Here is a 123,243-nt window from a genome sequence, read left to right on the forward strand (position 1 = left end):
GGTCTACAACCTTTGTGAGATGGCTGCTGTTTACTTCCTAGAAAAGGAATGCAAGAGTAGCTTTGATAATTTAGCCACTTGTTAATCTGGATAGCCTTTTATTAGTTATAGATAGGTTGGTGGACTATTGTATACGTATATAAATGCCTTTATAGTGATAGATTTTGTTTTATATGATGATATATCTAATGGGTGAATAAGTAACCTATTAGAAATAGTAATGGAGTTCAATACATGGTTCCAAGTTGTATTTGATTTTTTAAAATTACTGAAGATTAAAACCAATATAAGGTGAAGAAAGAATCAAATGAAAGTATTAGTGAGTCAGTTTTACTCTATTTATGGTTGCTTTAATTTGCTGTCTATAACTTCTTTGTAGGTCTTCTCAAAGTAGGGGTTACATTTCATTTCAGCTGCTTCTAAATTCTTCTAAATGTTAGGAGCAACATATGTGCATTTTTTCTATCTTATCCCTGAAAGCAGAAATTTTAGAGAATAATCTATTACTAGGTTTGATTCCTATATTTGTTATATATTAGCAAGTATTTAAATCTTTAAACATTGAAAAGAATTTTTTTAGGCAAATAAGAGGAAAATCCAGAAGAAAAAAATTGGCTTTGTTAAGAGCTTGGATATGGTTAAGACAAAAATATCAGTCAAAATTGATAACTGGTTATATCTAAGAGATAAGACAATATTCAGGTTTATATCATGGATGAATACAACTAGAAAGACTAGACAGAGGCATTTATTATCTTTCCTCCAACATTTGATGCTTCTTTACCTGACTATATTATTATTTTGACTCATCATTATTTTAGTGACAAGCAATATTAAGAAGTAATAAAAACACTCTAAATAATTTACGATTGCCTTACAGAGGTTTTTTTTTTTTTTGCTTATTTTAAAGAGGTGATTAAACTATGTACACATGATTCATTTCCATGTTCTTCTGATAGAAAAAAACTTAAACATGGCAAGAGTATGACATATCAAAGGTCACGTCACCTGTAGTTACAGCCAGGTATCCTTTTACTCTAGTGCAATATTTTAAGATTCATTTGATTACTAATTCCGGTAACCATTTAATGACGCACCTGACACACACCCTTTCTTTAATAAAAATCATCCCATTGACCTTTGTGAATAAAATGCTCTGGAGTGGAGTGCGTATACAAGCTCAGATCCTTTGCTCTTATGGTCCAAAAGCATACATGGATAAAGTGATATTAGGCTTAAATGATTTAAAGAACCAGTATTTCGATGCTCCTCTTTTAAAACGACAAAGCAGCTTTTAAAACAGAAAAGTATAATCCTGCTTTCAAGCAAACTAGTGCCAAGGGGCTCATTGCCTGCTCAAAAATATTTTTGAGATATCGGTGTATATTTAAAAACATATTTTTTCAATAGGCAAGCAGACATTTTGGAATTTCACCGAGTTCACCCTCCCTCGAACTCCAATCCTCCAAATGGCTAAGTCGCATAGCTGAAAGGATTTTGCTCATTTTTTCCAAAACACTTCACATCTGGGTAGTCGCCAACCATGGAAAGTTTCAAGTAAATGTGACATTTGGGAGAAGGACCAGGCTTGTCTGGGGGGGGGCTGCCTTCGCGGGATCGTGGGCCTCAGAGGCATCGCCACACACCCTGACCAGACAGCCAAGGGCCAGTAGCTGCGAGCTTGGACCAGGGCAGACGCCAGGGGCCGCCAGCCTCGCTGATGCCCCGGTCCTCCTCTGCCCATCACTTCCCCCTACAGTTCGAGTCCCCGGAGTCCACAGCTTCTTAAACGACAAGACCCCCAGTCCCTAATTCTCAACCGGGGCAGCCTGGAGGCGGAGGAAGAACTCCATACAGGGCCACTCTGGACTCCGGCCTGACTCCCCAGGCTCACACGTCAGTTTCTTCCCTCTCCCCGCCCCCCGCCAGCGCGAGCCAGTCCCCCGCCCGCTCTCCGGGCACCCGGCGCCGAGAGAAATTTGACTGCTGCACTCACCAATCAGAAGAGAGGTCGGGGATATGAGCCAATAGGAGCAGGCGAAGGGGGCGGGCCGCGGGCGTCGTCCCGCCCCCGGGAGGGTAAGCGCGGAATGTCTCCGGCCCTCCCCGGCGCCCCAGCCTCAGTGCGGAGCCCTCGGCGGAGCGGGGCGCAGCGGCTGCGAGGGCGCGCTCGGGAGCATCAGCCGCGGCTGCGGAAGCGGGAGCGGGAGCCGGAACCACACCCACGCCGCCGCCCCTCTCCTCCGCTGCCCTCTCGCCGCCCCGCGGGAGCCGCGTCCGCGGAGGAGCGCCGCCGCCCACGCCCGGAGCATCCTCGCCCCTGGAGCGGGCGCCCCAGAGCCGGAGGCATGATGCGGCTGCGAGGCTCGGCGATGCTTCGGGACCTGCTCCTGCGGCCGCGCGCCGCCGCCTGCGCGGCTCTGAGGCGGGCGCAGCCCTTCGCCACCCTGTGCCGGCGCCCCCGGGGCGGGGAACCGGCGGCCGCGGGCCCGGCGGCCGCCGCGCGCCTGCACCCCTGGTGGGGCGGGGGCGGCCGGCCGGCGGGGCCCCCGGCGCTGGGCATGTCCAGCTCCCCCTCGGAGATCCTGCAGGAGCTGGGCAAGGGGGGCGCGCAGCCGCCGCAGCAGCCGCCGCCGCAGCAGCCCGGGGCGTCGCCGCCGCCCGCGGCCCCGCCGGCGCCCGGCCCCAAGGACGGCCTGGGGGAGACGGACGCGTTCGGCAACAGCGAGGGCAAGGAGCTGGCCGCCGCGGGCGAAAAGTGAGTGTCCGCGCGAGGCCGGGAAGGCCTCGCCCCGCGTGGGGCCCGGCCCGGCGGGCGCCGGCCGTGGGGCGGGATGGGAGCGGAGGTTCGAGAAAGAGAAAGAAAGAGATGCCGGGCGGCCTGCGCCGTCCGCGCCATGTGATTAGGCCCGGCCCCGCCCGCGCCCCTCGGCCGGCCCCCGCTTCCCTGCGGCGCCCGGGGCGCAACGGCCGGGGGCGGCGGGGCCCGGGGGGTCCTCGCCCTGCTGGGGGCCGCGGCCGCCCGGCCCGCGCCGCGCGCCCCGCGCCCCCCGCGCCCCGGCCAAGGGCTGCAGCGCTGGCCGCGCGCCCCGCGTCGCGGGGATGCCCGGACATCTCCGCCGTGACATTTAGGAGTTGGGCGTCGAGCAGAGCCTGCGCCTCCCCGGCTCGTCGCTCCTCCAGGCTCGGGTGTCCGCGCCCTGCCTTCTCCTGAGGAGCCGCGAGCGCCGGAGTGTTGTGAATATTTCTGGAGAGGCTCCTCGAGGCGTGTGTGGAGCCATCTGGGGCACCGGAAATAAGGTTTCCGAAACGAGATGAGGAGGAAAAGGGTCACGCGGCCGAGAAGATGGGGCACGCGGCGCGGACCACCTGTTGGCGCAGGGGCACCGCTTCGGCCTGCCTGGGGGCTAACGTAAGAGGGGCCAGTTTTAAAAAATAAGTCAATAAAATCACCAAGAGGAAATGTGACGGGTCAGGCACTAACTCAGTGGAAAGTCGAGTTGAAACTGAAATAGTGATAGGACGTTCACCTGTGTATGTTTTGCAGCAGTTTTAGTCTCAACATGAAATTGATTTTTCTTCCACGATGTGGGAAGCAGTTCCCGGATATTTTGTCTTATATATTGTAAATGGACACAGGCTTTTTCATTAAGTGGGTAAAATTTGCCTGCTTGCTGTCTAAATAGGGGACATAGAATATAACCCTACTTTTTTCTGAGTTTGTACTGATGTTATGGGACCAGTTTTGCCCCCCACTCCCCACCCCATCCTCCTTTTTAAGTATGTTACTCTCTCCAGCCCCAGAGTACCTTCATTCAGCCTGGAAGTGTGATTCTCATACTTTCAGTCTCAGGCCTGTTTAATGTTTCCTGTAATTGAAATTGGTACCTTCCTAAAACATTCCAAGCTAAAGTTGTTTTTCCAGACTGAAAAATGTTATTTTTTTTTTAAAAAAAATCACTTGGTGATGGGCGAAATTTATGGTGTTCTTTCATAATGGTTTTGTGCCACAAGGTAGACTATGACCACTGGAGGCATTCAACATCTTGGGTTAGGTGACTCAAATTCCTTCAAGTTCCAAAAAACAGACTTCTATTAAATTTCTGTTTCTCATATTTTAGGGACTAGAGTGCTGTATGCTTGTGCTGTATGCTTAATCTCATCTGATACTCTTACCAGGCATGTAGTAAGAGATTAAATACATGTGCTCAGAGTTGCAGAATTGCTAGATGCAGTTATTGTACTGTTTAAAATTTATCCTTAATGACTGTAGGATGGGAACTGCTTTCTACTGAAAATATGTCTCCTGCTGTTTCTTGTGTGCCTGGAGTGGCCCTCTTTCCCTTTCATCAGATGGGAAATTAAGCTGCTTTTGTGATTTATGGATTTCCCAGAGACTTTTAGCATCATTGTATTCAAAATAAGAAAGCAGCTCCTCGCAATAACTTTGAAATACTATTTTGGCTAATATTTATTGACAACCCTACATAAAAAACGTCTCCTGTTTCCCAAACTCCCAAGGAGAACCATTTTAGGGAGGGAGTACTTAAAGAATATAATAACTTTGTGTACCTTAGTTCAAAGGGGTTTTTCTTTCTTTCTTTCTTTCTTTTTTTTTGGGGCCACAAAGTTTGAGTAGCTAGAGTGGGTCAGGTGCAGTCCAACTATATAATCCTTAGACTTTCAATCAAGAACAAGAGTGAACTCCTATCTTCAATTTACATGTTAAGTGAAGAAAACTGGCCTCAGCATTGTGAAAGAAAAAGAATTTTAACGGGGTTAAAGATTCTGTTTCCTGAATAATCTGGTTTCCAAATGTAACTTTCCTCCTTTGACTCCTTCCCTTTTGCTGTTCTGTGATAAATATTTCTCATTCTGGGAGACAGACTTCTTGATCCTGTTATAAGGTCATCATCCCTCAATCAACAAGCAACCTGGATTGCCAGCGCTCACCCAGGATTCTGCCAGGTTTTAAAGGCGCATGAAAATTAAACGATTTAACATTTTGTAAAAGGCTTAGAACATTATTTAGCATGTGTTAAATATTACATAACTGTCTATTAATAAGAATGGAATTGCTTTGTTTAACACCTTGAATTTTAGGCTTACATATAAGAAAATTTTTTTGTTTTCTAGTTTCCAGACAAAATTTCTCTTGAGAAATTGTACTTAATGTATGAAACTATGTGATTTGCACTGCTTACCTTTTTGCTCTGCTTACCAGTAAACTTGTAGTGAATTTTATATTTAACCACAGCAGTTTTATTACTTCACATGGTGACCATATTTTCTGTTCCTCCTTTCTTTGGTCTGACTTTCATTTTATTAACCTTACCATATTACATTTTGGAAGGAAGTGGGATATAAATAAGTTATCTACTTACCTTTATTCCATAGTCACATTCTTAATGAACTAGTGTCATCCTAGGTTATGCCATCTCTTTCAACTTAAATTCTCTAGATTCTTAGTTTAGATTAATATTTCACTACTAACATCTTTTCAGTATTTATGGAAAAATGGAATATTTGCCCAGTTTCCCTGTAGTGCTCATATTTAATTTTGTTACTGTCATTCCATCATTTTGAAAACCACTTTGCTTGGCTCTCTTCATTTTTAAAGTTCTCTCTGCTTTCCTGGCTTCTTGGGGGTTTGCTCAGTGGATAAACCCTGAGGCAAAGGGTTTTGCTTCTTACCCATTTGTCTGGCTTCTCAACAGCCTCTTCTTTCAGCTTTGTTGGTCATCTCTGTGTAGGTGACATTTTATATCTCACCCAAGTTCTATCTTCCCATTAATCTCCATCTCATATTTAAATATCTGTATCCCCATCTCCATTCTCTTGTCACATTTCAAAATTTTGCATAGTTTCAAGATTAACTGCATGGTTTTAATTTCAAGATATCACCTTGAAGAAAACCAATAAGCATTATATCAAAGTCACAAACAAACTAAGCTGTTGCATGCAAAATTTTTGACTTATCTTTTTATCAATGCTTGCTCAGTGTGGACATTGTTTTTTTTTTTAATCAGACTATCTTCTCTGTCAAGCATGCTGTCATTTCTTTAAACTCCAGTCCCTTGGAAGGGTTGGTGAATGAAGATGAGGGGATGCTTTAAAATTATTTTTTGTTTGGCATTTTATTGTTTAATTAAAAAGGAAAAGATTTAACAGAAGGACTAGGCTGGGAAAATAACACGTGTGCTTTTTAAAAAACAGGTGATTCTTTTTAAAAAACAGGTATATTGAAAGCATTTTGTTAAGACAACAACGAGATCTTTTTTCCTTATCAGATTGGCAGATGTTAAGTTAAATCAAGTGATGCTAGGAGTGTGGGAAATAGGAACTATTTTAAGTTGCTGGTGGAAGTGTAAATTAGTTCGGCTATTTCAGAGGACATTTTTTAGTAATACCTGTTAAAAGTGCACATCCACGTTGCAATAACTGCACATATGCTCATCTCCACAAAATCGTGGCTTTAAAAAATATTTTTAAGTGTAAGCAAAAGTGATTTCGGCTAGCTTTAGAAGGTATGACTTCGGTGGTTTTAATAGAACATGAGGGGCACAATCACTCTATCATGCTGCAAGAACTGAATTTCAAAGTAAGATGAAATAGTTCTGCATTTCAGCAAGCAATAAATTCAGTCTCTAGAAAGTACTGATAGGAAGTTGAGATAGTATTTGGCAGATACAGATGATATATTTTGGAATTGAAAGATAGGATGTTTTGAAATAGTTGATAATGCTGTTGGCATCCCTTAATGTATTTGTTTTTAATTTGTAAGTGAACATATTTACAGTTCATGTAAACTAAAATCAAGATGGAAAGTATAGTTAATTTTGGGGGGGGGTTCTCAATCATTCCTTCACTTTTTTTGGTGATTTCCTTAATGTTAAACATTTTTTCCAGGTTGCAGTTATCAGTGAGTTTTAGTTTTGCATACATTTTAACATTTTTTGCTGCCTAATGGTTACATTAACCATATGCATCTATTTAGCCATTGATACAACTGTATATGATATGTAATTAACAAACTGTGTGCTACTAATTAATATTTAAATAAAGTTAACTGGAAGCACAAATTAGATCCTGAGTTTAGTAACTCTTGGAGTTTTACCTTGTTTTCCAGCCTTGTCTGTTTTACAGAGAAGTAAGCCTACCTTAATATCAACTAACTCAGGAAATACTACCAAATAGAATTTTACCTTTTCGTGCACCACTTAATGGAAAAGTAGTTGGGCGTGGGGAGCCATTAGTTTAGTCTGAAAAGGATCAGTGTCACCTTGAAGAGCAATTTGTTGAAGATACTTACAGGTTTTATTGAGTTTTAAAAAGTTATTTCTAATCTGTATAAAGCTACACTATTTCTTGTGGTAACTGAGATGAAGAAAAATGATACAGGTGCAAAGATAGTCTAATTGTGGGATTTACATTCCTTAAGGAGTTTAATCTTTAAATTCTTTATGAACCAAGGATTTTTTCCTGTGCTTTTTCATCTCCTAAGTCATTTGCTAGTAAGGAATGATTAAGAAAGCTGAGTGAACAGATATATTTATAAAAATAGTTACTAATTATTGGTATCTCTAAATGAAGTAAATAGTTTTAAGGCTTTTTAATACATTTTTATCTAGAAATCTACTCAGATATAAAATTGCTTTGGGGCCACCTGCACACCTATGTTTATAGCAGTACTATTTACAATTTTTTTTTTTTAAGATTTATTTATTTTTTATATAAGCATTGGGTACAGTCAGAAGCACGGGAGGGTGAGAGAATTCACCAGAGCCAGAGCAGGGAGCAGAGCAGGCAGAAGGACCGAAGTACACTGCTGAGGGGGGTGGCGGGAAGGTCTGCGCGCCATGTGGGACCCTCCTCTGGTGGCTGGGGAGCAGCCGGGGATCAAACCCGCGCTACAGAGTCTGCGGGCAGCTTCGCAACCTAGCGCTCAACTGTTGTGCCACCGGGGAGGCCCTACAATTTATTTCTAAATGAAGTAAATAGTTTTAAGGCTTTTAACACATTTTTACCTAAAAATCTACTCAGATATAAAATTGCTTTGGGGGCACCTGCACGCGTATGTTTATAGCAGTACTATTTACAATAGCTAAGCTATGGAAACAACCCAAATGCCCAAAAATAGATGACTGGATCAAGAAGATGTACATATACACAATGGAATATTACTCAGCAATCAAAAAAGATAAACACATTCAGTTTGCAGCAACATGGATGGTGCTGGAAGGGATCATGCTCAGCGAAATAAGTCAGAAAGAAAAAGAAAAATATCGGATGGTCTCGCTCATAGCAGGAATTTAGAAAACCTCAATAAGGGACCAGGAAAAAGACTAATAAATACAAAGTAAAAATCAAAATCAACAAGCAACTATAAACCAGAGACACACTGGGTGGGGTAAGGGTGGGGAGAGGAAGGATTAGGGTCAAAATAAGGGGGGGTGTGCAATTGTATGGGGAATATAACCAAAATGAAAATGCATATTGTGCAAAAAATGAAAAATAATGTAAGAATTATATAAAATAAAATATTTTTAAAAAAGAAAATGCATACATTATGCAAAAATGAAAAATGATGTAAAATGTATAAAAATATATCTCTTAAAAATAAAATTGCTTTGGTTATGAAATAGTACTTATAACTGATAATGCACTGGGTGGTTTTTCTGACCACCTACATGTAACTTACTAGAAGCAAAACGTTACTGTGTGTTGGCTTTCTTTGGGAGGTATTCTCTGGCTGATATGTAACAGTATTGCTTACTGATTCATAAAGAAGTTTATAATTAATGCATTAATTTTAAAACACCTATTGATATTCCATAGTGGCCAGTTAATAGCTTTCAGGATTTAAAAATGCATATATTTTTTTCTACTAATTATTGGTACAGTCTTCCAAATGAGCCCAGTATTCATTTTGGTAAGGGTATTTTCAGTGACATAGGCACTTCCCTAAGTTCCTTAGAGAGTTATTAAGAGTACAGGTTTTCTGAAGAACAGCTTTTAAATTGTATGAAAAACTTTAAAATATTCATAACCTTTAAGAATCTAGGCTAACAAAATAAACTGAAGTGTAGAAGGATTTTATTCACTAATATTTTTGGCACAATAGTATGCTTATTAGAGAAAAACTGTGTATTCAGCCTTAGAGCGTGGTTAAATTATGGTTAATCCCATAATAGAGTTTATCATTCAGTTATTTAAAATGTATGCAGATCCTTTTTAGAGATATAGGAAGACATGGTGTTAATGTTAAGGCCAAATGTTAAGAATACAAAATTTTCTGCGTGGTGTGGTCTTAACCTTATTTAAAAAAAAGGCTTAGAAAAAATAATAGAAATAAGTCAGAATTATATTAGCAGTTGTAGTTTGTGAGAATGGGCATTGTTTTTTCTGCCTTCTTATAGTTTTAAGATTTCCTATTGTGAGCATTTATAACTTCTATAATTGGAAGAACCACACCTGCTAAATTTTAGACTTGTAAATTTCTACCTTGCTGTCCTAATCTGGTCCTATAATAGAAAGCACATTGAAAAAATTTTATGAATGGGCTTGTGCAGCTATTTACCAGCACTGTCCAATTGTATTCACTATTATACTTGGACATCAAACTTCTTTATAACCTGTTCTTGATGTAAGGCTCCTTAGACAATGGTGTATACTTTTCTGCTATTTTAAGACATAATGAATAGGGTTTAGCATTTCTTGTTTAACTTAGGTTTACTATGAAGGAATGTTACTATTCTGTACTAAAAGTGCTGCTCTAAGGCAGGTGTTGAAGTTTCTTGAAAGAGTCAACTAGTACATATTTTTTTGATTTTGTGGGTTATCTGGTTCTTGTTAAAACTGCTCCAATTAGCTGTTTTTGCAAGCCAGTCATATACAATAGGTAAATGAATAGACATGGCTGTCTTGCAGTAGAACTTTATAAAAAACAGGTGACTGTACTATGCTTGCCTCTCCATTGAACTGTATATTTAATTGTATAAGTATCTCCTACTCCAGTTGGTAGCTTTGAATGAGTAAGTTCTGGATTTTTCTGTTGTGTGTTAGTTGCCATGTCAGTTCTCTTTTTTTTTTTTTTTTTTTTTAAAGATTTATGCATACAAGAGCTGGGGTATAGGCCAGAGGTATGGGGGGTGAGAGGATTCACCAGAGACAGAGTGGGGAACAGAACAGGTGGATTGATTGAAATACACTGCTGAGGGGAGCAGAGGGCGAGCCAGGAGAGGTCTGTTGTGCCATGTGGGTTGCTCCCTGGTGGGCCTGCAGAGGCTGCGGAAGCTTCATAGGTTGCACTTAATCCCTTTCGCCACCAGGGAGGCCCCCAACCATGTCAGTTCTTACCCTTCAAGTCTCCACTTTAGCTACTTTCTCCTCACTCTCACTTTCTATACCTGGTTCCCCTTAGCTATAAAATAAAATTGTGGAAAACACATATAAAGTTTACTGTTTTAACCATATTTAGGTGTATGACCCAGTAGCATTAAATATTCCTGTGGTTTTTTTTTTGAAAGTGTAATTGAATACTTAAGAAAAACTTAGATAAGCCCTATGTTTATTAGAAAATTAATAAAAATTGAATTGATTGCTTTTTTTAGGCTCAGGATCAGAAGATTGAAAAACCTCTGCCTAGTGTTTTTTTCCCATTGTATTCCTCTTGAATATTTCCTTAACAAAAGAGTTCACTCCCTTTGAAGGCAGTCCATTCTGTTTTCAGAACTATTTTGATTTAACTTATGTGTAACTGAAGTCTGCTTTTCATTAACTTCTACCTATATATTTTAGTTATTTTGAACAAGTCATCTCTAATATGGTATCAGTGCACCACATAATTCATATAATATCTGCGTTTTTACAGCTAGAGTGATATTTTTAAAGGATACTTGGCTAAAGAAATGTGTAGTTGTAAGGACTAAGAGACATTAGGGACTTGCCTGGCCTAGGCTTTTTGCATCTTCCCATCAGAGAGGCAGACTGCCCTTCCTGGGTTAGACTTTGAAGCTACACACATGAACCAATTGCCATCAGGTGATAGGGGCAGCCTGGCCACTTGCTCAGCGTAAGACCTGGTTTTTGTCCTTTTTACTTGGGCTTGCTCTAGAGTGAATTTTAATCAATCAAAATAGACCTGATTTAATATCTATATCTTGCATCGTACAAAATGCAGTTTTAATAAGGCAGAGCAACTTAGCTATCTAATATTGGCATTTTAGTTAGAAATTCATCATATTGGGAGCCTTGTCTTTCATTATTCTAAATGAATTTGTATTCCTTATAAAGGAGTGCTAACAATTGAGCACAGTTGGTTTGGCATACCAAGAATCTAGAAATAGGAACCAAGGACCAGCTTTCTGGGACCAAATCTGGTACAGCTGCTTCAGAGTTGTAAGAATGATGGACATACTACTTGACTTTGAGATTATCTGTATTCATAAACTGGGAGCAGTTTACCCACTTGCTTTACTGCATAGAATTTTAATATAAAGCAACAGAAAATTCTTGTTAACAGTGAAGCCTTAAAAGATAAGATTTTTTTATTTTTGAATTCTGCTAATAATTAGCCTTGGGGAAAAACAACTGTGGAGGATGAACAGACTTATCATGGTGTATTGTCAGCCACTGTCAATTCAACTTTTATCCTAACAGGTTTAATCTGCTAATTTGCTAATGTTGACGGACCTTTACTTTCAGTCATAGCTCACTAAAATCAAAAGCAATTCCAAGTATTTTTAAAATATTGTTGTTTTAAAATGAAGACATAATTAAATAAACCAAAGCATTGTTTTGCGTTGTTAGCCTTTTTTTTAACCTACTTAAAAAAAAATAGCTTTGATTATCTGATAGTTTTATCATGCAAAACATTTAATGTTATCTGGGGTTGACAGGGAAAAAAAAAGGACAGCCAGACATTACTCAACTGGAAAGTTTATAGTTTGCAGAGATAAGGCAAATGAAACCTTATTTAACCAAATAAGGCAGTGTAGTTAATTTTTTCTTCCTCTTAATAGTTTTTAAAGACTTGCTTTTCATTTTCCTCCTTTCACTTGATAGTATTTTTTTACTTAAAAAATTTGACCTGATGAGCATGAGTTTTGCAGTATTGCTTCTAATCACAATTTTTCCATTATCTTGATTTCCCCCCCACTTATTAAGACAAAAATCAGTGCTTCATTTATACTTGCAATACTTTACTTACATTTTTATCATAGTACTTGCCACATAGTCTTAGCTCTCCTTTTAGACTGCAGGCTTGTGCAAGCTTGGCACATGGTATATGAGAAAACTAGAAAACTTTCAGAGATGCAGCCAGTGCGTACATTTTTCCTGTTGGGGAAAAAAACTGATACAATTGGAATGATGATTGATAGCGGAAAGGTTTAGAAAGAAGGTTATAGACAGAAAGCATAGACAGGTTAAAAAATAAAGGTGAGATAGCAGTACTTATTTACAGGTCAGTTGTCTAGTCAGTTTTATTGGCGAATTATAAGTGTACAAAGTCAAAGTCTTATTGTTCAAAGTCAAAGTAGAACCAAATGCCATACTGAGGAATTTTAATGGTCCTATGGGTATTAGGAAACTGGTTGATCAGTAAACAAAGAGAGTGCCTCTCATTGCACTAAATTTAAGCTCCATATGTAAATTTTTGGTGGAAATCTCATTTATTGGTTAATTAATATTGATCTCTTTCATCCCTAGGTATATTAACAACGCTTTTGTAGAAATCTGCACTTATTTCGTATAGCCTATGCTCTAGCTGTTTGCTGTTTGAATGCTTACTTTCATAGCTTTGATGATTCTATTTCCTTTGTGGTAAATCCCATTTGTTGACATGTTTCCAGTTCATACTCACCGTTTGAGTTCAAATTCCATTTCTATAAAAGCTTTACCTTACTCATAGTGAAATAATTTTTTTTAAAGTTATGTATACAAGAGCTGGGGTACAGGCCAGAGGTGTGGGGGGTGAGAGGATTCACCAGAGACAGAGTGGTGAACAGAACAGGCAGACTGACTGAAATACTCTGCTGAGGGAAGCAGCAGGCAAGACAGGAGAGGTCTGCTCTGCCATGAGGGTAGCTCGCCTGCTGGCCGGGGATGGAACTCATGCTGCAGAGGCTGTGGATTGCTTCATAGTGCTGTGCTTAAGGAGGCCCAAAATAATTTTTTAATGATTGGATCCCACCGTTAACTTTCTTGTAACTCCTGTGTATGTACATTGTTTATTTCCCTTTTAGATTTAAGCAGTGACTATAATATAATGCTGTGTACATGCCAGTTAAATTTATGGTATTTTTTTTTTTCATTTTTTAAAAGATTCATCTGGTTTTTTGGCACATATTTTGTGAGGGTGGAGGGTAGAGGAGTAGATTGAAGAAAGAACAATGTGATCATAAAAGGATGTTTTAGATAGAAATGAGAAAGGAAATGAGGGGAAATAAAAAGTTATGAAACAGCATTTTTCTTTGATTTTACTAATCTATGTATGTGCTATTTTACTTTCTGAGGTCATATCCATCTTGTTTTTTCTTGGAGAATCTGGAAAGTTCACTTGTGTTTATCAAGAGGGCTTGATGTTATAAATTGAACGCCTAGTGTACTCTATTTCCTTGTCTTTAAAATTCAAATACTTTGCAAGAATTTCCTAGTTACTGAAAACTATAGTTTTTGCTTTTGAATAGAAAAACAGATTATTGGGCCTCCCCTGGTGGCGCAGGCCGTTGCGCACAGTGCTGCGAAGCTGTCTGCAGCCTCTGCAGTGCTGGTTCAATCCCGGCCGACCGGGAGGGTCCCACACGGTACGGCAGACCTCTCCTGTTGCGTCCACTGCTCGCTTCAGCAGTGTATTTTGTCAGTTTGCCTGTTCTGTTCCCCACTCTGTTTCTGGTGAATCCTCTCACCCTCCTGCGCACCTGGCTTGTACCCCGGTTCTTGTACAAATAAATAAATTAATCTTAAAAAAGAAAAAGAAAGGGCCTCCCGGTGGCGCAGCGGTTGAGCGCTGGGTTGCGAAGCTGCCCGCGGCCTCTGCGGCGCCGGTTCGATCCCCGGCTGCTCCCCGGCCACTGGAGGAGGGTCCTGCATGGCACGCAGACCTCTCCTGCCGCCCGCTGCTCCCCTCAGCAGTGTACTTCGGTCCTTCTGCCTGCTCTGCTCCCCGCTCTGGCTCTGGTGAATTCTCTCACCCTCCCGCACTTCTGACTGTACCCAGTGCATGTATAAACAAACAAACAAACAAACAAATAAATAAATAAAACATGCCTCTATTAAAAAAAAAAACAAAACAGAATATTGTGAAACATTGCCATATAGTTGGAGAAGAAAAATGAGTGATAATCAAGAAAAATTGTTGGAATAATTTCTTCCTGTTAGAACATTTGCACTTTTTTTCCCACCAGGCTATTGAAGCTAACTCATTGTCAAATCAGAGTCAGCACTTTGAATGTTGAGCTGGGTAATACTTTAAAAAAAAAAAAATATTTGTGATTACAAGAACTGGGGAACAGGCCAGAGGTGTGGAAGGTGAGAGGATTCACCAGAGACAGAGCCGGGAACAAAACAAGCAGATAGACTGAAGTACGCTGCTGAGGGGACCAGCGGGCGAGTCAGGAGAGGTCTGCTGTGCCATGTGGGTAGCTCCCTGGCCGGGCATTGAACAGCAGAGGCTGAGGACAGCTTCACAGTGCTGTGCTCAACCCCTTGCGCCACCAGGGAGACCCTGGGTAGTACTTTTCTTTTTAAAAATTTTGGTCATTTGTAAACCTATTTTTCGGGGAGACTTAAATCTCTTTTCTGTAGATAAAAATTACTCTAGTCCAAAGCAAGTAAATATTTTCTGCCAGCTGTGGCAATAAATATCACTTTAATTTTCTTGTGCCATGTATCCTAAACTAAAGAAGTGTATATTTTATATTATTTACATAGTTTTTAAGCAAAGCAAATACCATTAATGGCATGATAAATTTATAGAAAGCTTATTCTGCATTTTTTTAAGTGATAAACTGCCACTAGCTGAAGTTTGACACACCATTTTCTGTAAATAGTTGGAATGTTATTTTTCCACTGATTTTTTTTGACAGATGATTCAGTCTTTAAATATTAAGTCATCAGCATTGTTGAACGCTGATTTAATAGTTGCAGATCAAGCCAAATTGTACCTTGTAAAAGTAATAACCAGTTACAAAGTTTGAGAGCTAGTATATTGCAAGTGGTAAATAGTTTGAACTCTGATTCAGAAAAGCAGAGATGCTAAATTCAACTCCTGCAGTGGGCAGTCATGAGAAGTTTCTTGATTTAGTTGAACCTCTGTTTCCTCATCTCTGAAATAGGCATAGGGTTTTTAATTTTTTTAAACACAATTTTTATTTTCTACTATGTATTTTGAATCAATATAGTACCTTCTATCTTAAGACCATTAGAGGGATTAAATTTGAATTATTGTAAAACACTTAGCAGCCTATTTAGAACATAAATATTAGAACAATAATTTTTAGCTCTCATTGTTAAGCTACCCCAAATATATTTTAAATATTCTCTAAGAACCAAAATTATTTTATGTAATATCTTTAGGATATGTCATTAAAGTATAAACCAATGTGTTAGGTGTTTTCAAGCATTGGCAAGAAATATTTTCAGGTTGACTTTAAAAACTGAAAGTTGATACTAATAACTTTGAAAACAAGTATAAATGATACCAATGCCAACATTAATGTTTCTTTCAGAAGAACTCTTAAATGTGTATGTATAAAAGTACATGCTCTGTGAACCAACTATATATTATTTCAAGATAGAAAAATTTGACCACAAGTAACAGGAAAGTAGTTATTACATTAGGGAATAATTAAATACATGTGGCATTAGTAAAGTATGGAATTATTATGCAATCTTTGGGTAATCCAGGAAGTATTTAGACACCTAGAAAAGTTCTTTTTTTTTTTCACCAGGAATTTCCCCTCTATTTTTTTTTAAAGATTCATTTATATATGCTTACAAGAGCTGGGGTACAGGCCAGAGATGTGGGAGGGTTAGAGGATTCACCAGAGACAGTGGGGAACAGAATCAGGCAGACTAACTGAAATACACTGCTGAGGGGAGCAGTGGGTGAGACAGGAGAGGTATACTTTGCCATGTGGGTTGCTCCCTGGCTGGCCAGGGATTGAACTCATGCTGCAGAGGCTGTGGATTGCTTCATAGTACAGTGCTTAACCCCTTGTGCCACCAGGGAGGCCCCTAGAAAAGTTCTTTTTAATAGTATGAAAATAATTTTAAATAGGCTGTAAGACAGTTTATTATACATAAATCATATGTACAATTTTTTTTTCCTGAGAATATTGTCATTTATCTGTGACTAGTCCAGAATTTCCTAAATTCCGACTTAAAAAAAAAATGTGTTCACTTCTTCTTTTCTCTCAATTTTTTTCTCATGCTTTCTTGCAATACAGGTAAAATTCTTCCAGACACACACATACCTCTCCCTCCCATTTAATAAGTAGTGAAGGATGGGGAAGAGGTTGATGTGCTTTAGATCTATAGTCCTTACATCATCACTATAATATTTATGATGATATTCAGAGTAATGAAACGTGTCAGTTTCTGTGTCAGAGCCACCAGAAAATGAAGACATTTTAATAGGTTCATTTATAATTTGTTTACTTGTAATCTTTTCAGTGGCTAGGAAGACATTCCTTTCTTAAGTTTAAGTTTGTGTAATTGTTAATTATAGTATCTTACTGTTATACTGGCTTAATTAAGATGTTAATTTTTTATGGTAAGATTTTTATTCTTGTAGACTGTGGCTTGTGACATTTAATCTGTAAAGCTTAGGTCACTTTAGAAATAAAAACTGCAGCTGCCATCAACTGTTTACTTACTCTGCCAGGCAGTACTCTAAAAGGTATTGACTATATTGTACACACTTACCTTTTCTCATATGGAGAAAATCACAGAAGTATTAATTTTGCCGAGGTTACTCAGTAAAATATTATAGTTAGGATTCAAAAACTTTTGCATTAATCTCTACTGTCTAGTACTTAATTGCTCTCTTAACCACATTTTATAATCATTTTAGCCATTTGAATGTTAAGTATAGTTATCATATTAAAAAAAAATAGTGACTGCTATGTTAAAATTTGCTGACGTCTACATTTAGTATAGGGTTATTATATTAGACTGTACCAGAAGTTATCACCATAACAGATTGACTATGTATTGGTGCCACTGGAGATGGTAATCAGGATTTTAAAACCTGAGGTTAAAAAGCATATGTATTCAGTAATGAATCGTTTTTTTACTTGTTTACAGCACTGTCAGTTTGACTTTGATGAATCAGCTTTTTTTTTTTTTACCATGGTAGGTAGTCTTGATGCGTAGATCAATGCAGCTGTAGTCTGGTTCAATTATTAATAATACAGGTAAAATCCATTAGAATGTAGTTAAAATCTGTTGCAATGTCCATATTAGGATTAATTTTGTTTTCTTTTCCCCCCTTTAGTAAAATAAAACAGGGTCTGTTACCTAGCTTGGAAGATTTGCTGTTCTATACAATTGCAGAAGGACAAGAGAAAATACCTGTCCATAAATTTATTACAGTAAGTTTTTACATCTTTCCACCTTAATATTTAAAAACATCAGTAATATTGAAATAATACAGTAATATTGAAATGTAGTCTTAAAGGTCATCTGATAGGTAGATTCTGACTGACACTGTTGCTCTTACTATGTTTTCAAATTTTCATCATGCTCATTTCAAGGTAATCAATGAAAGAACATGAAAGAAACAATGAGAAACTTGTCCACACAGTGGGTAATAGACACACTGAAATGCCATATACATATTCAGGTTTTGGGTAGAAGTTTTTATATACAGGAATAAAAACATGTAGTTGGAATAAGCATATACATTATTTGCACTATATATTTACAGACTCTTATTTTTTTAAAAACAGGCACTCAAATCTACAGGATTGCGAACGTCTGATCCCAGGTTGAAAGAGTGTATGGATATGTTAAGATTAACTCTTCAAACAACATCAGATGGTGTCATGCTAGACAAAGATCTTTTTAAAAAGTAAAAATTTCTGCCAAACCTTTAATGGTGATTTGCTATGCTATATGGTGATTAAAAAAAAAAAAATGCATCTTTGAAGGCCAGTGCTTCCTGTTTAACTGGAAAAAATGGTGGGGGGTGGGATTTATAAGCACCGTAGTTCGAAGATCTACATTAAAGTTCTATAATACACAAATAAATAAAGAATATACATCTATAATACACAAATAAAGTAAGAGTATAAGAGTATATAAATAAATAAAGAGTAATTTTAGAAATTGTCTAAAGATAATGTAGACATGTGGAGGTTTCCAATTTACAGTACCTGGAGATGGCATTCAGTTTGCTTAGAACACACTCCTTGTCCTACCATGGCTTAAATAGATCTCCAATTCATATGTATGTCTTACAGGCTTTCTCAGCATGCTCCGTTTCTTTCTTTAGATCACACCATAAAATGAGAAGGCTTCAGACAACTGTATTTTTAGATTTATTTATCTCCATTGTGTATTTTTCTCCTCATCAGACTTAGTACATAGACTTTTGTTTATTTTCATTTTTCTCAAAATATTTAAAAACTGAAGACAACCTTGGAGATTAATGCCTTAATTTGGTTGAATGAGAATATTTATTTTGACTTTCCTGTATTCCCATATCTGTTCATTATCTTCATTTGGGCGTTCCTACATCAGGTCATTACTTGATGTTATGGACAGCATGTTTGTGATTATCTCAGAATGTAAATAGTACTTTAAACAACTATTAACTATTTAGGAAAACTAGTATAATAGTATAAATACTTTTAAGACATTGCCTTTTTCCAGACCACAGGTTTAGGTTGCGATAGATCCAAAGAATTCTAGGATCCACCTTGAAAGTTTATTTGTATGTAGTGTTTTTATTTATTTTTTTGAAGATTTGTTCTAGATATCTCCTGGAAATATCCTAGAATATTAAGTCATCTGAAGGTATAGGTATTTAACTGAGATCCTTTAAAGTTACCTGGCATGTTTTGAAGCACTGCTGACAGTTCTGAATTCTTACCTTTTTTCCACAATGTTCCTCATTCATTTTAAATTAGCAGACCTTAAAGTGTAGATCCTGGATCAATGTTGGAATCAGTGTAGGAATTTTGAGTCTTCAGAACCTCTTTGTGGAAAGAAGAAAATAATTTCTAGTTAGCTATGCCTTTGCAGAAAGGATTATTTTTAGTGTTCACAAACTAATTTTGCAAAGTATTGGTTTGTCAGAAAAGTCATGATGCATTTTTTTCCTACGTTTTTCAGAGAAAAAATATGTCATGATTTTCCGACAACCCAGTAGTATTATCGATTGTTATGCTTTTTGAGCATATCTGAGAATGAATTTATCAGAGAGATGTTGATAATAAGTATGAGTAATACTTCAGAATTTTAAATGAAAGCTGTATTACAGTATCGCTTAAGTTTTTTTGTGTGTGTGCTTTATAGATAGGCTGCTGTATTTAGATGGGATTAAAAGTAATTTAAATGCACTGATTACAAAACCAGGAAACATCATAAAGTTTTCTACCCATTATATTAAAAAATAACAATTACTATTTTGTTAAATACTAGTTGATTTGTTTTAAAAATTGATAATTGTAATATAGGCAGTTCCCAATTTGACAAATACTTAGTAAATATGAGTAGGTCGTGGATAAGTTCAAGACAGGTATGATTTCTCTTTAATCCTAGGATGAGGGGATTCAGAACCTCTTGATTGTTAACCTTGTTAGGTCACCTGGGAAGGTGATTGCTCCAGAGTTCTTTTTGTTTTCAAAATAAGTTATCTAGTTAGTGTTGCCAGAAATAAACTATCTCACTCCCAAGCTGCAGAGGGGAAGGAGACATTACATTGAAATTCATTTTCCCAGAGAAATAATAATTTATAAGATGGACAGATTTGGTTAAAGTCAATGTGTTATTTTACCTAAATTGTTGGTATATATGTATATGTATATACATAAACAACTGGATATGTGTATACATAAACATAGTATATATACATATACATATAGTGTATATACATACACTATGTATAGTGTATATACACACACTATGTATAGTGTATATACATATGTATAGTGTATATACATAAACAACTATATATGTATATACATAAACAACTGGATTTGTATGTTTGACTTTTTTTCAAATGGGAAAATGTGTTGTAAAGCATACTTTTTGGAGCATAATCTATCTGAAAGTTGGAGATGCCTGTACCCATCTAGATAGTGAATTTTTTAATTCTAATAATTCTTTAATAGAAGTAGGATATTTGAGTTAAAATGAGTGTGTTATATATACATTTTTAACTGTAGATGTATTAAAGCTATTTTTAAGCGTGTGATCATAATTTTCAGGTCTTTGGGGGGGGGATAATTGCATTTGTATATTGTTTGACTTTCTTAAAATTTGTGTCCATTTTGTTATTTTGCTGATGAATACTTACAAGAAATATTTTGTAACACATTGCTGTGCATTCCAGTTGTTAATTATGAGCATTTAAATGAAAAAGGAAAGAAAAGTTATTCCAAGTTTACAAATGAGAAAACTGAACAAAGCATGTGACTCACTGAATGCATAAGTACTACTTCCTCAGTATATTTTATATGATACATCTAATTCTCTAGTTAGATTCTTGGTATGTAAATTATAACTCCTAAGAAAAGCAGTGCTGTTGGAATGCTCATCAGTATACAGTGAGACCCTCTTCTGAGTGGTAAGATTGCCTTTCTTGGCCACAGTAATTGATCAGCAAAAACTGTTACCATTTTTCTAGTACTTTCTGATGGGAGGGATAAAAAACACAACCCAGTTTCACTGACTGCACAATTTTGTTAATTATAAATGTCCTCTTGAAAGTGCTGATTAATTTTAAATAGTTAGTTAGTAGTAGTTAATAATTTAAATTTGTCTGGCAGTCTTCATATTTTCTCATTTATAATTCTTTGAAAAATGAGGATTTGATACATATAGTCATTTAAAATCAGGAATTGTCTTTTTTTTCTGTGAAATATGTTGATACATATTTCTTGGCTTACTCATGCAAGTTAAATTGCTGTTCGAAGCTTAGTAAATATTAAAGCAGTGGCAAAATATTTTTAAATTGAAACTAGCAGAAAACAATTTAGCAAAGCTTATTGAAGTGAATATTATCTCTGGGATGTCAGTTATGTCTTGTGTCAATTATGTCTATAGGTTAATAATTAGGACTAATTTCTTCATGTTGTAATTGGACTATATCTTTCCTAAAAACAACCTATTATATTTTAAATCTATGTTTTTATTTTATGTTTATCAAGTTGATTATTTTAATTCCTCTTGCATTTATATATTGAATGTTAATAGAATGAAATCTGGCTTTTAATTTTAATTTGATGTTTCATTTAGAACAAATTGAGTTAAAATATTAATATAAAAAATTTTCCAATTACCATAAAGTAAAGAAATACTGAACTAACTAAAAAGTTAGTTCAGATTATTAACTTGCAAATTGCAGGGTTTTCTTATCTGTAAAGTAAAGAAATTACTCTTTTTAAAGTGTTCATTTTTTTTAAAGATTTATTTATTTATGCATATAAGAGCTGGGGTGCAGGCCAGAGATGTGGTTGGTGAGAGGACCCAATAGAGACAGAGTGGGGAGCAGAACAGGCAGATGTACTGAAACACACTGCTGAGGGAAGCAGTTAGGCAAGGCAGGAGAGGTCTGCTGCGCCATGTGGGTTGCTCCACAGCAAGCCGGGGATCAAACTCTCGCTGCAAACACCGCGGACAGCCTCACAGTGCTGGGCTCAACCTTCTGAGCCACCAGGGAGGCCCCCAAAGTGTTCATGTTTTAAGGGTTAAACAGGTTGAGAAGTACTTGAGACTTAGTACTTTCTAAAATAGTGCAAATTTTGAGTTTTCCTCTTCCCCAAAGACACTGCTCATATAGTATCATATAACTTAACCCGTGCAGAATCCAGTTACCTAAATAGTTTTACCATAGGCAATGATTTGACTTTAATACTTCAACTGTAATCATTTGGGTTTTTGTCCAGTGAGGACTTAACCTGAAATTGCCATATGGCTTGATGCTTAATGTCTACCAAATCACACTTTTCATTAAAGAATTTAATTACTGTGCTACTCAGACTTTCTTAAAAAAGATGAGCTTAAATTATATGGTTTGCTATAACCTATTTACAGAATCCTGTTTTAAAAGTACCTTAATATATTGGTTTTTTTACTTCAACCCTTATTAGAACAAAGCAGAATATTAGTTCAAATCATTACATTTCATGCCCTCTATATGTTTACCATGCTTTTTTTTATTTTACAAGGTATGCATATTTTACAGTAAATAGAATAATGAAATTTAGCATTTTAATGATTCAAATAATACAAAATTATTATACTACTTTACATCTAATTTTATTAAAATCACATTGTTTTAACAAGCATTTTTGCAAGTGTTTCATTTAAGAGACACAATGATTTTACCGCCATCTTTTTAACATAGAAGTGCAAATTTTTCTAAATTAGTTCAGGAAGAAAAATCCATTAAAATGCAAATGTTAAGTTTTTTGGTGAAATAGTTACTCAAGAGCTAAGAGGTATGTGTTTGAAATTACTCAATGGTAAAATGAATAGGATCTCAACTGTGAAATATTTAAAGTCTGATACTTTAATTGTCATATGGAATGCTTTTCACTGGTAGGTTAAGAAATGTTTTTAAATGATTTTGATACTTAGCCTAGTGGGATACACTGCTGTTCTAATCTTTGACACTGTTTTTAGATACCTTGCTGTTTGCTTTAGCTTGATCAACTGCTTGCAATCAACTACATGAAAGACTGTTTGAGAGAAAATAACAATGCAGAAAGAGTATAATTTATAAAGTTCAGTTTGTTGGACAGTGTGAATTTCTCTATTGTTTAAACATTTTACTAAATAATATTGTTATTACCATGTACCAGTCTTTGAAAAGCACCCAGTCTACTAATTTTTTTCTCACATTCCACAGATGTGTTCAAAGCAACATTGTTTTGTTGACCCAAGCATTTAGAAGAAAGTTTGTCATTCCTGACTTTATGTCTTTTACCTCACACATTGATGAGTTATATGAAAGTGCTAAAAAGCAGTCTGGAGGAAAGGTAAACATTTTTATATGAATATTTTTCTTAATTTAGCTCAACTTGAGGTACAGGGAGTAAAATTGTGTGATTATTTTGTTTTGCTAATTATGAAATTTAAGTTAAGCCACTGGATTAAGTGCTTCTGAATCTTTTAAGTATTTAATTGTAATTTTGGCTAAAAAGAGTAAGAATTCTTTTGACTTTTCAAGTTATTGAGATCACTTTTAAATCTAACAAAGTAATTTTATTGGGAACTTCCGTAGATATGATATTTTTGATCATTAAATGTTTCTTTTTAAAAAAATTGTCTAATAAGGTTTATCTTACTTCTTTATAGAAGTTTAAAGTGAAACCCTACCAGCATGACCCTGATTAAAAGTTTTTTTTTTCCTTTAAAACAAAAAATCAAATCCTACTTTCTTTTTAGACTCTACTTATTTAGAAAGAGCAACATGGGAAAAAACACAGGGGATGATGGAAACAGAAGTTCCTTAGATCTCACTTGTAATCTTGAAGTCTGTTATGCCATTAGTTTTTTAATGAGTATTATTAATTATAATACAGAGCCAGTTCAGTAGAAGTGAAACTGATAAAATTTTTGGTAGAAGAAAATGCTATTTGCTTATATATTAATTTCTTTCCAATGTTTTAAATAGGTTGCAGATTATATTCCTCAACTAGCCAAGTTCAGTCCTGATTTATGGGGTGTATCTGTTTGTACAGTAGATGGACAGAGGTAAGTTTATTTGAAATGCATGAAAACCAATTCTAAGCCTTAAATTTTGCTTAACAGCATGAATTAAGAGAGGAACATCTTCTGTAATGGAAATTAGCCTAAATTTATTGACATAAATTCAAGAAGGTAAATTAATTCGGTTTTAAATTTAGTTTAAAAATATCAGCTGAAACAATAACCATATAAATTGTATGAGGCATTTCATCTCATTTACAGTTGTAGTTTTATTGTTTGAATATTGTTCAAGTACCTGCAGATACAGATTTACTTAAGAAAAGTATGCTCGTCAAAATATGAATTTAACTCACTAATGAACTGACCTAGTAAAATTAGTTCCATTTTTCAGCTCTACCCTCCTGACTGATTCTGTCATTATCTTTGCTCCTCATGCTTCTGATATAATTAACTAGGAAGTTAAGACAGTATATCATAGTATAATCTGTTATTTATCAGTGATTTGAAAAGTGAAATGAGGATTTCTTTAAGTCCATGAAAACAATCTAGCAGAATTAAGAAACGGATAATGATGTAAGGGCACTTCAAAGAGAGTAATTTGATTTTAAAAATCAATTAAGAGAAGCTCTTGGAAAATTGGATAAAGTTCTGGAATATTTTTTTCAAGAATGGCTGTTAGTGTCACACACAGTTTTGTTTTGTCATTATCATGTTGTAATGTGTTTGCAATTTCTTTGCTGGAAAAGGAAAAAAAAAATTGTACTTGAAGACAGCTGAGAGGTATAATTTGTTTTTTAATGGTTTTTACTAAGGTATTTCTCTTTTGATTATAATATAATGTACTTAATGTACTTTGATTATAATATAACGTTATAATATAACATTATAACGTACTTAAAGTTTACTCATTTTGCTCTTAATACAAGGAATCTGAGGTCTAAAGTCATATAATACTGGCAAAGGTGGTTCTAGATCCTAGGTTCCTTCTTGTCTTTTGTATTCTCCATAATGGAGGTTTTTATATTTAGAGAAAATTATGTAATTCTTGTTCATGGTTTTTTCTTTGTAAGTATACTGTGTGCAGAGACGTTTCTTTTATTTAGTTTTATCATCTAGAGAATTTTTAAAGTTGGCTTTGGTCTAGAATTATTTCTGTATTTTTAAATCCAAAAGTAATGAGATAGACTGTTGTCTGGCTTTAGAATGATTATCAAGTTGCAGATATAACCAGAATTAGAAATTCTTCATAAATTTGGTAAGAAAAAGAATTGCTTTTGCTGTATATTCATGTATTTATATTCTGTTATATACTTAGAAGTGAGGTGGCCATATGGTCCTCTTGCCCTTTGACTTCTTTGTTAACCATTTTGCATGGGGGTAGTTGTTAGTGCCTAGTTTTACTCTGAATGAACGAGTTGAAACATGCTGGGGCACCTAAGATATTTCAGCAAATACAACAAAGGTCTCTGCCTTTGGTGAAACTTGAAAGTTTTACTTGGGTTAGTCAGAATATTTTCATTTTGAAACCTATTCTCTTTTCATGCGCTCTAGGTTAGTAACATACAAAACTTTCTTTTTCTTATCTTGTTTACTTTATATAGTGCTAATAACCGCCCACTGTAACTTTAGTGTAGGTTCTGTTAGGTTTATAAAGATGGATGCTATTTCTCTTAATGGGGCTAAAATTGTGAGTAAATTTGGTTCACAAGATGAGATACTTAAAGATAAGATCTCAGAAAATATCAAATCTAAACTGAGCTCCTTTTACACTCAACACTCTTCAACATTGAATAAAGCTCTGAGTAAAAAAAAATGATGACTAATTTCCAAAGAAACTAGCTCATTTTAAATAATTGAATATAGTATGGAGGCCATACCTCTTGCCTTCAGAGCAAAATTTTCGTATCACTGAATCATCTAATTTTAACCATTCTGTTACCTGAATACTTTCAAGCTTTTGTCCTCTTCTTATTTAGAATCACTCTTAAAATAAACATATGCATGTTTGTTCTTTAACCTTCAAGTTAACATGTAGTTGAGCTATGGGAAAACCTTTGTGTATATATTAAAATTAACATGTACAACTCCAATTATACAGTTATTTTTCCAGTTTATCATAATAATTCTTAAAATCTTAAAAATAGGCATTCTATTGGAGATACCAAAGTTCCATTTTGTCTTCAGTCCTGTGTAAAACCTTTGAAATATGCCATTGCTGTTAACGATCTTGGAACAGAATATGTGCATCGATATGTCGGGAAGGAGCCAAGTGGATTAAGATTCAACAAACTCTTTTTAAATGAAGACGGTAAGAATTACATAAAAGGTGGTTGGAAAAAGACCTCACTTTCTTACGTAGCTCTTAAGTAGTTTTTAAAAAAAAGTTTTAAGAAAAGTAAAAGTATTCATACTTTTTGTCATGAAATTTGTGTGAAACCCTAGAGAGAGTTTAATTATCTACTTTTAAAAATGCTTGTTTTAGGTGTCTCATACCACTGGGAAGTGAGATAAGTAGAGGATGGTAGCAGGGAGTAAGATTTTCACTTGAATCACCTTTAGGGGAATATCCTGTAGTAAAATCTCACGTGTCTGGGATTTCCCTTGATGTAATTCAGTGGTGTGTATGTAGCTGGAGTGCTAAGTGTGATTATTAGTATCTGCTGTTAGTTATTACAACTGAATGATGGCCATGTGAGTGAGTGTAGTCTTTTCTTTCTACTTTATGTATTGTACTTATTTGAAAACTTCCGTAATAAGTTTTTATGGTGGCCTTGGTTGAAGTAGTGAATGTTTCTCCTTTTTCTCTGTCAGAACATTTAATATTTGAAAGAAATATCTTAAGTAGTTAGATAACTAGGAAATTTTAATACTTTATAGAAATTCAAAAGAAAATAGAAGGACAAAGTATAACTTTTGATCTGATAGAGGTTTAAAATCTAAACATCAACCTATGGATTGGTTTCTTGTTACAAAATGTTTTTTAAGCATTGCTAGATTGCTCCTTGTGTGATGAAGTGAGATAGCATTGAAAATGCAAGAGTGAAGGGATTATGTAGTTATAGTAATATTTGTGAGAAATACACTTTTATTTTTTCTCCTGGATAAAGAAATGAAATATACCTCATTCTCTCTTTTTTCTTACACCTTTCTTCCTGTTTTAAAAACAATTACATTTTCTTAACTTGTTTTACCATATTCTTATAACCTAGTGCAGGATTTGATTTTATGGATTTTAAGGAATTTATTACTAACTGCCAATCTCAGTAAGAATATCAAGCAGAAATACCTTATTTATTAGACTCACATCAAGAATCAGTATAGAAAGTTATTATTCTAACAAGATTACTCAGCATCTTGTAAGAAAAAGTATTTTCCTAATTAAGATAAAGTATGTAGAATAATATAGGTGGTTCTGTTTGATTTTCGAAAGAGTTATTTAAAGGATAGAAATTAAATATAGGAATTTGAATGTGAGGAAGTATTTCAGAAACAAAAAACTATAATAGGGTTGGGGTAAATGAACTACATGTAATACTTTTTTTGGTCATGTACATTTATGATTTTAAAATGAAAATTTATTAACAGAAGAAAAAAAATGGTAACCCTAGAATTTAGCTCTTGTTTATAATAAAAGAAATACAAAGTTTTAAACAAGAGGTTTTGCCTTTATGTTCTTTGACTTTTATCAAGTCTGAGCCAATGCCAAGAAATAATGGGAAAATGCCACACCTTTCTAAGTTATGGATAGCTTTTGTGCTCTGGAGTCTTGATTTTATAGACTAACCCCAGCAAAACCAATTTGTAGGTCTTTTTCATAGTTAAAATTTTAAGGGTAAATTATGATGAAACTATACACCTTGTGTATGTATCTGTCTATCTGTGTATCTGACAGTACAAAATTTTAAAATTATTACTATTGTCTTAGCTTTTTTTTTTTAAGATTTATTTATTTATTTATTTATTTATTTATTTGTGCATGCAAGCACTGGGTACAGTCAGAAGCGCGGGAGGGTGAGAGAATTCACCAGAGCCAGAGCAGGGAGCAGAGCAGGCAGAAGGACCGAAGTACACTGCTGAGGGGAGCAGCGGGCGCGGCAGGAGAGGGCTGCATGACACATGGGACCCTCGCTGGGGATTGAACCGGCGCTGCAGAGGCTGTGGGCAACTTTGCAGCCTAGTGCTCAACCACTGCGCCACCGGGGAGGCCCTGTCCTAGCTTTTTATGGTGATTATATATTGAGATGTGATTATAATGAAAAAAATTATAGTACTATTAATGTCTGTAGTTTTAAAATGCTTAAAAAATACAAGAATTTTGGTCCTGTGATGGAGGAGAGTTTGCTAATACTACCTATCTTTATAAATGAGGAAATAAGTTCCTTGATAGAATTGTCAATTTTGGAATCCACCATTTCCTAGTGAAGGTTTTTTCCTACCTTTTTGTGGAAATTGGGTTAATCAACATGTATTTATATCTTCTCCTATATTGTTAAGAGCTGTGTAGGGTACATGAATGGACATTGGTTCTTAGAGTATTTTGTCTACTACTAAAGAATACAGAAAACAGTTACATACCTCTAATACATGGAGAAAGAAGACAAACTCTAGCATTGTATTTGACTAATTATGTATCTTACAAGTACGTAATTGACAAAAGCATATATATACACACACACAGAGACACACTGCTTTTGTATGTGTAGACAGTTTGAGGAAGAAGAGGATTTCAATTTATGTGAAGAAGACATCACTAAGTTTAGAAAGAACAAAATTTAGGTGGGTGGTTAAGGGGACATTGCAAGATTAAATCATGTAGAGTACATTGCAAACATGTGGTGTGACACAATTAGGTTTATTTACCTCTTTGATATTTTTATATAGCCCTGTAAAATTCTAGTATAATACCTGTAATATAAATATTTGAATTCAACTGTATATTATACTTTTTTTGTTCTTTAGTATACGTATTGGTAAACTTTGACTCAGCCTAGTTATGAGCCCCATACTTGGTAAGGCTCCTATGCTTAGTAGTTCAAAGACTTTTTCTAGTATAATACGAAAGAACGTTATTTATACTTACTGCCTTGGGAAAAATAAATACTTGTTAAAATTAATCAGTTTTGCATTCTAGTTAAGCATGCTCATAAATTTCAGATGTTGCCTGGTCCATTTTGTCATTACACCAAGCAAATAAACATGTCATTACTTCAGATAGTAGCCTTTAGTAATTAGCTTAAGTGCTATTTCTGCTGTTATAAATATTTTTTAATTAGGGATTCTACAATTGAACTCTTAGACTGCCCCTTCTTACCTGTGGGAGAGCTGGAAAAAAATGAATATTTAATTGTCAAAGGTTTTAGACTTAGATTTTGGACTGCTGGTGTTATAATATCTGGTGTATTTCCAAATGTTCATATATCTGATTTTTAAGCCAAAGACAGCATGAGCAGTTGGTTACATCTTAAAATTGTGCTGTCATGCTATAAAATGTTTTTGTGTTCTTTGAAAGATCTTGAATGTAGCTGATGTAGTATTTGTAGAATATTTATGATTTAAAACAAATCACATTTTTGTGGTACCATTTGGAATACATACATACATTACCTGCTTCCTCATGCCCTAAAACCTAAAGTCACAAAGTATGAAAAGACAGATATATAAAGATCTGCACAAATACATGTTTAAACTAATTTAGCACTTCCACATTCTGCTTTCTGTCTGCATGTGGTTTTCCTTTCAAGCGGATAATATGGGAAAAATTTCCTTCCTTGACTCTCTGGCCAGGTAGTATTTTTCTGTGATAGCAGTTGCTCTCATTTCATGTCATCTCAGAGAAAGCAAACATCTCTTAGCATAATTTAAGAGTAGGTGAAATCTTAATTGCAATACTCAGTTATAGCACCGAGTTTTATTTTAACTTTTGAATTATTCATTATCCTGGGTAACCCAAATGTGCAATGTTACAAGCATAAATGGATGTTATGTACAAGCATCACTATAAATCACATTGTTAATTTTATATTGCAGTCTAATTAGGCTATAAGTTAACCCAATTTTTGGTCAAAAAAGCTAACTGCTTAACTGAGGTATAGTTCACATGCCATGTAATTTATCCATTTAAAGTTCACATTTATTGACTGTACATTCATAGAGTTGTACATTCACCACAACTCTCAGTATTCATAGAACTGATCACCACAACCAATTTTGGGACACTTTGTGTGTCACCCCCAAAAGCTCTCCTTTACCCATTTACAAGCAATCTCCATTTCTCCTATATTCCTGGTAGTTAGAAATCTGCTTTCTGTATCTATTGATTTGCCTGTTTTGGACATTACATATAAGTGAAATCATGTAAAATTAGGTTTTTTATGACACGTTTTTCTTTTATTGAGGTAATGTCAGGGCACTTTTAGGAATACAGGTTTACACCTCCTCAAATGTATAACATGCTTTTAAGGTGCTTTCATTTTATGGCACGTATTAGTACTTATTGTTGAGTAGTATTCCTTTATATGTCTAATAGTAACACATTTTGTTTATTCATTCATCAGTTGACAGCACATTTGGGTTTTTACTTTAATGTTTCTGTGAACACTTGTGTACATGTATTTATGTGCATTTTCTTTTTTTTCATTTCTCTTGTCAAATAGCTGATCATTGGCAGAGTTAGGAAATTTGGGCGTGCTCTTCCACCATTGTTCACTGTCTTTGTGTACATGAATCTTTATGATAGTATAGTATACTTCCTAGAAATGTATTATGATTTGATATATAAAGACTTGAATGTGTTCCTCTACCCCCAAATACCCCCCTGCCTCTCAAATAGAACTGTAACAGTGGCTTACATAAAGAATGTAGATAATAGGACCTCCCACGGGGTGCAGCAGGTTGAGCGCAGGGCTGTGAAGCTGTCTGCAGCTTCTGCAGTGCCGGTTTGATTCCCAGCTGGCCAGGGAGATTCCCACATGGCGTGGCAGACCTCTCCTGTCTCACCCACTGCTCCCCTCAGCAGTATATTTTGGTCCTTCTGCCTGTTCTGCTCCCTGCTCTGTCTCTGGTGAATGCTCTCACCCTCCTGCACCTCTGGCCTGTACCCCAGTGCTTATGTAAAATAAATAAATCTTTAAAAATTTATAGAGAGAGATATGTTCAAAGAAAGTACCTACTTGTTAAAGAAAATGATCACATATTTTAAATAATGCTGTTGCTTTTTCATTTTACAGATAAGCCACACAATCCTATGGTAAATGCTGGAGCAATTGTTGTGACTTCATTAATAAAGGTAAAATGTTAACATTTCCTTTTATCCTAGTAAAAATTTTTTTAATGGCTCAGGCAGAGAGATGAACTTGGGTTATTTATGAGAAAGTATGAAAAAGTTTCTTTGGTGTTTAAAAGTAAATCCTATGTTAAAAGGTTAGGATATATTTTATTCCAAGTTAAATAATGTGATTTCAAGGACAGTTAAAAACAGATGACTCATTTTAAATTCTAACCATTATTCTTGACCTGAAGATCTGGCAAAAATTCAAAAAGACGTTTCTGCTGCTGAACAATAGGCACAGAAATTTTATTTCCTGAAATTCTAATATTTTTTCTTTCTCTTCCTTTTGACTCTTAGAATAAATAGATGTGAAAGAATTAAAAGCTTTTTTACTGTTAATGTTTGTCACCAGTACATGTAACAAGTGTTCTGGTACTTAGTGTTAAGACAAAGTACACTTACCCTTAAGTATCCTCAAATCTTTAAATTTTCATAAGCTGTAATCACAATTTTCATTTGAATTTGTTTCATTTGTTTTACTTAAGTCATATCATAACTCAAGTAAATAAGGCTTATTCCAATTATTAAGTTTTTTTTATTTTTCTTACACTTTGGTTTGCATTTTATGTTTTGATTTTTTTTTCTTGTTTGCCTTAATAATTGGAAGCTCTAATAATTTAAAATAAGTATATGAAAATACTTCTGTTATGTGATACTGCTTAGATTTATAATTTCCAATTATGATACTGTTCAGTTTAGATTTATAATTTCCAATTATAAATTTCATTTATATGGGAAAAATTTCATTTGTATGTGAAACATTTATAATTTTCTTCAGTAAATCTGTGAGTATCTCATTTAAGATGGGGAAAAACATGATTACATGACTTTGTAAATAATTTATTACTGAGGATGGGATACCCTGGGTATGCAAAGAATATTTGAATACAAATTTATGCCTTTTGCCCAATTAATAAAAATTCATCTAATTTATATATTAGAAGTCCTCTTTACTGTCACAAATTTTGTATGTTCATGAGAAGAAGACTATCTTAAGAATATACATTTTTAGTTGTTACTTTAGGGCAAATGCTTCATAAGCATTGACCCACTTAATCATTGTAACTCCAGCGAGGTAGATATTATAGTCAGATATTTTTTAATAAGCTTTGGAAGTTTTCGTTTTACCCATTATAAATTCCAGTTATTCATGACAGTTTTTCCATAGGAGAAAAGTTGGCAGTTTTAGGTGAAAGAAGCCATTTGTTTATTGTAGAAAATTCTAATATGAATATGTTGTAGCCATAGTTTCGATTTAATGTAGTGTGGGGTTTGCACAAGGAGATGGGTTCTTACAATGATATTCAGTAAAAACTATAATGAGAGAAAAATCTCAATAATTGTTCAGGTTTGAGAAAGTAACTTAAATTTAGAAGGGAAAATAAGATAATAAAATGTATGTACTATTGCTTGACCAGGAAACTGATATAATGGTTCTGGACCATTTTTGGGTCTTCCCAGAAAAATGTACATATCCATGATTTTGTATAAACTTTAGGGAGTTCATAGACTCTTTGAAGCTGATTCATGTATTCCAGTTTGAGAACTCTTAAACCGTGGAAAGATTAACATAGTATACCACTAGTATTTTCAAGAGAGGACCATAGGTAAATGATTAATAGAAGCCTTCCTTCACTTCATGCAGTTAAACATATTTTGTTTAATGATTCATTGGTTTAATCTATAACATGAAATGCTGCATGTGGGAAATACATGTCTGTTCATATCACATCATCATTTCATTAGTTTCACTTACTGTGTTCAGTCACAAGTCATAAACTGTGCATTGAGTCACATTAATATGAGCACTAAAAAAGTTTAAAGAAACACACATCCATAAGACAAGTGTGGTTCAGTGTCCAGCAGTACAAAAATTGAACTGAGTCATCTTATATTTACAAATTTGAGCAGTGATTTAAAATTTATAAAAAAAAAATTAAAATTTATTGGAAGTTAGAAATAGATTTGGATTATGATTCATATATAAGGTCACTTTCTTTGAATTTTTGTTTTGTTTTTAGAAGGTAGTTTCACAAGTTTTGTTTTATTTTAATGAAGTTCATCTAAATCTTGGAAGGGGTAAGCATGATATACCACTGTTCAAAATTGTCCCAGAATATAATACTTTTCTTAGGCTTTTTAAAAAAGAATCCTTAAGCTATTAGAAATACCTATATGTGATCTCTGCAAGTTGTATGATCACATACTATTTATGAATTGAGAACTGAAATTGAGGTAATAAATCCATAATTTGAAAGGGTCTTCAAATCTAGCTCTCATACTTTATGTAGGTAAGATGAGGAAGCATACTGGAGAGGTTCTAAGTAATACAATAGGGCTTGAGGTGACTCTTATTTTCTGTTTGTGGCTCATTAGCATTCACTCTGCCATATTTAATGGGATGTCTGCTTTGTTCTTGATGACATCTTTGATTTTTACCTGGCATTGTTCTATTGTCCAAAAAGCAGTCATTTCATTTTCTTAATTTTAACTTGTGCAGAAGATACTTGTTTATTGGCTTTAAAGTCACATCTGATTTTCAGTGGTTGTGAATATTCATTCTTTGGACATAGATGGTGCCTACTATCTGTAAATAACTAGCCCTCTTCTCAGTGAACTTGCACTTGAGTACCAAAAACAAAGATAGTTTACCATGGCTATTGGATGTAAATTCTGTTTTTTACCTCTTTCAGTTCATGACCTTGAGGTTATTTTATTTTCTTTTCAAAATTCAAGACTTTGTTATGGTGCTATATAAACATTCTCCTTATGTTATTCCCCTCCCCCCCTCCCTCCACACAAAATAATTAAGTAGAGTCTTTAGTAAGACTCTTTATATCATAATTTTGTAGTATTGATATTTTTTCCTTGTAGGATTGGTGGTGATCCTCAGGAAATGGGGGAAGAGGCAGAGCAAATGTTCAAAAGGATTAGCAGATTGTGGAAAAAGGAGGATTTGCACAGAAGGAACCTGTTGCATAAATTCTTAACTACTAAACTTATAGGAAAACTCCAATATTTAAAATTTTAAGCAAAGCTATATAGGTAAATACCTTCATAAAAACAAATGTCATTTTGTCATTAAAATGCACATAATTTAAAAAACCATAAGGTATACTTTTTCTCTGTGGTAGCTACTAAATTTAAAGGAATACTTTTGGATGCGATTTGTTTTACTTGAATGATGGTAATGTGGTTACTTGATTTAAAGGAAAGAAAAAAATAAATTTGGAAGGAACAGTTATTCTGGATGAAATAGCAGTGTCCTGATGCATTTTTTTTTTTTTCTTTCTAGTGGTAAAAATTTCACTCAGTTTCAGTTTAAAAGTTAAGGTCTACTGATAATGCAAGGGTTAGGGTGGGAAAATGAGGACAACATAACACAAAATAATTGCTGCCGTTCTACTGATTTATTTTAAAGGTAAAAGTTAGGTTACATTGTCTTCTGTTCCTGTGTCTTTCTTCTAGTGGTATTTTCCCGTGTTTGTTATTTGAAGAAGCTCAGAAAAATTCTTTTAATCAGAAGTAGTTTTGAATTTACAAAATTGGAGTGTTTTTTGCTTTTTTTAGAAACAATCATACTCCATGAAAATCAAGAAAAATTTAGTTAATATGTATGTAAAGCTCGCTTTGTTTCTGAGACTTGTTTATGGGCCACGTTTTGAAGGTGATCTGTGGCTCTGGAGAGCAATAGATAATGCCTTAGACTTACAGCATTCATGAAATGGGAGTATATGACTTATTTACTTGCTGTAAATATCATTTAACGTATTTGAGGTTTTTTTAAATGAAAGGCAAATAATTTACTGCCAGAGAGTTCACTGTTCTATTTTTATTTTTAATCTATGAAAATAGTAGTTAGAACATTATTTTATTACCTGTAATATCTATTTTAATCCAAATATTGTTTAGCTTTAAAGCATTTTCTGTGGCAAGCTTATAGTAGTATTTTATAAAATCATTTTCAGTTGCCTCTTTTTTGCCTTTTCTGTGCCTCTTTCCTAAAACTAATTTTTCACTTGTTTTTAGTTGGCTTTTACATCTGCATGATTTGTGAGTGAAATGAAGTGATTTACTTACAAAATAACTGATTAAAGCATTGACTTTTAATGAGTGATTTTTATATTAAATATATTAGCAGAGGCCCATATTAATAGTGGTGTATTCACCTGTTATAATGGATAATACATGATTTAATTTATAAATATATTTTGGAATCAGACCATAAAATCCAATATAGCGATATTCTTTTAATAGCCAGTATTAAAATTTAGTACCTCTTTATCATATTTTCATAAAGTTTTCTTCAAAGGACTGTAAAGTCTTTAACTTGATATGGTATGGTAAAATTAATTTATATAATTTCTCTGGCCTAATGTCTGATTGCCAGTCTTTCCAAACAAGTCCTACCTGTTTTCCTTTTTAAAAGTTATGTGGTGACTAGATTAGAAATTTTGGCAAATATATTTTATTCAGTTTCCTTTTTTTAAGTTTCCCTACTATATCTTTACTACAAATTACTGTAATTTTTTTCCAGATTAAAATAACACAAACATGTACTAATATTTGGGCTGTGATCTTAAAACTGGGATAAACTTAACCATGGGTTCAGGAATTTTTTTCCAAGATACAAAGGGACATTGAACATTTTAAGACAATCAGTTTCCAAATCTGTTTTCATATGTGTTTTTCTTCAAATTTATCTGTCTTTGGTTCACGTTTCCTCACATTTCCCAAAAGAAAGACATAATTCAGGTGCCCCATATTTTACTCTGATGCACTGTTTCAGGTTGTGAAAACCTTTGGGCCATCAACAAAAATGAACACTTGAAAATATTGGGGTCAGTGGTTTTGAGGATGTAAATCAATACAATGATTGAGAACAAGTCCTCTTATATACCAGATTGTTTACAGTTCTTTGGTTTCAACAAAATAGAAAGAGGATCTGGGGCCTCTCTGGTGTTGCAAAGGGGTAAGCCGCAATCTATGAAGCTGTCCGCAGCCATTGCAGCACGGGTTCGATCCCCCACCAGGGAGCTACCCACATGGCGCAGCAGACCTCTCCTGACTCGCCTGCTGCTCCCCTCAGCAGTGTATTTCAGTCTATCTGCCTGGTTCTGTTCCCCACTCTGTCTCTGGTGAATCCTCTCACCCCCCACACCTCTGGCCTGTAACCCAGTTCTTGTATGCATAAATAAATAAATCTTAAAAAATAAAAAACAGAGGATCTAATCAACTTGTTAGTTAATAACATTGAATGTGATTTTTGAGGATAGAAGATAGATTACTGTGTGACTTTTGTATGCAGTGCGGCAGATGTGTAAAAAACTGATTGGCATTGCTATAACACAACCTTTTCTATTTCCATTAATTCATCTGTTGTCACCTAGAAATCTCAACTCATATATCTGTAAAAATGTAAAATAGCAAAAGAACTAAATGCCTAATTCTAGCAACAGAAAAAATATACTGATATTTGAACTAAAAATCAATTACTATCTCAATGGGAAAGAAAAATATTCCAAAGGAAAATTTTGTGAGAGCGAGAAATTATTGGCAAATAATCATTTTTTCTCTAACTTTTTGTGAAAATTTTCAAACATACACAAAATAAACAACAGTATAACCAGCCCTATGTATTCATTCCTGGCTTTGATTTTTCATAACATCTGTTCCTCCACCTCTCTGTATCCATTGTTGGATAATAGTGATGGAATTTTTAGCTTGTGTTTTTGTTTTTTAGAGGTGGGAAGTTAGTTTGTTTCATGTGTATTTTTCCCCTAACGTATTTGCAAATAAACTTTTTACTGTGACTTTTCAAAATTAAAATAGCAAGACATTTTATAATGATTTTAGTTAGGTACTTTAGCCCTAAAGTACATGAAATCTTTCCAAGGGGAAAGTATATTTTACTGATTTAATTTAAATGCTATTGCCAGGGTGGATAAAAAGAACAGATATTAATCAAGTTTGGGAGATACTTTCTGGATTCATTATAATCAATATAATTATATTTTATTTCACATTTACATAATTTGCCTGGTACTTACAAGTAGCTTACCTGAAATGATGTTAATGATAAACATTGATAAATACCAGTTCTTTCTTAAAAATAACATAAAAGTAAAGATTGTGTTTAGTGAGCCACAGAGTAAACCAGCTGTGGAACCGAGTCTAAATTGATAGTTTTGTTTTTTTTTTAATATTAAACTACAGCTAAGAAACTTTGTATTAGCTTTTTAAGGCACAGTTTAGGCCCAAGAATCAAAGTTTATTTTATATTGCATAATTGTATAACCAGTAATTATCCATGTGACATCCCAATGCAAATGCTGACATCTTTTTCCAAAAGAGTTGTGTATTTTTTTTTTTTTTTTTTTTGGTGCTTTTTCAAAAGTTAAAGGTTTCTGTGGTTTAAATGTTGTTACATATTTTACAGCATTAGGATCTATGGAATATTTTGACAACTGCAACAGTTCAATGAAGTTGGTAATTTCTTCTTTTAATTATTTTTCATTGAACAGCTTTGGAGTTACATTTCTACATTTTAATTTCTGGTGAATTATAAGGAAAGAAAACTTAAAATATATCAGAGGCTATTTTAGAGAAAATACATAGATAGTGATCACAATATGGCTATAGCTAAATTATCCTTGCCTTTTTAAAACATTTTTAATGCCTAGTTTTGATGAAATAGTGTGGTGTTCTTTCCATGTACTGATTGAATATGTGATTGTGCTTTCTTTCTCAAATTTGATTTGTAAGGTTTCACAGATTATCAGCCACATCCTAATCCACTTGTAAGGTGGAGAAAGAACCTGGCTTTATTCATTTAAGTAATGCTCTGGTAGAGGTTTTTCCTCCATAATAAAATTTTAAAGTATAATGTTTTGGATTTTTTTATATAGCTTAAAATTTTCATTTTGGAAACTTGAGTTGTCAAATTATTTTATTTTAAACCTGTTTTGAAATTAGAGATGTATTGTTTCTATTGGGTGCATATCACCAATTAATACGTTTGATTTCAGATCTACAGCTTACTGCTTTGTAAACTTCGCAGAGGTAAAATGAAACCATTTGGCTACTTGAACTGATCTACATTATATAGGTTTTTCCTATTAACATTTGCAGTAGCTAATGTCAGAAATAGAAGAGATGAAACAATACATCTTTCATACTCTGAAATGGCATAATATTGAATATAGATTTAGCTAATTTTAGATTATGAAAAATATTTTTTAGTTCAAGTATTATTAATAACAAGTGCGATACTCAGGTAGAGCTTTCTCTACAATAGTAAAATGTATCCAGAATGTTTGTATATACTAGAATTATAAAATACTAGTTTTGCAGTATAACTCATTTTTCTAACTTTTATTGGCTTACGGTTATTTATAAAACATAAGTATACAGTTCTTAATTGAAAACCATAATTTGTATTTACTTAATTCTTTTCTAAGGGTGAAACTTTATTTTAAGTTTTTTTAAGTATGAAATTGAATAATATACTTTCTAGCAGATTATATGTTGTCATGAAAGATACGGGGATTTGGGATAACTTGTATTAAAAGTACTTTAACTTTGGGTTGGGTAAAGATATACTTAAAATAAAGCATTCCCTTTGTAATTCAGATCCATTCTCTACATAATGGGTATTAATAAAAGAACTTGTAAAAATGTTTATGAAAATATTAAATTATTTTAGAGCTATTTCCTAGATTTAAAAGTACTAATGCACAGCATATTGATTATGATGATAGTTTGAGATTTGATAATCACTTAAAACCTAAGTATGGTGGTTCCTATCTTAACATATTTATGTCTCATTTCATTGCAGCAAGGAGTGAATAATGCTGAGAAATTTGACTATGTAAGTACAATATAGAATTGTTTTTATGATTTATTTTTCTAATAAATTTTTTGTTTTTTCATAATGCTTTCCAATTTTAATTTTGACTTACAGGTGATGCAGTTTTTGAATAAGATGGCCGGTAATGAATATGTTGGATTCAGTAATGCAACGTGAGTGATTTATAACTTAGGTTTTTATAATGGGTCACGCCTCTTTTAATTAACTTAAAAAAATGTAGGTTATAGAATTTATTTTAAATACTACGTTGTGACTATATCTCTACACATATGTACAAACTATATAGTGTATTTAGGACAAACTTGTACTCCCTTGTTAGTCTTAAGGACATCAGTGAATAAATAACTGCTTAAAAATTGATCGGGGAAGGGAAACGAATGATTTTTTATTATTCAGAGGGTGACATTTAAAATGTTTAAGTAATTTCAATAGACTTCTTGTGGGTGATAACAAAATTAAAAGGGACCCCAAGTTTAGCTCAAATCTGTACTTGTTCAGTTTTTTTCTTTGGCTATGTCTTAGCTCTCTTAATCTTTCTGTACATAGCTAACTTGATTTTTACTGAAATCTTGTCATGCCTCTCTCCTATACCATATTTTATTGAGCTTATTTTTGTATGTTTCCTAGCCCCATCATTAGCACTAGACAGTGACCTCTTTAAAACCTGGATAGAATGTCTTCCACATCATTTCTGTATTCCTGTTATCCTGTTGTAATGTCACAGATAACATGCTCTTGACAATAGTGTTTGATGAACAGCACTATGTGCTACACCCTGTGATAATTGCTTAAGTAGTTAGTCTTTTATACTATTTTGATTTCTTTTGAGTTGACAAGTTTATCTCCAAGAACTTTTTGAATCCAACATTGTCTTTCTCACTATAGCACTAATAAAGTGTTCAGTTAGAAGAGGCTGTCTTCCTTAATCAGTAATAGAAAGGCTGTCACCACAGGAGCACTTTTCTTCAACAGCTTTCTGGATACTTGCAGATTGATCTTTGAAAAGTACTACAAATTAACTCTGTCTAGATCAAAACTCATTTGCTTTCTTCTCAAACTGCTTTTTGTTCTAGTGATCCCTATGTCAGCTGATAGGGTCATTCCTTTCAAGAGAACATAGAAATCTAGGCTTTTACCAGAATTCACCCTGTGTTTCCTCTTTTCCCATCAGGTGGAATGATTTGCCCAATAGCTGTCCTGTGTAATCATACCTCTCCTCCATTCTTTTACCATTCCCTCAGTTTCATGCTTTGTGTAGCTGTCACTACAGTTGCCTCTTAATAACATCACTCATTCTTTCTTTTTGCTCTTCCCTAAGCTGATGTCAGTGTTACTCTTCTTTAATTTAGATCTGACAAGGTAACATGTTTGAAAGCCTTATGCGTTCTTGTAGACAATCAGGAATCACTACATTTTTAACATTTATCAGTCTTAATAATGTGGTCCCAATCCCTTTTGTTAATTTGATGTTTCTTCACTCTTAACTTTCCTTCTAACATATCAGAACATTTGCTATTCTTTAATGAATGAATTCCTGGCTTTCATACTTTCATAACTTTATGTTGTATGGAATTTGACTTGCCTAGGCTTCCCCCCAAATATCTTAACCCAGTGAATGCTGTAAGAATCCTTTCAGTGAAGTTTCTGTGAATTCTCTCAGTTGAAATTGACTATTTGTTGTATGTTGGGGGGAGCCAAAAGACTATAGTTTTGGTTTTTTTTTCTTTTTAGCATATCTCATTGGTAGAATATTTTATAATTTTTAAAATTAGCTTCTTTATTCATAAAATATGAACGAAAACGGACCTAGTATATATTAGAACTTTGATAGCTGAGAAAACTAAGGCTAAAAAAATGATCACTTAAATTACTTGTCCAAGGCCATATATCTAGCCTGTTGACAAAATTGGCAATGGAAACCAGCATTCTTGATTTGTAGGTCAGTTTTCCTTATACTGCATTTTGCTATACAAATTAAACTACAAAATAGTCATACTTTTACAGAAAGTAAGTAAATAGAGCAATTTTTTTCTTCTTCTAGGTTTCAGTCTGAAAGAGAAAGTGGAGATCGAAATTTTGCAATAGGATATTACTTAAAAGAAAAAAAGGTTTTTAAATTTTTGTTTCTATTTCAAATTACTCTTTTTAATAAAATTCATGAAGATGTATGCTAAGAACTCAATGATGGCTTTTAAGCAACTACCTGTTATTATTTAAGGATCTGAAACTTTTGTACAATATTCTAGCTAGTAAATCAATTTGTATTTTTCAGTATTCAAGTATTTGATTAGTTATATTCATGCAAATTCTGCTTTAAGGGCTAGCCCATCTTTTGAAAAAATAAATAGCTGCCAACTGTTGATTACGCTTGATTTTTAAATGTTAAGTGGCTGCTCCATTAACTTGTGTCATGAATTATGAATTAGTATATCATATAATTACCAGCTAAACTAGTATCTAGATAACTAAATATGATATAATTTTGCTTTTATTCTTCATTATTTCATATTTATACCTTTTTCTAGGTTATGTTATTTTGTTCTCATTAAAATGAAACATTTTGTTCCTATCTTTAATTTCCATATATGTTTTGCTTACACATTTTTTTCTGTGTGTCTATGTTTTCAATTGCCTTTCTGTTTTGTTTTGTTTTTTTTCCCCCAGTGTTTTCCAGAAGGCACAGATATGGTTGGTATATTAGACTTCTATTTCCAGGTAATTTTCTCTATTCTTAAATATGAGAATATATGATTTGTGTATATAATTGTGTATGTCATATTATGCAGAATATAGCTATCTCTGAAAACTTGACTAGAGACCAAGAGAAAATATATTTCCTATTGACTTTCTTAAAAAAAAGTCCTCATGAAAGACAAAATTGTATTTCCTAAAACGTCATGCCACAGATTGTAATAGAGATGACTTTTTCCTATAAACACAGTATGTTTATTAAGTTTAATCAAAAATAGTATACAGTTCCAGAAATTGACTTCTTGTAAATGGAACTCGGTTTTCTTGGATTTTAAACTTGAAGAAGTTGCATTTTTATCAGGCAGTTCATATTCTGCATTTTAAAATATCAATTTCTCAGTTTGTTTAGTTTGTTTCTGAGGTGTCACATGGGTTTTCTTCTAGTTGGAGTAGCTCTCCTTATTAAGGAAGTAGGACTTCTCACCTCATCTGCTATAATATAGAACTCATATTTAACATAACCTTCCTGGACACCCCACTCCTCTTTATTCTTACAAATTTAATACCATTGGTACCACTAGTGGGTTGGTAACGTAAAGCTACATAATAGCAAGTGAGTCATTGCTAACTTCTAGTTTACCTTGCACTTGCCTGTCTTTGCTTTTAAAGGCATTTTAATTTCAACCTGTCAGTAACTAGAAAGAGTATGTAAGGAAGATTGTTAATGTAACAGATTTTAATGGAGGGCGAGGTCACAGGTTATTAACTTGCCCAACAGGAAGAACTGTTAATTGGGGGTCCAGACTATTAATGTAAAATCAAAAGTCTAACTTGGCCACATTTTAGCCCTACGATCTAATTTCAGTTACTGTGCCCTATTTCATTATCTGTGGTATATGCTTAGACTAAACTTTTTGCTTTACAGTGAAGATACCATATTTACTTTTATCCAATAGCCTTTATTTTTTCTCTAACTGATATGAATTTCCTCTGTATGGTGAAGATTCTTTTCTTTTGTGTACACATTGAACTTCGGCAATTATAGCATAGGTGCTACTAATCTACTGTGTAATTTCTACACTTCAGGGCAAAAAACAGGAGACAGCCAAGTCTTAACTCTTGTTGAGAAGGACTGCATCTAATTGAATATCCATCAGAATATCAGGAAGCTACCCTTAAATTGGGATTTATCTTATTAGGAATAGCTCACCTAATGATTAACACAATTCTAATTAATATTAAGTACAAATTAGCAAATGATAATTGGAATTTAAATCTTGTTTTAGAAAACTTTCATCATTAGATCAACAATATTATGTTTCTTTTCTGTCAGTACAGTAAGTAGATTCTGTAACTTCTGGAGATGAAAAATAGGAAAGAGGTTTTAATATAAATGAGCATAGGTGAAAGTCTAATTCACTGTAGTTAGTTTTCCTTCTTGCTATTTTTAAAATCCCTTTGTGCCTCTTAAGGATCATGAAGTATGAGTGAGGAAAGTTTGTATGTAAATTGACTACTCAGTCTTCTTCCTGCTTCTTCTGTACTTTCTCCCCAGTTTTGGTTGTTGTCAATGAAAAATAAAGAGTATATTTATTGGTTTTTTATAGGCAAATGGATTTCGGTGTGGTAGACTATTTCCTTTGGTTATATTTAAATGCAAAAATTTCATCCTGCAGTGTATCTGGACTTTGCTTTTTTCATTCATCATAATATGTCCCACACCCATAGTAAAATTCATATAAATATATGAATGTTAATAAAGGTTTTCAAAGGGAACATTTGGCTTAGGCATACAGTATCAAGGCTAGACATCTCCTAGTTCTTTTCTTCCCTTAGTCTTTTTATAAGTTGCCATATGGGGATGCTGAGCTTTGTTATAGGCGAAATGCCAGTCATTTCAGTATTTTTTTCCCCTAAAGTAGCAACTTCTTATGTAGATGTTATCTGTCATGATACTGATGTATGTTGCTTTATCTTAAAAACATATTATGGCTCCTTTTTCCTTATTGAGTTAAAAATAATAATGGGTATTCTACAGGAAACATTCATACTTAAGCAACTTTGAATGTCACATGGAGGCAATCTTGGTGCTTAGGAATTAGCTCAGCCTAGTTCTCCCATTAAAGGATTGAATAACTGGGCAAATCAGAATAAATCTTAAAGGAGCAGGAATTTAATTCAAATTAAAATCTTTGAAATATCAAGTTTTATGACATCATCCTTTGGAAGAAAGATTTCAGAGCTATATGAAATAACAGATAAAACAGATTTTCTTAAAAGTCAACTGTAATACTAAAAATAATGTGAACTTACATTTTCAGAACTCAGTGTTTTCTTCCTTTTAGCTCTGCTCTATTGAAGTAACTTGTGAATCAGCCAGTGTAATGGCTGCAACACTGGCTAACGGTGGTTTCTGCCCAATTACTGGTGAAAGGGTACTGAGCCCTGAAGCAGTTCGAAATACACTGAGTTTGATGCATTCCTGTGGCATGTATGATTTCTCAGGGCAGTTTGCTTTCCATGTAAGTAGTGGTTTAATCTTCATTTTTTCCCTGCAAGAAACTAGTTTGGACTGGTTCTTTAAAAATGCAGTTTGCACTTTGCTTCTAAAGCAGTACATTACTTTTTGAGAGAAAAGCTTGTTTTCAAGGTTAATTTGTTACTGAATTGGTAAATAATAGAGTTAAGCAGCCTACAAGATGTCCTTAAAAACTCGAAGTTTAATTTCTAGAACCTCGTCAATTCTGCTTTTAAGACATTCAAATGTACAAGGTTAGTACAGACTTTAGTTGTTACATTTAGTGTTACAGTTATTATATACCTCAGTAATTCCTTATATAAAGAAAGAGTACATATTTGTGATGTCTTAATACAGCCATAGATACTGTAAAGGCTTAAAGTCTATCAAAGTTAAAACCTAACAGAAATATACTTTAAGGTTTGTTACACATTTACCACGTGTGAAACAGACTTTTACTTCATTCTGCTTATGTGTGGTCACAATACCCTAAAATACTTATTTGAAAGATTTAAAACAGAAATGTAGAACTGAATATTCCTAATCACTCAACTTCAGAAACTAGCAATGTGTGACCAATCTTGTTTCACCTGTATGTACTTTTGCATCCCTCACCCATGTCATAGTTCAGTATATAAATGCCATAGGTCAGTATATATTTAAGGACTCTTTAAAAAAAAAACAACACAATACAATGCCATTACCACATAATAAAATAACTTAAAAAATAAACTTACAAAATGTAATAATATTAACTAAAAAAGTTAATATTCAGGTTATCTGAACTATCTATTGTTTGACAATTTGTTTGACTTGGGGTGCAAATAGGGCCATTTGTTGTGATTGAGTGTGGCTCCCTTTATTTAAAATCTGTAGTTTTCCCCTTGAACGTCCTCTTTTTTTCTTGCTAATTTTGGTTGAAAAAACTGGTCATTTTATCAGTACAGTTTCTCACAGTCTAGATTTAGTTTAGTACATCCATTCCATTGTCCCTCTTGTTTCCTGTAAATTGGTAGATCCTATTCAGGCGATTTGTTTGTTTTGTGCAAGAGCACTTCTCACAAGAGGCACTCAATGCCAGACTGTTAGTAAACCATTAGTGTACACTTCCCAAAAGACATTAGTTTCGTCTTTTATCATAATTGTTAATTTTTACATAATATAAACTTAATTGTTTTGAAGAAGATTAATTTTACTTACCATCTTACCACTATTCCTCAGGCAATTCTCTGACAACGGGCCACTGATAATCTTTTAGGAAGATAGAATTTCTCAGTGTTTTTTAGTTGAAAAAAATTATTTTTGAACTAGTTCATGCTTAAAAATAATACATATCCATTCTAGAACACTTAGAAAGCATTGATGTCAAAAAGAATAAAACGAAAACCTGCAAAGCCTCACAATATAGGTGTAATCCACTTTAACTCCTTAGGATATGTCTTTCAGAATTTCTTTTATATTTAAATACATCCCAATTGTTTTATAATTTCTTCTATATTATAAACATATTACTAATACATTTTTACAGTATTTTTAATGTGAGAATTCTGCATGGATATGCCATATTTTTTAAGCTAATTTCTTTATTAGACATGTTTCTTATTTTAAAATATGAATATATATTTATTAAAATCATTTTCAGGTTGGTCTTCCTGCAAAATCTGGGGTTGCTGGGGGCATTCTTTTAGTTGTCCCCAATGTCATGGGCATGATGTGCTGGTCTCCTCCTCTGGACAAGATGGGCAACAGTGTTAAGGGAATTCACTTTTGTCATGTAAGTACATTTTCTTAATGGAAGTATTGATCGTAAAAGTTGAACTATCCAGTAATTCAGTTTTTTAACTCATTTCCATAGTTTATTGATTATTGGCACTCTGCTGCCTCTCTCCTAGTTATTGGGTAGCTATGGAAGACTCAAAAGAGGAGCTTTAAATTGCTCCACCAGGGTGTCCCCAGTGGCGCAGTGGTTGAGTGCTGGGTTGCGAAGCTGCCCGCAGTCTCTGCAGCGCAGGTTCGATCCCCGGCCACCGGGCGAGGGTCCCACATGGCGCACAGACCTCTCCTGCCTCCCGCTGCTCCCCTCAACAGTGTACTTCCTTGTTCTGTTCCCCGCTCTGGCTCTGGTGAAATCTCTCACCCTCCTGCGCTTCTGACTGTACTCAGTGCTGGTAGAAATAAATAAATCTTTAAAAAAAAAAAAATTTGCTCCACCAGACCCGATATAATCATTCTCACAGAAAGTAATTTGTTTGCTGCTTATATTTTAATTTTTATAGTTGTAATTAGTTTTCAAAAGCTCAGCGAAAGATACTGTACTTGGAGAGGTAAATTAAAAATCAATAGATTGCTTATTATAGCTTATTTTATCTTTAATCTGTTGAATATGCATAAACTACCTTTTAGAGCCTCCCTGGTGGCACAGGCTGTTGAGGGCAGCACTGTGAAGCTGTCCGTAGCCTCTGCAGTGGCGGTTCGATCCCCGCCAGCCTCAGAGCAACCCACATCGTGAGCAGACCTCTCCTGTCTCACCCGCTGCTCCTCTCAGCAGTGTATTTTGTCAGTCTGCCTGTTCTGTTCCACACTCTGTCTCTGGTGTATCCTCTCACCCTCCCGCGCATCTGGCCTCTACTAGCCTGGCTCTTGTATAAATAAAATCTTTTTTTAAAAAATTTTTTTTTTAAATTTAAAAAATTTTTTAAAAAATTAAAAAAAAATAAACTACCTTTTAAAAAAAGTTTTTTTGAGGAACTATGCACTGCAATTTAAAATTGTAACTGTTGATTAGTTCATTTTTTATGTTGTTACCCAAGTCTTGTTTAATATTTCAACTTAGGGTTTTATTTACATTTACTACTTCTTGCAGTCTGCATTAAGTATTGTAATGTTTTCTGCAGACTTTGTCAATTAAAATCTGATTTTCTGTGTTTTATATCTTAAACTAGAGAATGACATTGAATTCTTTATTCACTATAATAGAATGTAGCCAGAATATTTATATTTTTATGGTGTTTTATGGCTATATAATAGAAGAACTTTCTTGTGGTCTGTTATAATACTCATTTTATAGGATATGAAGGTTAAGCAGTCTAAATGGCTGTGTAACTAGTGTTGTCTAAATGTATATCTGTATCTTATCTTGATTTCAGTCCTTTTCTTGGTGTATCATGTTGCTTTAGTTATGTGCAGTGGTGCTTTCCATAAGAAAGTAGTTAAATAGAGTATTAAGGTAACTTGTTCAGATATGAGAAAACAGTAGCCCATGAACAGGCAGTTTCTTAAAGCTGACCTTTTTTTTTTTTTTTTTGGGCAGGATCTTGTTTCTCTGTGCAATTTCCATAATTATGATAATTTGAGACACTTTGCAAAAAAACTTGATCCTCGAAGAGAAGGTGGTGATCAAAGGGTAAGCAGAATTCTTATTTAGATTATTATGTATTATTTTTTTGCGAGAGATGAGATTCACCTTTTTAAATAAAACTAAGTTTAATTGTTAGTGGCCTTGCGTCTTTGCCAATCAAATGAGAGTGAACAAATTGTTGACATTTTCATCCTGGACCAATAGTACATATATATTAAAAACTGTTATTGTTTTCTTAAATTGAAACTAGTTAGCTTAGCAGCAGAGTTACCCCTCCCTCCATTTTTCTAGTATTTTAAGCAAAATTTTTAAGAATTGATTTTATTAAAGTAAGCCACATTAGAATGCACTCCATGCTATCAAGAGAAAGTGTTGTATTTACTTTTAATATTTTTCAGTGACAGTCTTGAAACTTGTTTTTATATGGATGGATATCTAAATAAGAGGGGATATTAGTGAGCGACCTTACATATCATCATCATACATTTTATAGGCTACTATAGATATTCTATAAAAAAGGTTTTTCTCTAAAAAGTACTTAATGCAACATACCTGATTTAATACAGTATTCTACTTTAAAATATAGCCATTTGTTATCACTGGATTTGACTTCATATTACTGAATATTTATACCTTTTTTAGACCTAATACTGAGAGTAAGGACTTAAACTTCAGGAATAATTAATTTTTTGTCTTACATAGTTGTTCACTTGGGCCATGGGACTTGTTTTGTGTTTTAATTACATTCCTTTGCATCCCATATAGAAAATGTTAATTCTAAAAATGACCTAGTTAGACTTGAAGCTAGCATGAGACACTTAGAAGTAGATAATATTCTCAAAGTAAAATTCTAATCTTTAATTCCAATCAAAGTAACTAATAATAATACATGAAAATTATGCAAAGCTTACAATAAAAACTCCCATGGAAAACAACATGAATAACAAGGAGCAGAACATCAGATGGTGGTGGGTGAAAGTGTTAACAGATGTCAATAACATTCATTGAAAAATACCGTTTTATAGCTTGGACCTTTCTTCACTCAAGTGCACTAATAAATTATGTATGTTGCTTGAACAACTAGCATTCCTTTGGACCATTGGACTATGAAAGTCTGCAACAAGAACTTGCTTTAAAAGAGACAGTATGGAAAAAAGTGTCACCTGAGTCAAATGAGGACATCTCTACAACTGTAGTATATAGAATGGAAAGTCTGGGAGAAAAAAGCTAAAGAAATGGTTTCTAGTTTCAGAATGTTCTTCATTTAACCTTTCAGACATCTTTAGCTTTTTTTGCATCAAGCATCTTTAGCTTTTTTGCATACTATAAATATTTATTTGAGTTTTTTTTGTGTTCTCAATTTTGGGTGCTGGAACCATAAAGCTTTTTTTCTTTCAATCTCTGTTAATACATTGAAAAGTGGATTTGTTGGTCTTTTAAAAAGTATTTATAAGTAAATAAAGCAAACTTGCTTTATTTTAAAAAATGCTAAAAGGAAAAATTTCTTTTAAATTTTCCTTAATGTAATTAAAATTTGTAACTATACAGTTAGATAGTTCCAGTTTAGAATAGTAACAGAACTTTGTAATTCCTGGTTCTAAAATCCACACATTTAACTCACCAGTTTTGTTGAATTTTGTTTTTTCTTTTCCAGTTTTAAAACTGACAGTTACATAGTGGCAATAGAAAGTATTTCTATGCTAAATACAAAACTAAAAAAGTCCATATAATGAGTTGCAGATTATTTAATATAGCAGATGATAAAATTAGCTTAAGTTTACATCTTATACCATTTTTAGTGATAGATTGGGCTTAAATTTTAAAATTCATTTAAAATTTTATCAAACACTTTAAAATATAAATTGTGTCTTGCTTTTTTACTTTGCAACTCCTTTGTTCTGTCAGAATTGTTATGTATAGGAGTGTTTTATGTTACTAAACCATTCCAGCCAAAGAATTTCAGATGTAAGATAAATGACATGTTTCACTGTTAAAAAGCTATAATGGTTACTCAGAAGCAGTGACAGTGAGTGTCTTCATGTGAAATGTTTACCTGAACAATTATATTTTGGTATTATCCATGTTACTTTTTCTATGTTATATTTAAGTATGAATGGTGAATTTTGTTTTTTTAGCTTTTAATAATTTTATTATCCTAATAATTTCACAAATGCTAATGAGTCTTACTATACATTATAACATCTTGTAGAGTTTTTTCTATTTGAACTCTTAGAGTACTTAGGAAATGAATGAATTCAGTCTCAAGGTAGTAAGTATGCTACTAAAATATTTGCTAGATCTGGATCCTTTGTTTGGTTATATTGAGAATCAAAACTTGTTTTTAAGAGAAGGTCTGTACGTTCTACACAACCTGATTTCAAATAATTCTCAATATTTAGTTTGTCTTGGCAAAGTGAGTGTAAAGTTTTGTAGGACCTATTCACACTTTTTCCTTCCTCCATATACCTATCCAGTTCTCTCCACATTTCCCCATAGCTTCAAGCTTGGTAGTTTTTGAATTTTATTCATTTTTAAACTTGTAAACTTTGGAGGGGCAGAAATGAGGTATAGAAAGAGAATTTGTTTCATGACACCTATGTGATAGGTTAAAGTCTGTAAAAGTAACTATAGCACAGCAAAAAAGATTTCATTGGGTAATTTCAATACTAGTGCAAATATAGATAATTCTGATCATATGAGTTTGGGAACTTTGATAATAGGAAAAGAAGTTCCCTCCCAAAGGTGTTGGTCACATGCCTTTGGACTAGCTTAAGTATTGAACTCATATGTTCAAATAATTTATGTTTTAAAGGATCTTTACGAAGGATTGTATGTTATTTGAACATTCTTCTAATATACAGATGCATATCCTAATTGGATGCTTCTAGTTTTGCCACTTACCGGAGGGTGGTGTGTTGAAGGCTTTACCTCTGCCACACCCTTGGAACAGTGTTGTTTGTGTTAGTTCCATGAGACTATTTTTGGTTTGAGGAACTGGATACTTTGATAACTTGCATTAAAAATTTATCTTTTCCCCATGCTTTAAATTGTTTCATCTTTCTTCATTTGAAAGTTAGCCCTATTTATAAAATGAAATTTTAAAATTTCATATTGTATCAGTATTTGTATGGATTTTAAAGTTTATGTTAATTTGTGGTGACTATTACTACGTTGGTAAGGCTTCAGTGCATGTTTATCAACCGTACTTAGGGTTTTCTAGACTACTCTGTTTATAGAATCTTGTTAAAAATCAGCATCCAGAAATTTTTGTAGAAAGGTAAAAATGGAAGAGGAAAAATATTGTGAATAGGCCCCCAAACTTTACTTTAAAAAATAAAGAAAAGGAAAATCTTTGCCAGATTTAAGGACATTATTTTTGTTCCTTCAGTATTTTTAATGCCTTTTCAAATAAAGTCCTCAAGTACCCAGTATTGTTGGATTTAATGTTTCCTGCCATTACCAGTTCTTGATATTCAAGCATTTAGAAGTTAGCATGTATTTTTCCTTTTTTTTCATCATTAATATTTCATTTGAAATGCATATCCTCCTGAAATACTTTATTTTTAGCATAAATGTTGTGCATTTTACCTTAGTGTTTGGATTAAAACATTTGTGTTATTTAGCTTTCTTTCATTTGCTTTGTATATTTAATAATGTACCTTTTATTTTGCAGTATGCCTACTTTTTGTATTGTACAATAAATTTATTTTAAGCTGATTTTATTGGTTTTTTTTTATTTTTAATGACAGCAACTCTAGCATTTTAAGTACAACAAATAGTTGGGATTTTGAACTTAGAAAAAATTATGAAAATATTATCAAAATGCCTTTATAAATGAGTCTGCTGTGATGGGAAACTAGACGTACTCTAAAGAGCTTCATTTAATTTTTTTTTTTTTTAAACCCAGTGTAGCATTGGCTTGGTGGGGAGGGGGGGGGCGGGAGACACATTTTCTAGTATTGGTTGTACTAGAAGTATTTGAATAAAGGCTTTTCTCCCAATTTTTCCTTCCTTGACAACTAAAAAAAAAAAAAAAACAAAACTACCCTATCTGCACATTCTTTCTCCTTTATGAGGAAGAATATTACTGATGTTATTCACTATGTAATTGTATGTTTTATCTGTTGTTTAAAGAGTAGGAAAAACATTGTTAAATCTAAAGTATTGTAATATATAACATTAGAAGAGAACTCAGTCTATCATAATAAGGAGTTTCAGTGTCATGGTATATTCATTATGTAACAGTTTATGATCACTTGTGTTTAAAGATATATTTGGGGTGGCTTTTTGAGTTGGTTTTTATGTGAAGTGGATTACTATAATATAGGAATCCACTTAAACTGTTTTTTAAGGAGCTTAACTTTCAGAAGAAACTTAGTATATTTCCAAATAGCATGGTCCAAATTATGAGACTCCATGCATGTAGCACAAATACAGTATTAAAATTGTTTTCATTTGATTAAACCTGCCATTCCTATTCCAGGGAATATATGCCATATATATTGGAAGGCTCAAAAGTATTTAAAGGGGAATACAATTGTCTATGGAAAATTATAATATTCTCTGGAATTTTTTCCCTAAAGTTCTTTTGGAACTATTGAATAAGATGTTTCACTGTCATGGTATATTCATTATGTAACAGTTTATGATCAATTATTTTTAAAGATACATGGGTTGTTTTTGAATTGTTAACCCACTTGAAGTAAATGGAGAGGTAAATGAAAGAGCCTGGTGATGTTGAGCTGATGGTGTAGGATTTCATAGGCACATTATATATGTGGGAAAAAAACACTGTATACTGATACGGTGGTCTGTATTCTGATCATTTATATGTGATGTGGGTATGTGTTACATAAGTGTGTATTTGTGTGTACAGTCATTTCTCAATGACTGGGTTGGGAGGGAGGTGGAACCCCTATTTGTTCAAAATCTGATGATCAAGTTATTTATATAAAATGGCATAGTGTTTATGTAATCTACCCAGATCCTGCTGTATACTTTGTCATCTCTAGATTATTTATAACACCTAATACAGTATAAATGTTGTGTAAGTAGTTGTTGCACTGTATTGTTTAGGGAGTAATGACAAGGAAAAAGTTCGTTCATGTTCAATTATAGAGCAGCCACTGTAGGCCTAATCACATAGTTCATAGCTTTAATGCACAGTAGATTGAATGCAAGGATGTGGAATCTTGTGATACAGAGGGCCTCCTGTATATTTATATCTATGTCTGCATATTTCTGTTCATCCATCCTCTGTTAGTATAGATTTATAACTGGTTCATCAGTCTGCTACTGTTCCAAGTTTGTCATTAAAGAAATTCTTAATTTATCCTGCCCGTAGAATTAATCAAATATAGCGCATTTCGCTTGTTCAATTTAACATTAAAGATTTGTGGTTTCTGTTCACTACCAGCACTGTACACAGTACAAGAGTAACAGTGACCTTCACAAAAGGGAAAGCAAGAACATAAGATTTCATGCAGAATTTGACTTTAAAGCTGTTTCTAAAGTATTTTGTATAGAAGTATTATATTCATCTTAAAAGAAATAATGTACTTTCCAGTGAATACTTGTTACAGTAAGTTTTCTTTATTTCACTGTGCATAACTTTTAGTTTCATCTTAACTAGCAACATAAAAAAATTTGATTTTTTTTCACCTGGATGGCCTTGAAAATACTAGAGTTCATTTTTTTTTTAAAAGTCATGTGATTTCTGCTCAATTTTCTCCACTTTTATATTAGATGTAATGTTAACATTATGTCATAAAACCGAAGCCAGATGTTGGAGATCAAGTTTGTTGTGATGAGTCATATTCCATCCCTCAGATTTTCACTTAATTTGGAATAGACTTTATGTTAGTATGTTCTCTGTCATGGAATTCAAGGGCCAGATTATACTAAATATACACTCAAATATATCAAATTCAAGGAGAGAGGAAGGATTTAGGGTCAAAATAAGGAGGGGGGTGGGAATTTTATGGGGAATATCACCAAAATGAAAATGTATACGTTGTGCAAAAAATGAAAAATGATGTAAGAATTATATAAAATAAAATAAAAAACATCAAATTCAACTACTTCTATTTAAAATTACGACACAGATAGTTTTTCTTTTTTCCTTAAGTATTTACTGAAATACTTTCAATCCTAATACCTTAGAGGATTGAACTCTATCTGGAAGACTTAGTTTTTGTAAGCAAAAATTCTTACCTAAAATAGTTTTAAATTTGTTTTGATATTATGCTTCTGGTAATTATATTTACGTAATGAAAATCTCTGCCCTGTAGTACTACTTGAAGCCCTGAATTAGCATTTTGATTCGTACTCTGTGACCAGCTGAAGCATTTGATTTACTTTTAAAAAAACCATAGTTCAACTTCTCTGGATATATGATGCACTTTCGTTTACCATAAGCTTGTAATTTATTTGAATCACATAATTGAACTTGAAAGTAATCTTAAAAGGTTATCTGGTGTAAACTCCCACTCCACCTAACCTCCTTTTCCAGGATTCTTAGCATCTTGCTTTCTCAATTATCATGTTTACAGTTTTTCCCCTCTTTTTTGATGGTGATTTATATTTTATTGGGTCAAACCTTTTGTTGTTTATTTTTAATAAACATAATTGGTAGTAGATAATATGATTGTAAAGTTGTTTTGCCAACTGTCCCATTAGTATTTATTAAACTACTTGATTGTATTTTTCAGGTAAACAGTTTATAAAGTTCACATCACAGTTTATAAAGATTAATACAGTTAAAAGTGAATGTTGCTATTATATAGTAGTTCTAAAAATAAACATTACCGTGGAACCCTTGAAATAAAGTAAGTGTAGCAGAAGTGTGACTCTAAAAATAAACATTGCATATTAACTTTTAAAAATAAATTCCTTTGGGGTTAGGTTAAATATATAATAAAAGCAGATTTAAATGACCAAAAGATTACTGGAATTCTAAACAGATGCTTCCTACAGAAAGTGTTTTTTTTTTCTTTGCATGTTACTTTTTCCCAGCACACATGTACCATACAAAATTGTCCTTGATTTTATTTTAGATGTGTGGTCTCAGTGACTTCAGAACAGTACTCTTGATATGTCTAATGTTCTAGCATGTTTATTGTCCTGAGTAGCAGTCTTTTTATTTGAGATAGTTATGAGCTTTTTATTCTTTAAGATGAAAATTTATTGCTGTTCTTGAAGTGCATTAATTTTTTAAAGCCTGTTTTCACTGATGTTACAACTTAAATATTGTTACTCTATAAAAATATTGGTTTCTTAATTCTCAGAATTTAAATTTGCTTTGATAGTTTAATGTAGGTGAGAACCTGAACTTTTAGGAGACTGGCTCTTAGTAGAAACTTTGCTTGCTTTCACATTGTACCTATTAAAATTAGAATGATCCTAAAATATTAACATCAATTTTACAAGTATTAATTATATTTGGACCATTTCATTGTAAAGTCCAAATTAAAATCAGGATCTTTAGCCTCTTGTTACTTCTTTAGTTATTTTGTATGTGCCTTTCACAGATCACTAAGGGGCAATTACAAGTTGTCTTTTGTGAGGATAACATAAAACTTAGGTTTTGGTTGTCTTTTAAATTAGATTAATGATATTCATGTCAGTTATTGATCTCTACCCAAGATCTGTTGTTTTCTTATTCAAAATTAAACTTTCAGTTGAAAAATTCAAAGTATATTCATAGAATAGTATTTTTTTATTTTTCACACTTACATAACTCATTTTTGACTGAAAAAGATAATTTTTAAAACTATATAGCCCATGAAATGTATTTTCATTTCCAAATCATAATATTGCTAATATGTTCATATTCAGATCTTTAAGTATTGTTGACATTTTGCCAGTCTAAATTTACATTCTTGCAAAAGTTAAAAAAAAAGGTTAAAACTTAAAGTCCAAACTTACTTTTTTCAATGTAGTAGAATTTATTGTTGGCAACTTATTATTTCACATTCAACTTGGAATACATGTATCTGTTGGTCCAGGTCAACCAGTGCATGAAATTTTTAATTTAAATAAAATGAACTAACAATGTTTCGACTTTGAATTGAAATGAATAAATGTTAACTTACTGCACAGTGACTTTATTGACATCTTTTGATGAAATTACAAGAAAAGTGAGTTTGTTAAAATTATCTGGTAACTAATACAATTAACCCTTTTTAATCATACAATAAAATGTTCATACCTTAATGTCTCTTCTTTTTACCAGAAATTGAAGTTTCAGAGCATGGTTTTGCAAAGGAGAGCTTAACCTTTTCTTTACCTGTTTATGAAGTGTTTTAACTAAAACTATCAGTATTACAACAGAATTCAGAGTATGTGTGACTTTTTTTTTTTTTTTTTTTTTTGCCTAAAGGAGAAAGTTAATTTGCTGTATTTTTTAGCCAAATAATAAAAACTCAAGAAGCCTTCATTTTTATTTTGTCTCAGTTGTATAGTTTTATTTTAAATCCAACCTATATGTCTGTCACAGAATCACGGTATCCTCATTGTTGCTTATCTGGTGTCCCTTTCGTGTGATGGTCTACTTCACATACTAGTCCGTGTACCTTATACTTAGGAGCTCTGGATAGAGCTGCTACTCTGTCCCCATGTTGTGTTGTAGTTTTTGTTTTTCAGAAAGCCTTATTCAGTGCCATTGTGAGGCTTCACTTTTTTTGATAGCTAAGAATTTGGGGTCTTCTGCACAAATCTTAATAGATTCAGACCCTTAATAGACTCACCCAGCCAGTGCTTACAAAGCATCAGTGAGTTGGGTATACTATCTGGTTAGGTAGCCCAGTGTCATATACATGAATTTCTGAGACTTGTTGTCTACTTTAAAAATCCATGTTAAATTTTGTTCTATTTCATAATTCCTGTTGTAATATATTTAAAACATAGAGTGCTTATCAGTTCTATGATTAAAATTTTTCCTGCTCTAGAGTCTGAGTAAAAATGGCTTCAGGAAAATGTACCATTCTCATTCATCCTGACACAGGATAGTAAACCACAAAATTTATTGTACAAATAATCTTAATCACAGGTTTGAAATAACCATACCTGCTTAAAATGGGTAGTGTCTCATCCATGCCTATTACCTGTACCCAAACACCGTGGAAGTCTAGAGTTCCTTTGTCATTCCCTTATCACAGGAAGCTTAGCAGTGTGCAGACTAGAATTAAGTATATAGTAATATGGGCCTAGGCCCAAGTAACTTGGGTTTACTCAAACTACCAGAAGATCCTGTAGTTTTTCTGTAGATTTTCCCCTTTTGCAAGTTCCCTAAGGTCAAGAGCTTTTACGATTTGCACCCAACCAGTTTTGCTTCTAGAGCTTGACCCTTGACCCCTGACTACTATTTCACATTGCAAAATATTGCTAGAGACACTTAGGCCTCCTTGTTAATAAAACTGTTATATCCCATGAAAAGTTAAGGACAGTGATGACTTCAGAATGACCAGGAATTTCATATTAAACAAGATTATGCTATAGTAAACTCATTTTTAACTATGGCTTATATAATGCAGATAGTATTTCCATCCTGTGTTACCAATAGCCTGTGATTTTAATACATGCATGTGTGGTATTCATGTAGGAAGGTAATGTCTTTTACTCAAAATTAGTTGTGATGGTAAAACTTACTAAGGCTTTAGCAGACATGATCACCTATATGTTTACAAGTGTTCTTACTGGGAAAATTAACTCCTATGTTACTGGACTTGGGAGATAAAATGTCAGTTCTAAATCTTACCATTAAAATCATTCCTTAGTTCTCATAAGTGCCTTTCATTAAAAAGCTTGTATATTCCTGTAGTATCAAATATAAATTAGTATGTTGCACTGAAAACTGCTGTTTATTTAAGAGTTAGTTTAGGAGATGCATTTTAAAATCCATTTGTTTGCTACCTCTTAGCTAAACTCTTATTAAACCTTTATAAACCCTTACTCCCTGGAACTTCTTATAGAACTCTAACGGGTTTTCATTAATGTCATTTATATATAGCAGTTTTATGATCTGGAACTTTATTTGAGTGACTGTATCGTGTTAACATCTCCACTTAGAATAAAAAGTTTTTGGAAACCAGCAGAGCTGGAGTGATTGATAAAAAGATGAAATATTATATTCTCATCTAGAGCCATTTACAGTTCTTGAATATGTGTTTGAGCTTAATAAACCACCAAATTATACCATGTATACTGGACTATGAGGAAACACAGTTCGTTAAATTTTAACTAAAAATTAACTTCGACCTATCCCAAAACCGTTACTCTGGCAAGTTGGCCATAAATATACCCACTTCCCAATTAAATCATTCCTTTTCATCCAGTATTGCTTTTATAATAATAAAGCATAAAACTGGTCAAAATTGTTAATTCTTCTTATGAATTTTCTTTCCTGCTTAGTTTGATTAGAAAGTGGCCAGGACTCTCTTAGTTTTTAGGTTTCCATTTCAGTATTCTTGGTTCCTGTTTTAAATAGTTACCATATAAGATTTTTCCTTCTGTAGATGAGGAATTTTGTTTTCATCTTGTGTTTTCCTTATTTCTGGTACTATATGTAATTTCCTTCCAATGTCCAAGGTGAAGCCCACCTATATATAAGTGAAAATGTATAATCTTTACAATTTTTCCTTTCTAGTAAGAGCCAGTTATCCCTCTGTATTTCAGTAGTTTTGTTTAAACGGCATACAAACAGTTCAAGTTATTTAGCCAGTTAAATTTGATGGAGTAGTTCAGATTTTACATAAATTAACCTTGGCATTGTCCTATTTATTATTCAGTCACTAATTATTCATTCAGCCCATATTGTCTGTTATGTGTTGAACTGCAAGGTGCTCAAGAAAAATGCAGTAGTTAATGAAACAAGTGCGCTCCACCTCAGGGTTATTGCAATCTAGGAATGAATGCAAATAATAATAAATTACTAAAAATCAGTGTTCATGAGAATACATGTAGGTCTAGTTCATTTTAACTTGTAAAGGAGGTGAAGTGGTATCTACCACATGGCACCATTTTTATAGATAACAGACCTTTAGACAAGTGCTCATAGTGTGGTTAAATGCACAAAATAAGAATATGCATCTCAGTCTTCAGTGAGGCTTCCGGCAGGAGGGAAATGGATGCAGGGAGAGAGCTTCGCTGTACCTTTAATGTTTCATTTCTCGAACAGTTACTTAAAGCACATATGAAAGTACAAGTGCTAGGAGAGGTATAACCTCATTTTATCTGGATAAAATGGTTGATTTTCCCTGATAAGTGATAATTCAATTTTGAATGAGTTAGAGAGAAAGGCTAGAGTAGGATTAATGGGATAGTTTGCCTTGAACACCCCAGAACTAGAAGGAGCTTATTAACATATTTCAGGCGAAAGAAAGCAAATGTGATGAAGAGTGAGGTAAGGTGAGTTGAGAGCACCCAGGGTGAATCTCAGAGGTAAGACCCCAGTGTGGAGGGTAGGCTTTCTTACAGTTTAATGTGCATCTGAATTCAGAAGTCGTTTTAAAGTGCAGGCTTTTAGGTCTAACCACAAATTGATTTTGAAACCTGCAATTTTGATAACTAAGGTGTTCCTAGTCCTCTGGACACAGTTTGGGCTATTCCAAGTGCAATGGAAAATGAAGGCTTTTAAGAAGGGGAATACCATTGTTAAAAAACTGCGTTGTAGAGCGTGGACTAGAGGGCCACCAAAGTTGAAGTCCTGGGCTCAGGAAGAGAAGTGATGGTAGCTTTGATTAAGGTGGTAGAGGGAGAAAGGTAGATATGAGATGTGTTTAGGAAATAAAATTGGCAGCACGTAATATTTGGTAGGTAACACACATCCCATATAATATACATGGGGTGTTCATTGACAGTAGGTCAGACACACGGGGTTATTTTTCTAACATAAGTGTGGGAGTAACCAATCAGGGCTAGTACCATCAGTAAGGTAAGCTGTTCCACCAACCTTAGTGTACTGGCTTTAAACCTCATGGCTGTTGTCTTATAGCTGCAATATGACTGTTCTAGCTTTAGTCTCACTTATATAGTAAAAAGGTAAGATAAAAGAGTGATGTCAAAGGTAAAAAATTTCCCAGAAACCCATCAGATATTGGCCAGAGTAGCTGCAAGGGAATCTTGGGAAGTATTTTTAGTTGGGCACATTGCAACCTCGCTAATAGCATTCTCTTAGTGGGGACAGGGACAGAGAATGCATTATGAGTAGGCAATTATCAATGTGAGAGCTAGTTCTGATCTACACATCTGTATATATGAAATTGCAGTAGTGATGTTGAGTAAAACATAACAGGTCTGGGACTCGGGAAAAGTCTAACCTGGAGATGCAATTCTGTGAGTGGTCAGCAAAAGCTGTGGAGATGTGTGAGATTGTTCAAGGAGATGGTAGAATAAGAACTCCCAAGGATCTCCTATTTTAAAAGTACAGTAGTGGGGACTCCCACTAGAAATAATGGCTAGTGAGAAGATCCATCATAGCATAGCATCAGAAGTCAAGGAAGGAGAATATTTAAAGAAGTTGAGAGCAATCAGTTGTACCAAAGCAGATGAAAGTTAAGATGAGGAGTTTCACAGATTTCAAGCATTAAGGAAAATGGAGATTGAAGTTTGACTCTTCAGAGACAAAGAAAAGGAGAGCTAAGGATGTATTGTGGGTGGAATAAATACAGGACCCTCGTGTCCGTATGCTCTGCTTTGTAGTAGCAGCAACGTTGATGTGCACAGGGGATGTCCTTTAACACTAAATTGAAACTAATTTCACCTCCATTTCTGCCAAAACCTTGTTTTGTTTCTCAACAAAGAAACTCATCTCTTCTGAGGGCCTTGTTTATAATTGATTTTAAATTTATACAAGACAGTGCAAAGACCCTTTTGATTCCAGTGACCTTGACCCTGATCGTTTGTGGGGGAGAAGTCCTATACAACCATTGGTAATGAATTTCTTCCTGTCATCTTTGTTTTTAGTTTTCTTTGACTCTTTGTTTCATGTACTTGTGTGTGATGTTGTTGCTGATAATTGTAAATAAACAACACTATCTTGTCAGAAATGTGGCATCTTGTCCTCTCTGAACACACTAATGTAATGTTAGCAAATCTTGGAGTTTAACAAATATTTGTGTAAGAGCGGAAGCGAACCAGTCAGATTGTGAATAAGAAACCTTGTCAGTGCAGTACAAATATTTTTGGGTCAGCCACAAGGAAAATGCGCTTTTGTTCTTCAGAGGCATAGCTGCCTGTGCTCTTACTCATTTCTATTTTTCTCCTATTTGCTGCTTACTTCTTAATTAGAAGTGGTGTTTTTCAGACCACACAAAGATACATTGTTAGCTATGTTGGTACTAGGATCTAGAAGAAGGGTTTGCTGGGGTATGAACCCATTGGTATCTTTTAAGACCATTTATTGGCATTTGCCAGAATAATCTGAGCTACTGAGATAAGAAATCGATTCATTTGCTGCCAGTGTTATAGCACTGACACTTGCTCTGGTTCACATTTAACCCAAAACTCACTTTTTTTTAGAAACTTTAAAGAGTGAAGATAATATCTCCCATGTTTTCCCATTTGTGGATTGTAGAATATTTTTTTCTCTTCAATTAAAAAAAATTTTGTTAGTATGTCAATAAGAAAAATCAGTATCTCTGATTTGCCTAAAAATTGTATTTTCTTTTTTCCTGATAGCCCATCACAACAGAATGTAGTCTTCCTATTGTGTTGGTGAGGAACTCTGTCTCCTGTTTTGTTAGGAAATCTCTTGACCCAGTAGAATCTGAGTAGTGGTTGAGAACCCTGACCCTGGCGTCAGGCCCACTGGGCTGAAGCCCTCACTCTGCCACTGTGTTGTTACCTTGCTCAAGTTAGCTGACACATGATACCTTCTGGTTACTCCTTTAAATAATAATAGCAGGAATAATAATACTTTTTAAAGCACAAAGCTCAGACCAGGGAGAGTAGGTGCTTCATTCTAGCTATCTTGTTATAAATCTCTAAGTCTTGTTATAAATCTATAATCCTAATTTTCTATTTCCATGGGTTATCCGATTTCTTTGATACAATTATGACTCGTTAATTTAAGAATAAGTTAAATTATTTCAGAGTAATCTACTTGAGAAATTTTGGAAATAAAGAGCTGAATGCAGTGACAAGCCATCTTGAGCTTGTATTTTGTATGTGAAATTTCTATAAAGTACTTTAAACTGTAACTGATCAGTGTATTCCTCTCTATTAAAATTGACATATGAGAGCCTCACGAATTTGTGTGAAAAACTTGGATATGTGGTCATGAAGTTTCCAAACTAATTCCATAAAAGATTTTCTGCGATCGTCTGATCATGTCAGTTGGGATTAATTTTGTCTATATATAGTATATTAATGGTTGTATATGAACAAGGCATTGAAAACTTAGGAATATATATGGCCTCAAACCTTAAGTACATCTAATCATAAAAGTACTGTAATTTTGTTTTCCACGTCTATACAAATATTAAGTAAGCTCAGTAGTAGGGAAAAAAGGAAATACTGTTCATTATATACACATTCTACAAATTTATAGTTTCACCCTGTCAGCAAGTAATTACATTTACTGGCAACTTAAAAAAGAAATTTAAGCTATGCTACAGTAGATACTGTGTTTTTAAAGCTGACCTTAAGAAAAGTATTTATCAAGGAAGGCCAAAAACTTAGTTTCATTTAAAGCCTACAAAAGGCTAAGTTGAAATGAAACTTTTAAAGCTGAATTAGATCTGGAGTGATGATGGTTTATTTAAAAGCTGAAGAAGAGTATCACTTCCACAGCAACAGATACTGTAGTGAGCTGGAAACCAGAGAGCAGCTTGCATCAAACTGCAAGTGGTAGGAAAGAGGGTGGTTTTCCAGTTGTCTGCTTTTTATTTTTTCATTAAAAACTTTCCAAAAGGGCTGAATTAGTCTTTGTATGAAGACAGAAAGTAATGTGGAAAAACAAGGGAAAGCACAGTTTTGCATTTGGTAATAGAGCTGGAAATAAAATACTTGGAGTAAAGAGGAAAGCCAGTAAATAAATCAGTCTTTGCTCCCTTTCTCTCTTTCTCTTCCCCCTTCTACGCTCCCTCCCTTCTAATATTTAGCAAAGGACCTTTATGGATTAGCGATAAATGTCTATTAACTCTTTTGGTTTCCTTCTATCCTTTCAATAACAGATGAAGGGCTCCTCAGGGTCTCCATAAATGTCTTTTCCTAAGGATGTGTATCATCGTGGTCTAGTTGTACAGAATTGGGAATGTCACCCAGCCATGTCACTAATTCATACACTATCTGATCTTGAGCCAAGGCCTTAACCTCAGTGGTAATAATAAAACATTTATAGTTATATTTCACAACCAGCCTGTCAGATGTTTAAAAATGGTGGTTAATTTTAAAATGATGGATTTTTCCGTGGATCGTTATATAAATACTAAATGAGATGATTATATAATTCCAATGGTTGCTGCTTATACAGGTTTAGGGCTTACACAGAGGGAACAAAAGTCACATAATTCAACTTTTAAATAGGCTGAAAAGTGAGTAAGTGAATGACAGGATTGAACAGTTAGAAATGTCGTGTTTCAGACTTGTAAAATTGATAAAATTTCCATTTGCTTCTGACTGTTTTGGAAAAGTGAGGTTTTTATGTGCTGAGCATGCCAGTGGTAAATGAACTCATGTGAACTGTAACATTTTTGTCCTGTTGTCATGACTTTGTACAGATAAACTAAGATAAAGTAGTTTGGTTCTGACAAAGAGATTTGTTAAGAAAATGTAGTCGTACTGGAAAATAGGCAATATGAAAGGCCGACTGTTAACATTTAATTTATAAACTGTTAGTGGCTACCTGCCCAAGTGAGTTTTCTCTTCGTCATGGAGAGGTATGCGCTTAACATCAGGCCACACTCTGTGTGTGATGTTTCTTTGTACTGAGGGGTGATTCATGAAAATACAGCTTCCATGCCTCTGCCAGTTCATGTGAACTCATTTTCTGGACATCGGTCACCTTGACAAGTACTTTTAAATCAACATAGCTAAGTATTCTTGGGAAAAGTAGAGGAATGAGCCTTGTTCAGTGATGAATACACCTCCGTCCTGTGCGTGAGCTGGCTTGGAGCTGCATGAGTCATCTCAAAGGGTGTCCTCATTCTTCAGTGCGATTTGCCTTGGTAATCATTCCCCAGGGTGTGCCGGTTTAGTTGGAAATGTTTGTTGAACTTGTAACAACCCAGGAAATGGACTGTCCCTAAGTGAAATAGCACTCTCAGAACTGTTAAGCCATCTATTTTCTTTCTTGATACTCTATCCATAGCTCAATTTTAAATTGTAAATATATAGATGGCTCTTTGCTGTTAGTAAAGAGGTGGTGCTTTTCATTTTTTTTTTTTTAAGGTTTATTTATTTGTTTATACATACAAGAGCTGGGGTACAGGCCAGAGATGCAGGGGGGTGAGAGGATTCACCAGAGACAGAGTAGGGAACAGAACAGGCAGACTGACTGAAATACACTGCTAAGGGGAGCAGCGGGCGAGACAGGAGAGGTCTGCTTCGCCGGGTGGGTTGCTCCCTGGCTGACTGGGAATTGACCTCGAGCTGCAGAGGCTGCAGACTGCTTCATAGTGGGGTGCTTAACCCACCACGGAGGCCCCAGTGGTGCTTTTCATTTTAAATGGTGCTTGTGCATGTGCTGCCTCCTAGTGTTTTCTGTATTGAAGTGAATGACATTTTGCTATCAGCCCAATGATGTGGGGCTAAATTCAGCACTACGGCCAGGCTTTTGTTTTCATGGAAAGAATACTGTCCTTCCACATTACCCTTCACTTATTTTCTTCCTCCTGATAGTCACCAAAGTCTTTTTAACTTACTTGTTTCTCATTTTACATTTATGTCTCAGCCAAAATATGCTTCTGAATAAAGTGAAAAACTGATTATATTCTAAAGTCAGCCTTTCTTAGACCTCACTAATAAAAAAATGTTCTTTTAGAACTTTGGGGGAAAATGAATTATTAAGTGACTAAGTGATAAACAATATGATATACAATAAAAACTCTTCAAACTAGCTCAATCTGAATTCAGAATTTTTAAAAGAGCTATAATTCACGCATACAGTCACTGAAATAGGTCAAGAATTTATTGTTTAAGACTAACATTTTAAAGAATAAGAACAAGAGCAGTAGGTACTATATTATTTATTGGTTTGCATTTTTTGGAGCTCTGGATTTCTCTTGAGTCGTGAGGGGGAAGAGCTAGACCGGTAAACACAGGATGTGGTTGTATGTGATAGTGCCACGGTCAGGCAAATGGGGAGGGAGGTGACTTCTGATCACACGGGGGTAAGAGTCACGTTTCAGAGAGAAAGGGTAGAGAAAACACACTTTCAGGGAATAAAGAGTAGGTACTGTAGCTTAGGAAAAACAACACATACTCAGAGTCGTAATGGGAGAGAAGGTTCTCACTGATGACCCTTTGGCACCTGCTGTCGCTGAGCTGTTTGGGTGACTGCCACAGGCTGCCCCGCTAGTGAGTGATGGGTGGGCCTCTGGGGAAGGACTTCAGGGAAGAAGGGTCAGTAGAGCCTTCTGAGGGGAGGAGAGGACTTGAGTATGAATTCAGGTGTCACAAAAGGAGAGGGGATAGATGACAAAACAAGGAACAAGTAAACAATAAGTAAGATTGTTTGCCCTGTTGAGACAGAAAAATCAATTAACCAGACTGAAGAATTTTGAATGGAGGGCAAGGCTAAAGAGTTGAGATTTTATTAGCAATGATTGGGTGGGCTTTTTATTCTTTTTGACACTCCTTTGTTGAGAAACTTTCAGTGATCAGATCAATATTTTGAGAAGATGGTTAGAAATATGTGGAAAAGTTTAGAAAGATGGAAGACCAGTACTGATAATTGCAATTAAATTTCCAAATGGTGGTACCAAATTAAATGATGCTTTGGGAGGGAGTATTTGGTTAATGTTTGTTTTTTATTGACATATAAAGGACATTGTGTGTTAGTGGTATAATGTGTTCACTTGAGTCAATATATGTTTAATGACCTCCTATTGCATGTGGTAGGCACTGGGATTAGGGTGGGGAAAAGAAAAAATAGGTCTCTGCCCACATGGCGCATATGGTTAATGGGGAAAAGAGACAAGAAGCATTGTGTGTGCATTTGTGCACGCCCGTGTGTGTAATGTAAAATAATGGTAGGTAAGAGATAAACTGATGGGAAAGAGGACAGCATTTTAGAGCCTCCGAGGTAACATTTGGGTAGAAACATGAATGAAGTGAGAAGAGAGCTCCTCACTGCTGGGTCAAGTGTGTCGTTGGTAGAAGAGCAGCAAGTGTAAGTCTGGGAACCAAGACCAGCACGGGCATCCCTGGCAAGGGTAGAGTGTGGCAGGGGGCAGAGTGATGGGGAATCATAGCTTAGCCAGAGAGGAGAACGTGTAGTATTCTGAACGTTGCAGCAAAGAGTTTGAATTTTATTATAGATATGGTGAGGAGTGCCTGGATCTTTTTTTTTTTTTTTTTTTTTTTTTTAAATACCAGTGGCAGCAGAATTGGACAAGGGGCTGTAGCATCCCTGGGCGAGAAGAGGTGGAAGTGGACTTGTTCAGGAGTTAGTCGTGGGTTGTGAGTGAAATAGAATCAAGGACTATGTCTCCCTCGCTGCTCCCCCAGGGTCTGTATGGTGGGCTTGTGTCAACTATAGAAAAAAGCGAGCTCTGCCTCCCTCTCTGCGTGTCTGGTAAAGAAGGCTCCCTTGTTCCCTTCAGATGTGCCGGGCACCACAGTGGGGTTGGTTTGGCATCCTTGGGAAGGGCTCAGCCTTGTGCAGTCATACGGCAGCCATGGACAGTCACTCAGTTTTTGGTATGAGCAACAGGGTGAATTGTAGCATCATCCCAAAATAAGGGAGACTGGAGGTGGAGCTCATTGCGGGTGGGGGAAGGCATTAGAAATAAAGTTCCATTTTTGGCATAAGCCTGAGATGCTTATTAAGCATCCCAGAGGCATGTCGAGTAGGCAGATGAATGTGGATTTTGGAGTCAGGGTGGGGAACTGTAAGAGAGGTTTAGCTATTTTTTGAGTTTGAAATGACAGCATGACAAGCAAGCAGAGCAGCTGTAGGGTTAAAGCTTAGGAGTGAAAATGTCTATATCAGATGTAGATTGGGAAGTCATTTGGCCTAGAGGAATGTATGGAATCCTTGAGGGAAATTGTTTTGAAACAGGAAAGATGGAAACTACGTAGTGCATGAGGCAGCGGAAAGTGGGAAATGATTGCAGTTGTGAACAGAGGAAGGTTCAGGTAATGCAGCTGCATTAGGAGACCAGGAGGGAGAGGCTGGGCGTGTTGGTGAAATTAGAGTTTAGAGAAGCTGCTGGAGCTTTTCAAAGTACTATTTAGAGGTAATAGTGGGTGTGAAGGAAACTTGCAAGGAATGAAAAATATATATTACTTTTAGAAATTGTGCACTGAAAGGGTAACAATAGGGTTATTCTATTGGTTTTTCAAAATAGGATGAAGCTGTCTCTGAAGGCTGAGATAAAGAAACCGGTGAGGAGTGGGACACAGAAGATCCTAGAAAAGGGATAAAAGAAGGAGCAAGTTAGGAGATCTGGAGGAAACGTGTTTGAAGGATTAGGTACAGGAGTTATTTTCAGAAATGAGGAAGGTCAGGTACTTACCGCTTTTAGGTTTGGAGAGAAGGGAGTGAAGGTATGAGCTGGCCTGTTGCATAGGAGTAGAAGGAAGGAGGAGGACAGTTTGTGGTCAGGGTTCTCTGTTTTGAGCAGTAGCCATTGATTTGAAAGCTTGAGGAAAGTGAGGGAAGCAACAACAACAAAAAATGTCAAGCAGTAATGAGGTGCCAGTTGGAAATAAGGAGAATAATTTGCAATGGCCCATCAGTAATCTGCAGCTTTTGTGAATTCAAGAGCATAGGGGATTTGAGGATTCCAAGTTGATCAGATTAAAAGGTTCATTATCCAGAAGAATGCATATCAAAATACCAAGGAGGCTTTTTTCAAAGTCTACCCTAAAATAGATCAAATTGAGGTGTGGGACTAGGATAACTAGAGATGGAGGGAGATGCTTTTATATCCTACTTTGAGAACATTCTGAGTGATTTTGTTCAGCTTTCGCCCCACTCCTTTGGGAAAAAACTCCTGGATTAAGGGGTAGGCGATGGACTCGCGTACTGGCTGGGCAGGCGTGGGAGAGCGTGGCCAGAAGGGAAGCTAGTGGACTGAAGGAATGAGTAGGGTTTGTTTTGTGAGAGCAACAAAGCAAGCATTAATAATATGTTGAGGTTATGTTCAGCAAGTTGGGTTCCTTTACTGCAGAACTTTACAGAGCCTTTCATACATAGACTCGTGGGTCTCCAAGAGGGGAAGTTAACATTGTAAGAAAATATCGGATACAGGACCTTTCTTTTTTCAGAGGAGTTGTGGGAAACATTTTTTGGAAAACATTTTTTGAAAAGCTGAATTACATAAGTCCAGCATATTTCCAGTTTGATTTAGAAGCTTAGGGGAGCCATGGGGCAAGGTGCGGGGGGCGGGGGGCGCAGTTAAATGTCCAGCTTCCAGGGCTATGACTTTGAGGAGAGCTGGGTTATATTCCATCCCTGCAATTAAACTGTTTTCTACCTCCGAGTCCAGTATCAGCTGAATTGTTAAATGAATCTTGAATTTGTGAAGTATGAGAGTGAAGGGGGAGTTGATGAAGTATTTAGAAACTGCAATAGTTCTGTTCCTCAAAGATAGTGTTGGATAAGGTTTTTATGAGAACAGACTAAAATCCAATGGCTTCAAGGAAAACTAGACTTTTCCTTAATATAAGGGAAGAAAGTAGATAATTGCCCAAAGATGATACACGTTGAAGTCTTGCTCAGTAATGAGTCAGCGCTCAGTAATGCTTACTTAATATTTGGGGAATTCAGCCCCCCCTTCTGGGCATTGGCAGTGTCACTGGCTCTGAGAACACGCCACTTTATACCCCCTGGGAAGGAACTGGAAGACTCTCTTCACCAATCTAGTGCTGTTCCTACCTTTAAGATGACTGATAATGAATGTTGTCTCTTAAGATTTCCAGACAAGCCAGTGATTAGTGATTGGCGAGGACCACAATTGCGGGCAGGGATTAGGTATTTAGTAAGGATGTGATGCACATTTTACCAGGATGCGAGGCAGCAGTGCTGAGATGTAAGTGAGGAAGAGTCTACATTTTCAGTTGCCCTAGCTACTTGTTTCTCATAAATCACAGGTTTCCATTCTTCTATGCCAATGATGTCATCATTCCTTCCCTCATACATGTTATCTTTACTATTGAATTTTCCTTCATAATCCTCTTTAAAAAAGAAAAAAATAACACGTGCAGTCTTTTGGGTTACAGTCTTTTGTGAAAACTCTTTGCATGTAACCCAGCTGGAGTGCCCAGGACACAGGGAAGTCACTGAACACAGCTGTACGTTCTGTGTGTGTATTTTCCCCTTTGGACGCTTAATGTTTCTTTTCTTCGCAGGTAAAGTCTGTGATAAACCTCCTGTTTGCTGCGTACACTGGAGATGTGTCTGCCCTCCGAAGGTATGTTAACAGGGTGGATTAGCACAAGGTTCACAGATGTTTAGAGAGTTGCTTCTGGGCAAGCAGTCATTTTAAGGCTAATGCCTCTCATTTTCCTCTAATAAAGATGATCTGAGCAAATTTATATTGAATTTCCACTTTCAGTGCCTTAGTCTGCGCATTCTTGTCCTTTCCTGCCTCTTACTAAAGCCCAGGCCTCTGTTTTCCCACATGGTAATTGCTCACCTAACCCAGCAACTTAGTATTCATGTTTTACTGGAATTGGACAGGGCATCTCAGTTCTCATCTGCTGCCCACACCCCATCTTTGCAGATGAGGGGGATGGACAAATGGGAGCACTTGATATCTTGCAGATCACCAGGGCTAGGTCTTTGTATAGCATTGCAATTGAACTTTAAGATGGAAAAATGTGTATGCTTCATTTCCAGCTTTGTCTGACCAGTACTTGTACCAACAATACTGTGTTATAAACTTCAGAGTAAATAAGAGGCTAGCTCTGAATTGTTCTCACCACAAAGAGAGAATTGTGTGACCCATAGAGCTATTGGCTAGATTGCAGTATTGTAGATGTATCCAGTTAACTCACTGTATATGCATGAATCTTACACAATGTTACATGTTAATATACCTCAGTTTTTTTAAGTGCACTTCAAAAATTTTTTCAACTAAAGTCTCATTAGTACTTGTAAACCGTAGACTGTAAAATGCTAGTTTAAAAATGGGAGTCTTGGGTCTCCCTGGGTTGAGCACAGCGCTGTGAAGCTGTCTGCAGCGTCCATAGTGCCGGTTCGATTCCCAGCCGGCCAGGGAGCTACCCACATGGCGCAGCAGACCTCTCATGTCTCACCCGCTGCTCCTCTCAGCAGTGTATTTCGGTCCTTCTGCCTATTCTGCTCCCTGCTCTGTCTCTGGTGGATTCTCTCATCCTCCTGTGCCTCTGGCCTGTACCCCAGTGCTTGTGTAAATAAATAAAAAAATAAAAATGGGAGTCTTTGTGAAAACATTTTAGGTTTAGTTTTTGGTTTCTTGTCCTTCTGAGACATGAACTTTGGTATAGTTGTGCCACTGTTCTTGAGTTTTGAACTGTAATGTAATGAAGCTTAAATCTGTGAGAGGGCCTCCCTGGTGGCGCAGGCGGTTGAGTGCAGCGCTGTGAAGCTGCCCGCAGCCTCTGTGGTGCCGGTTTGATCCCCGCCAGTCTCGGAGCAACCCACATGGCGAGCAGACCTCTCCTGTCTGGCCCGCTGCTCCCCTCAGCAGTGTACTTCGGTCAGTCTGCCTGTTCTGTTCCCCACTCTCTATCTGGTGAATCCTCTCACCCTCCTGCATATCTGGCCTATACACCAGCTCTTCTATAAATTAAAAAAAATTTTTTTTAATTAAAAAAAATAATAAAATAAATCTGAGAGAGATGATGAATGCTTCATCTTAACCCAAAAAGAACAAAGGGAAAACCTGTGTAGTGGCATTTACCCAAGATTCTGGTATGTGGGTTGAACAGGGTCCCAAGTTCCCATGAGTGGGCCTGGTGAAGAATGCCAGGATCTCACAGGACCTCAGATTCAATTAATGGAGTCAGTGTTACACGTGTGAATTAATATTTGTGTATAATGAATAGCTATGCTTACAAACTTTCAGATTTGCTTTGTCGGCCATGGATATGGAACAGCGAGACTATGATTCTAGAACAGCACTCCATGTAGCTGCTGCAGAAGGTAGTATATGAACCACTCAATTTTTTTTTTTTTAAAGACTTAACTTTCTACTTAATACTAAAGTCTGCTTGTTTTGTTTTGGATCTAGGTCATGTTGAAGTTGTTAAATTTTTGTTGGAAGCCTGCAAAGTAAATCCTTTCCCCAAGGACAGGTGAGCAGTTAAGTTACTTTCTTAAAATGGACAAGTGAGTGTATTGATATACAGACTCTGATATCTATGTGATAGTATATTTAAATCCACCATGTGTGTATTGAAGACATCCTTGAACTTGCTATGGTGACTTACAAAGGCAGCAAACCTTGTTTTTGCAAGGTCCATCATCTTCTCTCCTACATCCTATTTTTGTCTAAGAATGGTCTCTCATTTAGAATTTTCCAGGTTAATCTGACAGTGAAGAAAACAGTGCTTTGTGTTTGGAAGAAAAAGTAGGGAGTTTGTCCTCATAGGTTTTTTTAACTACATAGGGTAAAAATGATAAGCATTTATAAAAGCAAATTAAAAATGTATAAGAAAATTAGTTACAGAACTTTTAAAATGAATATATTTTTTGCAATTCCTGGATTTGAGTAGAGTCAATTTTGGAAGGCTTTATGGAAAATGAATTTAAATCAGTGCTTTTAGGGGGCCAAAATTTGAAGGACGAGGTCACTCTATATAGTGGGAGAAATCTGCCTGGAATATTTTGTGCTCTTCTTTCCCTTCTGGTTCACATGGCAAATTCCCTTTTATCCTGCAGTGAATGCTATCCACAGAGTGACCCATCATCAAGGGCTAAGAATGCTGCTTATGTATATACATATATAATGCAACTCTGTACTCATAGATTTGCATGTTATATAACCAAAGTTATATAACTAGTTATATAACTGGATGAGTCAGTAATGAGAAATAAAGGCTAGAAGAATGGAAGGAAAAAAATTCTTGATGGAGATGTCTGAAATGTATGATTTAGAGTTTGAACTGGATATTTGAAGACCCTACTAAGTAAGTTTAGAGCAAGTTGATTATTCTTTAACTATTAGGGCTATTTAGTAAGGTTTACTGTTTTTTAAATTAGAGGTTCAGGTTTTATTAGCTTGGCTTGCAAAAAAATGCAGTGAATTTATGATGTTGTTGTCTGAAAATTCTTAGCAGTTTCCTAAGTGTGGTAACACTTTTGGTATCCAACTTTATGATGTTAAATAACATCACAATGAAAATGACCTTGACTGATAGTATTCTAAACCCTCATGTTAGTGTGACAATCCTCCCTTTTATGCCCAAATGTAATGCCATACCAGCTCTCTCCAGAGCAAGAAACTGAAGCATGTCCCTTCACCCCCCTTTCATGTTTATAATTCTAACTGAAAGGCTGACACATGCTGGAAGTATTTATTGTGCTTTGTATATTTAAGGATTAAAATGTTCAGATTTTTGTAAATGTGCACACTCTAATTTGAAAGCAAGGAATGTGGAAGTACAACTACCCATGTAATAGGCAAAGGTTAGCTCATTACCTAACTTGGTATTCAGCTGTTCTAGACCACAATAACTCTATTTTATAGAATGGCTGTCACCTCAAATTACAAAATAGGCTTGAGTGAGTTCAGTGTATTTTTTAAAATTGGTGTCTTGTGTTTTTCATGGAAGAGTTGTAAAATGTAACTTGCAGTAAACATTCAGTTTTTCTAAAAAGAGAGATAATTACATGCTGTCGATGATTGAAAAGTCTCCCCTCTCCCCCTTCTGGTTTAGGGCTGACCACTCCCTGAGTTAATGGAAGTCAAAGGCAACTTCATAGTTACTCCTTTTTGGGAATCACACAGGTCCATATAAAGTGTTACTTACCTGATTTTTAAAATTAGCCACAGTCACCAAACTTGATCCAAAAGCATATTTAAATGAGACTTTTAAAAACCTTTAGCTCTGTATTGTGATCCCAGTAAGAAGGTGTAAGGTGATAGAGATGGGAAGGAAGTGGTAAGTGGCACTTGAAAAAGTGGAGTAAGAGAGACTGGGAGCCTGGAAGTGAGACAAGTAGTGAGGGAGGATGGGAAGAGACACTTGATGGTGTGTGAAGTATTAGGGAACTAATTATCAGACGGTTATTTACTTGGGTTGTGAGTTTCATACTGTTATTTCCTCTTTCATAATGTTAACAAACTGATACCACCACAGCTGGCAACTCATTTCTTCTCTTCAGTCTTCACTATATCACTCCAAAAAGCACAGCCCCAGACAGACAGACAGACAGACACACACACACACACACACACACACACACGATGGGAAGGGTAATGTTCAGTTTGTGTAGTTGTCGGATTGAGCCCCGACTGCCATCCTTACCACAGATGATGAAATGTCGAGTCCTGAGGCCAGTCTTGCTTCCCCAGTGTTTGTGTGAGCCCTAATGAGGTCAGTTTTTTTCAGACTTCTGACACTTAGTGTGATTTTGAATTGACAGGAACACAAATTCTCTATCAAAGGTGCGTGTGATGGATGTTATATGCTTGACTTTTCTTTGAACATTTTATTTAAAGAAAGATCCTTTGGCCTTTCATGAAATTAAAATTCAGGAAAACTAGAGAACACTAACAGCTGCCCCCACCCACACACATAAGCACTTAGATATGTAAACAAAATCCTTTTCTAGAAGGTATTTTTTTTCTTTTCCCCATATCTGAAGATGTCTTTGAGGCCACTTTTGAATTATAAATCCCTTTCTACATTTCTTCAGTTTATCCTCACTTGTAATATTGCTAAAATGGCTGAATTTGAAAGTGACCCCTTAACCCCCAAGGGGTCATTGTAAAATCTAAGAATGCTGGATTATCATCTTTGTGCCGAAATTACCTAATTGACCCAGTCCATGCTGTGCTACTTGTTTAGGTGGAATAACACCCCGATGGACGAAGCACTGCACTTTGGACACCATGATGTATTTAAAATCCTCCAGGAATACCAAGTCCAGTACACACCTCAAGGAGATTCCGACGATGGAAAGGAAAATCAAACCGTTCATAAGAATCTTGATGGATTGTTGTAATGCTCTTAATCCCAAGATTTAAGCCACTTACCTATTTAATTGTGGGAAATGATTATGAAGAACGTGTGTATTTTTATCTGGTAGTGATGTATATTTTACATTTGTCGTTTCAGTGTTACTGGAGTTTTCTTCATTGTACGCACAGGACAAATCTGATCACTTTGGGAAAAAATAGAAATAAAACAATCCCCCTCCATAATGTGAGCAATATTTACCTCGTGCTCTGTATAATTCGATGTAAAAGAAATAGTTACCAATGCTAGCTTAACTGTGTGGTCTTCATGACTTACTTTTGTGTGTTTTGTGGATTTTCAATTTATGGTGGTGATCTGCTGATATGCACTTATAAATTAAGCTCTGTTGTGTAGTCTGTCCAGACAGGTCAAGGCTGCCTTTAGAAGCAAAACAGTGTGAGCTTCCTGACTTCAAATATAGATTTAGTTTGAGTGTTTGAACAACTATATCCACTCATGGTTGCGTGTTTAAAATGTCTCCCATAGCCCTCACTCCAATGATGTGACTCTTTAAAGATTATCATAGTTAACAACTGTCAGTAGGATAGACCAATTCTGATTAGACTTTATCAGGGAATCTGTTTAAGATATGTTTGATGACCAAAACACGTGTGTGAATGTAGTTACAATACTTTTGAAAAAAATTTCCTTTTTCTATATCCCCTTCGTCCAGCCTCTCTTTCCAGACATTTAGCTATTTGCCTCTTTCCTCTAGCTGGGGAAGCGGGTGCTGGCATACTATGCAGTTTTCATGTTTTCCACAGTAAGTCAGAAAAAGCCTCATATTTCTGACATCCCAGCTATAACTATGCCATTTGTCTGTAGAAGATGAACCAGAGACAAATTACTCAGCTAAGGACAAATTAGTTAATTCATCAGCCTAAAAAAAGGAAGGGGTGTGCTACTGTAGCTCTTTAAGATAGTTTCAGCTTCTAAGATAAAGATAAAGATAAATTCAGAAGTGCTCTAAGCTACCAAAGTTGTCACGATGATCTGGGACTGCTCCAAACAACAGCTGTATATAAACCTGCCGTTAAAATCTGCATCAAGGTATTTGTTCTATTTGGGGGACCACTAGATCACCCCAGCTTTCTCCTCGTTCTCTATTGTATGATTTTTCGTGGACTCTGTAGTTTACTAGTAAGAAAAGGCCACTTCATTTTAAATCGAGACCCATGACTTGTCTGGGGACGAACTGCACACACACTTTATCCTATTACCTCAGGAGGTAAATGGGTATGCTAACAAGGATTTCTGATCGTTAAGCACACACGCACACGCGCACACACACACAAATGGACGTCTCTGAAGCTGTACTTGGTGAAACCAGCAAAATCCTCAACTGCACCAATGCTGGTTGTGACGTTAATGTAACAAATTCCTTGCTTTTTCTACCTGCACACCCTGTTGCTTCTGAGCTTTATTAAGCTTGATGGCTCCTCTCCCAATCTGGCAGCCTCCAGGTGTTTAGATTTTTGCTTCCAAGCTAAGTTACTGGCTTGAGTCATCAGCCTTTACTGAGACTGCACCTCCTTTGGTGGAACCATTGCCAGTGTTCCTCAACTCAGCTACATCAGGCAGGAAGCTGTTTATAGGTGTGTGCCTCTGTGGGGAACACGGTGGGTGGGCAGCTGGCCCCAAGGCTCTTCTCAAGCCAGGTAGACAGGTAGTATTTGCAAAATGCTGCACAGGAACAGCGTTATCCCCAAAGATATTATGGGGTAAAGACTCTTTAATTGAAATCTGTTAAGGTGACTGCTCAAAGAGCAGCTTCCTTTGTATGATTGAAATGAAACGATGATGGTTCTGTTGTGTGACTTCAAAGTTACCAATGGTTTTGAGGCTTTTCGATAATAAAAAGAGGTACTATTATTTGGGAACAAAAAGAGTTTTCATCTTTTCTCAGATTAAAACTTTTGTAAAAATCCAGTGGTTCAGTTAAATGTGCTCTTATTTACCTGTGAGGTTATTTATGACTATACACGGGTTCCTGCTATGGCTGTTTGCTGTTCGCTGGTAATAAGTGCATTTGGTTTAAATGCTTGTTGATCATGCTGTTAACTCCTGCCATCATTATGCTCCAAAGATATTTTTGATTTGGCATTAGGATCATGGACTTTTTCTGTATCATGAGAACTGTATATGGCCATTTTTTTTTAAAGCTTTGCATTCACTGTTGTTTTTGCTGGTCTGAGTTCTAATGGTCTCATTTTGGGGTATAATCTGCACCCACTGCCCCTTAGCTGCAGAGCTTGAATTAGCTAACTGCTGCCTGATGCAGTTGTCTGTCTGGCAGGGACCGAATGACCTGATGTGAGATAAAGATTCTTCCTGGGGATTGTCCAGCTATGAATGTATTTGCTTCCAGAACCTCCCCTTGTGAATCTAATCTTAAAACTATAAGTTGTAAGTATTCTGATTGGGAAATATTTATTTTAGATGAAATCAGGTAGTGTTGCTTTTTACAGTGTAATAAAATACATGTATCCAAAAAACCTGTGAAAATGAATTCTTTAAAAACAACTAAGGCTTTTTTTCCCTTACATTTCTGGGTTGGAAGAACAGGGACTGTCTAGTTGGCTCAAATCCATTTCTAATGTCTACTGTAAGCCAGGAACTATGCAAGAGGTCAGCTGGGGTTACCACAGTCATTAAGATGAGAATCTAAGGAGAGAGGATGGGCCGTACATTTCTAGTCCCCTGGAATTTCACACTACCCTTTTACAGTTAGGAAGTGCTCAGTAAATATCTGATTTGACTCATTAAATATATCCTCACTAGGAAGGGTTCTAGCCTCCTTTAATAAGAGAGGTGGTTTTCAAAAAGGCTTCAAGTCTATTTGGAGAGTTGAACCTAGTGCTGCCACATTAAGGTCTGAATTGGACCAGTTGGAAAAATGGCAGCTTCTCACTAATTCATGGGTGTTAAATGGCATTAGTTTCCAACATCAGTACGCCATGGCCTGCAGGGTCAGGGTTAGTGTATGATTTTCTAATCATTGTGAAGGTACATGAACACCATGGCTGTCCATTTTCAGTTATTAAAGCTGTTGGTCAAAAATAATTTGTGATGGGACTCAAATCTCTAATTCCACTCTTTCAAAGATGAAGCTGAGATCCCAGAGTGGGCTGGGATACAGAACTCTTTAGTCCTGTTTTCATGCCTTAACATCCCACACACTAGGGATAGACTATCTAGCTGCTTGCATGTTAGCTAAAACCTGGCCTCGGGGGGTTTAAGGAGAAGCGTAAATGCGCCAGTGTTAAGTCCTGTAATATGGTTAACTTGAGGTATGCATATGCAGATAGAAGCATGACTCAAGTATAGAGAAACAAATGGAAGAATAATCCCAAATGGGGAAAAACTTAATTATTCTTTTTATTTATTTATTTATTTATTTATTTATTTTATTTTAATTTTTTTTAATAGAGGCATGTTTTATTTGTTTGTTTGTTTGTTTGTTTTGTTTATACATGCACTGGGTACAGTCAGAAGCGCAGGAGGGTGAGAGAATTCACCAGAGCCAGAGTAGGGAGCAGAGCAGGCAGAAGGACCAAAGTACACTGCTGAGGGGAGCAGCGGGCGGCAGGAGAGGTCTGCGCGCCATGTGGGACCCTCTTCTGGTGGCTGGGGAGCAGCCGGGGATTGAACCGGCGCCACAGAGGCCGCGGGCAGCTTCGCAACCCAGCGCTCAACTGCTGCACCACCGGGGAGGCCCAAAACTTAATTATTCTTGAGCCAACACAATCATTTTACTTTTGTGGTACTTTTTTAGGGGCTAGGATTAGGGATCCTAATCTCGCTTGCTAAACCTCATAGTAAAATGAGTAAAGTCATGAATCTCAGACCAGATGGCACAGCAGGCAGCCCATGAATGTGTTACATGACACTTGAAGGCTTTAGGGGGAAGGGCATTTCATAGCTATATAAAGGGAGGGTGTGATTCTCTAGCAGAGCAAGGAAGGTATGTATGTTTTGGGATGCAAAAGGTCAGAAAATTATGGCAGTTATTTAAAAGGGGTAAGCCTGGCATTCTATTTCTGTTCTGCCAGAACCTGACTCCTGTCCTTCATGTGCCCAGCTTTGTCCATCATTGTCTTGCCACATAGTCGAGAAAGAGTCTAATAGAAATTTAGTCCAACAAGCAACATAATAGCCACAGAATATCAAGACTGCTTCATTCCTGTACCAGAACGGGGAAAAGCTAGTGAAGAGACACCAGCAGTAGGGCCTAAAGTGGAATAAAAGCATTATGAAACCCAGAATTTTCAGTTTGATAATAAGTGTTTGACAGATTTCTACTTGATGGTTACACCTTTACGTTCTGTGTATGGCCAATAGAGATTTAATAAATAACTTTAAAGCTGCTTAGGTATGGTTCTTTTTACCAATTGGCCAAGTAAGATGTTTAATTTCTCATTCTAACAAACAGAACCTGAAGTTAATTCACCAAAACTTGGAAGCAGGTATCATTTAAGAGCTACATTATTAACTCAAATGGGTCTAAAAATATATTATCTTTAGCCTTCCTAAAATGGCTTTAAATGGCATTTCTTTGAAATTGTGTACATTTTTATATAACATAAATTACTTGTAGCTTTTGGTTATGTTTGCCTCACAAAGTCCTAAGTTTTAATGAGTAAGGCGATTGTACTAAAACATATGATCCAATATCTCAGAATATCTTAAATTCCACAGAACAGGAATCTCTTAAACATTAAGAGTAGTGCCTGGCTTATGGCTAGTGCTCAACATTTTTCTTATGAAATAATGAATTAATCTAACCAAAAGGAGTCACCCAAGTAAGTACCCCTTACTCTATGAACAGCACCTCACTTCTAAAGAGAGGTAGAGCATTTTCAATGCAATTTCTAATTTTTTCTTGTTTCCCTTAATACAGTCAGATGAGAAAGGAGTGCTTTGTTCATTAAGATTTACCATCATATTCCACTTTAGCTTATAGACAATAAATAGATTTTGTTCATTTAATGACTATCAAAACTCCTTAATAAGGACAAAATTGTCCCAAGTGGTACATACAAGCTCTAGGCATATAAAACACCCTATAAATATGATATTAGAATTCTGCTGAAACACAAACATCCCTAGGGCAGTATCTATTTAGTCACTTCTTATAAGGACAATTACATAAGATACGCACCTACCCAGGGCATTATCTACCTTTCTCCCTGGAGAAAACAGCTCTCAGTGTATATGATACACAGAAGTTTGATATTTCCGAGATGGACATCCTGCGATTGCAGAGGTGCGGCTGATCACACTGGGACATTGCCACTCCTTGATGAATCGCCAAACAACAGTTGAATCTAACTTGCCAGATTACATCTAACTTGGCGATTATGTGTTTACTAGTCCTATTTTTTTTCCAGCTCATGGGGCCCTTTACTTTACTGTGGCTTTCTAGCTTTTAACACTTTTGCAGAAGAACTGGCACCTCTCAGGATGGTGTAGTGACTTCAGTAACAACTCATCTAATCATGGACATGTAGTTTCAGATGGCTACTCTGGAGGCCAGACAGAGCCCCTTTTACATGAATTTTTAAATTAGAAACTTACATTATCAGGCCCCAAATTCATTGTATAGTCAGTGCCAAATTATTTGTGCACTAGGAGGCAGCTGTGGTCACCAAGATCAAAGTACTTTTTGTTTTGGTTTTTTGGTTTGCTTTTTATGGGACCCATTACAGCTTGTTCCAGTCATGTTTCCTTTGTGATCTCTTCAACTAACCCATCTTCATCTGCCATAGCACTCTTGCTTACAAGCAGGGTAAGAAAGGGAAACAGTGTCATTAAAATTACTTTAAGATAAGGACTGCTACATTTTTATTTTCAATCACATATAAGAAAAAATGAAGAACATCAGGCCTATACATAATGGTGGTAATTTCTAACATCTTTACATGAAATGCTATTAATAAGAGACCAACATTGGGATTTTAATACTTCTTAAAAGTAAACAAAATCCCGTGGCTAGTCCAGTAAGATGAAGCCACACCACATCATTCTCAAAGGGCAAAAAGATACCTAGTAGGTAAATACCAGCAATTACACGTAAGATTTTTTAAAACACATAAGATTTTTTAAAATGCTGTCTCCTTTGTTCCTTCATCATTTCAATGTCAAAAGTTAATGCAAACCTAGTCAGGTTCATGTCATCATATGTAACAATGGAGAGGAAGCCTTAATTTGTGTTCAGTATCAAGAAAAGTCCCATGTGTATATTCTATTTAATGCAATACCTTTACTTAAAACAGGCTTCAAGAAAACTTTACTCCCACCAGAGAAAAATAAGGTTTTTATAAAATAAAAGTATCCTTTCAAACCCACCACCTAAACTACTTTTTTTTGTGTCAATGCTAATGAACGGGAAGATCAGTAACAGTCCACTTCACAAAATGTCAAGGAAGGTCTAGAAAAAGCACCAGAAAGATGAACCATTTGCCAATGTATTTTTCAGAAAAACACATTTATCAGTGAAAAACAGGCAATACTTAATGCAATTACACAGGATGAATTTTCAAATTATTTGAGTCTCATATTTCTGGTTGATTTACCAGCCACTGTTTTTTTCTTCTCAATTTGAAATTTTTATGACTAATAGATTAAATATCAGACAATAACAATAAAAACAAATTAACACACAAAAAAACATGAATGAAATTTCTGAGTTTTTCTACACCTAAGATTAACGTTAATCTTTTTGGCCTTGAGAGAGCAATTCTTAATCCCCTGCCTCCCTAGAGAAATGTGAAGACAGTTTTACTTATTAGGGGAAGGCAGAATATATTCAGCTCTGGATATTAAAGTTTAAACAGAAAACACTACCCATGAATTTGGAAAATGCTCGTCTTTCTACTGATATTAGCTAGTATCATAAAGCCAAAATAAGCAGAAAAGCTAATTCTCCCAAGTAAGAGAGAACTTGTCTTCGCTTTAAATGGCCAGTGTGGAAAATGTAAGAAGGAACACAACCTTTACCCCTGCCCAGATGCAGGATGGCTAATGTGGATAAGGGATGATGTAATTCTATATAAACTTAGGTTAAACGATCTCACAGACAAGCCAATGGAAAACGTCCAGCCACATATAAAGCAGAGGAAACAAATAAGAATTCTCCAGAACAGAAATCTGCCGTTCATACATCAAGCATTTCTCCAAATAACCGTGTGATCTATGCAACACCCTGAGAGAGCTGGGGCCTGACTCGATGCTCAGCATTTTTTTAACATGCTGTTAAGCTTCTCCGCTTTCCCCAAGAGCTCTTATTCTAGTTCTGATGCTTGGGTGTCTAGATGGTTTTCATTTGCCAAAACCGTTTTGTGGAGAGGGCATTTCAGTTTTACCTTTAACAAGATGCATGAAGCCCTTCAGAGTAACAGCTGTTTCTGAATTAGGGAAAAGTCACAGGTGGCAGCAAATTTGTTGGCCTTTCTTTCATTTCCCTAGAAACATAGGATGTGAAGGAAGAGTAGCAGGAGGAAACCACAGATGGGAAGGAAAAATGTCGCCAGAGAAGATGAGAAAAATTCATGCTCTATACTGCATTCATCTGTAAAAAGATAAAATGTGGTTAAGTTTATTGCACTGATCTTACAAAATGTAGATTCATATATTTCACATTATTTGACTGTTCTACAGTGGAGCAGGTGGAAGACACAGGCGACACCAAATAACCAGTGTGGAATTAGAGGGCCTTCAGCGTGCGGTGTTCCTTTCATTTAGACTAGACTGTCTATCACTTCGCTCATGGACTATTACTCTGCAGCCTGCTGGCTTAATTCTCTGAATTCATTCAGGCTGCATAAAGCCTTTTGCTGTTGAGCAAGTCTGGAAGCAGAGCAACACAAGTCTGCTCATGCAAAATAAGGGTGAGGCAATGCTGAGCTTCGCCTGGGAGGGGGGTGAGGGAGATGGTGAATGTTGCTTAGAGAGCTCAGAGGAACCCTGTGAACGGCTGTGTTTCAGGTACAGGCTAGGGCAGCAGAATCACTGGGGACCCCTGGTGCACCCCTCCCAGCAGTGCCTCCTGACCAGCCACCTTGTGTAGGGCATCTTGTGGGCAGTGAATTGGTCATCCAGAGAATACCAGCCTGCCTCTGACTCACTTCCAGGCCTACCTCACTTCTCCCCTTAGGATAGCTGCTCTTAAGGGGTGATGGGGATGACTCCGCCCGCTGTGATGTGTGAAGACACACTGACTGTGTGATGAGGGGGTGTATACAACTGGCATCCAGTGGATAGCGGCCTGGCTGCTGCTCACATTCCACATTGCATAGGACAGCCTCCCACAGAGAGACATCTGGCTCTAAAGACTACAGCACTAGACTAGAAGTCTCTTGAGAAGTCAGTCCATTTTTGTTTATTTTGAATCCCAAGTGCTCAATAGTGGGCTCTTTGGAAAATTATTTTGGATCAAAAAGTACAATGAAGGGTTTACAGCAAAGCTGTAAAAGTACAATGAAGGCTGAAAGTGAAACTGTGTAGTTAAGATGGTAGACTGGGGTTGGCGGGGGATGAGGGAGGTGGGGAGAGAGAGCGAGCACCAGAGATCCTGCATTCACATCCTTATCACCATCTCCTACTTAAATGCGTGACCTCAGCCTGTTACTCTCTCAAAATCTCAAGGTCCTAATCTTGGCAAAGGAGGTTAAGAGTTCCTAGGAGGTAGATTTATTGAAAGGATTAAATTAGATAGCATTTGTAAAATGCCTTGTATAGCTGATGAAAAATAGCAGACAATATTACTATTATTACCATCATCAGCTTTGACCAAAGGCCTCCAGGAGAGTAGACTGGTTCTCACATCATCCCACAGGACAGGTCGACCGTCCAAGAAATCCAGACTAAACAAATATTCAAGTCATGCTGCAGAAAACACTGGTGCTGTGTGTCTGTCGGACAGTTTCCTCAGGGGCCTTCAGTCCTCTGTTCTGGAGGCAGCCCTTGGCATCAGTCATGGTGCCACCCTAGTCAGAGCCACAACCTCCAGATGAGGGAAGCCAGCCAGCTCAAGAAGCGCTCGTTCTGTTTCAGAGCAGATGCCCTGGTTCCCAGAATGGATGCTGAGAGGAAATCAGCTAATCCGAGACAGATAAGGCAGTTCCACCCAATCTGCAGACTAATCCAACTTTAATTTTGTCTAACCAGTGTGGTGCCCACATTATAGCTGTTTTTAGCTGAATATATCTCCTATGGGTTTACTGGAGAGTGCAAAATAGGTTTATTTTATTCTACAAATGAAATGAAGGAAATCATCTAGAATGGAATGGCTATAGGGGCTGGGGTACAGGGTGGTATAGAGAGACCACAAAACCATTTCTTGGCCTCTATTTAAATTGCTCTCACAGTAGCATTCTGAGATGCAGAAAAAGCAGTCAAAATTGCTTGCACAGATGAAGAGAGCTAATCCATCTTATTTTCTCAAGGTCACAGGCAATGATGGTGATGACAGAGTTAGAATTTCCAAACACAGGTCTCTTATCCAAAGGCCACAGTGCCTTTGTCTTAATAAATCAGAATAAAACATAACTCAGTCCTGTGCAAACAGCTTCTTTAGGGAGTATGTTTTAAATGAAGCAAGGATCAGCTTTTCATGGCACGCCTTCAGAACAATGACAAGGGCATGTCCTCCAGAGACACCAGTGGAATTCAAATGTCCATTCCACCATTTACTAACTGCTTAATCTGAGTTATGTTATGGGGCATGGGGGTGGGGGTCGGGGAGGGGATCTTTGCCCACATCCGTAAAAGGGAATAATTAAGAATACCTAATTCAGACAGTTGTTGGAAAGACTGAATTAGTCATTACATGTGAAGTTGCGGGTACACAGTAAGTGCTTAATAAATGTCGCCTATTCATGGGTGATGGGTGATTACTATGATGATGTAACTTGCTCAGGCACAACAAAGGAGGTACAAAAGATTACCTTATTTTTGGGTTCCATCTTACAATCTCTGAATAGGGCTTTACAAATATTCCATTTTGTGTAGGGCTTTCTAAGGCACATTATAGCAGAATCGGGCACTCATTCTAACTGAGGAAGTGACCTTCTACATAGAAAAGGTTCATTGTACACTTGTTAATAGGAACAGAACTATTTTGATGCTACACTATCTAAGCATTTTTCTAAGTGACTTTTTTCATTCTCAAGTCAGAGAGTACAAAAAGTTCAGTCTCCAAAGACCTCGGTATGCTTCTTTAGGTGAGAAAAAGATGAAGAAAAAAATTTACACACCAGAATCTTGACTACGCAGATATTATTAATGCAATATAAGAACCCTTATAGTCCTCTGAAATGAGGACTATAGGCCACTGAATGTTTGCAGTCTTCTCTTCCCTCCCCCACCCCCCACCACCAATACCCCACCTTCCCTGCTTCCCCCCTCAGAGCTGAGCTCAGAGTCATGCCAGGAACCCGGCACCAAGATGAAGAAAGGCCAGGGATGACTCAGAGAGGGTTTTTTTTTTTTTTTAAAGCATGAACTGGAATAGCTTCATGTGGAAAAGCGCTTAAAATTAAACAGTATCAGCAAAAAACCAGTCAACTGAAAAAAAAAATCTTTAAGAGGAAGGATTTCAAGCTGACAGGTAAACAATACAATTCGACATACTGAACATTCAACCAAAAGAAGGTTTTCTCTTGCGGACAACCCTATTCCTATCCCTTTCTTAATACTCATTAACTGCTTCATTCCTGGAACCTTTACTTTTGGCAAGCCCTTTACAGCTCCAGGGGCCCCCACTACAAATTAGCTCTCCAACAGGAAGTGGGTGAAACTGCTCCAGTGCTGCCAGCTACATGTCCACAATTATTGTAACTACCAAATATTAGTCCCCTGTCTTCCTAAAAATAACACTCCTTCCCCCAGACATAGTGCTGGAGTAACAAGCCAAAGGAAAGCATTTTTTTAAATCACAGAAATCTTAATGCTGTAATATGTGAAATTTCTACAGGGACAACTTCAAAGAAGAGATGAGAAGAGATGCAGTATTCTAAATATTTGAAATGTCACATAATTTTTTTGTAAGTGCTGAGTGCCTGGAATAAAAACCCTGGTGATGACACAGCCTGTTTGTGTTCAGTAGGTGCCAACTTGTCACAGGCTAATCTAAAACCACCCCTCCAGGCTCTGCCCAAGCCCCTTCCCCGATCATACAGTTGGTCCCCTATCCCTCCCCATTAGCCCCCCACCAACATCCACCAGGGAGCCCTCTGTGCATCAGAGAACACACACAGGACCGCTGGGACACATTCCCCCTCCCCCCCACACACACATAGTACTCACCATACTATCGATTGCTACAGGGCCCACTATCCGGGACACCTCGTCAAACTCCTCGGGAGACATGGGGAGAAGGTTGTCTGTGGTCTGAAGTCGAGAAGGGTGACTAAAATGGGAGAGAGGAAAAGGGCATGTTAACATCTGGATTCTGAAACTTAGACATTTCATCTCTGGCCTGTGATTGCATCATTCCTTAGATTTTTAATTTCATGTCAGTGTGTACGCTTGGAAAATACATTTGAAAAAAGTACAGACAGGAGGTTCGTGTCCCCAGCCCGGCCCTTGGGAAGCATGTCAGACTCCAAAGACGTGATGAGCAATAGCCACATGGGACCCTGGGCCGCTTCTGCCTGCTGCGGTGTGTCACCGAGATGACAAAGCCTCAGTGCTAGCCTGGACGAGAAGCACCGGAGGGAAGTCTGGGGAGTCCCTCATCCCTACCTTGAGGTTTGTATGCAGATCAAGCTGCTCCAGAGTGTTTTTACATGAAGGCTACATCCATTCACCCCAAGTCAGTGCTGCAGGCCAAATAACTGACAATGACTTTTCCAATTTTTTTTCTACCTTTTGTAAAATGAAACAACAAAATAAAAGCAAGTGGAAAAAATGTATCTCAATTCTTACTTTGGCCTTGTCTATATTGAAAAAGAACTACTTTCCCACTCCGATCAATTTTTGTTCATTTTATTTATACTTTTTCAAAATATGAGATTGGGGAGAACTTATATACCTTAAATACAACTTTGTTTTGGGTTTTGTTTTTTGGGTTTTTATAAAGGCAATAAAATGCTGATAGGCAGTGACACCACAATCTCTAGTTAGGATCTTTCCAACAGGTCCAACTGGGATGGAGGTAGCAGTAATTACAACAGACAAAGCAAAGTATGAGCATCTTCAACAGCCCCAGCCAGGAATGGGCTGGCTAGAGGCTTTTAAACATGGCACTCTTCTGTGTTCACTTACACTTCAGACACAGAAATCAATTCAGTCTTGATGTATCCAGTTCCTTTAGGGCCATCAAGTTCCATTGGTTCTGGTGCTAGAAGCAAACACATCAGTATTCTTTCCATTAGCAGAAATCACACGAGAAATGGCCATCAACTTTCTCTTTTTGTCAAAATTTCACTGTTTTACTTGACAACTTAGAGTCTATTACTTTAAGGGGTTCTATGACCTCCCTGCTCTGGCACCTGAAATTTGGGTGGGAATACAAAAGCAACTAGTAGAAATGGGAGGAGAGTTCAGTACAGAAATGGAACTGAGAGATTTTTCTTTCCAAGACTTGAAATCCTCTAGAAGCTGGAGTCCCAACCATGCAAAGTTCTAATTGATTTTGGGGTTCTAATTTGGTTGGTGCCACTTACACTGCTGTAAGGTAAGCTGGAGGCATCTTTTCCCCCAAATAATTGTGCTAACTTTGAGATTCCTGACTCTGAAAAGCAATGAACTTTGTCAGCATGTTCCAAACCAGATCAGTCTGGTTTGAAATCTCTTAAATGCAAGTTAGTGAAGACTGAGATGCAGGAGACCTGTGTTCTAATCTAGATGGACTCCTAACAATATTCACTAGTAACAATATGACCTGTTAACTGGGTCACCCTGAATGAACCACTTAATGTCTCCTCAGCCTCAGTTTCCACCTGAGCGATCTCACATAAATCAATGGGCCCTGGCAGTCCTGACTTTACCCCTTTCCATCTGAAAAGCAATACAGTAGCAACTACACAAGACCTCCCCCCTCCCCCACCAGCAAAAAAAAAAAAAGCCTTTCTAACACCTTCAAACAATAAATGACTAGTTTCTTAATAGCTGTGTCAGGCAAAACAATGCATTTTGTTTCTATTCTACTGCCTGGTATTTATACCAGCTTTGGAAAATCTACTTTAAGCAATTAAAACGTGCCAGATTAATGGCACACACTGGGGAGATTGGTGCTGGCTTCCTGCACTTATAGGAAGGCCAGGGAGGACTTGTGCTGGAACCCCCTCTCCAGCAAGCGGACAGTGATGAAGGAAGAACAGTCACTAGGAAAGAGCTGGGCTATGGCTCTCAGGGCAGGGACTGCTCACTCTCCCAACTTACCTTCCTTTGGCCTGGAGTAATACTTTCCAAAGGCATGGTCTTTATCAATATTTGGATACAGAAACTTCAGAGGATTTTCTGGAATATTTTCAGCGGCCATGACTTTGTAATTGCGAATAATATCAGGGAAGGTAACAGCAGACAGTTCTTTCTTCGTGTAGGGTTCAACAGCATGGAAGTAAGGCTCTGAAAAGAAGAAAAGCTGAGTCTGTGAAGTAGCCCAAAACAATAGAGGGGAGAAACAGAACATTGCAGCCTTTATGCATTTGAGAGAACCTGGTAAGAACGAATCACAGCCCTGGAGTTATAACATACATAGCATACTGCTCTATTTCTAAATAAGTTATAATCGTTTTTTAAAAACAGGGAAAATAAAGGCAATCATTACTCTCAATGACATGGCATTTGCCATTATTTGCACAGATTTGTAAATCTGGTCAAAAGAAGTTAAACACCTTTTAAATCCTGCATCTTCAGTGATGTCCCAGGTAAATGATAATTAGGTCGTCTTGGCTCAGACCATATATTAAGTTAGTAAAAACAGACCATATATTAAGCTAGCAATAAAACCAGCTCATTTTCTGTTTTTCTTTTTATATGATAAATATAATGTTTCATTTAGAGAAAGGATTGACAATACATGGAAAATAATTTTCGAGACCAAAAAGGTCCTTTTTCTCTCATCCTTAATGTAATAGACTTTACCCCTTTCCATCTAAAAAGCAATAAAGTAGCAACTACACAAGACCCCACCCCCCCAAAAAAAATTCACTCCCATTTTATTCCCAGATTTCAAATCCTGCTTCCTAGGAAGCACACATTCCAGAGGCTGCTCGGACGATTCTGCTCTACAACTTTTGACTAAGATTTGGCATCCTAAAGTTTTGCAGTTGTTGCTGCACTGTTGGAACTTTCTGGTTTCCAAGGATTTTCTTAACCTTTGCCAGGTTTGCTAGCTCCCATCTCTCAGATAGTTTGCAGAAGAAAATCAAAAGGTCGGGTTGTAACATCTACTATCTACACCAGCTCACCCCAGCTCTCCTGTTTGTTTTTTAACCAGAAGAAAAGAATAAATAGAACAAGAAAAGTAACCCATCTTTTTTCATTGTTTGACTGAAAGCATAGAAATCACTGGAACAAATCAGCTTTTGCTCTAGTCCTTCCACCCACATAAACTATAAGCAACAGTGAAAAGTCACCAGTTGTTTTGATTATTTTCCCATTTCTGCTGTTCAGCCTCATTCCCCAGAAACCTGTATAGTAATGCCAAGACCTGGGGGATCCTGAACCCATGGATTCATTTGGTTAAATAGAACCCACATACAACAAAGATAAGCTTGCTACTGCTCTATCTGAAGGTGGGTGGAGGCTGCCCCAGTGCCCAGGACCCCACCCTCACAAAGCCCACCCTCATCTTCACTTTGCATGGGATCACGCACGTTTTGCGCACCCACCCCTGCACAAAATGGGTTTCCTCCCAAGAACTGGCAAGAGCTGGTTGCCGGTCACACTGACTCACATCCTTCATCTGCAGATAACAAGCCTGACAAAAAGGAAAGAATTTGGCCTTGTGTTTTAAAAGCCATCATTTCCACAACATGTTCCAAGCAGCACACAAATATTCTAGTGGATGTAGTAAATGCTCTCTGGGAGGCTCCCCTGGGGTGCTATAGGATCCTTGATTTTATGTCACAAGCTCATTTGCTGTCTGAGTAGATCTGCGTGGTACAGGCCTCGCACACATCATGAATTGGGGGACGCACAGCGCAGCGGGCTTACCCCCTCCGTTCTGGGAGCGCTCCACCCACGTGAAGGTGATCGCCCCTTCCCGGCAGCTCTCGCTGAAGCGCAGCAGGAAGGTTCCCGGCTGCTGGTCCTTGAGCAGCGCGCGCTCCCGCTCCTTGCTGATAAAGCCCACGATACACCTGCACAGGGGAAGGGACCCACGGAGTTTCGGTTATGGTTTAGATTTCCAAGTTAACTTACACATCAAGATGAGTGGAATGTGGTAAAAGAACACCAGATAAAAATGTATGGACGATTTTAGATGCTTTAAAATCTAGTTCATTGATGTGATGCCTCAGGAAGTATTTCAGTTATTCATATGTAAGCTGAAGTCCAAAAATACAATTCATTAACAGGATGTTACAATCAAATAGTTGCTGGATTCATGAGTTTCTATTTTCATGTGATGATTTTAAAGGCCATGAAAATGTCTGAATTTATGTACCTTTAATACTGGAAAGGAAAAGGCAGAAAATATATTTTCACATTTGAGCACTTCTGATTAAATTAAAATCTTTGTTGAACTATAACCTGACCCTGGGAATAAATTAGATAGGGACAATTTTCTGAGTTAAAGGTTTTATCTTCCTTCCTTGGACAATACTGTAAGTGCTCAAGAAATTTTTGTTAAACAAATGAATGCATGACTGGCACTCATGTCACTTTTTAATTTAGCTCTGAAAACACACATATACATAGATATACACCATAAAACCTTTAGTGTAATCTTAGGAGGTTCCACTATTGCGAGCCCTGAAGAGACAAGCATTTCTGTAAGATGCCAAATCACACCTGTCTATTCACATGGTAAAGGAGTATGTGCTAAAAATACATTTCAAAAATACATCCACAATGACCCTTACCCATCATTCCAGAGAGAGAGCAGGTGTTTCTTAATGAGTTCAAGGATGCTTTCAATCCAAAGCCAGAAAGGAAAATTTTTATCATTTATATTTTCCTGCAAGCATACAAATGCACATTTTGGGACAAAGAAACACAGAATGGTGACTTACTATAACTTCTCCCACCATCAGATTTTAATTTGCAAAGCCTCCTCAGCTGTCAAAGCTAGAACTGATCCCAAAAAGCCAATCTTCCCCTCTTATCAGCATCCAGACACCAAGCTCTCTACTTCCTAGGCCAGGATAGTTTTCCCTCTCCAAATAGTAGCAGACCAGTCAGGAAGTGACCTCCGGGGTGAATCACAGAACCAAAGCTGCCCTCACACTAGTAAATTCAGTAGCGTAAATACTGTCTGGGTGTAGACACCCTAAAGGTGTCTACTTATTGCCTCCAACTGGTTCCTCTGTGGCAGCAGGCTCAGAGGAGCTCATCTGCTCACCAGGCTGACCATGTCATCAACACAGAGCACGCATTTCACATGGAAGGGGCTAGCGGGCTGCCAGGCCAGGGGCCAGTGTGTGCAAAAACAGAAGACTTGTTTCGTATATAAAGGAATGTTATCACATGAGCAGGTGCTTCCTGTCAAAGCCACTTGGAAACTCAGACTTGAAGAAAAGTAAACAACATAGCCTAGGGGTTCTGTGGGTGACAAACATGCCAAAGTCAGCACACAGTTAAGTAACTGCCTCAGGGAGAAATACGAGAAGCTTACAGAGATCCGAGAGAACTCAGAGTCTAAACCCCAGGGAGTACCCACCTTACAGAACCTCGTCCAGGGAATCAGACCATCGGGGCCAGCATTAGGACCTTGACAAATAAAAACAAGCATTTTCAAGAAATAGAAATTGATTCTGAGGCTTTGCCTAAACTGATGGGTCTTGTATTTGTTCGCCAAGAGCCAAGAGCAACAAAGGAAGACCATATTTCACACAGTTTTCTGAATTATTTGCTCTTCCTGGAAAGCCCTCAGTTTGGTCACTCCCCATGCAATGTCACGTCCCACTGCCTCTTTCTACTTCCTCAACAAGGACCTCTCCTGGTGACCCTATGGAGCTTTCTTCTTTTATTTATTTATATATTTTTAATATTTTATTTTATATAATTCTTACATTTTTCATTTTTGCACAATGCATTCATTTTCATTTTGGTTATATTCCCCATACAATTGCACCCCCCTCCCCCTTATTTTGACCCAAGTCCTTCCTCTCCCCGCCCCTCCCCACTCTTATTTTTTTGAGGTTCAAACTAAGGCCAAGGTGAGCCACAGGCATCTCTTTCACATTTGGCTTTCCACATTTATATTAGAGGCATTTCCCCCAGCCTTCCTCCAAACAGGAAGGGAGGTGGTCGCATATCAAAAGCCAAGTTAGAGGAAAGAGGGGGAGCTTGGGGTGATTAGCTACAAGACTAAAGCAGCCCAGGCTCTGAGGGTGTTAAGCCATCATCTTTCTTCAAAGAGAACAACAAATAAGCCACTGTCGGCAGAAAAGATACTTTCTTAAATTGCACCAAATAAGGACGTGAAAATGACTTATTTTTAAATTTTTTAAGACCCCACTGAGAGAGGTATGGCCTAGAAAAGGCACTGCTCTAAGAGCCATTTGATGAGGAAGATCCTATTAGTGTACGCAGCTCTGCTGTGCAGAAAGCAAATCCAGATAAAGGTTGCCGTGGGTGTTTAAAGAAATAGCCCACACACTTCCAGTCACTGAAGATGTGACTCAAGACTATGAGGTCTTTGATTTGCTTTGTGTAGAAGACAAATAAATCTAAAACATTGGTTACTGAAAGGGAATTATCCACCATGGCTGCAACCCAGCCATCAGACAGAGCTACTGGTCAAGAGGAGCCCTTCTGACAGACACTGTCTACCTGGGTGGGCCATGACTGAGCCTCGGCTGTGCGCTGGGGGCTGCATGGGAACTTATTCTTAGCACACAAGGGACTGGATGTTTTTCTTCTCAAGGTTAGTAAGATTCACCTTTCTCATCAAGGAATTTATTTTGTCTACAAGTAACACATTTTACATAATTCAAAAACTTTCCCTTAGAAACACAGCTCAGAGATATTAATATAAGATCATGGGAAAAGAATTTAAGTCCTCTGCCCCAGGTGAGGTATGATGCTCATTTAGCTAGCATTAGCCACAGCTGGAAAAGCCAGCAGACGTTCACATGCTAGTGCCTTGAAAAAAATAGAAAGCAAAGTGGGAAAAGGAGCAAGGAAAGATATTTTTATGAATTTTGATGTCTGTCTCTCTCTATGTATATGTGTGTGTGTATATATATATAGATATATATATATACACACACATACATATATATGTAAAAGTTTAATATGTTCAGGGCCTCCCTGGTGGCGCAGGGGGTCGAGCACAGCGCTATGGGGCTGTCCACAGCCTTTGGGGCACGAGTTTAATCCCTGGCTGGCCAGGAGCAACCCACATGGCACAGCAGACCTCTCCTGTCTTGCCTGCTGCTCCCCTCAGCAGTGTGTTTCGATACATCTCCTGTTTTACTCCCCGCTCTCTCTGGTGAAGACTCTGCAACTCTGGCCTGTACCCCACTTCTTAAAAAAAAATTTTTTTTAAAAGTTTAATACGTTCATACCGAGAAGTTTCTCTCCCAGCATGTTCAGCTGGTCCGCGTTGAGGCCTCTTTTGGTGACAGATGAAAACTGCCAACTCAGCACCTCTGACAGCTGAGCCCACCGTGCACAAGGTGGGTTCAGGAAGAAGGATAGATTCTAGAGGGAAAACATCAAAAAGCTAAGGGCTAAGCAAGAGTCTTCATTCACAAGCCAGCACCCCCATACAGACCTGTCCTAAGTTTATTGCTAGTTTCTGTGACACATGGAAGTTTCATAGTTGACGAAAAATACAGTGTGTTCTGAATATATAGGTTCACTTTTGTAAAATTCGCCTACTTTCTAAAACTTGGTTGTAACTCCAAACCCTGCATCAAGACCCTCTTGCAGTCATTCACAGATATACCCATGATAGAGCAGTAAAAAATTTGAGTCATCCAATAGGTCCATTTACAGTTGAGGGCAAATAAAATGATATTCTAGTTTCTTGTCTCAGCTCCTATCCGATAAACAAATGTTCTTATGGAGGTATATATAGCACCATGTGTTACACATTTGTGATTTACTGTTGATTTCACTGTTTAAACCACCTCAAGTGCAGTGGCAAAGTATCTAAGGGCAAGATGAACCTTATAGAGAAAATGTGTGTTACGTAAGCCTTGTTATATAACACACAGTAGTACAGTTCCATGTTAATGAATCAACAATATACTAACGTGTCTTTAAAAATACCTACTCATAAACAGAATTATGTATTGACTGCTTGACAACAAGATTGTGACCAGAAGCTCACAGGAATTCACCCCTCTCCATCCTGGAAAGCAATGGTTCAGCATTCACTCAGTCAGTGGTCACAGCGAATTTAAAGGATCTAAGTACAGTGGAAAATGAGACTTGACTATAATTAACCCAGAGTGAATATCCATATTCATGTATATTTAGTGAACGTATACATCAAAAAAAGAATGAAAAATGAAGAACCTTTTCCTCTATAAGTTATAAGAAATCATCTACTGTCTGGGCTTAGTCATATAGAAGGAAAATCATAATTCTCATTTCTACACATACACATACTTTCACTTTTCCAGAATCAGTCAAGATCCTTAGCAATGCCACTTAAGTGATGTTGCTTTTCCCCTCAACACCTGGCCCTTAGGAGCTATTTCAGATATGCAGAAACCAGAGCCTGGCATCTTTGCTTAACCCCTCGTACCAATCACATGTTTTCTCCTACCCTGGGTTCTGCCACCAGCATGTTGTACCACAGGATGGACGCCCAGCCACTTGGGAGCTGGCTGACATTGGAGATCACCACAACGGGCAGAGAGGTCGTCTAAAAGATGACAAAGACCTTGAAATCAGCTGAATCACTTCAAATGAATGTGCAGCCTCAAAAACATGTAAGGATTATTTACAATTTTGATTATGCCTTACACTCAAAAATTAAAAATAGGAACATATTATTTTGTTTATAGTTTAATTTCTCTTGGAATTATCTTCCAGTTAAGAAATCAGTCTTAATGCTTCATATAAAAAATTAACAGGCTAACTCAACTGTAACATTCAACTTAAAGAATTTGAAGGTTAATTCAGTTCGACAGTTTTCTAAATCATTAAACTAATGTCAAAATAGGGTTTTCTGAGAAAGATAATCTTTTAGCAATTAGCGAGGGTTTTTTTTTGTTTTGTTTTGTTTTGTTTTTTGTTTTTTGTTTTTTTACCAAGACCAACAAAAATTAAGGAATAAAAATCATGTTACAGTTAAAAAGCAAAAACAAATACTTTCCACCTCTGGACCATGTCAGTCTTACCTCGAGGTCAATGACTAAACCAGGCTGGCACAACTGGGTTTCAAAACTAAGGGAGTGGAGCTCTTCCGTAACAATGAGAGGGCCCTTCAAAGAGAAAAAGGGTGGGGGAGGAACAAACATAACCAGTAAATTACTGATTCTGCAATTTTCAAAAATGGAGTAAGTACCATCACAGGCTACAGAGAGCCTAAACACCATCCGCTGCAATTCCAGAAAACTCCAATTCTCAATAATCTCTCTCAGATCTAATGATTGCGGATATCTTGGCATTCTCTCAGAGATAAGATAAAAAAAAATTTCTGAATTAAGGCCTAAGGCAATGGTTCTGGATTAAGAGAAAGAAATGTCCCTAGGGAAATAACTCTAATGAATTTATCTGTGACCTAAAGCGTCCTGGCCTTCAGCCACCTCTCAGCCCCACCTGACATGGGGTGCACACCAAAGGCAGGGAGCAGGTGACAGGTGCACACACCATATTCCAGGTGTGATTGCCTCCTGACAGGGTAGATTTGCATAGGCCTGGCGTGTCCTAAAATGCCTTGGTTTGGGTAGAAATGTTAGAGCTCTCAAAGTGCTTTCAGACACAGTGTCTCATGTGACCATCACACCTTAGAACCAGAAAAGTGCAGCTCTACCCTCACTTACAGGAGAGGAAACCAAGTTCTGGGAGGTGACAGATAATTAAGGCAGAGATGGGGCGAGAGCATGGCTGTGTTTGCAAGGCCTCGGCCACTGTCATCCCACAGCTCCACGCGACCTCTACTGGCACAGAGGAGGAATCACTCCAAACCAAACAACGCCAGGCATTTAATCCTCTGTCCATCACTCATTTGTATCACAAACACAAGTCTTCAAGGATCTGGTTGTAGAAAAGAAACTGATGGAAAGATTAGGTGGTGGGCAATACAGAAGTGGGGAGGAAATGAGAAGAGAAGGCAAGAAAACCCTCGGGCATGCTTTGTTATTGTCATTAAACTGGTCTCTGTTCCTGTTCTGATGGTAATTCCCTGGGACCCTTCCCTAAATTAAATCCTGAAAACATTCTGAGATTCAATGTTGTGATCTGTGATGTGAATAACTCAGATGCCCAATCAATCATGCCTACTCACTGGGCTCTCTGAGGAGGCAATATATTCATGACAAAATCATTGACAACCATAACATAAAGCAGAGTGAAGTTTTTATTGTTATCACAGATATACTAAGTACCAAAGCTTATTTACTCTCTTCACTGGGATCTGAACCCCTTTTTGTGAGGAGGGGCACGGAGCCAACCTTACCCAACAGACCACTAGTTAGTGACCATTCGCACCAGAGAAAGACTCACCTCGTTAGTTCTGGTGCCAGCATTTTTCTGTTCTTTCAGTTGCTATAAAACAAGAAACTGTTTTTACAAAATGGTGCGATAATCATCAAAGTAGCTATTTTCATTTATTTACAAATTAAACCAGAGTCGAGACTTGGAAAGAATAATGTAAAATTATTTTCAGAATGCGAAACAAGAGATGCAATTGTTATAGGGCAGCCCCGAGTCCTTTCCCCCTAACACAATGACCCTGGAGTGGGTACATGAGCAGGAGGGTCTCTCCCTAGCAGCCAAACATCACACCAACAGTCTCGAAGGATCCCAGGAATTGGCATTCTGTCCCCTTTCTGGGGCAAACTTCTCCTGTATCATCCCCCATCACCTTCATTAGCTGGTCCATGCTCCCCAGGCTCAGGGCACAACTTCACCTGCCTTCTCCTTCCCTCTGCAGTCTTCCAGGCAGGCCCAAAGACTCCTGGCCCAATTAAGATGGCCCACAGAGGACTGCAATCCCTGCGACTTCCAACAAGGAACTTAGAAACAAGAGAGCTGCTTTGGAAACCCAGAGTTTGGACTGAGGCTCTCACACAAGGGATAGCTTCCTAGCAGTGATTGCTGGGAGAGGGTCATCCATGAAAAGGGCCCATGACCCTGCCTCAGGCTCTGGCAGAGGGAGGGGAGGGTTCAGTACTAACATCAGAGCTGGTGGCCTGGTTTTCAGGGAGACAGGGATGAAGGCGCTGCCCACTTATGGGCATCTGCTGTTGGATGTCTGTTGCTGGTGCCAAGGGCCCTGACAAAGGAGAGACATGGTGTTGGGCAAGACCACCAGTGAGATTATGAAGAAAGGGGCTAAGGAGAGACTCCTGGAGTCACCATACAGGATGGCAGGAGAAGAACCAGTCAGGACGTGGCAACAATAACAACCCTCAGGAAAAAGGAAGTGTCTAGAGTGAGTCATCACTGAAATTGTGGAGGCACCAAGTGCAGATAATTTATGTGCACACTGGTTAATTTCCACTATTTTACTGAGATCACTACATTCCAAAGGAAGCCTCCCTGGGGGAAAATGGCAGTAAACAGTGACCCCTTCTAAAAATCAAAGGAGGAACCAAAATGCTGGTGAAGCCGCTAGCTGTAAACTCTAGAAAATATTCCTCTAGGGGGCGCCCTTCATGCCACACACAAATGCCACTAGATAAATAAAGGAGGCGAAACCACACCCAGCATGAAAAGAGAAAAGTGTCTCCCTACCAGGTGTCGAAACTCTGCCGCCAGACTTCCATTGGTGGACTCCTCCATGTTCATCACTTTGGTGTGTGTGCCCAAGATGTTGAACTTTCTAAATCTAGACAATACAGGGTAGAAATAAAAGGCTTGGAACTATTAAACAATCAAGCAAGGGAGCAAAAATATGGTGCAAAGTACTTCACTTACCCTTTTACTGTGTTTCTCTCATTCACATCTCTGCCAAAAAAAAAAAAAAAGACATGAAGATAAATGATTATACATGTGTATTAAATATTTAAAATGAGTTTTAATAAAAATACAAAAGTATGTGCACAGGCAAAATATCAATAAAAAATAAATCTATACCTGTGGATTTTTTATGTTCCTTCACTCACAGCTTCATCAACCATCACTGGTTCTGCCAAGTATTACTGAGCACCCTCTGGGCAAATAAATTATTTGGGTCTCAAGTTTCTCAACTGTATAAGATGTGAAAGGGACTAACCTGACAGGATATCGTGAGGAGTAAACTAGCGAATGGGTAAAAAGAGCACATAGTATGCGGTAGTTACTGCTGCTTAAATTACTCATGTTGTGGGAGGCATTTGGAGTCAACTGAGCGTACTCCCCTGCTGTTACAGAATTCAGAGGGCCCTTGAATGTGATGGCTTAATCATTATTCTTATTCTCTGTTACCTTCAATGCCCTTATGAAAGTTTTAGAACAGTCACGTATTTGGGGAGCGGTGGGGGGGGCGGAGGGAATGGCAAGTTTAAGTTTTAAATCTGAAGTTAAAATCTTGAGAGACTTTACATCTTTTATAAATTCAGTGATTACTTTGTCATGTTCTGGAAAAATAATGCATTGGTTAGTGGCACAGGTATAGATTAGAAATCATTAGCTCACTCAGTGAAATGAGTTTGCTTCCTTTGCTATCTTAGTTAGCTGTTTTTGTGAAAAACAATCACCAGGAATTCTGAGAGTAACCAATTTTCCTTGGTTTAAAGCAAAAGGGAATAAAATAAGAGGAAGAGTGTGAAGCAAAGGTGCTTGTCAAAGCTGAGAAGAAAACTCAGAGCTGGAACAGCCAGAAAAGAGGAAGGAACATGAACGCACTAGAAGACTGAGTTCAAACAGAATGTGGTAAGTTGCAGTTAGTCATACAGTCTTTGCGGGCCTTCCCTTCCCCGTCCCTTATATCTTAGTAGCTTACTTGATTTTATTGACAGAATGGATGGGAATGATAGTGTATAATTCCGAGATTAGTTCCAATAGCCCTAGCAACACTGCTCCTCTTGCCCACTTGGAAGGCCATCCCCTGGAGAAAGTCCATGCTAGCCTCTTTGAGAGACCCAGGGAGAGGAGCCCAATTATCTCAACCAAGACCTCAGACATGGAACAAGGCCAAGCTCGATCACCTAGCAATCACCAAACTAGCTCAGACCAGATGGATGACCCACAGCCCACAGAACCAGAGAATGAATATGTTTTTGGGTTTTGAGCCCGTATGCTTGAGGGTATTTATTATGCAGCAAGAGCTAACTGATACATAGAGAAACCAAAGATAGTCAGAAAGACAAAGGCAGAGAGCAAGAGGAATATTGTGACAGGGGCAGAAGAGATGAAGAGGTTATGTTCTATAAATAACAGCTTTAAATATAAGCTGGGGTGAAAAGTCATGTGTCACATAACATGTGGCTAGGTCAGTGCTTGTCCAAGTTCACGGTCTAAGGGCAAAGTGGGATGGGTTTATTCTACTGAGACCCTCAAGGAAGGTCCTGCATATCCCTGGCTCCCGACTGCTCAGAAGGGACAAGCATGAATCCAGCAGGCTCCACAGAGGCTCCTCCAAATGCTGCCAACTTCACTCCAGAAACAGTGCAATAACTGGCCACAACTCAACCCAGCAGCCTGAAGGAAGGTTTGTGTTTGAACAAGGGCCCCTTCTCTGGGGCTGGTCTGGGAGGAGGACAGGATGCCATGACCAGCTGTTTCAAGACATGATCATTACTAGTTCAGATGCACGAAGTATACTCATTCATTTGTTCATTTATAATCCAAAAAAGACACGGGTGTGTGATCCATGCTTTACAGGAAGCTTCCAATATCCAGAACTGGAGCTATTGATTTAAATCTACTAGAATCATTTTCAAATGGCCCTGGTACATCAGCTTGCATTTGGGTAATACAACCAGTATTTCAATAGTACATGTATCTTAGATAACATTAAAGATATCGTACTTATCAAATAAGACTCTGACTTTCAAATTATAATTCAGTTCTTGCAATTTCACCAACAATCTGGAAAGAAAAATAAAAGTCATGATTATTTTAAAAACTAATCTATTATAATGTATTTAATATTCTAATTCCCTGTCAGTGAAACCCCAACCACCTCCAGGTTTTGGTTATTACAATCAAAGGCACCGACATCCTGTATGTCTATTTGTATATTTGTATGATAAATTATAAAGTATATTTGTATGATAAATTCCTAGCTGTCGAACTGCCACCGCAAAAATGTAACTTAAATTATGATGGACAGCAGGACTGATTTTATATTCCCACCAAAAGTTAGTGAGGGTATCTACTTCCCTCTATAACCTCGTCAATACTGTATTCTATCAAAATGTTTATTTTGGGCCAATTGCAAGGATAAAAAAAGCAAACTACTTTTTAGTAAAACTTGTATCTAATATTTGTGCTGTCTGGGGGAAAAAAAACTATCACTCATCACCAGGAACGTGAGGGTTGCATGGATAATTGCTGTAGGGCAGTGTGGAAGGTAGAAGCCTGCCTCTACTCTGTCGAGCAAGAGACCTCAGGAAGGAAACCCCGCGTGGTCAGCTCTGCTCAGATGCACAGGTGGATGGGGTTAGGTTTCTAGCCCCTTCCAGCTGGGAGCCCTTGGCCTGGTGGGTGATTCTCTGTGAGGCTGTAACACTGGCAGCCAGGGAAGCAGCCTCTGGGTCCCGACTTCTCCAATACCCCAGAAGGAAAGCACGGCTCTTCCAAGTCTCAGTGCTTCTCAGTAAAGGAACGGTTGAATGAATGATGCCCTCCAACAGGGTAAAGTTAAACCACATGTTCTCACATGGAAGCATTTTTTTGATTTATTATACAGGAGAAAAACAGGCTGCAAAACATTATAGAGAGGGCCCTAGCTTTTAAAAATGAAATCTTGTATGTCATATATATTTGTGTGTGCATACATGAGTGTTCCTCTGTATGAAAAAGCACACATGCATATACATACATACAAATGAGTTTTTATATGTTTGTATAGACATGGACAAAATTCCAGGAGGATAGACTAAGTTGTTACTATTTAGGTTGCAGGCAACTTTGAAATGTGATAAAAGCCATGAACCTCCTCACCATGCATATGTCATAAACCCACATTCACACACAGGACATACAGTTTTGGGGGCTGTATCAAGCTCAGACTATAAGTTTATGCTAAGAGGGGATGAGGCTGCTGGGAACTTTCAGTTGCTATATACTGCAGTTCTGTAATTTCAAATTCTTTTTCATAGTGAACCTGCATTACATGCACAAGTAGAAAAAAAATTAGTGTGTGTGTGTGTATTTATATATATAACTGCTGTATTTCTATTATGAATACATGAGACATGCTTTTAGGTTTTGTAAATATTAAATATCTTTGCAAAATTACTTCTGCTACTTCTAATTCCACTAAGGTTCCCTGTATAACAGTGTTGTAAAGAGAAATCAGGGTGTCATTGTGTGACCAGCAGCGTATGGGATTCCATCTTTTCTTCATTACCTCAACTTCACGGTGAATTGTACCCCAGTCTTCAAGACCAGCGGCCTCTGAGGGTGAGTTGGCATGCAAGGCTGTCTTTCCACCACAAATGAGCTGTAAATTTCAAGCAAAAATGGAAATGAGCATTTTCATTAAGGCTGAGACAATGAAAAATTATGTTCCCTAAAGAGAAAAGAAGTGAGAAGGCAGAAGCTAAATGACAGTTTGAAAGATTCTAACCAGTTGGGTGAATAAAGTAAGGTTAGTCAGTAAAAGAAATCTTTAAATCTAAGTTGTACTCACAAAATCAGTGTAATTATAGAGACTGGTAATACTTTTCAACAGTGAAAATCCTGGATTGATTATGCTCACTTACAAATCTGCACTAAGAATCAAATTTGCTAACTAGACTTACAGTGGTGATCATTTTGCCATATAAACAAATATCAAATCATTGTGCTGGAAACCTGAAACTAACGTAATGTTGTCCTATAACATAATGGTATAACATAATGTTATACCTCAATTTAAAAATAAAGAGACAAAAAGAAATTTTAGTACATTTAAAAATAAACCATGTATGTAACATATTACTTAATATCATAAGCATTATATTTGAAATGCAAATTTTAGTATCCTTTGGAAAATTATTCTTCTGGTAAAATTGCTTAGTAATATTTATTATCTAGTAAACATTCCCAACCATTAATTTTCAATAAAAAAAGTCAAATTTGGGTCTCCCCTGGTGGCGCAGTGGTTGAGCGCTGGGCTGCGAGGCTGCCTGCAGCCTCTGCAGTGCTGGTTCGTTTCCTGGCCGCCAGCAAGGGTCCCACAAAAAAAAAAAAAAGTCAAATTTGCACTCCAAAACCCAAGTAAAGTCCTTAATTATGTTAAAATTCGACATCTACACATCCCTATTTAGACATTAGCAACAGGGAACCAAAGATATTTTTATTATGTCAAGTTAGCATTTAAAAAAAAAGGTGCAATATGAAATCTACTCTTCCACTCAATGCCATTTATTTATCTACGAAGCATGCTTGTACAATCTACCATGGGCAAGCCTTAGTGGGGGAAAAAGGATGACAAAGGCATATCTCTGCCATCCAGAACCCACCGACTGGCAACAGAATATTTGACAACTATATAATAAAATCCATAATGGAAGAATAAGAAATGAACTATGCAGATCTAGAAGGGAGGGAATGTGTTTAGAGACTGGCAAGATTTCATGATGAAATGAAAGCTGAAAGCTGAAACTTTCGGGATAATACAATTTTGAAATAGGTACAAGAGAAGAAGGCTCTGAGGTGGAAGAAACAATGTTGGCGAGACATGGAAGAGCAAGTGCACTAGATGGGCCTTGAAAACAGCACAAGGTGAAGTGTGCCTGGGAACGGGGTCAGTGGAAGCTAACTCTGGAGTGGCCAGCTAGGGCCAGGCAGTGGGTGGGGCGGGGTACCCAGCAGAGGGGTTCCACTGTGTAGGTGATGCAGAACCACACAGGACTCTGCCTGGTACAGAGCTGGGTCACCGGGACTGGGAAGGAAAAGGGCACCTGAAAAGGGCACTAGTTTGGAGGCTACCATGAAAGAGTTCAGCAGAGAGGATTTAAGAGCCTGAAATGAGATGAGGTCACCCATGGAAAGGAGAGGTCATCATATGGTTAGACTCACCAGGTCTCAGCAGGCTAGCGCTGGGACAAAGAGCAGGAATAAAATTACTAGTCCTGGTCTAGGCAGGGATGTAGGCATAAACAACAAATTCAGAAAGAGTCAATTGCTGGTTAAGCAAAAAAAAAAAAAAAAAAAAAAATCTATCCTATGAAACCCTTCTCAGCTATCTGAATTACTATAAAATTTTTCCTCTGATAAAAACATTACAAAAGATGCAAATACATTTCCCTCAATTTACCTCTGAATGAGCTGCTGGAAAAGGCTGAAGGTGCGATCCGATAACCCTTGTTTGTTTTTTGGGATAGGGTCTAGGTCGTAGGTGTATTTCTGTTCCAGTTCCTCAAGTTTTTTAAGCTGCTGACGAACCTGCTGCAGACTCTCCGCGACTATGGTGAACCTGGCACAAGACACAGAGCTCTCAATCAGAAACAGCCCCAGAGCAGCCCGCAGGAAGTAACAGTGGACCCTACAGGCAACGCACAACTTTACCTGCACAGGCTACAGAGAGACAGAGGCCAAGGCTCCTTTAGGCATTGAGGAGCTCATTTCTTGGGGAGAAAAAACTAATATGCACTAAGGGATGGCAGCTGGCATCAGAAACCTCTGCATATTACTGAGATGAATGCAAGGAGAGACAGGCTGGGGATGCGGCTTCTATGGGACATGTGACTTTAAGATCTGTGTGATTTAATGACTTAACGGGACAAGGAAAAGGGGAAGAGGGCAGAGATTGGGGACAGGACAAGACAGACACCATCAGGGCCGTGTGGGAGGCAGAAAGGAGCCCCCACAGGGTTTCTATCAGGACAGAAATGCTGGGCAGAGGGGAGTAAAAGAGGTTTCTTGTGCCCCAAAGTGACCACTGGGGGGCGCCACACAGCCCAGGGTCTCCTGGCACCCTGGAGGTTTTGGGGGTCAGTGCTTCTCAAGGGGCAAGGGGGTATACTGGGCTGGGAAATTCCATTTTAACCCACAAGAAATGTGTATATGGACAAGTCAGTCACAGAATAAAAGCAAATGACTGAATATTCATTGTATAAAAAAAAGCAATTCAGAAAATAATCTCACAAAATCTCCAGCCTAGGGTTCTGGGAATTATTCCAGTCACCATCCCCTCAAATTCTCTCTGACTCTACCCTTTCCATCCCTTCTGCTTGATCCTGAGTTTAGCTCTCACCAGTTTCCCCTCCACATCCCAAAGAGCACTCCTGTCTGGTCTATATGAACTTCTCCTAATTTACTCTCAAGAGTCTGTGCAACACATCCTTCCTGGGGACTGCTTCCCCCACAGAACTCTGCAGGGACTTGTGTTCAAGCACAGCAACCTCTTCCAGGATTACTGCCACACCGACCTCTTGCTCCACACTGGCGAGGGCCCCTTAGGTTGTCACCCAGTGTCTGGCACACAGCATTTCATAAGGATTTACTTGAAGGCATGAATGAATCGGCTCAATGGGTCTTTCTGTGTCTATTCTAGCCTCCAGACTGTTGCCAGAGTTAACCTTTCAAAACTGAAAATCAGCGAAATAAATCTTCACTTCAATAAAGTATCTGCCTACACTATTTACAATACGTAAGCTATGGAAACAACCCAAATGCCCAAAAATAGATGACTGGATCAAGAAGATGTGGTACATATACACGATGGAAATTACTCAGCAATCAAAAAAGATAAACTCGTGACATTTGCAGCAACATAGATGGAGCTGGAAGGGATCATGCTCAGCGAAATAGCCAGAAAGAAAAAGAAAAATACCGGATGGTCTCACTCATAGCAGGAATCTAGAAAACCTAACTAAGGAACCAGGAAAAAGACTAATTATAATAAAGTAAAAATCAAAATCAACAAGCAACTATAAACCAGAGACACACTATGGGGGGCAGGGGGGAGAAGTGAGTAGGATCAAAACAAGGGGAGAGGTGGGAAGTGTATGGGGAATATAACCAAGATGAAAATGCATTCATAGTACAAAAATTAAAAATGATATAAAAATATATAAAATAAAACAAAATATAAAATAAAATAATAATAAAATAAAATATCTGCCTGATCCACCAGTGCCCAGATAAAATCCTTGTTCCAGATATGGTTTGGGAACCTCCATGATCAGTCAGCCCCAGCCTCTCCTGCCAGCTCTGCTTTCCTCCTACCCCCAGCACGTGACTCTCCAGCCACCCCATCGGCAGTGCTGCAGGCTGTGCTCCTGCTGGCCTCTCTTCCCCTCCACACCGCTGTCCGTGTTCTCCTGTCTGGTCTATATGAACTTCTCCTAATTTACTCTCAGAAGTCTGTGTAACACATCCTTCCTGGGGACTGCTTCCCCCACAGAACTCTGCAGGGACTTGTGTTCAAGCACAGCAACCTCTTCCTGCACGGGATTATTGCCACACCCACCTCTTGCTCCACATAGGTGAGGGCCCTGGAGGCTGTCACCCAGTGTCTGGCACCCAGCACTTCACAACGATTTACTGAAGACATGAATGAATCAGTGACCCAAAACAAACTATTATTTCATGTCAGCCTGGAAAATCCCTCAAGCTATTTTGTTTTTAAGAAAACACTGGGACTGAAGTTGCTAAATGCATCATGTGATGACGATGGCACTGGAGTTCTGGCACAGTCAAGAGATGCATCCCACAGTACACGTACGCCAGGGAGGGAGGCTCCAAACCAAGCCGACCTGGGCTGAACGTGGCAACAGGCTTGGAAAACACTGAGCTTCCCTAGTGAGTCCAGGCCAGAAGCTGGACCACATCAAACTCCCAACCCAAGTTTTGACAGGGTCCATTCAACTAACACTACTCGAAAGTGCACTTTATGAGTTTATATGGTTAGCTACTCGGCTGCCAACTTTCCACTTTGAAGGCTCTTACCAGTTCTGCAGCTGGTCAAGGCAGGCGTTGGGGGGGCCCCCAATACAGGCGCTCTGCTGTCTCCGCTTCCACTCCACCAGCTCATCATTAATCAGGGCATTCTGGGTAAGTTCAGTGACATTCAACAAGTCCCTTATTTTGTGAACTACTTCCTAAAGGGAGAGGAAGAAACAAAGTGAAATAAGTTCATCTTTAATCACTGAATTTTAAAAGAATTTTTTAAAGCAAAGCAAATAGCCTTTCATCCTAGTTGTGTCACCACAAGTAGGGCTCTGAGCCAAGTGTTTATAAAAATATTTTTTCCTCTATTCTCAACTTCAAATTTATTATTTACAGATTGTGAAAAAAGCAACATGGAAGTGATTCATACCTTTCTCTTATTGTCAAGCATTAAATACATCTTCTGGAGTAACATCTGTTCCTGCTTCTGATCATTCTTTGCTATACCATTGGTTTCATGTTCTGTGAATTGGGAGAGACAGCAGATAAATATAAATGTACAAAAAAAAAGACAAAACCCACTAAATCCAAGGTTCATATACATTTAGGGGAAATACACTATCCAAGTGCACTCTGGTGGTAAGTCAAAGCTTGGTCTTCAATTTTTATTGAACAAGACAAGAAAAATCTCAATATAAACACTGACCCCAGTAAAACCTTGTTACCAATGACCCATGTGAATGGGAAACAACACTGTCTGACTGTTCAGTCTCTGTCAAACTGTTACATAAATAAATAGAAGTGACACCAGTCAAAGTCTCAGATGGATGGAGCTGGAAGGGATCATGCTCAGCGAAATAAGCCAGAAAGAAAAAGAAAAATACCCGATGGTCTCACTCATAGCAGGAATCTAGAAAACTTAACTAAGGGACCAGGAAAATGAATAACTATAAGAAAGTGAAAATAAAAATCAACAAAAAACTATGAACCAGAGACACTCTATGGGGAGTGGGGGGGTGGGAAGGGGAGGGATTGGGGTCAAATAAGGGGGTTGCAATTGTATGGGGAATATAAAAATAAAATTTATTTAAAAAAAATTTATACAGAGCTTATCTGTAACTCTGAAAGAGAAGTAGACAATCAGGAAGTACTAGATGAGGTTCCTCTCATACTTCTACTCAAATTATGTTAATAATCTCGCCTTATCACCATAACATCATTCAAGTAAGTGGGATATTTTCGATTGCTGCTCTCTCACCATTAAGAACAAGCAGCAACAACAAAATAGAGTATATATGCGGAGCTGGACTGTTGGAAGGAGATTTAGGTGGCAGGGCCAGGCAACTGCACCCAGTTACCAGTGTGCCAATCAGTGAGATAGGCACAATAAAATAAAGGGATAACACACTGCCAGTAGTTATCAAATAGGGGTGACAAACATTGACAATGTTTGGAGACAGCTCAGTTGTCACCACTGGGGACTAAAGGTTAGTTCGATTGCCATCTGGTGGAGAGAAGTCAGGGCGCTGTTAAAACATCCAACAATGCACAGGACAGAAGCCCAGAATTATCTGGCCCATTATGTCAATAGTACTGAGGTTAAGAAATTCTGGCCTGAATATGCAAGAAACCAAGATCGCAAATCAGAGTGATAAAATACTTGGCAAGTAAAGGTGTATTCAGCTTTGCTATGTACTACAAACAGAAAAAAGCCTCATAGTCAATGAACACTGCTCTAGATATTAAAGCTTACCTCTGTTCTGTGAAGTTTTGCATTTAAAGTCATATTCATCTTGTAACTCTTCTAGAGTCTTGATTTCCTGTTCTATACACTACAAATAAAGACATAAACAGGTTTTTCATGGATTGGATTCCAAAGATCTAAGGAAATAATTTATTTAGGACACAGGACCCAGAAAACTGTAAAACAATCCTGTTCCTCAAAGATGGATTGGATTTGGCACAATCCTAATCACATACATGAAATAATTTCTATTTCAATGATAGGTACATAGTAACATTTAATAGAAAATAGATGGGTATTTCTAGAGTGGGTCACTTGATTTCTACTTTAATGAAATGTTTCCCTAGGAAACTGCAGGATAAAGTGGCTCCAAAGAATCTAAAGTTTAAGCAAAAAGTGACAGCACAAAGTCAAGGCCAAGTGGTGTGTCCCAGAGACCCACAGCAAATGGCAACCCTGGGCTGGAAGGCCTTCACCACTAATACAGGCCTGGTGTAAAGCCAGATGCTTTCCCCATCTTTTCCCCCCAAATAGCCCTAACAGTGGAGAGGAGGTAACACATACCACCAAGGCCACGGAAGCAGTCCTCTGCTGACATGTTTTCTTGCAAGATCATCTTAAAATTATTGGCAGTGTTTTATTCTGACTAGAAATGGACCAGAATCCCAACTAACTGTTTTTGTTTCCCTCCCATGTCTTAAGACAAAACAGATGCTTCAAGAAGTGTGCCTTTCTCTACTCTGGTGCTTTATGCAACCTAATTTGACGGCCCTAATTTGAAAGGTGTAGACACAAAGGCTATTTAGAGCAGCACGATCTAGTGTATTGGGTAAGAGGGCAAAGTCAACAATTTTAAACAGCCTTGCAAGGAAGAAAAAGATAAGCACAAAGCTTTGAAGTTATAGCAGGTGCCATAAATGCCTATCGACTCATTGGTTTTGCTAGTTTGCATATGGTTTGGAACGTCAGTAAAATTTCTCAACTACTTAAAAGGCTGAAATCAGTTACTACATTACACTAGAGCAACTGAAACCTTTTTTCCTCTACAAAAAGTTACAGAACAAATGTATGTATTTACTCAATACTCACCATAACTTTGTCCTTGACATTTCTGACTTTGCTGTCAAGCTCCTTCTGTTTATCTAACATCACAGCATTCTGAATATGCCCCGACTGAGCCTATAACAGGAGATACCAGATTAACAGCCATCATTTCCCCTGACATATCGACCCACTGGTTATGCTCCAAAGTCAAGTCCACATTCTGTACCCTCCCTCCGTCCCAGAATTTTCAAAGCCCTACAGGTTTCCCACATGGGAGCTGTCAAGAAACAGCTCAGTTCCCAAGGCCCTGGAGTACACTGACAAACTGTTAATAAGACCACAGAAAATCCAGGGCTGTAATAAACAAATCGTGTTTCAGGAATTTTCCATTATTCATACAGTTACATGGTGCCACATTGGAATTTATTTCAGGGTTTCTTAAATTCTATAGACAAATTTATTCTTATTAACCCTGTCCTGATTTGTCTGAAGGCCTTAAGATTGACAGTGTGCTCCCCAAACAAGGGTCATCTTACCACACGAGATATTGCTGTATATGTAGAATCTTAGATCCCAGGGCCTCCCTGGTGGTGCAAGGGGTTAAGAAACAACCTATGAAGCTATTGGCAGCCACTGCAGCACGAGTTTGATCCCTAGTAGGGAGCTACCCACAGCAGACCTCTCCTGACTCACCGCTCTCCCCTCAGCAGTGTATTTCAGTCAATCCATTTGTTCTGTTCTCCACTCTGTCGCTGGTGAGTCCTCTCACCCCCTGCACCTCTGGCCTGTACCCCAGTTCTTGTATGCATAAATAAATAAATCTTTTTTAAAAAAAGAATCTTAGATCCCAATCTGATTTGGCAGGCACAACCCCATTTTTACAGGATCCCAGATGATTCAGAGGCATATCAAACTCAACCAGCATTGCCGTTACGGACTGCAATGAATATCAGCTACTCTGAAGTAAAGACTGTCTTTGCACACGCACTGGGAGCACTGAGTCCTCCTCCTTGATAGTCAGAAGGCCCCGACGCAGCAGCATCTACTGTTCATTACATAAAGTTTTCCCTGATTTACTCACGTAACAAACACCAAGAACTAAGTCAAGGTCACGCAGTGTTCTAGGCTCTGGTGTAGAGTGGCAAACAGGATAGACTCTGATCTCAGAGATTCAAGTCTAGAAAGATGCTGCTTTTGTTTAAAGTCCCACACCTCGAAAGCTGCTGCCCACCTTTCCACACTGTGCCCCTCACAGCACAGATTCCATGTGGATGTTTTTATATATTTGAATTTATCAGCCTTTTTTTTAAATACTTAATGGTCCTTCACATTAGTGTCTTTCCCCACTGACAGACAACAAAGGAGTCCAACCCTTTCATTTCATTTTTTACTTTGTGATCTCTGATCCATTTGAAGTTGATTTTTACATTGAATGTGAAGTATGGGTTCAATTTTAACTTTTTTCCATTTGGCTACCCATTTGTCTTAACATTTAGTGAAAGTTCTCACTTTTCCAGAGTTCCGAGCTGTGATCTATAGCATATAAATTTCCATAGGCACCTGAGATTTTTTTTCTTTTCTTTTTCTCAAGCTCTTTCTCTTCATAAACCTGAACCCCTGAATAATGTTTAATTATGGAGCATTTACAGTGGATCTACCGGGCTAGTCCCATCTCACAGCTCTACTTGTTGTTGTTTTTTTTTTTTAAAGATTTATTTATGCATACACGGGCTGGGGTACAGGCCAGAGGTGTCGGGGGTGAGAGGATTCACCAGAGACAGAGTGGGGGCAGAAGAGGCGGACTGACTGAAATACACTGCTGAGGGGAGCAGAGAGCGTGATAGGAGAGGTCTGCTGCACCATGTGGGTCACCTTCCTGGCTGGGGATCAAAGTCATACTGCAGTAGTTGGGGATTGCTTCATAGTGCTGACACTTAACCCTTTAAGCCACCAGGGAGGCCCCTCCCAGCTCTACTTGTTGATGCAGTTCCTCCCTACTCTGGACACTCACTTCATATGAATTTCAGAGTCAATCTGTATAGCTTCAGAAAACAACTTTTTACTTTTATTGGGATTACATTAAAAAAAAAAAAAGAGTTAACTCAGGAAGAAATGACATCTTTACAATGTTTTTATCCTTATACTGTTCATGGTTTTCTCCTTTCTAGCTGCCTTGGTCAGCAGTACCAGCTCAATGTTAAAGAGCCATGGCAATAGTGGGTATCCTTGCCATGTCTCTGACTTACTGGTGTTTTCTCAATTAAATAAGATACTATCTCAAGAACTGAGATGGAGATTGTAATATGCTAAGGAGGTATCTATCAATTCTTCTCTTATTGAAATTTTTGGTTCAGAAATGGTTTTTTCAGACTTTTTCATCCTCTTTGAGGACAAGCACATTGTTTTTCTCTGCATATTTATAGGACGACATTACATTAGTGGATTCCCAGTCATGTTCTACTCTTGTAATGTAGAATAAACTCTATGGTATCATGATGTATTATGTTCTTCATTTAGTATTTAATTCTGATCTTGAAAATTTTATTTAGGACTTAAATTGATACTCATAAGTGGAACTGACCTATAATTTCCTTTCAAGTTCTGTTTCTATTACATTTAGGTTATCAAAGTCATTCTTTGTTTATAGAAAACAGCTGGAAGCTCTCCTTCTTTCTATATAGTCTGGAATAGCAGAAATTTAAAGTTTCTGATTATATTAGTTGTAAAGTATATACTAGAAACAAATGAAAACCACCAGTGTCCTGGGTGCCACATGTCACTGAGTGATAGAACAAGCCATCACCTCAAGCAGCTTCCTGCCTCTGCAGGGAAATGTTTGCTATTGTCACCTCTAAGCCAACTGAACATGGACATTGGACATGGTAACACTTGGGACACTTCTCCCAGACAGAGGGATCCTGACTTCCTAGTCCTTCTCCCTAAACTAGCAAGTGTCAGTGTAGCGAACAGCCACATAGCGACGCTTGTAAGAACACAGCTGCACTCCTGCTACCTGCCCTTCCTGCTGGAAGGTGCTTGGCACAAAAATATTTGGTGACCATGGCAAGGGCCTACGTGACCCTAAGCAGTGTATTTCAGTCAGTCTGCTTGTTCTGTTCCCCGCTCTGTCTCTGGTGAATCCTCTCTCCCCCCATACCTCTGGCCTGTACCCCAGTTCTTGTATGCATAAATAATCTTTTAAAAAAATTTTTTTAAAAAGATGAGAATCCTACATAATCAAAATTTTCTGCTGGAAACCTCCCAGGTGATGCCATGGTCTCACCTAGGTCTCAGAGGAGAATGACTAGCGTGAGTGTACATCAAATAAGGCCTATTTTACATGCTCAGCGCAGCAGTTTCTGTTTCCCTTTCCTGACAGGGAGACAGCAGCAACTACGTGTCTGAGAAGCAGCAGATTTAGGAGGACTGAGGCAAATACTCAGAAAGTATATGGAGAGTGGCAGTCACCTGCATTACTTAACTTCTCTCTCTCAGGCTCCTCCATCATCTGACAGTTCACTGTTAGTTATTTCTAAGGGAAACACACATAGCATGCATTCCATGTTCCCCCACCTGCCACAACCCCTGTTGGAATGGTCTCAGCCAGAACAACCCGTACACTCTGGTTTCACAACTGCCTGCCTGCTGGGTTGCCCACACCCCCCACCCACCCACCCACCCCCCACCCCCCACCGCCATCACTCAAGAAAGGAATGCATAAATGCCACCGCAATTTCAAAGAACAGCTGGACACTGGTTGGCAGGAAGGTTTGCATTATGATTACTAAAACCATGTTCAAACAACTTGATAGTAGTATAAATAACTCTGACTCAATCACTGAACAGCTTAGATATTTAGCAGGTAGCTCAATCCTATTCAAAACAGAGCTCTTGATTTTCCATCAACCTGTTCTTGTCTAAAATCTATTGGGCCCTACAAAAACTCCACTCCTGTTTCTTCCATTTTCTTCATACTAAATAAATAATATTTCCAAAAGACTCAGGCTGAACCATATTCATCCTTGAACTTTCACTTACATTCCCACATCTGAACCTGCAATGCAAGCCCTATCGAACCATGACTAAAACATAACCTGAATTTTTCTACTTTCACCGTCTCTTCCCTGGCTGCTGCAGGAGCCCTCCTTATCTGCCTGCTTCCCTTCCTGCTCCAGCACCTTAGAGAAGTTTCTGGATCCCACCCAATCCCATCCGCAGATACCCCATTACTATCATAGTAACATGTCTTAATTATCTTTTTTTTGTTTCATGTTTATTATCTTCAAAGCAATTATCACCATCTGAAAGGATTTTGTTTCTCTCCCTCACTAGAATGAATTCCATTAAGATAGGGTTCTTTCTTAAAAGTTTGGGTTTATAATATATATTTGCTTTTCCTCACTTTTGGGGTTATAAAATCAGAGGGCTATTCATCACTACCTCGAACACTTCTTAAATAACATGTGTAGGGTGAATTCATGGATTCTTATTTTATTATTATTCTTAATTATGATGATGATGATGGTGATGTATTCAATTGGGGAAAAAAAGTACCTGACTGAATCTCTGGGCATTTTCCAGGATCTTCCTTTCTTCCTTCAGACAGTTACAGATGATCATAGACATCAGTATTGGGTCTTCCTGAAAATTATCCTATATATGGGTTGTTAAAATAAAAATAAATTACATTCCAGAATGTTTAAATATTTGTGGATTTTAAATTGAAATGAATTTGTTCATATCCACTCAGAAATCTCATCTCACATTTATTAAATTCTATGTAAACCATTTTGGTAATATCAAAATATTCCTTTCACGAATTTTGACAAAAAACTACTTTAACTTTCTAATACAGTGGAGGGCCCCTAAATTACATTGGACTGAAAATTCAATTTTCATACATGGTTCAGACAATAGTTTTACTTTATTGTTTTGAGGCCAATTTTTCTTCTCTTAGAGTCCTGAAATAGTACAAATAATACAAAAAAGTAGCCATGATATTCCTCAGTTAATTTCTGTTGGTCTCTACTTTGAATTAGGCAAATGACATTCTTCTCAGTTTTTCTGTTTCCTTGTCAAGGCTAATTTGCAAAACACTGACAATTGTGGCTCCTTGTAACAGGGGCATTTAAGCAAAATATATACAAGAGCAAATTCCATAAATTTAACCTGATTTCCCCACTCACTGGTGTTATAAAATCACATTCACAGAGGAAATAAAGAAGCCTCCAATTATCTAAATCTAAGCCTTTGGTTGTGTTGCATGAAACAAGATAACATTAAAACAAAAATGTTTGCTTACTGCAGAAATAAATATGGTTGCCAGAATTAAGGGCATCTTTTTGAAGAACCCCAAAACTTCATGATACATTTTCTACTGCCTGGAACTCACTTTGACTTTCTCTGCAGTGGGAGGGTAGTTCCAGCAAAGGCAAAGCCAGGTAGGATCGAATTCTAACTCACCAACTCACTAATGGGCCTTAGGAAGGTCCAATCTTTCTGGAGTTTTCCTTCATCTCTGTACCAGGACTTAGACTGGCCTCAACACTAAAGTTCCTTTAAGCTTTATGTAACCCTTTTTTCCTTTGGATTAAATACTGGCATTTTTTTAGTTAAAACAAAGTTACAGCTTCTTATTTCTCTCAGATTTATTGATATCTAATAGGTGATACACTTAAACATAGAAACAGAAAAATTCCTTCTATGTTTAGAAAAAAGAACCGACATTTTATTTTACTTATGCTGTAAAATATTAGCTGCATAAAGGGAGTTTATTTCCAGCCTCTGTAACTTTTCTAAATACAATCAGTGTGTTCCTCAGAAGTATTTACTGAATGAAAAGAACTTTAAGTATACCCAGTGTGGTAACATTTTAACCAAAATAGAAAACCCAGGTCATACTTGAAGGTTGCGCTTGCTTTTCCTTATGTTATGTTGCAACAAAAAGTTGTTCTCCAGCGAAAAGCGACTATATTGATCATCCAGCTGAGACAGGAGGTCGTGAAATCGGATAGTGGCAAATGAGACATCATTGGCAGCATGTTCCCTGGGGGATTTAAATATATACATTTTATTTTAGATACTATTTAAGCAGGCAAAATAAATATTGCCTTCTTTATTGAGATTATTAAAAGTAATTTTAAGTATTTCTTAGATTTTTAGTTCCTCATTTAGAAACTGAGATTGCCTTTATTAGCAGTTTCTGCATTATTTTTATATATAATCAACATGAAAAATTCTCAAACAGAGTTTCAGCATGACCCTGTTAATGGTGATTCAACAGGGGTCTTAATTTCCTAAGCCAAATATCTTTACAACATTAAAAAATTCTGTCATCAACAGACAATAAATTGAAAGGAAGCCATATCAGTTTTAAGAGGCAGTCCCTTAATTTAACACTTGATATTTCTAATCTAAGTGTTACCAAAATTTGTTTTTAATTATTTTCTTTAATTTACTTCTTTCTATAGCCTAGAACCTAATTTGAAAAATAATCGGTGTCAGCATTATTCAACTTGTCCGAAGCATTTCAGAGTATACATCCTAATTGAATTGGACAAAACTACATCACAGTGTTTATGACTAATGTATTAAGCTTTGCAAGGCACGTGCCATTTTTAAAAATCTGCACAATTTTCTGCAACAGATAATCCCAACGGCCACTGATGAGATTCATCTTCAGTCAATGTGGCTCTAAGTTGCTTCATCAACAAGTTATTTTGAAAACTTTCTGTCAAGTGAGCTTTTCTTACCAGTCTTGCTTTTCAAGCCATTGTGCCAGGTACTGTCTGATTTCCATGGGAAAACTGTCATCATAGAGCTGGTGAACCTGCTCCAAGAATTTGGAGTCCAGCTGCTGAAGCTCATACCACTGGGACATCCTATAAGGAAACACAACAAAGATCACTAACAAAGTCTGAGCTTCAAAGGAAGCAGTGTGCTTCTTTTAAATACCGTGCTTAATCCAAAACATAATTTGTCTCTGAAATAAATTATTTACATGTGTCTATTCTAAAGTCTGCTTTTTATGAACTTTCGGGGACAATACATTTTCTTTTCATTTCCAGGAAGCACATCTTCAGGTCTTTGCTCAAATGTCAACATACAAGGAAGCCCTCTCTAGCCACCTTATTTAAATTGACAGTGCCTCTCACCCTGGAAACACCAGCCCTCTCCTCTGGTGTAATTTTTTTTAAGATTTATTTATTTATGCATACAAGAACTGGGGTACAGGCCAGAGGTGCAAGGGGTGAGAGGATTCACCAGAGACAGAGCGGGGACAAGAACAGGCAGATCTACTGAAATACACTGCTGAGGGGAGCAGCAGGGGAGACAGAAGAGGTCTTCTGTGCCATGTGGGTCAGTCAGGGATGGAACTTATGTTGCAGTGGCTGGCAGCAGCTTGACAGCTCTGTGTCTTTAACCCCTGTGGCACCAGGGAGGACCCCTCAGCTGCCTTTCATGTAATTTGCTCAGGTGTTCTGCACTGACTTCACTCCAACCCTGAATGGCCCCCTTCCATGATGCAATGGCTTGCTATCACTCCTATCTGGCCTTACGACTAAATGGATTTGACAATACTCAAATAATGATGAGTAGACCCGGTTTCACAGTCGAACTTGTGCTGCAGTGGCTGCGGATAGCTTCAGAGTGCTGAGACTTAACCCCTTGAGCAAACAGCCCTCTCCGATGTATTTTTCTCCATAGCACTTACCACCCTCGAGTTGGCACATATTTTCTTTTTTTTAATTTTGATTACTATTTGTTTTTTCCATGTGAAGAAAAGAATTTGGGGGATTCTGTTTCTGCTGTATCTCCAGAACAGTGAAGGATACAAACTAAATCTTCAAGAAAAATGTCTTTAAAAGGAATCTGCACTTTTATAAAATAAATAAAACTTTATTTAATTTGATTTGCTTTAGGACAAGTCATAAGAACTTTCCAAAAATTGCTCTCATACAAATTACAGTACATTTGTAATTTAACTCAGAGTCCTAAACCAATATTTTATATTTTATGATTCACATGGTAAAATAAATTATTTTTGACATATACCTTTTAAAAGAGATGTATACCCATTGCAAGCAATAAATCTGACACAAAGTATCTGAAATTGCAGTCATAATTTTTAAAGATTAAAGCAACATTGTTAAATGTCATTTATTTATTTATTTATTTATTTATTTATTTTTTGTGGGACCCTCGCCGGCGGCCTGGGAACGAACCAGTGCTGCAGAGGCTGCAGGCAGCCTCACAACCCAGTGCTCAAACGCTGCGCCACCAGGGGAGGCCCATTAAATGTCATTTAAAAGGATAAAGTAACTTATCTCTTTGGAAACTGTAAGTCAGTTCTTATCCAGCAGTTGTGAAGATTAAAAATTAAAACGAAACCCTGATTTAAGGAAGTCCTAACATCCACTCGCATTCCACCACCTCAGCTGAACTTAGAATTTATATCCAGGTATGGCTGACAATATTCGGAGTGGACAGAAGTGAATCTTGTCCTACCACATTTCTGTGGAAGAAATCTGGGTTTTTAAGCAGGGCGTGGGAAAATGCATGCTGAAGAGACGTGCGCAGCATGAAGTCATGCCTACTTCACCAATTTCTTTTCAAAGGAAAGTAAGGATATGGTGAGACTACACACTAGTTATTCAAATACCAGTAGCAATGGACCCAAGCCCAGCACTTTGGTATACTTGCTCTATCAATTTCACTATTCACTTCAGTTTATTTCACCTGAGTGGGAGACTCCAGATCTGGGGGGAATGACCACATTTCTTTTTACGGCAAGCAAACTCAAGCATTGCATTCCCTTATCAACAGGGTGGCTGCAAGGGACTGGATGAACTAATGCAGACGTGACACCTGACACAAAGCGGGCAGAGGATGAATTCATGTTAACACATCCAGAAATCACTCCATTTTCTCACAAAGGTGATACTAATGCAGGGAGTTGCATGACCATCCTCCATCACCTGGTTCAATTCCCAAAATTAGGGTTAACAGATTTCTTTCCAGTCCCCAAACCTCCTCCATCTCTCCCTCAACACTTTCTTCTCCCAATCCAGTCTCCTGAGAAATTGGACTACATCATGCTCGTGTTCAATGATGTGATAGTTGGCCCATTCCTAGGCTGATTTTCACTCCATTCCTATTTTTATCCATTTGCAAAGTGAATTATATACTGGTTTTTGGCTGTGCCCAACATTTCTGCTCTGCTCCAGCCTTGTAAACAGCCTCCCCACAAATTTCTACCTCTCTAACCCCTTTCAGTATTCAAAGTCAGGTACAAATGCCACTTGTTCCATTAAGCTGTCTGAGACTTACCCAGGTTATTAAGCTTTCTTTGACTTGTGTGTCATTGTTTTCTGTGCCTCTGCTAGAGCAACAGTCCAGTGTTCCTTACTAAGACCTAGGATGTCTTCCCCGCATGATGTGAGCTCCAGAGTTACCATGTCTTTGTAAAAACCATCTTCTGCACCTTGCACTGTGCTCTGAACACAGCATATACTCAGAGTTTATTGAATTAAACTCTAGTATATTTTCAACTGAATTAGAATGTGAAAGGCAAATCACATATATTATGGTGCCACAACTTTTCGTCCTGCGCCCTTATTAAGCAATGGCTGCATACTCGATTGTGACAGAGGCTCTAGACACTTTTCTGTTTCATAAAAACAACCACCCCATCAACCTATATAAACAACATCCAAAACACAATAAAACACAGACCTGTATATCTACCCAAACTCTTTGGTATTAATCAGATTTTTTTCTTTAAAGACTATATGATAGTGAGGAGGGAGAGCAAGGAAGTTGGCAGGAACTAAACTCACTTTATATTCCAAGAAGAAATTAAGCGCCTTCATCCTTTAACACACATACATAATAAAGATTCCAAAACTGTATTCTCATTCATTGTTTCCAGGATTATTACTGACCTGTCACCTGCCGCCCCCGGGAGGGACTGGGGTTTCAAGTTAAGCAACAGTCACACAGCAAATCAGGTGCCAAACTGTTGGGTCTGCATGCGCAGGGTGCGAGCGTCTCGAACCTAGACAGCTCTCTGCAGATGGCACTCGGCAAAGGAAAACTTTCTGCAAATAGAAGAGAACATGAATGGTGGGGGGAGCGAGAGGAGGCAAAAGTAAGGGTAAATGGAGAGATGCTGAGTCTGTGTTCGTGCTTGTGGGAGAGGCGTTCTATCTCATCTTCACAGTCCTTGCAGGAGGGGCAGGAGCAGCAGCGCCATCACCGAGCACAGTGATTGCACAAAGGGACTCATTCACTTTAGGGGTGGTGGATTCACTCAAAATCCGTCTCGGCGGGCGTCCAGCGGCCGGCCCCGGCAGTGCAGCCAGCGCTCCCCTTCCGGCCCCCCCGAAACCCCGCTCCCACTCACTCAGCGCGCAGGATCGGGCGGGCGTAGGCGGTGGCGCAGCCTCTCCCGGGCACCCGTGTCACCTCTGCGCAGTCTGGGGTCTGACGGGCGCCGTCAGGGCTGCTGCGGGGTCTCTCAAAAGACTCTGCGCTGGAAAATGAAAGTACCAGCTTGGAGAAAAGAGAGCCCCGGGCGCCCCGCCTCCGTCCGCCTGTGCCAATCACCGGCGGCTGCCGAGCTCGGCCAATCCAACGAGGCTGTTCCGGCCACGCGCTGCCTCCCCCTGGGGCCGCCGCTTGGCCAAGTCGCCCTGTACTTACCCTTTGGGCTGGCTTCCGACGACGTGCATGACTGTACTTCATTGCTGTGTCGCAATGAAGGTTTGCTTAGGCTTTCAGAGAACAACTGAAAGGAAGTTATCTGTTTGCAGAGGCCCACGCTTGGAGACTCTTGTCTGGAAGGCCTAGTTGGATAAAGTCCACTTAGCAGCTGACCACGGCATTGCTAAACTCAGGGAACGCTGGGGTGTCCTCAGTTTGCTTGACTACTCAGAAACAGTTCGCACAGTTGACACTCCAGTCTTTAACACTTGTTCCTTGACCATGTTGACTGTGTGTCCTCCATCTTCATCTTCTCTAGGAAACTGATCAATCCTAAGTGTCGTCAGGGTGCGGATCGTGGTTATCCACACCTCCACTTCAAGCACTCTTGTGGTGACCTCACCTACAGCTTCAGTTTCCTTCTGGATTTGGAGGGCACCTCCAGGGGTCTCCTGCGCACACCTGTGTATCCTGTCCACATCTCTGAACTGAACCCCCAAGTGTAAGCCTCCACTCGACTCTCCACGTGGAGGTCTGGTAAACTCTGCAAGTTAACTATGTTCAGAACTAAAAATTCTCTTCCCCTCTCTCTCCTCAAACATGCCTTTTCCTAGAAATGGTGCATGCCAGATTGCTAGAACATCTATGACATTTTTACCGCTTTAACCCCCATGCCTGGTCCTCAAGCCTTGTTGATGCTTCTGTCCAAATTATTCTCAAGTCTCATCACTTCATCTTTTATGCTCCCAACCCAACCCTTTATCCCATTTGGATTACTGCAGTGAATTCCTAAATAGCTGTCAACTTCAGCTCTTAACTAGCATCCAACCCATTCTCCAAGTAGCAGTTTTCAGTAATGTGTGTTTCAATTATAAAGCAGATCACATGTTTGCCAACCTGAAAATCCCATAAAGACTTTTCTTATAAAATCCAACGTTTTAATATAACTTACAAAGTCCTGGTTCCCCTATCATTTTCTCTAACCATCTTGTGCCCCTCTTTTGTTTGCTTACTTCAGCATTTTACTTCTTCAGATAAGTTAAACTCTTTCCCCAAGCCCCAGGCCTCCTCACCAGCAGTTCTCCAGTTGGAAAGTCCCTTGAACCAACATTTCCCTCCTCCAAGTTCTTTGCCAACTAGCTTATCTTTTATTTCTTAACTAAAATCTCAGTTTAAACGTCACTTGCTCCAGGCAGGCATTCTTGAGCTCAGTCGTGAATAGGTCCTTTTGAAATGTATGCTCATAAAACCAACTGATTCTTTCATGTAAATGAGATTTGAATTACTCCTTGAATAATACAGCAACTTTGTGTGGGAAAAAAAGTCTAAATAATTCCCCAGGGATATGCCTAGGCATGTGTATATATGTTGTAATTATTTTTTTACTTTTCCACATTTGTACACTCCTTGTCACGCATTCACCCTCACAAAGCCAGTACTGGCTTGGTGGTAACAATGACTGTTAGTGTACCCAAGTGGCAGCCTTCTCTGAAAAGAGATGTCAGTCTATTAAAAAGAGCTCTTCCCTTGCCACTCACCTGTACTGAGTCCAGACAGTGGTTGAGAAAAACTGATTCTAGGATGAATAAATAAGATGTTAAATAAATAGCTTCTATCTAGTACTATACAACTTGCACAGAGAAATAACTTTATTCTTGATGGGGAAATAACTAATCTTGGCATCTGCAAGTATGCTGTTTCTCTTTGGTTCTCTACTTTCTGATCGTCTTCAGGTCCACAGGATACTTTCTTCCCTATGTCTTTATTTTCCTTTGTTTCATTTATTAACAATACCCTACAGAAGCCTTTATCACTTCAGAATCACTCAGTCCACTGGAATCCTACAACAAACTACCTTCTTTCTGTCTCTTTCCCCGCCCCACTGTATTTGCCAAACTAGAACACCACATTTATACCATTTCCTGCTCAAAAGCCTTGACAGCTGTCATTGCATTTATGATAAATACAAATTTTACCTGCCCTTATGGGTCCCCATAAAATGGCCCAAACTTTCTTTCCAGCCTTGTCTCCCATTGTTTCATTACCCCAGTTAACCCCATATCATTTGGTCCCCCCACCACCATACTTTTGATTTCCCATTTCTGTTCCTTTGCACAAATTACTAGTGAGCATCACACAGACTAAATGGTAAGTCCTTCCTCTTATTCCCTTCACTTTTCAAAATCTCACCCAACTTTAAAACCAAGCCCAACTCCTATGTTCTACTTCTAAAGCCATCTCATCCTGTGATGATCAATCTAGTCCCTGAAAGAACATGTCTGACTGTTAGAATTCAGGCTGACGGTTACCATAAACTCCCTTATTTCGTGTTTTTTGAAGTGTCAAGCATTATCCCTCCAAGATGTTAAGTTCCTGGAGGGCAAACTGTGTGTATTTTATAAGTGTGACTATTTAATATATTGATTGCTTAAAAACAACCAAACCCCAGCCAAATTAAACAAGAAACTAGAGATTTAGAAATGACAGAGACCCAGATGTGTGCTGACCCAAAAAGAATAGTTAGCTGGGGAGCTTTGTCTCTAGACTAACAATATCAACTTTGCAAAAATGTTGCCACTAGAAAAAGCAGTTACTACTATGTCAGGCATATCTTATTTTTCTAATTTGTTATTTCCCTTCCTACCCCTTGCCATGGTTGCCTGAGTGGCATGTACCTCCTTGGGCCTCGCTGGTTTCTCCTTGTGAACAGTTGCTGCTCCTCCAGTCTGAGTACTGGCAGGGGAGATGTGTATAAAACCCCCCTGAACCCACATTGAAATGAAATGCCACAGAATCGTGAACAAGGTATATTTATTGTCAAGTCATTGAGTTTTGTTTTGTTTTGTTTATTGCCACTGAAATAGATGACTAATTCATAGAGGAGAGAATCAAAATTCTAAATTCTCTCAACAAGCTAGCATGCTGCTGGACAAAAACTAATGGGACAAATCTTAAAACAGTAGGTGCGAAGATCTGTTCGGGAATTTTTTTTTTTTTTAAAGCAACAAATTACAGGGCACTCTTTGCTATCAGTGCTCAGCTTCTGATAATTTCTCCACATTGTTTCTAGTTAGTCACTGGCAAGCAACCAGAAATGGCAGATAGAATGAAACTTATGATCAACTGGTGCATCATCAAAGGAGAATCAAAGATGGTGAGGAGTCTAGAAACCACCTCATATGATGAGTAATTGAAGGCACTGGAGTAACTCATTAAATCACATGATATTACAAGAGGCTTTTAGAAACGATTCCAGACCTCCCATTTGGAGCTAATTTATTTTCTCTTGGAAAAAAGGAGACAGTACTATTCCCTCTTCTCTTCTCTTAGTCTCCAACAACCCTGTTGTGTTTATTTAATTATATTTACGATAACTAGAACTATAAAGAACATAATGCAGCCCACAAGCCAAGGCAAAATGATAGACATTATCAATTACATAATTCACATGATAAGAAATAAGGATTTTCTGCAACATTGTTTTTAATAATGTTATCCCTTTCTCTGTATCTATACTCCTTTTCAATGTGACTCTGTAACTCCTTCCAGAAGGAGTTGGGGACTATAGCCCCACCCCTTGAATATGTCCTTGGCTTGACTTGTTTTGATTAATATTCTACAGCAGATGTGACATTGTGTCATTCTGAACCTAGGGACCGTACACAGTCACCCCTAGAACCCTGCCCTGCCACCATCCACTGGATGACAGGGCACACAAACCATAGCTGATTTGTTCAGCTGTCAGGACTTAGGCCTCAGATATGTGAGAGATGAGGCCAGATCACATAGCCTGCCCCTGATGGGCAGAGCTGGTAGCCTACCCTGGGCTCACAAGCAATGATACCCCACTAAGTTTGGGGGTAGTTTGGGTTGTTATTGCAGCAATCAATCACAGATACAGTTTTTATGGGAGAAACAAATTTCTCAAGTGATGTATTGCCTGTTGCCCTCCACCACCTTGATTTTCTCTGGTAATACCCTATCCTGTATGTCTTTTCCACATCCCTCTGAAACACCTACTAGCCTTGTGTTCTGTCTTCACACCTTTCCTGTGTTTCAAAAGGACAGCTACAATTCTGATAACAAAAATCTATAGTACTCTATTTAAAGATATCCCCTCTCCAGCAACCATAATGTATTTTAGACACATTAAACCTAAATAACTATTAGTAAGAATTACACTTAATCAGTATAAGCCATATTTGTTAATCTGTAATAAAATGTAATTAAAATAAAAGACTTCTAAAATTCCTTGCAGTTCTCTGGCTGGTCGAATGGTACAACACCTAAGCTATGCTTTCAAAGACAGTTGTGTGGCATTGGAAAATACCCAAGCATAAAATGATACGAAAATGTAAAATGTAAAGTAGTATTGCCCTATTACTGTAAGGATATACAGAAATGTCACTAAAATGAAACAGAGAAAGAGAAAGGGGGGGGGGTGAAGAAGAGGGGGGGTGGGAAAAAGATTTTCTTCTCCAACCCCCCCTCCCCTATGTCTCTA

At 37.5% G+C, this 123,243-nt stretch overlaps 2 protein-coding genes across 4 annotated transcripts; one reads left to right on the plus strand and one right to left on the minus strand.

The window, feature by feature from the left end:
• The first annotated feature begins 2,128 nt into the window (after positions 1-2,128).
• Positions 2,129-74,232, plus strand: GLS (glutaminase). 3 transcript variants are annotated; one of them, XM_037523722.1, is made up of 18 exons: positions 2,129-2,758; positions 17,501-17,597; positions 17,955-18,076; positions 23,084-23,213; positions 23,852-23,931; positions 26,031-26,194; positions 31,113-31,171; positions 39,051-39,083; positions 39,177-39,235; positions 41,125-41,191; positions 41,748-41,798; positions 44,120-44,296; positions 45,935-46,066; positions 47,603-47,695; positions 69,167-69,228; positions 70,867-70,943; positions 71,032-71,095; positions 73,814-74,232. In XM_037523722.1, exons 1-18 carry the CDS (start codon positions 2,349-2,351, stop codon positions 73,968-73,970), a joined length of 2,034 nt encoding a protein of 677 aa, XP_037379619.1. In that variant the 5' UTR covers positions 2,129-2,348; the 3' UTR covers positions 73,971-74,232. The 3 variants fall into 3 exon arrangements, with proteins under 3 accessions (XP_037379619.1, XP_037379620.1, XP_054555922.1); XM_037523723.2 differs by lacking the exons at positions 69,167-69,228; positions 70,867-70,943; positions 71,032-71,095; positions 73,814-74,232 and adding an exon at positions 48,735-51,379 and having other exon boundaries at positions 2,307-2,758; XM_054699947.1 differs by lacking the exons at positions 2,129-2,758; positions 17,501-17,597; positions 17,955-18,076; ... (1 more) ...; positions 23,852-23,931; positions 26,031-26,194 and adding an exon at positions 34,088-34,258 and having other exon boundaries at positions 31,133-31,171.
• Positions 74,233-79,127: 4,895 nt separating this feature from the next.
• STAT1 (signal transducer and activator of transcription 1) lies at positions 79,128-118,619 on the minus strand. Its single transcript, XM_037523725.2, has 25 exons — positions 118,441-118,619; positions 117,980-118,135; positions 114,788-114,916; positions 113,937-114,081; positions 112,590-112,688; positions 108,081-108,170; positions 107,001-107,079; positions 105,678-105,769; positions 105,308-105,459; positions 102,672-102,830; positions 100,779-100,871; positions 99,233-99,292; positions 97,199-97,228; positions 97,016-97,109; positions 95,783-95,824; positions 94,456-94,539; positions 93,879-93,977; positions 92,668-92,803; positions 90,816-90,865; positions 90,019-90,113; positions 89,150-89,295; positions 87,371-87,556; positions 86,252-86,327; positions 85,292-85,394; positions 79,128-81,554 (listed from the first exon to the last, which is right to left on the minus strand). Exons 3-25 carry the CDS (start codon positions 114,913-114,915, stop codon positions 81,540-81,542), a joined length of 2,253 nt encoding a protein of 750 aa, XP_037379622.1. The 5' UTR covers position 114,916; positions 117,980-118,135; positions 118,441-118,619; the 3' UTR covers positions 79,128-81,539.
• Between the last annotated feature and the right edge of the window lie 4,624 nt (positions 118,620-123,243).

This window comes from Talpa occidentalis, unplaced genomic scaffold (assembly GCF_014898055.3).
Source record: "Talpa occidentalis isolate TD23 unplaced genomic scaffold, MPIMG_talOcc4v2.1 talOcc4.3, whole genome shotgun sequence".
Taxonomy (NCBI): domain Eukaryota; kingdom Metazoa; phylum Chordata; class Mammalia; order Eulipotyphla; family Talpidae; genus Talpa; species Talpa occidentalis.

What these genes read in the sequence shown, in the direction of transcription:
- GLS (XM_037523722.1), top strand. Translation starts at nt 2,349, where the DNA reads ATGATGCGGCTGCGAGGCTCGGCGATGCTTCGGGACCTGCTCCTGCGG. An exon ending in CTGGCCGCCGCGGGCGAAAA is followed by an intron (nt 2,759 to 17,500) that starts GTGAGTGTCCGC and finishes TCCCCCCTTTAG; the next exon opens with TAAAATAAAACAGGGTCTGT. An exon ending in AAAAGCAGTCTGGAGGAAAG is followed by an intron (nt 23,214 to 23,851) that starts GTAAACATTTTT and finishes TGTTTTAAATAG; the next exon opens with GTTGCAGATTATATTCCTCA.
- STAT1 (XM_037523725.2), bottom strand. Translation starts at nt 114,915, where the DNA reads ATGTCCCAGTGGTATGAGCTTCAGCAGCTGGACTCCAAATTCTTGGAG. An exon ending in TTCCAGCAGCTCATTCAGAG is followed by an intron (nt 100,872 to 102,671) that starts GTAAATTGAGGG and finishes TGAAATTTACAG; the next exon opens with CTCATTTGTGGTGGAAAGAC. An exon ending in TTGATTTCTGTGTCTGAAGT is followed by an intron (nt 85,395 to 86,251) that starts GTAAGTGAACAC and finishes CTCCCATTTTAG; the next exon opens with TCACCCTTCTCGACTTCAGA.